This window comes from Boleophthalmus pectinirostris, unplaced genomic scaffold (genome assembly GCF_026225935.1).
Source record: "Boleophthalmus pectinirostris isolate CB_2022bp ecotype Guang Dong unplaced genomic scaffold, ASM2622593v1 HiC_scaffold_22, whole genome shotgun sequence".
In the NCBI taxonomy this organism is placed as follows: Eukaryota; Metazoa; Chordata; class Actinopteri; order Gobiiformes; family Gobiidae; genus Boleophthalmus; species Boleophthalmus pectinirostris.
The window spans coordinates 30,502,351-30,616,802 of NW_026571190.1; the positions used below are offsets into that span (position 1 = coordinate 30,502,351).

Below are 114,452 nucleotides of genomic sequence, written 5' to 3' on the forward strand. Positions count from 1 at the left end.
TAACATAGCATCCAGAAAGCACACAAAAACAAACAATGATGCAAACAATTCAATTAATTATAATAAATCAATTAATAAGATAGAATAAAATCGAGTTAAAACCAGCTAAAGCAAGGCCATCAGATAAAAAAATAAAAAAAAAGTTGTAAAAAGTGATTTAAAATGTGATATTTGATGGCGAGTGTCTTATCTCCTCCAAAGCCTGAACTGAACAGCCACAGGAATCAGTCTGAGGATCTAAGGCTGCCCGAGGGCAAGTACGGGCTTCTGAAATGTAACTTGGTGCAAGACTTAAACAAGCTTTAAAAGTGATCAGTAAAAACTTAAAATCAATTCTAAAACAGAGGCAGCCAGCATAGGGAAGATAAAACGGTTTGGCCAAATGTGTGACTGTCCCTTGATCATTGAAATCCGGCAGAAATCAGTCCAAAGTTGAATTAACCACACAAATCATCCATTCAGTCCAAAAGGTCTTTAACTAATGAACTAGGTAAATTATTTTTTTACTTTTGATGTTTTTGACTTATGAGTATTTTCCAGGTTAAAAGGTTTAGCTGAGAGATATACTTATATTTGTATTATTATAATAACATAGCATTTTTATTTTTATTTGTGCATATACATTTCTATAGTTTTGCTTTACAGTGTTTCTCAAACTATACTACGTGCTGCTGTCAATTGAATCCATATTTTTTTCCACTGTTTTTTTTTTTTCCATTTTAGTATATATAATAATGTGTTTCTCACCTTCCACGGTGGTAGGTCTCTCTCACCCTCATTGAGCTCGGGTCCTCTACCAGAGGCCTGGGAGCTTGAGAGTTCTGCGCAGTATCTTTGCTGTTCCAGTACTGCACTTTTCTGGACTGAGATGTCCGTTGTTTTTCCCGGTATCTGTTGTAGCCACTCTTCCAGTTTGGGGGTTACAGCCCCGAGTGCTCCGATCACCACAGGCACCACTGATGCCTTTACTTTCCAGGCTCTCTCCAGCTCTTCCTTGAGCCCCTGGTATTTCTCTAGCTTCTCGTGTTCCTTTTTCCTGATATTACCATCGCTTGGTATTGCGATGTCAACCACCACCACCACCATATATATATATATATATATATATATATATATATTATATATATATATATATATATATATATATATATATATATATATATATAGTTGTAGTCCTATATTATCCTATAAGCCTTGATTAGGCCTTAAATTAGTTCTATAGTCTGACTAGTCTAATGCCTCCATATGAAAGGTCAGTGGTGTCATTGTCAGAAGAAGAGAGAATTTTTATAGCGAAGATATTGTTTTGATGAGTTTACCAAGGAAGCAGGTAAGTGTTAGAGAAGAACAAATATATTCTAATAATAATAATAATAATGGTGATAATAATAATACTACATAACACTTGTATAACACTTTTCATGACACTCAAAGACACTTCAACTCAGATCCAGACAGACACAAACACAAATGAAAGAAAACAGGAGATGAAGTTATTTAAAAGCAGTTTTGAACAGGTAAGTTTTCCAAGCTTTTTTGAAGATATAGTGAGTGTAGACGAGTCTCTGATTCTGAGTCAAGCAAGTCACGCAAGGTCTATCAAGTTAAAACTATAATGCACTGTGCAACTTTCTGGTACAGGGTCCACCACCAAGCATTTTTCCCCCCAAACTGATACAAGATAGTAGGCATATCGAGTCAAAATAATACAACTTTTAAAGGTGCACTGCGTAACAGTTACAGTGGAGGGTTTGCCACCTGCTTGTCTCCATGGAAGTGTTATTGCTTTGCCTAGAATGTTCCACAGTACAGTATGTATAGAAGCAGGTTACAACACTACGCTACAATTCAGATCTGTGGAGAGGCGCCCCTGTTCAGAGAAATAATTACTATATTTTTGATGAATAGAAACACCTGTAATGAATACATTTTTGATGGATATATTTAAGGTCATACTATGGAACATTCCAGGCAAAGCAGTAACACCTCCATGGACCCAAGGAGATGAACCCTCCACTATAAATGTTACGCAATGCACCTTTAAACATGGTATTGTTTTGACTCAATATGGCTACTATCTTTTATCAGCAAAAAGCTTGGGGGAAAAATGTTTGATGGTGGACTCTCTACCAGAAAGTTGCACTGTCCACCTTTAAAATGTCATAATTACAGATTCACAGTTTAACCAGTTAATTTTCATTTTAATTTCATTTTAATGAGTTAGTTTGTATGAGTCTCAATTTCATGTTTAATGAGTTATTTTTGCATGTTTTAGCAAGTTAGTTTCATGTCTTAACAAATAATTTCACACGTTTTAACATTTTACATGCTGAACAGGGCTGTGTGGCATCTAATTGTGCAGGGAAGGGAGTGGACCCATGTCACCACACCTCTATGCTCCACAGCCCTGTTTTCTCACTTTTTAAGGACATTTTTGAAAGTAAATCAGTCTTATCTTTTTGTTTTTTAATTTTATTTTAAGTTCAGCATGTGTTATGTGTAAGAGTGGGCAGCTGGGTTTAAGAGGGCTATAGGGTTGGGTCGACTAATGTGGCATTTGTACCTTGTGGCATTATTATGTGACTGTAAAGCCACAACAATGAAAAAATCAAAATATAATACTTACAGAAGACAAAATAGACAAAATAGAATACATACAGAAAACAATATAGACAAAATAGTATACATACAGAATGAAAATGAAAAAAACCCACCCTCATCCTGGCCATAGCTTTAACCTGAATCTTAAAATCAGAGTCAGAACTTCACCCTACAGCCCAACAAACATGAACACAGAGCTGTGGGAAGAAAGAGATGGTCCTCAGGGGGAAAGACCTGGATTTTTTAAAGAACCAAATCTTTTTTCCCTTTTTTTTTTTTTTTTTTAATTTTCTAATTTGTATGCATTTTTACACTGATTTATGCTGTACCAATGCAAAGGTCAGCACAGATGCAGAGGAGGCAACCAAAGTGAGATCTTTTTTTGCAAAAAAATTGATTTGGCATCATAATAACAGTTTGTTTTTAATAATTATTATTGTACAAACACACTCCCACTGTCTTGTAATTAGTTTGTAGTTAAAATGAGTTCTCACATTGGCTTCTGTCTTGTAAATAAACAGTAAAAGAGACAAGTCTTTTGAATGGCACTTTGAAATGAACCAATCCAAAACATTTGGATCCCATAAAAGAGCTGAAAGTCCCATGACGCATCCAGCGCTTTTTATTTTGCTTGTACAGTATATGTTTGTTTAACTATGCACTGCAAAAACTATAATCTAACCAGGTTAAGTTGACTTGAATTAAGAAAGTTTTATCATGAGTAAAATTATCTCCCAATGGAACAAGGGTATTTGTACTTTAAATATGAAAATACATCTTGCTACACTTATGAAAAGAAAAATAAGAAGCATCTAATGTTTCTTCAATTAAGAAAAACACGCTTATTCCACTGGTTGATCATTTTACTTCTCAAGGTGAATCTACTCAAATAAAGTCAAATGTTCTTAATCTAAATCATTGTAATTTACTTAGATATTGTTTTTTGCTGTGTGTTTGGTGACACAATAGGCTGCATGATACTCACATTTGTTTTAACATCATGAATAAACCCAACCTCATCTGCACGCTCAGCAGCTGTGGGGCCACATGAATTCCAAATGATTCAAATTAAAAGTAATGGGACGAGCTCCAACGTCCTGTGTTTCTTATTGACATGAGCTTGCGCGCCGCACTGAAAGCAAATTCCACTAAACTGTTGGTGTGGCCATTAACAAAGCCTCTGACTCTGTGTTATAACTTGTAATAATGGCCTAATGATTACGATTTAAGATAATAATTTATTGTCTCCCATGGGAGAAATTTGTCTTGGAATAGTGGGTTACACGCTTCTTCTTGTAAACTTTAAAGGGACAGGCCAGAATTTTGGACATAGGACCTCATTTCCATCCAGTCCTTGTATTTGCAGAGGTCGCTGGTGCTAGGCTAGTGCATGTCAATGGCCATAGTTATCCTGGCACTAAAAACAGTCTTACCCACTCCACAAAACACCCGAAGCAAATCTATTATTACACCAAACTGTTAATCTAAATGTCTGTGTTGATAGAATCATTTCTGAAGTAAAATCAACCTTGCATTTGAAGGATTTATGTCTGAGCAGCATCGAGTTGTTTTTCCTTATAGAAAGTTTGGCAGAAATGGACTGATATCACTTAGCACCTGTCTTACTAGCAAAGTAAAATTCTGCTGCTGCTGAGAAATAGTCCCTCAACATGCAAAAAATCAAGCGATTCAAGGTTAGTTTTACTTCTAAAATGATTCTATCAACACAGACATTCACACTGACAGTCTGGTGTAATAATAGTTTTGCTTCAGGTGTTTTGTGGAGTGGGTAAAACTATTTTTCACGTCTCCAAACGTCTGTCTGTCTCTGGCTCACTAGGAAATTAGGTCCTATGTCCAAAATTCCAGACTGCCCTTTAAGCCATGTTAGAATGTTGTTACCTCTTCAAGAAACACACCTGGAGTTGTGTTTTGTTTCATTTACACATTTCAGGAATCCTGGTTTACTAATCTGTCTACATCCCCAAAGCTCAAAATGCTCCTACCACCTTGTAATCCATACAGTGGTAGTTTTCAAGCTACCACTTACCTTTCGTTCAGAGGACAATGGCAGTTCCAGGGTTGAATGATTCTGGTTAAAGTGTATGATTAGTCACTGCATTTATATAGCGCCTTTCAAGACACCTACAGCACTTTACAGTTCATTGTTCTTTCACTCCACACTCAGTGGTGGCATGTATGCCTGGTCCTGCCCCTCCGACCACCGCTGACACTCACACACTCTCCACTTTCTTACTCACTTTCTGTGGAGTTTAAGCCTCAGCCTAAATATGCAGCGTTTGTGAGTTAAACGTGTGAATGAAACAAAACACAACTCCAGGTAGCTTCGTGATAAGAAAACAACACTAATAACACAAAGATCAGAAAATAGTGGAATGTGGGCCCTTTACCCAGTGGCGGAGTTAGCAATTTGGGGGCCCCAAGCAAACTTGATTTTGGGGCCCCCACTGTAACGCACCATGTTTTTGTTTTGTTTTGTTTTAATATATTTATTGTCTGTTTTTCCCCATTGTTCTTGAGTTATGCACATCTCTATTTATGTGAATTATGTTGGATTATTAGTTTGGTAGCCTTCTAGAAAACCAGAACTGAAAGTAGTTTTATATTTTTGCTAGTACAATTACATTTTTGTTCACATCCATTACATATGATGATGATTATTATTATTATTGATTAAAGGTAAACTACTCTCATTTAATGTCATTTTAAGAGAAAATCGAATTACTCCGAGTAGCACTGAGGGTAATGGGTTGGGGCCCCCTCCAGGTTTGGGGGGCCCTCGGCAGCCGCTTACTTTTGCCTAATGGTAACGCCGCCTCTGCCTTTACCCTAGAGAAAAGACATCGCAACACCATAAGCGTATACAACAACATCCACTGAATATAAATAAATGAGAGACTAAGAATAATCAGAAGAGATACATCAACTGGGGACACTCAACTCACTCAGGCATTCCACAGCCTTATGTTCTATTATTACTAGAGCATTCCTTATTTTTGATTCAATTAAAGTTTATTTATATAACACATTTAAAACCACTTCAGGTGATCAGTGCTTCACATAAAAGTCAGAAAAAACTGAAAAATAAACAGATGTAGAGACAACATAATACATATACTGTCTCACTGGTATTAAATGCCAGGGAAAAGAGGTGAGTCTTCAGTCTAGCCTTAAAGGTGCACTGTGTAACTTTTCTGGTGGAGGGTCTGTCATATTCTTTTCTCCATGCAGATGCTATTGCTTTGTCCAGAATGCACCACAGTATTGCGTTAAATCTATCTATCTCCATGGAGACAGAAAAGTGACACCACCAAACCAAAAAGTTATACATCAAGTCTGTGGAGAGGCAACCCTGCTCATGTTTTTTAAGCAATAAAAACACATTTAATTGGAAAAAAAACAATTGCAATATAGATCAGCTTTGTGTGACTGTGTAAGATATCAGGCAAAGCAAAACAATCAGATGACAGACCGTGCACTAGAAAAGTAAAGAAAAATGCACCTTTAAACTGAGTTACAGACTGAAAGGAACAGCAAAAAATAAAATAAAATAAAAATCTCTCAAAAAACCTGAAAACAATGAGTAAGACATACACCAGCTGTTTTAGTTTTTCATTTTAATCACTTCCCCTTTGTCCTTTCTGCCACTCTGATTCTGCACCACAAACACAGAAACATCTGTCTGGAAGTCTCATACTGGGTTTCCACATGGTTCCCCTGTCTGGGCTTTTGCCTCTTGATTATGCTCCGTGTCAGTGACTCAGGTCTAGTCTGGGACAGAGTCAGGCACTGAGTTTAACAGACAATACTCCTATGATGAAAATGAGCAGCACAGACTGTAGCTTCTCTGTGGAGCTCAACAAAAACGCTCACTGCTAGGTTCCGGAAATTTCCTATTCATTTTTCCCGTAGTCAAGTATATTGAAAAGACTGAAAGCGAGATAATTTTATTTGAATTTTGTTACAACTTTTGACTACTATTCCCAAGTTTTAAATGTGTTTTTGGACTGAGAACAATTGTATTATGGAGATTAGTTGCCACAAACTGCAAAAAGCTATAGCTAGGTAAGTTAAAATTATTTTTGTTTGAGCAGATTCAATGTGAAAATTAAAATTATCTATATGGAATTAGCCTGTTCTTCTTAATTCAAGCAACATTATATTTTGTTTCTAATTTTAAGTGCATAAAGTTGTTTTTCTTATCTTAAAGGTTTAACGTTTCTGGTGGAGGGTGGGGCAGATGCCATGGAAAAGATATCATTGCTTTGCCTGGAATGTTCCACAATATGACAGTAAGCAGCTCTACCTTACATTTTTAAATTACAGGTGGTTTTATAGCTCAAAAATACCCAGAAAAAACAGGCATTCTGACTGTGAGCGGGGTTGCCTCTCTACACATTTGACCTGTAATTTGGTCTGGTTTGGTCTCCATCAAGACACTTTAGAAAGTTTTAGTACCATACACAAAGCAATTCAGTCTTAACTTGGCTGGATTTTAGTTTTTGCAGTGCATTTTTAGCCTTTGTTGTGTCTTGTTGTTTGTTGTGTTAAACTCCTAAAACTTCTACTTTTTATACCCATCAAAATGTTTTGGCTAACTGATAGATTTTGCTGCTTTTACATGATGATGCCTGGTGTAAAGAGCATTTCTCTTGAGTCAAATACAGGTCTTTAAGGTGAAGTCATCTTGCACAGTATCGCATTAACCACAGAGAATTATTAACACTGACAGAATTGGACAAAACTGAAGTTGTCCTTGTTCTGAAATCCTCAACAAAGGGCTAAAATATTTTTTCTTATGACAGGGTTTATGGTTTTGTTATCTGTTATTCCTCTCATTTTATGCATTGTTGATAAAGCTAAAAAATGAAAGGTCCTATATTATGCCAAATTGACTTTTGTAAGATTTAAGACATGTTAGAATGTACCCAGAGTTGTGTTTTTATTACCCTTTACATCTCTAAACCTCAAAATCATCTGTTCCACCTTATAATGTCATGTAGTGACAGTTTTCAAGTTATCAAAATGATTCCTGTGAATGTGTATGTAGTTTAAAAACACAGTGGAGCACTTCCTAAAATAGAAATAACTCAACAGGTTTGAGCTCGAACATATCATCAACACTCAATTAAATATGCATAAATGCCATGTTTTAAAAGCTTGTGATTCATCTGGTTTTAAACAAAGTGCGTCATGTACGTGACAAATATTCAGTATCTGATAATAAAGTGTTGCGTTTCATCACTTCAGGCTTGGCTGCAGCGTCATTGAAGAGCCTATTAGCCTTGTCGAATAGAACATTATAAAATTTTGTAATAAAAAATTACGAATTTTAATTCTGTGCTTACAGTGGCCTGGAACAATTTTGTTTATAGATTTTATTTATACTTTACTTATTTATACTTATGCTTGTTTTCCTCATTTGTTAAAGGTGCATTGTAACTTTTCTGTAGCGGGGTCGGTCCATCATCATTGAGATGCTTTGTGTGGAAAGTTTCACAGTATGACATTAAACTTTTTTTATTATCATGGAGATCAAACCAGGTCACGTTAAAGGTCAGATCTGTGAAGAGGCAGCCCCGCTCACAGTCAGAATGCCTGTTCTTCTAAATGTTTTTGAGCTATAAAACCACCTGTAATGCAAGATAGAGCAGTTTAATGTCATACTGTGGAACATTCCAAACAGAACAATGACATTTTCATTGAAACGAGCAGGTGATGGATCCTCTACTGAAAAGTTACTTTGTGCATCTTTAAATAATTATTATAGAAGCCACTAAAATCAGTCTTTATGTTCACAAAAAAAAAGAAGAAGAAATGTGGTGTAGTGGGTAATGCTGTTTTTAGAATGGCATACTGTGTTAAGTAGCAGAATTAACAACTGCATGTGCAGAGGCAGACAAGTGTAAAACAAGATGGGAACAGTCTAAAGCCTGAAATGAGCAGAAAAGAACACATAGTGACAGTGAGATTAGCATAGTAGTATAATAGTATAGTGTGGTAAAATTATGATATGCTGGATTAAACATTAAACATTAAACATTTGTAGGTAAAATCCTGTGTTTATGAGAATATGGTCGAGTTATAGACTATAAAACATGCTATTTTAAACTGTAGCTGCCAGATGTAAAGACAAGAGACAGAATTTTGAAAATGAGAATTTAAGATTTTTAATATAATACCTATAATACCTAATATAAAAACTTAGCTATATAAAGGAATACAGTTTTCATGTAAGCATAGTTTTATGTACATTCCCAAAAGAGACAGGGGTTGCATTAAGTTGAACAGTGTATGAAAGGAATTACAGGGTAATTTAAGATCTTATTTTTATTAAATTTTTTAAGAGAAACAGATTTTTTGTTGTTGTTGTTGTTGTTTTGTTTTGTTTTTTTTTTTTGTTTTGTTTTTTAGCGTTTAACTCCACTTAGATTTAAAACAGTAGATACGCTGACCCACACTCCAGTACAGTAGGTGGCGATAATGCTCCCGCTCGTTGGTTACCACCGGCCGTCAACCGAACGAAGAAGAAGAAAAACAACAACATATCCCACAATGCACCTTTCCTACATGCTCGTAAAGGAAAGTGCGCAAATTTAGCCCTTAGACATGCTATAAGTGCGATTATTTAACATTATCTTTAGTTCGCACGCGAGGCATTACCCGTTGAACTAAGGTAGGCTTTTATTTGTAAACGTAAACGTAAAACAAATGCGATAAACACGAGATTTTACTGTTTGTCTTCTGCAAATTAGATTTACGCACGTAGTTCATTCATTATAGCTGTATCTCTTCTTACGCTGTTGTTCATCTAAATGTAGGGTGACCAAACGTCCCTATTTACCCTGGACAGTCCCAGTTTTGAGCCCTGTGTCCCCTGTCCCAGCAGATTTATCCAAAACCATTTATTTGTTGCAGTTTTATGCAATAAATGTCCCAGTTGTTCCTATTTTGACCACTTTGATCCCCACCAACAGTAAAGAGGCTAATATATTGTCATTTGTTTAGCTAAAATACAGAAAATTTTGCTTGAAAATGACCATAAGAAAAAAATGCATTGTCAGAAATCCCTCAGTTTATGATTATGACACACCAAGTAAGTTAAAACTGTACAATGTTGCTCTTACTTTTCACAATTTTATTAATATTAACCATCCGAACTCGGGTGTGTCCCAGTTTTGAATTCTGAAAATCTGGTCACCCTATCCAAATGCAAAAACAGACACTAAAATCAGCTTGTTTGCCTTGTGTACAGTAGGAAAGCATGCAGTTTCCAGAGGATTTTAACCAACTGGAGCTCCTAGACACACATGGGCACCTGATCCCCCGGGGTACGAGCAGCCTGTGGACAGGCAGTGAAGAGGAGGAGGAGACGGATGATGAGAGAGGAGAGCGCCCCGAGGAGTGGTACCTGCAAAAGGAGTCATTGCTCAAAGACAAACCCCAGGAACTTATATTATGGGCTGCAGAAAACAATCGAGTAAGTGATCATATTGTACTAAAGCTAGTCCTGTTATGATAAATATTAAAGGTGTACTATGTATAAGGTGAACAGATGTCCCTATTTTCCTGGGACAGTCCCAGTTTTAAGCCCTGTGTCCCCTGTCCCTGCAGATTTATCCAGAACCATTGATTTGTCACAGTTATATACAAGAAATGTCCCAGGTGTCCCTATTTTTGACCAATTTGATCCCTCCCAATTTTAAAGAGAGGCATAAACTCATTTGTTTCAGTAAAATACAGAAAATTTGCTTAAAAATGACCAAAACACAAAGTAAATGTGACTCTACTGACACATATGTTAGTCATGAATGGTCCGAGTGCAGAATGTTCCTTAATTACGCACTCGTTTCACAGTTTTATTATTACCAACCACCCCAAACCGGGGATGTCCCAAGTTTTTGATCTTGAAAATCTGGTCACCCTATCTATGTAACTTGAATGTATGACAGAAACAGTATGACATTAAAAGGTTCTACTTATTGTAACTTGGTCTGGTTTGGTCTCCATGAAGATAGAAAGGTTTAATGCTATACTCTAAAACATTCCAGACAAAGCAGTATTTGATGCCACCAGAAAAGTTATACAATACACAATTGATTTATTGTTCAGTATGTAGACAGAACAACTATTTTAGGGGGTCAATATTTATCGTGGAACTTTTTCTGTGTACTAGTGGAGATCTTTTTGTTATTTTGTTTGTACTATTTTGAGATCTGATCTTTTGAGAGTTGAATAAATTATTTCCATGACTCATTCTAGGCACAAACTAACTACTTAAGGTGTGCTGTGTAACTTTTCTGGCGGAGGGTCCGTCATATGCTTTTCTTCGTGAAAACTGTATTGCTTTATCTGGAATGCTTCACAGTATGATATTAAACCTTTCTCTCTTCATGGATACCAACCCAGACCAAGTTACAGGTCAGATTTGTGAAGAGGTGACCCCACTTATTTCCATAATGTTGTTTTTTGTTATTTTTGAGCTATAAAACCACCTGTAATTGAATAAATGTAAGGTAGAGCTGTTTAATGTCATACTGTGGAAAATTCCAGGCAGAACAATGACAATATATCCATAGAAACAAGCATGTGTAATTGTTTATTAGGGATAATTCTACTTATTGTGTCAGTGGCTTAAACTAGTTTCAATATTATCATTTATTGTATATATTTACTGCAACAGTATATCACACTTTAAAATGTGTTATCGTGACAGGCCTAACTACAGCAGTGTTTCCCATTAATACAGGAGGCAACGGTGGTTTTCATAATTGAAAATTCCCCCCCATAGTCGAAAAACACCCTGGACTAAATTGGCATAACAAAATTTGACTTTGTTGATCCAAAAAATTTATTTATGCATAACAAAATGTGGAAATTGAAATTGTGTCTTGTCTCGCCATTACTCCTCATTGTTCAGTCCTTATGTAGCCACACATATCTTTGGATAAATGAGTAAATAATAATATAATGGGGTCCTTTGTCTAATTACCATGGCAGCATCTATGTAACTATCTGTTGCTATAGTGAAGCCTATAGACGTTTGCTTGAAAGAAGATGGTGTTTATAGAGCCTTTCACAGTTGTCTCAAAAGTACGGATCTTCACTTATCGTTTCATTCAGTCATTTAGGGGAAAATTAGAGCCTAGTGAAAAGAGCACCTCGGGGCCACATAACTACATCTCTGAATTCTGGCAATTACGTCTAATGGGTGCACCTGTTGTGGATAATAATCTTGAATATTTAATGTTGAACTGCTGTATGATGTACGGTATGTTACATCTCCTTTTAAAACATTTGTAAGGCCGAGTGAATTTTAAACTATTTTAAATTTAATGCCTTGTCCTAACTGGGATACTGAGGTACATGTCTGTCCCAATATCAACTAAGCGGATTGTGGCTTATTTCAGCCTGTTGTTCCAAGGAGCTGTAAGGTCAGACGGGCCTCGTGGGATAAGATCCCGTCCTACAAGATCTTACAAATCAAAATGACACATCCAGGCTGATATGAATCCGCATTTTTTACACAGATCAATATCAGTCTGCTCTCTTCTCCCCTCTGCTGCGTCTCAAGCCAAACGTGATCTTTTTTTGTTTTTGTTTTTTTTCAGTGACACGTGAAATGAAGGAGCTCATTGGTCTCCTATGATTTGCAAATAAAGTCAAAGTTATCTCACCTCAGATTAACAGAGTTTAGTGGTTTGCTCATTAATTCTGCATTTTGCTAATTCTGATGTATTAAAGCCCCATGTGAGTTTTTTCCTTTATTTTTCTAATGCGGAAGGACCATCCACCTGTCAATCATGCCCATTTGAAAACCTGAAATTCATCAGTGACTAGACTCACATCTTCATAGGTATTGAAGAAATGTGTATTCTGTATCCCAGGCAAACAAGATTATGCGCACAGGAGAAAAAATATCTTGTCAGATTTTTATATTCCGTCTGTTTACATTTGGATTGGACAAAAAGGGGGGAAAATGTTGGTGATTTTGAGAAACTGTAAAAAGGCACTGTTAGAATGATAGAAAAAATGGTGGGGCCAAAATTGTGAGCTGAATTCTGAAAAAAAAATCTTGTTTTGTTCTTGTGGACCCAACCTCGTGTCTCATCTTTTGTAAATTGTGTCTCATTCCACCCCAAAGAACAACAACAAAACAAATATATTTCTTATACAAAACAAAAAAACACAAGTTCATGTCATTTTACAATCCATTCACTGGGCTTTGTTCTGTGCTGTGATACAGATTTTTTTCTCTTTTTAAGTGCTCAAAAGCTGTTGGTAAATGCTTTTGTAATCAGTGGTTTGACTGCAGGTTAAATGCAATTTTGGTTTGCTATTAATTGAAAATTTTCTGCGCACCATTAAAAGGCAGAGCAATTTTGCAATTTGCTATTTGTTTTAAAACACTAAAATGTTGCTGCTATAATTTTTTACCCTTTTACAGTGCTAGTATTGAGTCCATTTTGTGGTATTATTATTAAAGTCGCTAAAGGCATTTGGTGAAATTACTGTTAATTACACAGTTGAATAATTTCAACTGTCAGACCTCTCATATATTTACTGCAACAACTATTCCACTCCTTTAAGTTAAGTCCTGTCAAAATTTTAAAAATAAATAAATAAACTGCACCAAATAAATGAAAAACACTTTAGTTTGTATCAGTAATGGGTCATAGAAGTCACTTATTCAATTCTCTATAGCTCAGATCTTATCTTAGGACAGAAAAATAACCAAAAGTTCCCCACTAGTAAAAAGAAAAAGTACTAAGGATAAATAAATATATACCTTGAAAAAGTATTGTTCCATCTGTCACGTATTGAACAATAAGTCAATATATTATTTATCGTGACAGGCGTGACAAGACATGAACACACATTTTTAAAGAAGCAACATTTCCCCAGATATTTAGTATCAACTTGGAAAAAAGTCAGATACTCTTCATAGTGTGAAGAAGCAGAGAAAAAGTGTTAAAGGGGCATTGTGTAACTTTTCAGTTGGGGGTCCGTCACCTAGTCTGATTCATAAGCTGGTTTCACTTCATAGAAATCGCCTGACTTCGCAGCATTAGGATTCATTCACTCAACTTTAGGTAGGTACTTTTTTATTTAACAGTCGCTGCTGTTTGGTTGTGACATATGTAATGCACCAAATCCCGTAGGAAGAAGGTCAATAACGTCTTTCTTCTTGATAAAATTCACCAAACATTGTCTTTGTTCCGGCTTTAAATCCTTTATCTCGGGAATCGTTGCCAACACAGAATGTATGGCTTCGTCTACATCCATCTCGATCACTTTGTTTACTGTTGTGCTGTACCACAAAAGGGACCCAGTCATGGCTTCACAGCTCTTCGCTGATTGGTCGGTGCACACTCTACAACTTCCGGGGTTCTTGCAAACCGTCTAGTGTATTCCAATTCCTGATCTAGTTGCTGGAGAGAAATTAAATTGAGCAGAGGCACTAGGTGTTGCCAGCCTGGCTATCTGTCACCTGCTTGTTTCTGTGAATATGTCATTGCTGTGCCTGGAATGTTCCACAATGACCTTTACATTACTGTACATCAATTCAGTTACAAGTGGTTGCCTCTCTTACAGCGGGGTTGCCTTTCTACAGACATGATGTGTAACTTAGTCTGGTTTGTCTCCATGAACATAGAAAGGTTTAATACCATACTGCGAAACATTCCAGATAAAGGTTTGTCTCCATGGAGACAAACCTGTGATGGACTGTCCGCCAGAAAACTTACACAATGCACCTTTTAAAGTAGTTTTTGGCCCATTCTTCCTATTAAAAAAAATAAGATTTGATTCAAATCAAGTAATTTCTTGAGACCTTCTAGTGGCCGAAGTGCTGTATTCTGAAATCGATTTGTCTGTGTGAGTGGTGCAGTAATTTTGATGTGTGATGCTTTTTCACCTGCAACGGCAACCTCAATTTTGGTGTAATTTAACTGGACTATAATCTCTTTGTATTTTAGTTTTGCCAAAATTTTGCTCTGAAAACTTAAGTATCCTACAGTATATTATGCAAAATTTATTCTTGTGAGGTTTAAGCCATGTTAGAATTTGTTTCATTCACACACGTTTGCGTATTGAGTGTTAGTCTGTCTACATCTCAAAAGCTCAAAATACTTGTGGATTTGAGAGAAGAACATGTGTGTTAAACTTGAGTGAATGAAACAAAACACAACTCCAGGTATGTTTGCGATGGGGAAATAACATTATAACAGATCATGATCATTTTTATATTGAAATGATGCTCTTTCCACTTCTGTCTTATACCCTTGAAGTTTCTAACCCCTGCAATTTTAAGCAATTCACACAGATGCATGCCACATAGTGATGAGTAATAATAACCAGGAGCAATCCTGCTGAAGGTTTATGGACTTCAGAGATGTCCTGGGGAGGAAAGGGGCGATATGGGTATGAGTTATTATATTATATTATATTGCTTTACATGATTCTTCACTTGATTTGCTTATTTCTAGCTCTCCACTGTCAACAGCCTCTTGGCCACTGACGCTGCACTCGTCCACTGTAGTGATGAGGATGGATACTCGCCACTCCATCGCGCGGCATATGGTGGCCATGTTGACGTGGCCTCAGCCCTTCTTCACTCCTACGCCAGAGTGAACGCTCGCACTGCTGACGGCTGGACGCCTCTGCACAGCGCCTGTCGATGGAACAGAGTGACCATGGCCAGTCTCCTGCTGCGCCACGGGGCAAAACTGAATGCACAGACAAACGGAGGACTGACCCCTCTCCATTTGGCCGCTTCAAACCCAGACTCTGCCCTCACACTAGAGCTCCTTTTATCCCAGCGGCACTTGAACGCATCACTCCGCAGCAGCAGTGGGGAGACGGCCAGTCAAGTGGCACAGCGCAGTGGACCTCATTACTACCTGTTTGAAATGGTCGAAGAGTGTGTCAGTGTTTTACCATCACATACATAAATACCATGGTCAGTGAGAATCCCAATGGCTAACACACAAGTAGTCCAGCTACTAACTGTGGATAGAATCTAGTAACATTATTTAAAACATTGACAAAACTGATATTTTGGACATTTACAGAAAGGGATTAGGTTTTAACATTCACAAATGAGACATTTCAGTTAATAGCTGTGATAGAAGCGTATTATACAACCAGGAGCTGTGCGTTGTGCAGTTTTAATGCACTTTGCTTCGCGTTGTGGTGTTAAAACTGTATAACACACAGATCCTCATTGTTTAATGTGCTTATACCACAGCTACAAACTGAAATCTCACCTGTGAATTTGAAAGCCTGTTCACTGTCTGTAAATGTGTCAGTGTTATCTTGTTAATGTTATTTCAGTGTTGAAATGAATGAAATGAAATGCTTTTGTGATTAATTTTATCTGATTGAAAATAAATTTGTCACTCACTGTTTTTGTGAGCTTTTCATCAAGTAGTCCTTCTAAAATACAATATGTACCCATTTAAACTCTTTCAAAGCATTCAGACTCCACTTACACTCCATTTTCTTTTACTTTGAATTCATGTTAACATGTTGAAATCAATCCATAAGTTAACATTTGTAATTATTTGTTGTGAGCAACTTGTTTGCCTTGACATATTGTTATGACATCTTCAACCTGCAGCTAGAAGAACTATGCAAAGAAGTTCTTTTCTGGACATGTTTTCAATCCAGAGATACCTGAGGGCATTTAAGGTTTGATAGAAATTCTTCCTTCTTAGTCAGTCAGTGCTGGAGTGCTGACAATGTCTAATGAAGATCACTACTTATAGGGACAGATTACACTATTTTCTGGCCTATGTTAATATGTTTCCTCATCACAGACATATGAATAGTTTATGTTTCATTCACACGTTAAACATAAAAACCCTGTATATTTATGCTGAATTCTTCGCTTGAACAGAAAACACTCTATTCTACCTTGTGATGTCATGTCGTAATCTAGGCAGGTACTCCACTGTGTTTTTAAACTCCATACATCTTCACTAGAATCACCCGGATTATTTTGTCCTTATAATTGCCAATCTCTACTGAACAAAAGGTAAAAGGAGCTGTTAACTTGAAAACCAGCGCTTCGTGACAGCACAAGGTGGAACAGAGCATTCAGAGCTTTGGAGATGTAGACAGACTCAATATTTTTGATGAGGTAACATGACCTGAAGCTCTTAAAAGTAAATTTTATATAATATTGGACCTTTGATAGTGTTAAAGGTCGAAGCATTTGTTCGATGTAACAGTTTTCTTACTTGAGTTTTATCACTGACTACTCCATATGCACAGGAGCAGTTATATCACATGTCTGTTCTGAAAACTGAACGGGTACAGCTAGATGTTTCAAATATTTCTCATTATAAAGTTTGATATTAGCTTTACCAATTTTAGATGCAGTCGTGTGAAATACTGTAAATATTGATGTTTGAAAATGTTATAGGTTTTGTTCAAGAATAAAAAGGTCAACTGTGCCTTCCCTCTTCCAGTGAACTTAGTTGGGGCGAAGTGTTGTTAAAGCTGACTTTCTTTTTGATTCAAGTAATACTTTCTGTGGTACATTTGATTTATTTTTGCATTCTAAACCCAAACAGTCTGGCTGCTTTGTGAGAGACAAATCTTTTGTATCCATTCATGTCAAAGAGCCAAAAGACTGGCTTCTGTCAAATAAATAAACCACAAAAGAGTTAATTTGAGGACATCAAATTCTCAATGAATTACAAACTATTCACAAAGGAAAATGACGAAGGCTAAGGGTTCAAACTGAGGGTGGGAGTGTGTTTATCCTTTGAAATGGTGCAGGATCTAAATAAAATGGTTTAAAAAAGAAACTGTTGAAGTTTTTTTTTTATGTACAAAGCTCTGACTTGTGTTGCCTATTCTGCTTTTCTCCTGATTCTTCTGTAGATTCAGGGTTAATTAGTGTTCTTTAAAAAATTATTTGATCTGGATGCAACGTTCACACATTACTACTGGTAACATTTAAAGCTACATTGTGTAACTTTTCTGGTGGAGGGTCCGTCCGTCAAATGCTTTTCTCCATGGAGATGTTATTGCTTTGTCTGGAATGTTTCACAGTATGGCATTAAACCTTTCTATCTTCATGGAGACCAAACCAAACTGAGGGAAAGGTCACATCTGTGGAGAGGCGACCCTGCTCACTGTCAGAATGCCTGTATTTCCAGTAATTTAATGAATGTAAAATAGAGCTGTGGAACATTCCTAGCCAGGCTGGCGCCACCTAATGCCTCCACTCAATTTAATTTCTCTGCAGTGACTAGATCAGGAATTAGAAGACTAGGTGGTTCGCAAAAACCCCGGAAGTGCAAGTCTGGGCACCAGCCAATCAGCGAAGAGCCATACATTCTGAGCTATTCATCCAATCCTGAGATCAAGGATTTAAAGCTGGAATAAAGACAATGTTTTGTGAAATTTATCAAGGGGAAAGACATTATTGCCCTTTTTCATATAGGATCTGGGAAAAGCTTAATATACCAGTTAGCCCCATTAGCGGCACATTACATAGTCACAACCAAATAGCAGCGATTGGTTAAATAAAAAAAGAATACCCGTCTACAGTCGAGCGAATGAATTCTAATCAGGCTAGAACAATCCGGGCAGAGCAATGTCATCTCCACAGAAACAAGAAAGTGACAGACCACCAACCAAAAAGTTACATAGTGCACCTTTTAAACACAATGTATGCAAATCATCTTTATATAACTTCATTTGTTTTTCCTATTCACAAGTGAATGTATGCTATGTGAATGTTATATTTGTTTTAATTGTGACTTTATACTCATTTTCACCACTGCCATTTACCAGACCTACGAATTTGTTCTTGTCCTTTTCAAAAGAACCACTATCTCATAATCCCTACCCATATTCGTGCCAGTTCGTGCGTCATCGAGCTACAGTCCCCATCCATCTACACCCTCTAATAAAAATCAATTGATCTGGACTTTGCTGTTGCTTTATTTATTACCTTGAAGATATCTCATATTATCTGGAACATTTTAACACAGTCTTACAAAATTGTTAACACTGTGCATAATGTACACTTAAATTATGCTGTGGCACTGTGCACTGCAATTTTACCATTTTCTTCAAAGGACTTCAGAGGAAAATTCAACAGCAGTCCATGTAGCGTGGACTAAGTGTGGACGGCCTTATTTAACCTGGTGCTTCTGAAATTACTCAAATTACAGAGAAAAGAGGTGTGTGTGTGTGTGTGTGTGTGTGTGTGTGTGTGTGCGTGTGCGTGTGTTTTGTGTGTATGTGTACAGTCAGTCAAAAGTTTGGACATACCTTTTTCAGTTTGTTGAAAAAGTGTTTCTTTTCTGGTATGTGTTTTTACCACTTTCTACATTTTATCAAATTTATAGAACCTTTTTTGTTTTTTTAATATATTTTTTTATTTAGATCCTCAGAGCTGCAGCCTTTGGACTTCTCTCAATGAGCTTCTTAACTTATCCACAAGTAATGGTTTTCACTTCACAGCGGTGGGTCTAGAAAGCCCAGAAGTGCACAGCAGTGAATAAAGCAAAGGGTGGCTATTTTTTTAAATCTTAAAAGTTTAGACTTATTTTGTGTTTGTTTATTTATTCGCTACATTCCACGTTTTGATGCCTTGAAGTGAAAATCTATAACATAAAATAATCATAGAAATAAAGAAGAATCATACTTGAAAAATGTGTCCAAACTTTTGAATGGCAGTGTATATACATTTATATAAAGTAAACAAATATATATAAATGCATTTCAAATTTCAGTCCACTTTTTGTAGTCGCTCTTGTCAGTAAGAGGTCTAAAGGTATATATTCACTTGTACATATTACTTCTGTGGTGGACATTTTAGTATTGGGTGTTGTTCTTTCCATTGTCCAAGTAAGAAGTGTTAAAAGCCACACTTTACTTTGTCTTATTTTTCACGGGAAGGCTCTTTTGGGTTTCCCATTTACATGTCTGATGGTTATGTCACATATTAAGTGTTTGATCATCTTGACTTGTACTCAGGTGCTAATGTAAAGATGTTACATTTCAATACTAAGAAAGCCAAATGACCAGTCAGACTGACCTAAACGCTAACTGTTCTTGGGAAGGGCTTGGACCTCAGAAAGTATTTAAGTTTTGTTACTCCACTGCTCTGGGCTCACTGCTGGCAGAAACTCTGTCCGTCAGTAGTGACACCGTTTGTTACCGGTGCAAACGTAATAAACCAACCTAGACAGTTTTATTGTATGTCTTGGTATTATTTTACAGATAATTTCCATGACACTTCAACAAGAACATTGAACAAACTTCACCTATACTGACATCTCTCGTCTGTAAAATATAATCCTCTTCTTTTAATATAAACAAGTAAAACATCTGCTACACAGCTTTGATTGGGGACATTTAGGCAACAGTTTGCTCACAATTAACATTTAATCAGAATAAAACTACTGGAGCTACTGGAATATTTTCACACAAAATTTGTAAATGAAACAATTAACTTGCCACTTAAAAGTCACCATGGCATTCACCTGCTAAATTATGCCCACCCGATTCGTGGTTGGTGTAATAATCACAGAGGACCTGACGCACCAGTGATCTGTGATTATAGGCTACAGGATATGTGTCAGTGAAAGCACTGGAAAAGGTTTTCATTAGACCCTGTAATGGTTCTGTTTTGTGTTGAAATAAGATTGTTGACAGAGAAAATCAATTTGCAGCTTCACATTGCAAAATTCGTTAAGAATTACCAGATTATTTTGTTTCTTCTCATGGATTTTGTTTAATTGTGATTATAACAGGCCCGTCTACAGAAATTTGGGGAGCGGGAGCAAGAAGCCTCACATGGGCCCCCGTAATATAAATTAATAGAAAGAGGTTACAATTCTGGGCCCCTAAAACCCAGGGACAGTTAGTGATGTGATGTTTGTGACTGAGTCGGCTCTTTTGACCATTTCCTAATGTGAACAGATGGAACTGGATCTCATTTTTAAATAAATATATATATATATATATATATATATATATATATTATATATATATATATATATATATAATATATATATATATATATATATATATTTTTTTTTTTTTTTTTTTCATTTGTTTTTATGCACTTTTATACTGAATAACCCTGACTCAACAGAGCATAGAGCCAGAGCAGGGAACACAAGTGAGAGTTTTGTGCACAAAAAATCCAAGAGAAAACATATTTTGTATCATAACAGTTACTTTTTGACATTTTATTGAAATTATGCAATGTTTCAATGGGTGAACACACTCCCACTCCCAGTTTTAACCGTTTTAAACAGATCTGAGCCCTGGTCATTTTTTGCTGTGGTTAGTTTGTAGAAAAAAGAGGTCTCACTTTAGCTTCTGTCACCCAATTAAATATAAAAAGAGCTGGTTTGAACACCTCTTTAATATTAACAGTCCCATCACTACTTACAATCAATCATTTGTTGTGGGTTTTCAACTTCTTAAGGGAACAGTAGGTTAGACTGACTTAATTTTGACAATACCCCATTTTCACACCATAAATAATTTTACCTTCAAGGCTATAGATTAAGAAAGGTGTTCAACAGACCAATTAAGTCTGATGCTTCATTCTGCTTGTGTGTCTGACCTTTCACTGAGATACGAGATTACTTTCTTGCCATCATCAGGAAAGGCTGCTGCACGATTCAAAAGGAGTCACTCAGATGAATCACATGGAAGACCTCCACGTGTTTGCAGCAGGTGCAGCAGAATTAATGTTTTACTGCTGCATGATGTTGGCTTGGGTTTAACATCAGTCCAGTATTAAAGTACATATGATAGAGTTTTATGATTCTCAATTTATTTTTTTTTGCTTAAATGGCTAATATTTCAGTATTTGTTTGTCTGATGGTATAATATTGTTTCCTTATCACAAACATACCTAGAGTTCTTCTCTCAAGTGTTAAACACTTCTGTTCCACCTTGTGACGTCATGTGGTGATACAAGAAGTGCTCCACTGTGTTTTTTAACTCCATACACCTTCGCCAGAATTATTTGAATGATCTGAAATCGCCGATTTAACGGTAGCTGTTAAATTGTAAACTACCAGAAAAATGACATCACAAAGTGGAACAGAGCATTTTGAGCTTTGAAGATGTAGACAAACTAATAATACAAGATTACTCAAACATGTGTGAATGAAACAAAACACAACTCCAGGTCTGTTTTTGATGAGGTACACAACCTTTAATTTGGTGGAAAAATATGTCCAACATTATAGGATACTTTAAACATGGCTATAAAAACAAAAATAAAGGTGTTTTCTTTTATTATTTGTATTAATATCTGTGTACATTAGAGGAGTTTTTCTCGATAACAATTATGGAATTCCCTAGTGTGATGTTAGGATTTCCAACCAGAAAGTAAAATTTGAAACCTAAAAAATGGGGGGGGGGAAAGAAAAAACAGGAAATCTTTAATATAATGATTTTAACTGTGTTTTAGTAAAATAAGTAGTCTAACCTGTCCGAGATTTTAAAGGTGCATTGTGTAACTTTTCTCGTGGAGCGTTCATCACCTTCTTGTGGATGTGTCCTTGCTCTGCCTGGATTGTTCCACACTGTGTCATTAAACAGCTCTATACCTTTATCCAATTACAGATGGTTTTACTGCTCAAAAACACCTCGAAAAACAGGTATTCTGACTGTGAGTGGGATTCCTCTCCACAGATCTTACCTGTAACTTGGTCTGGTTTGTCCCGACAGAGCAATAACATTTCCATGGAGAAAAACATTTGCCTCCACCAGAAAAGTTACACAGTTCACTTTAAGATAAGTTATCTTCTTCTGTTATGAAACAAATTGCCTGCTTGTTCAATTATGCCAAGATTATAGTTAGATGTGTTAAAATTGGGCTGTACGCTTGATTACTGGTTTGCCTAAGTGAATTCATGTTAATATTCATCAAAGCAACGTGTGCAAGCTGTCTGGTCCCTAAAGAATCGCATAATTTGAGTAGCCCTTGGTAAAATGAAATGCTCCGGTGATTCGGGGAAAAACAAAGAGCTCCTGGATGTTTTAAACAAGCTTTGAGAAAACCCACAGGGGACTTGGACAGAGCCAATTAAGATAATGCAGCAATTAAGCCCAGGGTGCGACAGTTACATTTGCAAAGTCAATGAAGAAAAAATAATAATAGAGTCATAATATTTGTGAGGAGGACTACTTGTTTGTTACAGCTGTTCTGTCTAATTGTCTCCTCTCTGGGACCAGATGGAGACTTGACTACTTGATAACAATTACTCCAGCACCTCTGTTGTTTATTCTTCCAAGGTGTGTTGTGTAACTTTTGGCTGGGGGTCCGTCACCTGCTTTTTTCTATAGATATGTCTTTGCTCTGTCCGGAATGTTCCACAGTATGACATGAAACAGCTCTACTTTACATTTATGAGATTACAGATGACACCTAAAAAAACAGGCACTGACTGTGAGTGGGGTAGCCTCTCCACAGATCTGACCTGTAACTTGGTCTAATTTGGTCTCCATGGTGATAGAAAGGTTTAATACCACACTGTGAATCATTCCAGATGAAGCAATAACATTTCCATGGAGAAAAGCAGGTGACAGACTCTCCATCAGAAAAGTTACACAATGCACCTTTAATATTCACATACAAGTGTATTTTGTGTCAATTCTGAGCAGATTCAAAATGACATGACTACCTCAACTGCTTCTTGATGTTGAGTATGGATGTATGATTAAAAAAAAAAAAAAAGTTATTAAATTAAAAGAAACAAACAAAAAACAAACAAACAAACAAACAAACACTAAACAGACACCTCCCCATACTGGAAAAGCTATTATGGAAGTTGTCACACTATTGTTTCATGTAGATCATTCCTGTGCAGTGGTGGAAGAAGTACTCAATCCTGTTACTTAAGTAAAAGTACAGACACTGGAGCAAAAAAAATATACTCATCTAAAAGTATCACATGAAAAATTCTATTTAAGTAAAAGTATTAAAAGTAAACTGTAAAGGTAAAAGTAAGCTTCAAAGGTATTGATTTTGATAAAGAATCATTTTGAATTTTGTTCAGTTGTGGGGTTTTTTGTCACTGTTTTGATTTGTAGCTGTTTTTATTTGCATATTTTGTTTGCTCACTACAAACATGTTAAAAAATAACCCCCTCAAACTATAATAAAAAATATTTTTACTTTGCGGTCCAATTAAAAAATGTGGAGTAGAAAGTACAAATACCTGCTCTCAAATTTAGTGAAGTAAAAGTAAAATGTATCCGCTGTAAAATGTATTGAAGTAAAGTCTTCCTGTGTGACCATCATTTATGGGTAGCCCTAGATCAGACATGTCGGACTTGGTCTGCCATATAATTCTATTTGGCCAACAAGATCATATCAAATATGTATTAGAGCTGCCCGCCGGCTACAGATGGGCTATAGAGATATTATTTATTTAAAACTGTTATTATTTTATATTATGCTTGTTCTGGATTCAATATTTAAGTAAACCTATCATTAAACATTTATTTTAATAAGAAAAGGTTTAACATTACATATCTCAAAAGAAGAGAAAACATGCAGATGTTGTTGAAATTTTTCAATAAATATTTAGTTTGGCCCATGGCTTTCAGGTTTTAATTTTGGTCCTCTGTGAATTTGAGTTTGACACCCCTGTTCTAGATGAAGCTACCTCTGAAAGGTAGTGTGACATCACCCATAGTCTTCAGCTCCAGTCAAATGAAGCTCACCGAGGCTTGCAGTTATGGGGCAAATTTGGAGCTGAGGTCCATATTAGGAATAAGAGTTGATTTACAGACAAAACAGAGAAATAAAAACACCAGGATTATGTAGAGGAGCCTGACAGTGCCAGTTACAGAGAAAGAGTAGATGATTTTCCATTACAAAGTGAATTGGAGACAGATTCGAGCAGGGAGCGTGCCCATACAGCTATTTCCATTTATATAGTCTGTGGGTGTCACACAGGGTACTATACTTGGGCTATTTTCTTTTAACTTTTTAATGAATAATTTCCCTTTAAGTATGAGCCAGGCACTATCTTAGTTGCTGTCTTCTTTATAGACATATTCTTGATCTCTATCTCTTGCAGGTGACATACATTGTTCAGTAACACAGCAGAGAAAGTTTTATGTGTTATGTGAAGTACTTTCAGAGGCAGATGTAAATGAGGCAAGTACGTAGGCGTGCAAATTAGAAGCAATTTGCTGTGGAAGACAAGTTAATACAGTGTCACAGGCAAGCAATACTGAGTCTCATCGTCGGATTCTGAAGCACTGGCACCCTGAGGCAAGACCATTACCTAGATGCAGTATATGGCCATCTGGAATCCTCAACCGGTAAAGGACAAGAGTAAACTTGAAATAGTTCAAAGAAGACTAGCAGGCTTTGTAACTTCTGGGCCTATCACGATTGACATTATTAATCTTTATTAAGGACACAGAAGGACACAGGACGCACAGAAATACACAATATACATATATACTGCAAACCGTTAAAAGGAATCTATATTACGTAAAAAGAGACACATAGAAGCAGTATTATAACATCTATTCCCTTACAGAATACATGCATGAATGCCAATGACCATAGATTTTGGAGGTAAACTTGACAGAGCTGACCTCAGGACAGACCAAAGCATGAACAATAACTTTAGAAGAGTTCACAAGTCTGCACATGAAACTGTACTGCAGACGTTGAAATTATGATATTGAATTATTATAGGCCACTGTGAGCCTCTGCATACTGGATTTTTTGTAGCTCCACCTCAGATGTGCAGTGTAATACTACTAGAGGTGGATAAATAATTTTAGGGCGTAAATATTTATCGTGGGAACTTTTTCTTTGCACTAGTGGGAAATGTTTGGTTCATTTTCTGTACTACAATGAGATATGAGCCGTTGAAGGTTGAATTATGAACTTCTATGGCTCATTATAGGTGCACACTAACTAATTAAGTGTTGCGCTGTTATTTCTTTATTGCAGTTCATTTTTTCCCCAGTATTGTTCATAGTAGAATGCTCTTTTATTGTAGATCTGCTTTTGATTTGGTTTCAGTATGATTGTTTATCATCTATATTTACTTAAGCAATATGTTGCACTTCAAAATTTGGTATTGTGACAGACCTTATTCAGAAATGAATAAGGTCCAAAGAGCAGTTTAACAGCTATGCTCCAAAACCAAGAAAATACTAACCACAGTACTAACCATTTCATAGCAGGGCCACTATAGACTGTATATTATTCTCTACAGCCTATAATTGCCACCCACCTCACTCCAGCTATGACCTATATTACACTAAATTGACTCTTGTGAGCTTTAAGCCATGTCATACACCAGGAGTTTGAATAACCCGTAGTCTGTTTACATCCTCAAAAGCTCAAAATGCTTTGTTCCACCTTGTGATGTCATGTTTTAAGTGTATAGCTACCTTTTACCTTTAGTTCACTAGAGATGGGAAATTCCAGGACTGATTCTAGTGAAGGTGTATAAACTTTAAAAAGCAGTGGAGCACTTCACAAGGTGGAACAGAGTGTTTTCAGTTTGAGAGACAAACTTAAAATATTCAAGGTTTGTGTGTTAAACATGTGTGAATGAAACAAACCACAACTCCAGGTACAGTGTGTTTTTAATAAACACCATTATAACATCTACCAGAAAATAGAATAATATGAGCCCTTTATTACCCAAAGTGACTTAATATAAAACCTTTTTTTCCATGCACTGTCCCAAACTGGAACCAACTACCAGCAAAGTAAACAAACAGTGAAGATGACCATGCTTGCATTAAAGAAGCTTACTGTGATAGAGTAAAATATCTGTCAAGAAATGCCCAAGGCACTTGAGGAAATATGATAAAACTCCTTAATTGGTCACATGGGATGAGCCAACATGTGTCAACACAGGTAGTGGTCAGGATGAATATTTTAAAAGAATATGACCACACTTGTAGAATAAAAACAAGCTTGGTCATCTTCACTGTTTGTTTGCTTTTGAGCCTTGTCCTTGTGGAGTACCTGTTGGACTTTTAACTAAGAAAATATCCCCTGAAGCTCTCACTTTCTTTGTTTATATAGCAACAGAAGTAGTTCTAAGCTTGATTTTGGACAGTCAGTAGAATATCCATTTGGAGTTTACATATTAATCAATTGATTGATTGACACAAACATCTATTTAAATTCAAACCAGGTCTAAACCAAGAGGACCAAAGACCAGGACAATTCATTGCAACCTAAATGTGTCCTTTTGATGCAGTTTTTGATATGAATAAAATGAGTTTTTTTGTTAATGTGAGAGAGAAGCTTAGATTTTCTTTTCCTACTCCTTTTAAAGCTCAAATAAGAAAAATATACATGTGAAATGTACATTAAGTGTATCCGTGTATACTTATTATGTTCATTAATCTGCTCTAAATAAATAAATGAAGAAAATGTATTAATTAACATATGCTTGACTCTCCAGATTCCATTCCATTTTCTTTATTTATCTGGGGGCAGGTCATGGGGACAGTAGTCTGAGCAGGGAGGCCCAGACTACCCTTTTCACACACACTTCCTCCAGCTCTTCCAGGGGGATCCCAAAGCATTCCCAGGCCAGTCTCTCCAACCTGTGGGACGTGCCCGGAACCTCACCAGGGAGGCATTCAGGAGGCATCCGTAACAGATGCTCAAGCCACCTCAGCTGGTTCCCCTCATCGTGGAAGAGCAGTGGCCCTACTCCGAGCTCCTCCTGTGTGACTGAGCTCCTCACACTATCTCTAAGGGAGCACCCAGCCACCCTGCCAAGGAAACTAATTTCGGCTGCTTGTTCTTTCAGTCATTACCAAAAGCTCATGACCGAGAGTAGATCATCATCTGCACAGAGCAGAGATCAGATCCTGTGGTCCTCAAACCAGACCCTCTCTGGCTGCGCCTAGAAATTCTGTCCATAAATACAATGAACAGAACCGGTGACAAAGGGCAGCCCTGGCAGAGTCCAAGATGGTCCGGGAACAGGTCTGACTTAGTGCCAGCAATTCAAACACAGCTCCTGCTCCGGCCATACAGGGACCGGACAGCCCTTAGCAAACTACCCCATACTCTCAGAGCCCCCCCCCATAATGCTGGCTCAGAGCTATGATGACTCAACAAGAACCAATCAAGCTAATTTAGAAAAAAACATCTTAACCACCTGAATTATGTTAGCCTCTTCAGTGCAGTTGCAGCTCAGAGATGTTTTTAAAGAAATCTTATTACTTCTGGTGCTCAACTGATTAAAGGTGCATTGTGTAACTTTTCTGGAGGAGGGTCCGTCAGATGCTTTTCTCCATAGAGATGTTATTGCTTCGTTTGGAATATTTCACAGTATGGTATTAAACCTTTCAATCATCAGGGAGAGCAAATAAAACTAAATTATAGGTCAGATCTCTGGAGAGGCAACCCCACTCACAGTCAGAATGTCTGTTTTTCTAGGTATTTTGCTCTATAAAACCACCTGCAATTGAATAAATGCAAGGTAATAGAAGCATGTAGAGCTCAATCAATACAGAAACTCTAAGTGGTGAAAATTGCAAATAAAACAAAGAAGTTAATGTAACTTTAGTTAAAAACAGTGTAAAACCAAAGGAAAATATATGCAGATTGGGGGGGAAAAAAACTTACATGTACACTGTGTCATTTTGTGGTTGAGTGTGACATTAAACAACTGGCACAAAAACTGGTATTCAGACAGTGAGTGGGGTCACCTCTCCAGAGATCTGACCTGTAACTAGATCTGATTTGGTCTCCACAAAGGTAGAAAGGTTTAATACGATACTGTGAAGTGTTCCAGACAAAGCAATAAAGTGGAGAAAAGCATTTGGAAAGTTACACAATGCATCTTTAAGTTATTCACACTGTTTTCACTACCACTGTGCTTTGGACTTTTACAAGTCTGAACTGAACTGATTTCTTGTGGTCAAACAAATTTTGGTATTGAATGAAAATCTGTTGTTTGCTTTTGCATCCTTGACTTCGCATGTAGCTCTCATAAATCATACCAAATGTTGATATTGTTTGACAAATTATAATGAGGCTGAGCAAACTTGGCAGCTGCTTTTCCAGTGGAGAGTATAACTGGTTGTGTTAGAAAGAAATACTGAAATAATAATCCTCCTCTCTAAGAATACACTACTGACATATATTATTACTATTATATACACCACAATGAAAACAAATACAATAACACATCAAACTGGTTTGTGAACTGATGAACTTTTTTCAATATTCAATCCAGGAAGAATCCAGGACTCTGTCGTACTACCTAATATTAGGTGTTATAAATCACTACATTTAAACTTGTTTGAAACAACAAAGCAAACGTGGTAGAGGGTGGGGGTGCGTTCACATCCATAAAAGGCCAATGACACCAAGGTATTTCAAATGGTATTATTTCTGAACCCTGCCTATGTTTGAACATACTGTATATGTAACCTGCATGTGCAGATACATGACCTGTATATGTGCACTATGTTCCAACACAAAAACACATTGTATGTGTGAGTGTAATCTTCAGACTGTATAACTGGACTAATGGAGGTGATGTAGCCTCGCTAATGTAAATTTATTTTATAATAGACTACAAAGAAACTTCCATCTATTAATGACATCTAAAAGTTCTAAAACCTACATGAGTACATCTTTTGGTACAAGCATTTTATTTTAATGCCAATAACTGACAGTTCTCAAGCATCAGGATCAAGATGAGTACATGAAGTCATATGGTTTTACTCTGTTCACTCCTGTGCATGACTCATAGTCTCATAGATTCACACAGTGAAATAATCCCATGAAAATATCATCCAGAAACATCATCCTTCAACACATTTTCACATAATTATATGATGTGTTTGTAAAATAACACTTTAAGGGATAAGTATCCTATCTTTTTATTTGGATAAAATGGATTCTCAGAAGAACTGACATAACTGAATAATTCAGTATTCTATATAGTAATGGGACAAAAGTAAATCAAGTAAACCAGTAAATCACAAGTAACCATTATTTAAATCCTCACATGAATTTATATCTGCTCCCTGGAGTATTTTTGTTTCATTTGAAGTGATTCACTCTATGGTTTTGTGTTTTTGTGAGTCACACAAAATCCAGTCCTGCGGTTCTACATCAGATTTTCTCTGTGGTTGATCCATTACTTTACCTTTGGGCCACAATGACGTGACTGGTGAAGTGATATAAGGACATATCCACAACAACTGTGGAGGAAAATAACAAACTATAAACTCTGGTTAAAGATAAAGCACCTTTCATTCTATTAAAGTAAATTAACTTCTGATTCGAACAATAGGCCACCCGCCTATAACGTAATTAAAAGTGTTTAGAGCCTCAGGCACTACTTAATGCTGCTTTGCCTTCACATCCAGCACAGACCTCTACAGCGCAAAAGTTCAGCCACAAATGACCCAACTCAAATCATCTCATCATGTCATCTCTCTCTCAGAGAGCGCAGTTGTTTATGCCCTGATCGTTGCAACCTTTACTGTACCATTTCCATCATCTGAGATCATTATACACGCTCTGATTGGCGGTTGCCGGTCTAAGATGAATTTCATGTGACTCTACTGCCACCTTCTGTACAAACGGGAACTTAACAGTCAATGTTACATTTTTATGAAGTGAATTAAATTCTGTATTTCCGTTTTGCAAGCTATGCTTTTACATAATGACTGCCACAGCACAGAAAGAGAAATCATGTCACCTTTTTTGTGGTATATATAAAGTATTGTGGAAACAGTATAACTTAATATTAACTCTAGTGTGTAATAATGTGAATTCAGGCAATATAATAATGTTAATGTTAAAATAAAACATATCACACAAATATGCTTAAGTTTTTTATAATAATATTTACAAAAAGAATACATAACAACAAAGTCATCTCAGTCTTTTCTCTGAAGCACTATTTACATCTGTATAGAAATGGAAACAAATACAGTCTATTGTCTATCAGAACAGTAATGTAGGCTGCACATGTGTAACAGACACTAGTGTACGTGAGTTTAAATAAAACACAGTTATACTTTCATTAAACATGACAAACATACACAAGCACCTTCACTCCAAATAATGAGCAAATACTCTTTTTATTATGAAAAAGATTAGATGTGACTTCACCCACATAAGACAATAGACCAAAACATTTTATACTGAGCATTTTGAGTACAAAACATGCTTTTGTCTTTTCCCGGTGTGATGCTAACTGTAGGCACTGCTCTGTTTGAAGCGCAGTTACTCAAGATAGACTGTAGTCTGAGGTTTGTTTTAACACCATCTGACCAAAAAGAGTGGACTTAGCTGGAACTACAACAGATGAGCTGATTTGTGCAAGTCTCTCAGATAACATTACAGTCCCAAGTTAACTAACATTAAATATCAGGGTTTTTTTCTTAGTTAGTCTCGAAACCTAAACAGGACCATGAACGCTCATATTGATCATAGTCTCCTGAAAATGTGCAGTTTAAATCCAGTTTTCAGACTATCTTAAAACTTTTTGACCGTTTTTGCTAATGTGTGCATTTTGTCACCATGGTAACTCCCACATAGGACACCCCAAGCATGACGTTACTGCAAAGTATCTTCTGCCAGTGTGGCCTCTCTTCGGCACACAGACAGGGACAGGGGCTGGCTCGCTCGTCTCTGGATCTTCTTTAACAGCTGGATGCGGTTGTGGCAGTAGAACTTCACGGCTCTCCAATCTCGGTGGTTGTTGACCAGCAGTGGACTGTTCTGTAGGCAGCGCTCACAGTCGGCTTTGGCAGGAACTCGTAGCTCACTGATACTTTGATTCAGATACTCTTCCACCGCTGCTCTCTCCGCCTCAGACCAGGGACGCTTTAGGACCCCGCGCTTTCCTGTGACAGCAAAAAAACAAAACAAAAACCAACAGTGAAGACTACTACAACTACACACGCTATACAAATGAGAAACTTTATTGAGCTTTATTGAACTTTATGAGCTTCTATAACTACAGTCACTACGGGCTCCATTACGAAACAATAGATTGTATAAAGAAGTGAACTAAGGGAGTGTGACATCAAACATAGAGTTCGGCTTCAGTCAAATGAAGCTCACAAGGTTAGCGGTTATATGAGCGAATTTTGAGCGAACTTGTGATGTCATGAAGCAGTAATTTTCATGTTAACAGGTATACCTTTTACCCTTTGTCCAGTAGAGATAGGAAGGCTTTATGTTGCATTTTTATATGAAAGGCATTCTATAAATAAAGTTTGATTTGATTTGAAATTTCAGTGCTGAAATGATGAAAATGATTCTAGTGAAGGTGTGTGGAGTTTAAAAACACAATGGAGCACTTTCTACATTGACATCACAAGGTGGACCTGAGTGTTTGAGAGAAGAACTTAGCCTAAATATGCAGGATTTGTGTGTTAAACATGTGCCGATGAAACAAAATACAACTCCAGGTATGTTTTTGGTGAGGAAACAACATTATAACAGAACAGAAAATAGTGTAATATGCAGGGGTGTAGTGGGTGTGGTACATGGAAGTACGCAGTCCACCCACTTCTCCCAGTGTGAGATATAAAAAAATAACAAATATAACTACAACCTACAACTTAAATGTCAAACTGGAGCTATTGGCAATGGTGAAAACAAACTGCATAGGCTCATGATATCTGCAGTACTGTCCTATAGTGACCTGAGACACAAGGGGACCAGGACTGAACCAGGACTGAACCAAGAGGACTAAACCAGGACTGAACCAGGACTAAACCGGAACTGAACCAGGACTGAGTGTCTGGACGGGCCTGGAGGTGCGCCCGCGTAGACCATCAGGTGACCGCAGACGAAAGGACCGGCACAGAGCTCCGCGTCCCATGGGGCTAAGCGCAGCCGTCACCAGATCGTGATTTGCACACACCCTGCTCTGCAGGCTCGGGGTTCTCCCTCTCGCTCTAAAGTCCAGTCAAGTTTAGGTTTAGTCTTTGTTTAGTCCTGGTTTAGACCTGGTTTAGACCTAGTTTAGACCTGGTGCATTTCTGGTTTAGTCCTGGTGTAGTCCTGGTTTAGTCCTGGTTTAGACCTGGTTTAGTCCTGGTTCAGTTCGGGTTTAGTCCTGGTGTAGTCCTAGTTTAGACCTGGTTTAGTTCTGGTTTAGTCCTGATTCAGTTCTGGTTCAGTTCTGGTTTAGTCGTGGTTTAGACCTGGTTTAGGATTCATCACATCTTTAACGTCACGAATACCCCGACTTAAAAAATCCCCACTACACCACTGGTAATATGGGTCCTTTAAGGAACAGTAAAGAAAAAGAAAAACTGGGGATTAGTACCTGTACCCTTGCGACTGGTAGGTGAAAGAGGGTAAAGCGAAGCAGATGGTGAAAGTGCGTTCTTTTGTTTTTTGGTGTGTCCGTGCTTCTTGAACTTCTTCACATTATGCAGAGCAGAGGCCTGGGTCTGTAATGGACCTGCACCTGAAGTCTCACTTTTCTCCTTCACTGTCTCTCCGTCTGACTCTCCATCTGAATACGAGTCGGCAGAGTTCTCGGACATTACTGCAAAATGTAGACACATTTGTTTATTTAGTTTTCTTTTAACAACATAATGAACAGAGCAAAACTCTAAGGTCACATAAACCTGTTAAAATAAAATGTTAAAAGTGCGATATATTGCTACAGTAAATATTGCAATAACCGATAATACTGAAGACCATTTTAGCTACTCTGCAATATTGTACAGAATGAAAAGAAGATGTGGAATAAGTAGCCATAGATATAGTCTAAATAAAATGTACAGTGAATAAATACTGAGACTATAAGTATAATGCTGTGACCTCAGTAGAAACATATCTGGAGTTGTGTTTTGTTTCATTCATACAAATTTGAGAAATCCTTTATTATTAGTCTGTCTACATCTCCAAAATGCTCTGTTCCACCTTGTGATGTCATGAAGCAATAGTTTTCCTGTCAAAAGCTACCTTTAGCTTTTTGTTCAGTAATTCCAGATCTGAAATTATCCAAATGATTCTAGTGAAAGTGCAAGGAGTTTAAAAACACAGTGGAACACTTCCTGGATTATCACTTGACGTCACAAGATGGAACAGAGTGCTTTCTGTTTGACAGAAGAACCTAAATATGCAGGGTTTGTATGTTAAACGTGTGAATGAAACAAAACACAACTCCAGGTCTGTTTGATATGAGGAAACAGTAAAACAGAGCTCAGAAAATAGTGGAATATGGGCCCTTTAAATATGGTGTACATGTACACTCCACATATTGTATCAGAGAAAATTATAACCGTATTTTTCGGACTATAAGGTGCACTTAAAAACCTTTAATTTTCTTATGTATTAATTCTGGTTGTGTTTACTGACCTCGAACTGATTGTATGTGGTACATAGCGCTCAAAAATCTGTCAAAATGTTTTAGTACAACTTTGGTAAGCTACAGTACGAAGGTGCACTGCTTGATGAACTCAAGTGTCAATCTCAAGTGTTGTCCATTTGTTTTGCTTAATGCGCCTCATAATTTGGTGTGCCTTACAGTCCGAAAAACGTTTGTACCACAATAGTTTGAACAAAAGTTAAGTTTAGAGTAGTAATTATCATGGTAGGCTTAAAGGTGCATTGCATAACATTTCTAGCGGAGGGTTCGCCACCTGCTTGTCTCCTAGGAAATGTTATTGCTCTGTTTACAATGTTCCACAGTATTGATTAAACCTGTCTATCATGAGAGAGACAAAGAGGTTACATTACAATTCAGATCTATGGAGAGTCGTCCCTATTCATGGAGAAAATTGTTGTATTTTTGAGCACCAGAAACACCTGTTATGAATAAATGCTGTATGGATAATTGGAATGGAACATTACAGGCAAAACAATAACATCTCCATGGAGACAAGCAGGTAGCAGACCCTCCACCAAAAACGTTGCACACTGAACCTTTAAAGTCACTGCCAACTCACCATCTAGCTCCAGACAGATGTGGTTCAGACTCATCCCTCTGAACAGAACTCCGTCTCTTTCTCCACAAAGCACCACACGCCCCACTCTGCCCATCAGCACCGCGTCTTGACCAATGTCGGCGCAGCTCTGCATCACGTGGTACTCTCTCTCCAGGAAATGCTCCAACCTCTCCACAGCTCCGCCCCCCTCCTGCCCTGGCTCCTCCCCCTCTCCCAGGAGTAGGAGCTGGGTGAGGATGCCTACCTGCCTCCGCACCCGAGTCTGGGTCAGTACCCGCGGGTTATGGATGCCACAGGAGCGGGCCAAGCTACGGAGCAGATCTGTGCCTCGGAGGGGGGTGGCCGGCGAGTGGTACGGCCGGGCAAACATATACGGGTTAGCTGGGTCCACGCCTACCCCTTGTCTAGTCTGTAAGAGCAGCTCCAGACAGTGCTCACTATGAGGGGGCAGAATAAGAGGCTGGATTCTTCCGCGCTTTCCTTGCACCCCTACTCTGGGCAGATGGGTCAGCACCAGGCGCTCAAAGGGGGACAAAGTAGCCTCCAGGGGGGTGAGAGCAGGAGGAGCGCCAGGTGGGACTGGGACGGGACACTGAGGGGTGACACGAGCGTGGTACTCCGAGATTAAGAGTTTGGAAACCTCACATTCGCGTCGTCGGTTGTATAGTATGAGCAGGGACAAGCTGGAGTGGCACAGCAGTCTCCAGGCTTCAGGGGACTGAAGCTGCCGTGACAGAGACAGGAAGGCCGAGTGCTGAAGGCGGCGCAGGTAAAGGACCAGAGACGACAAGGAGGAGAGGAGGAAAAGCATGCGGGGATGTCCGGAAGAGCTGCAAACAGAAGTCAAAGTGTAAAATTAAACAGGGTTCCCACTTTTTTCACTGACAAAATTTCAAAACTTTCCATGGATTTTTCATGACCTAAAGTATATTTCCCATGGCTCTACAGCACCCTACATGTGTAGAATTGAGCATACTTTTAGGGCTTAATATGAAATGTTAACCCTTTCCACTCACCTTATGGCAGTGTTTCCCAATTTTTTTTTTCTTTTTCTGGGGACCCAGGAGGATATTTTATTGTTGACTGAGTGATCATGTCTCTCTGAACAATTAGTTTTACTCAAGTTTTAAACATTGAAAAATAGTAATTGAACCAGCAATAAAAGGGATCCCTCAGTCGCCTCTTTGGACATTAAATATAGCCCTGTACATTGCAGACCAACATGAAGATCGTGACATGGAGACCCAAAAAAATCTCTTGCGACCCACCTGAGTTTTGATATTTATTGTCGTCTCTTTTAAACAAAAGGTGCATACGTTCGGAAATAATCATAATAGCCTAATGATAACTTAACACAGCGCTGTAGCTGTGTGAAAGAGATAATAAAATTCCATGACTTTTCCCAATCTTCATTGAATTTACAAAATTCCATGACTTTTCCAGGCCTGGAAAATGACATTTTCAATTTCCATGACTTTTCCAGGATTTCCATGACCATAAAGAATCCACAAAATGGATTCTTGTGTGGTTTCAGCCATGTTCTAATGTAGTGTCCTTAGCAAAAATATATCTGGAATTGTCCTTTGTTTGTTTGAGCAATTCTTTATTATTAGTCTATCTACATCTGAAGGTCAAAATGCACAAAAAAGGCTATTCTAGGACTATAATCATCCAAATTATTCTTGTGAAGTATTTCTTACTGTAGCATTGAGTGTTGATTGTATTGAATGTTTTCAGTCTGAGAGAATAACACAGCCTAAATATGCAGGGTTTGTGTGTTAAACATGTGGGAATGAAACAAAACACAACTCCAGGTATGTTTTTGATTAGGAAACATCATTATAACATAGATCAGAAAATAACTAAATGTATTTTAAAGTACCTTAACATCTTATCTTCGGTGCCACCGTCGAATTCCCCTTCTCTCACATTATTCTCCTCATCGACGTCAGAAACATCGTCCTGCTTTAATCTTAACGGCTCCATCACTTCACCCAATGGACTCTGAGCACGCACATTCTCATCTTTGACCGCCTTCAGAGCTGATTCTACCTGGACCGCCTTTGACCTCTTCTTCCCCCCCTTTCTAATCGGGTCCACAGCTGCAGGCGGCGGGCTGTGTGTGTAAACAGAAAGAACCACTCTGCTCTGCGATGGAGAAGGGGACAGTGGAGGTGAATGATGGACTGCTGTGAGACTGGGTGGACTCAGAGACAGATCCTGGACTTGAGAATCCTCTGGTGAGTTCGCTTGGAGGGGTAAATGAGAGTGGGGTGAATTGGGGTGGGGGCTTTGGGCTTGTAAGCGGGGCATCTGCGTGTATCTCTCCACCAGGGCGGAGCACACGTCAGGCTGGTGTGCATGATGCTTGTCCAAGTGGCGACCCAAGGAGCGAAAATGGCGCCCGCAGAACTCACAGGTTTGGGTGATGCAGTCTGCGGCGGGTTTGAACACTGGTTTAGCTGAAGAAGAGGAGGAGGGAGATGAAGGCAGCTGCAGTGGAGGTGGATCAGATGAAGGAATGGACTGGTCATGATGGTCAAAGCTGGGTGTGATTTGCTGAGCGCGCCCCGGTGATGTCCGATGGGGGGTCTTTTTCTTTGAGGTTGTCCGAGGCTTTTTACGGAGGGGGGGTGTGGATCCTTGTGGGCTGGGGTTGTCTTCCTCTCGCTCAGAGGGTGAGGCCGACGGGGACAGGGACCAGGAGGGGGTGACGTAGACCTGCTGCTGGTCCTGGTGTGGTACAGTCAGAGGGAGAGGTTCATCCTCCTGTAAAGAGAGGGTCATTTACAGCTCAAGAAATAAGATTCAGTAACTGCTAGTTTTAAAAAAGAATGAGAACTTCGCACATCAATTACTTGAAACGGGTGTGTTGGAGGAGAGGGAGCACCCCAAGAACATAGAGAAAAATCCCGCACACCATCTTACTTGCAAATGTGAGATTTATTAGGACAAACAGTGCAACGTTTCGTAAATCTTATAATGTAAATCTCACATTTTGCAAGTAAGACGGTGTGCAGCATTTTTCTCGTTTAAAAAAACAGTACAGCCTTGTAACTGGATCATTTTAAAGTGTAATTTCAAGTAAGTATTGAAATGTACTGGATTTAAAGGCGCACTGTGTAACTTTTTCACTCACTCACTACTTGTCTCTATGGAGATGTTATTGCTTTGCCTGGAATGTGCCACAATATGGTATGGACTTGCCCCTTTCCATAAAAACAAGCAGGTGATGCCACCAAGCTAAGACACAGGCCGGATCTATGGGGAGGTGACCAGGCTCAAAATGTTTCTCAAAGTATTTCTGAGCAATAAACAAACTTTAACTGAGTTGAATGAATGCAATATGGATATATTTAATTATATACTGTGGAATATTTCAGACCAATAACATCACCACAGAGACAAGCAGGTGGTGGACCTTCCCCATCAAAGTTACACAGTGCACCTATAAAGAGGGGGTATTTTACTTTTATGGGGTATTAACTGCTAGCCAGGCTGGCGCCACCTAGTGCCTCCGTTCAATGTCGTTTCTCTTCAGCTACTAGGTTAGGAATCAGAATACACTAGATGGTTTGCAAGAACCCTGGAAGTTGTAGACCGCGCACCAGCCAATCAGCGAAGAGCTCTGAAGCCATGACATCAAACTCAAGCACCTGCCTGAGTCCCTTTTTTGGTACAGCACAACAGTAAACAAAGTGGTCAAGATTAATGTAGACGAAGCAATACATTCTATGTTGGCAATGATTCCCGAGATCGAGGATTTTCACTCCCTGCTTTGTTTGCTCTTGTGCCGGCAATTACTTGGACACCACTGACCGGTGCATTACATATGTGACAAGACTCACGACCAAATAGCAGTGATTGGTTAAATAAAAAAAGTACCCGCCTACCGTCGAGCGAACGAACCCTACTGCTGCACAGTCAAACGGTTTCAACAAAGTGTAACCGTCTGATGAATCAGGCTAATTAACTGCTAAGACATAACATATTTAGATCACCATGTTACCTTTTATTGTTCTGAAAATACTATACTTGATATAAACAATGTATTGTGCTTGTTTTAGAAGTTTTGTTCCCCTCCCTTTGCTTGCCGTGCTTAATCACTTCTGTTTCAGAGCATTATCACAACACAATCAGCGTGCGTTCGGCTAATTAAACTACTGTGAAGTTATTGTGTACAGTTTTGTATCATACTTTTATATATTTATGGAGAATTGTTAGCATTGCACAGAATCTTACCGCTAACCATAAGGAGGGTTTGAAAAGGACCTGAGTGAGACCTCAAAATTAGTGAAACATCCATGGATGACATCTGACCCTCATTAAAAATGAGGGTTAGATGTAGAACAACATCATTATAAAAAGGTAGAAAGGTAGAAAGCCAAAAAAAACAACTGCATAATACCCCCTCTTTAAGCATTTTTATTTAAATTACCTTTTTGATTTTGTTGTTGTTCTCTGTCTCCGCAGTGTACTCAAGTTGTGCTGGGGACAAACCTCCTCTGAATCCCTGTACAATAAAGGAAGAACAAAACATACATTTCTATAGTGAGCTTGGCTGTAGAAGTAAAATAATTACTCCCTTTAAACATTTCATTTTCAGTTCACAGTATTTTCTATTGTGGCTTGATAATAATTTTATTGTGGCAATAGGTTTGATTCATTTTAATACGAGCAGCTCAGATGGAGAACAGGAGTCATGTTTTTTTATCATACGTTTGTGACCCACAGAAATAATAAATGTAATCCTATAACCATGGTCACTGTCGCTGAACTCCCATAGGTGCAAAATGAACTTGAGCTATATCGTCGCCATGGCAACCCTCTGTGACAGGTGATAAGAGGTGAGTTTTATATATAATCCGTATATAAAATCTAGATCTAGAGATGGACTTTGCTGATATTTGCTCTTTTTAGAGTATCGGATATCTTTGTTTTGACTGATCTGATGCTTAACCGTCCTGTATTACAAAAACCTGACTCTTGTGAGATTTGAGCCATGTTAGAATGTTGTTAAAAACAAATACAGAGTTGTGTTTCATTCACACAGGTTTAAGTAATCATGATTATTAGGCTGTCTGCATCCCTATAGCTCATAATGCTCTATTCCACCTTGTGATGTCATGTAGTGGTAGTTTTCAAGTTAGCACCTTATCTTACCTTTTAGCTTTAGTTCAGTAGAGATTGCCAATTCCAGATCTTAAATAATAAAAATTATTCTAGTGACGATGTATGGAGTTTAAAAACACAGTGAAGCACTTCCTGAAGTACCACATGACCTCACAAGGTGAAACAGATAGTTTTCCATTTGAGAGAAGAACTCAGCCTAAATATGCAGGGTTTGTGTGTTAAACATACACATACCTATACTATAAACAAGAAAAAGACTTTTTGCCAAAACATAATAATAATTAAAAAAAAAGAAGCTTTTGGACATTGGCAATCTGGGTGTGTTATGCATTTTTAAGCATTTTTTTTACACTTTTAAACACACACATCCAACTCCAAGTAAGTTTTTGATGAAGAAACAAGATTTTAACAGATCACAAAATAGCGTAATATGTGACATTTAAAGAATAAGCATAAAATTCTATTTGAACACATCATTGTTTCTATTTCTTAATCACTAGTCCTTCAGGAACTAATTTGGTTCTATCATGTTTGAATGACAAAGAACTTTGAACAAAACATGACTACACAGATCTATTATATGGTTATGGTAAAAAAGGGCTGTGTGTGAGTTTGTAAGGTGCAGTGTGTTAACATTTCTAGTGGAGAGTTTGCCACCAGCTTGTTACTATAGAAATGTTATTACTTTGTCTAGAATATTCCACAGTATAGATTAAACTTACCTATCACGAGGGAGAAGATTACAGCACTACGCTACATTACAATTCAGATTTGTGGAGAGTCGTCCCTACAGAAGAAATTATTGTATTTTTGAGCAACAGAAACTCCCATAATGAATAAATGCTATATGGATATATTTAAAGTCGTACCATGGAGACAAGCATCTCATACCAGAGAAGTTACACAATGCATTTTCAGATCAAAATCTGCCCTATGTATCAGCCCAAAAAGATAAGTGTGTTTTTCTGGATTTCCAACAATGGTCGATCTTATAAATTATCAAATCTTTCCAAAAGCAGAGTAATGAGTGTAATAAACCTGATTTTCACAAAGACTGACCAGGTTTTCTCCCCACTCGATGAGGCTGTAGTCCACTGTGATCTCCTCACCCATGGCGATGTCCCGAATGGCGATAACTACAAGACGGACCTGATTGGCGCAGTGGACCTCCCGGATCCGACAGTTGGGGGCAGGGGGAGGGCTGTGTCTGGGGGAAGAGGGGTGTGGAGGGGTCTGAGCAGGTCCTGCATCTGTGGTGGGGAGTGGAGCCGGTGTGAAGCCAGAACTGGACTTGGACCCACGGGAGACTTTATTACTGTAAGAAAAGGCCAGATTAAAGTGACTACATGTGGTGGATGCAGTTACAAGTACAGATACAGAGGCAAAAATTACTCAAGTAAAACTATCACATGAAAAAATTATCTTAATTAAAAGTATTACACCAATGAGCTTTTATAGTAGAAAGTAAAAGTATTTCACATAGATTTTGATAAAGTATTGTTAATTTGTTGTTAAATGTGTGTTGTGGAAAAAATAAATAAAATTATATACCTCTCAATTATAAATAATGAATCCATTTGTGAAGCCCGATGGGTTTTTGGAATATAGACCAAGGTTTATTCCTGTTACAGCAGATATGGACAGAGCCTAGGCCTGCCCTGACCAGAGCCCAACAGCCTCTCTTAACCAGCAGTATGTCCCTACCACATCTTGCCCCATTTCCCAAGTATCTCCCCCCAGAGCATTTGAGCTCTGAGTATTTATACAGAAATACAAGTTACATACATATCAAAGCAGAGTGACTTTTGTTTCAGAGGCTAGTGCTAAACTAACATACAGTTGAGGACAGATAAGACAACAAAGGAATTCCTGAAGGAGAAGACGATGAGCCTTCACACATGTTGATCATGTAATCACATTCATTTACACAAAGACAGTTTGAGAGAAATCTTTCCATAATGTAAATTTCCATCACATTTGGTGATACTGATAAACTTTTTTTTATTGATTTTGTGTATTTATTTTTGTTTGCTTGAACTTGAAGTCAAAACCTTTAGTCAGGATGTTACCACAAACATGCTAAAAATATCTCCTAAAATCATATGAGAACTGAGATGCACCGTACTTACTTTTCAGTCCAGTTAAAAAGTGTCGTGGAGTAGAAAGTACAGATACCTGCTCTCAAATGTAGTGAAGTAAGCATAAAAAGTACCCTCTTTAAAATGCACTTAAATAAATTATAGTACTTTACTACTTTTACTTTGTTACGTTCCACCACTGGCGATAACTACCGGACTTGTTTTGTTTAGAAAATTGGCTTATCCCAAAGACAAGAATTCCAGTTATAAAATATGTTTACAATTAAAACTGGGATTCACTTCCAATTTTTAATTTGTGACGTTGTTCCACTTACAGTTTTTGAGGGAGGTTCTTTTTGTCCACTATTGCCACTCTGTCTGCAGCTCCTTTACCTAAAGGACAGTGGAGAAAAAATGATTATGAGCTCTTACCCAGAAGTACATTTAGGTGCACACAGGACAATGTAGTATGCATCTCCATGTACACTAAAACTAGGCTTGCCACGATAAATACTGCTGCTGCTGCTGCTGCTGCTACTACTGCTACTACTACTACTACTACTACTACTACTACTACTACTACTACTACTACTACTACTACTACTACTACTACTACTACTACTACTACTACTACTACTGCTACTACTACTACTACTATTAATGCTATACTGTCGTTGAGTAGATCTTAGATGGTTTAGATAATTTTTAGGGTCAATATTTTTCTTTCTATCTTTCTCTCTTTCTTTTGTGAGAAAAGTTTGGTTATTTTTTGGTATTACAGTAACATCTGAGCTGTAGACAGTTGAATTATGAACTTCTATGACTCATTATAGTTACAAACTAAACACTAAAGTCTTTCATTCATTTAATTTTTTAACAGTATTGTACATTTAGAATTATTTTTGGAGGATAATTCTGCTTCATGATTTGGTTTCTGTATTATTGTTTATAGTCTACATTTACTTAAAGGTGCACTATGCAACTTTTATTAAATGTTCCATGGTATGACATTAAACATTTCCACGTAGCATTTATTCATTACGAGTGTTTCTATTGCCCAAAAATATAGTAATTCCTTCTGTGAATAGGAGCAACTCTCTAAATTGTAACATAGCTTTTTGCTGTAAACTGCTTGTCTCTAGATATGCTTACTCTATACTGGAGAACATTTTAGATATAAGCAATAACTAAATAAACTAAATAGAATATCTAAACTTCCATGGACTCAAGTTGGTGGCAGAGCTTCCACTATAAATGTTACACTTTTAAGCAATATGTCACACTTTAACTAACTAAACTAAGTAACTAAAACATGATAAGACAAAGCATAATCTCACTGACCTTGCCCTGCTCCTTCCCCGGAGTCAGGCACGAACACTTTGACAGGGGTCCCCTTCCGTTTTCTCCCATATCCTCGACTGTGGAGACACATGCAACAAAAAACACTCATCATTCTTTCAGCTCATGTGATCAATACGTTTATTGTCCAGTAATGGATGCATCTAAAGCATTAATTCTTGCATTTAATCACGGTGAAAACTGGAACAGAATATCATTAAAACACCAGTATCCATGCTAGTGACAACCACATAAGCGTCACGAAAATTATTATATCGACTTTGCATTCAATATAGATAAGATAAGATAATCCTTAATTGTCTCCCATGGGGGACAAAGACCGATGGACCAATCATATTGGGGAGTCAGTATTTATCGTGGTACTTTTTCTCTGTACTAGTAGGAACATTTTGGTTGTTTTTCTGTACTCTGACGAAATTTGGGCAGTATACGTGTTGAATTAAGAACTTCTATGACTCATACTAGACACAAACTAACTGCAGTCTGTTATTTATTCATTGCAGCTCATATTTTTTTTTACAATATTGTACATTTAGAATAGTTTTTCAGGAATAATTGTGCTGTATGGTTTGGTTTTCAATATTTCATTATCATTTATTGTTTATATTTCCTTCTACGAGATATTGCACTTCAAAATTTGTTACCGTAACAGGCCTACAACAGCAGTAATTTCTTGAGTACAGTATTGCTTACTTTTGCCATAAATGTTATTACTTATGTGTATTTAATTTGACATGAATTTAGAGAATTAAAGGACCCATATTACACTGTTATAACATTGTGTCCTCATCAAAAATTTACCTGCAGTTGTGTTTTGTTTCATTCACACACGTTTAAACACACAAACCCTGCATGTTTAGGCTGATTTCTTCTCTCAAACAGAAAACACTTTGTGATGTCATATGGTAATACATGAAATGCTCCAATTTGTTTTTAAACTCCAAACATCTTCACAAGAATCATGTGGATAATTTCAGCTATGGAGTTGCTAATCTCTACTGAACTATAGGTCAAATGTAGCTGTCAACCTGAAAACTACAGCTTCATGATATCACAAGGTGGAATAGAGCATTTTGAGCTTTGGATATGTCGACAATAGATAATAAAGGATTACTCAAACATGTGTAAATTAAACAAAACAAAACTCCAAGTATGTTTTGAGGAGGTAACAACATTATAACATGACTAAATGCTCATAAGAGTCCATTTTGCATTATCCTGTATAGGATTTTTAAAACACAAAAAACATGGTATGGGGAAACTCACAAAGTCTCACATACCAAACCCCACACTCTCCCATGTCTTTGTATCGATCCACTCTGCTCCCATCTGGACTTGAATTTTTGAGTGTATGTAAGTAAACCTCGCTTCTTAAGGGAGTTATCGAAGCATATGTTTTCTCTACAACAACGTGAAGTCTGTTCCAGTACAGTGTGGGCCTGTTACAATAAATACTACATCTACTTATCGTTCAATAGGGGTGTGCTAAAACATCAAAATATCGATATATAGTATCATCTAATGTGATGATACAGCATGAATATCGTGGGTTGCTGTATTGATATATCATCAGAGTATTTTTTTGGTATATTTTACTAAATTATTTGTTATAGCGCTACAGTTTTGTTGCTTGTTTAGTGAAAGGAAACTCGTTTATGCAACACATTGGACATATTCACTGTTTTTGATGATTTAAATGGGTATGTTTAATATTAACTTTGCACAAGAAGTGGTTTAAGACTTTCACAGTATCACAGCCAAGATTTAGCCTTTATTTTTTATTGAACCATATCAAATCAATCTGAAATATATCGTATTGAATCTAAAGTGCACTGTATTGAGATATGTACCATGACCTATGTATCAAGATATGTATCGTATCGGCAACTTCTAATGACACCCAGCCCTATTGTTCAATACATGTTGAATGGAATGATCATTTTGGAGGTTAATATTTATCATGGGTACATTTTCTTTGTACTAGTGGAGGTCTTTTTGTTATTTTTTCTGTTGTATGAGTAGATCGGAGCAGTAGAAGGTTGAATTATGAACTTCTATGACTCATTACAGATACAAACAAACTATTAAAGTGTTCCATTCTGCTATTTATTTCTTGCAGTTTGTGTTTTTAACCATACTATAGATTTGGAATAGTGTTTGGGGAGAATTCTGCTTTAGGGCTATCGTGTCAGTGGCATAAATTAGTTTCAGTATTATGTTTTATCATCTATATTTTCTTAAGCAATATATCGTGCTTCAAAATCCTGATCGTGACAGAAGTAGTACAGTGTTTAGTGTTCGCAAACTGCCTGACTCCAGGTCACTGAAAAATTACCATTTGCAGGTTCATTTTGTTGAAGTATTTTGAGGTCACAGTGTTTTTGTGCAGATTGGAACTTTGACACTAACCAGTCACCCTCATCTTCAGCCCTGCCTACATCTCTGTCTGTGTCCCTGCGCTCATTCTCTTTTCTCCTCTTGCTGTACCTTCTAATGCAGCCATAGAGTGCACAAACACACACACACACAAACACACACACACGAACCCACACAAACACAAACACACACAAACCCACACCGCAGTCTCTGCACGGTCCACATGTTACACACACACACACAAACACCCACACACACACAAACCCACGCATGCACAAACACAAATCCACACAAACACAAACACACACAAACCCACACCACAGTCTGTGCACGGTCCACATGTTACACACAGACTGACACCCTCCCCCTCTGTGGCCCACATGCACACACACAACCCGGCACGCAAACAGCCTCTCGGCACACACACCCCGCCCTGACAGGAGGCACACAGACACGTAACACACACACGCGCACACACACACACACACACACACACACACCACACACTCCCTCCCCTCCGCCTCCTCTCCCTCTCTCACCTCACACACTCTCAAGCGCTACACACACAAATACACTCTGTGCTCCTCTCCCTCTCCTCCCCCTCTCTCTCTCAGCTCACACACAAACACACACACACACACGCGCGCTCACACACACTTCTCCTCCTCTCCCTCTCCTCCCCCTCTCGCTCTCTCTCTCTCACATACACACACACACACCTCCTCCTCTCCCTCTCCTCCCCCTCACTCTCTCAGCTCACACACTCATGCGCTACACACACATACACATACACACATACACACACACACAAACACACTCTTCCTCCTCTCCCTTTCCTCCCCCTCTCCTAGCTCACACACACACACACACACAATCCTCCTCCTTGCCCTCTCTCCCCTCTCCTCCCCCTCTCCTAGCTTTCACACACACACACAAACACACACACTCCTCTCCTTCTCCTCTCCCACTCCTCCACCTCTCCTCTCTCAGTTCAAACACACACACACACACACTCTTCTCCTCCTCCTCTCCATCCCCCCCCCTCTCAGATCACACACACTCACACACACACACACGCACACACGCTCTCTCTCTCTCCCCGCTAACACTTGCAGTCCTCACACACACGTTTCTCAAATAACCAAAGCCACAGTCTCACGTTCCATCTAGAAAACACACTTTTTCTGCATCTCCACAAAACAAAACATTCTCACAGTGCAAGCTCCAGGTCATTGTGGAAATCCATTGAAAACATACAGGAAAACAAGTGTATGTGCACGTTACACACCAGACGTCTTTTGTCACGCAACATTGTCACTCCCCATACATGTTTAGATTACATTTAGATGCAGATTACTGATGTGATATTGGACAGGGAAAACTACAATGGGTCTGTGAAGAAAGTATGTTTGCAAAATGTCAGGTCTTCAGAGAGACAGAGGAAGGTTCAGTGGTAGAGATATTAACATTTTAAAAGGGCCAATATTATGCTATTTTCTGATCTATATTATAATACTGTTTCCTTTTTTTTTATATAACTTTGTTTTTATTCGTTTTACGTAACATTTCAAAACACAAAAAAACAGTATAAAATCAAAAACAAAAAAACAATAAACAAACAATGTAACAACAATCTGGAGTTACAGGTTCTTATTTAAACATGTATTTGGTATTGACATTTGTATGCACTATATTGTTTTTTTTATGTCATTGGTGAAAACATTCCATTTTTCCCATTGCTCATTGTATTTGTACCCTTTAAGTTTCAGATTATATGTTATTCTTTCCATCAATGAAATATTCTCCACGATCCTGATCCAGTCTTGTTGTGCAGGTGGATCTGGTTGTAACCAATTCTTTGTAATTGCCTTTTTAGATGCAGCTAAAATAATTTTTGCCAAATACATGTCCTCGTTCCTTACTGCATCAGATATATTTCCCAGATACATCACCAGACATGTGTTCGGAATTCCATATCCCAGAATAGTCGTTAAGGTTAAGTTCAATTGGTCCCAATATACCCGAATTTTCAGGCAATTCCAAAACACATGTGCGTGATCAGCGTCCCTTTCTCCACATAACCTCCAGCACTATAATACTGTTTCCTGATCACAAACTCACCTGGAGTTTTGTTTTGTTTCATTCACACGTTTAGACTGAGTTCTTCTCTCAAACTAAAAACACTCTGTTCCACCTTGTGATGTCATGTGGTAATAAAGGATGTGTTCCACTAGGGGTGTGCAAAAATATCAAAATATCAATAGATCGTATCGTTAATGTGATGATACAGTATCAATATCATGGGCTGCTGTATCGATATATTGGCAAGAGTATTTTTTGGTATATTTTACTTAGTTACTTTGTAGTGCTACAGTTTTGTTGTTCAACAAAGACTTTTAGTATCACAGACATGATTTAGCCATTATTTTTTAATTGAACCGTATCAAATCGATTTGAAATATATTGTATCGCAAACTCAGTGTATCGAGATATGTATCGTATCGTGGCCTTCATATCAAGGTATCTATCAAGGTATGTATTGTACCGGCAAACTCTACACAACTTTACTAGAATAAGTTGGATCATTTCAGTTCTGGAATTGCCAATCTCTACTGAACTGAAGGCAAAAAGTTTCTGTTAACTTGAAAACTATTGCTCATCACAAGGTGTAACCATAGACCATATATATGAATGGACATAGTTAACTCTCTAGTGTTCCTAGACTTACATTGGGATCTTGTTGCCCCTCAGTAATTGCTGCACTGAGCCTCCTCATTTTGGTCTTAAAAAGTTCGTACTAATCAGCTCTACCTGATCCTGATTTTTTCATTTCACAATTTTGTCCCTAAATCAAGATATGAACATAAATAAGGGACCAATCAGATGCCTTCATTCCCTGAGGTCGCTCCCGCTAGTGTTGGCAACAGGTTTGATTGACAGCTAGTGCGTTTCGTTGCTCAGTAAACCCCCTTCCCGCTTTCTGGTGAGAAGGGCGGGCACATTTAACGACCTCAATCATGATTGGCTCCAAATGTTCAGCCTAGCTCCAAATTCACTCCTGTAACCGTTACCATCAGGAGCTTAATTTGCATGGAGCTGAACGCTGTGGGTGACGTCACACTCACTTTTTTATACAGTCTATGGTGTAACAGAGCATTTTGAGCTTTGTTTATGTAGACTGACTATGAAACCAGGAGTACTCAAACCTGTGTGAATGAAACATAACTCTACCGCAAGTATGTTTTTGAGCAGGTAACAGTATTATAACATGGCTAAAAGCTCACAAGAATCACATGAAATTCACATTAAGCTCAGATGATTGGAAAGTAATTACTAAGCAACAAGTACAATGGAGGTGGAAGAGAAGAATAATTTTTTGTTGTTTTTTTTAGGATAATGTTGTCTTGTCAATTTTTTCAGTCAGTATAGCAGGTATTCAAAATGCATGCTGCTCATTACAGTATTATTACTGAATTAATGAATGAACAATTGTCTTATCTATTGTTATCTGTTTTTCGCTCTACACTTGTTGTCCTGCTTTCTGCATTCATACTGTATGGATAAGGAAGATGAACTAACTCAGCACTCACAATTGCACTTGCACTTCCATGCTTTTTGGGGACATTTTGCATTTCCTTGAGACTGATCCTAACCTTAATCATAGACTTGCCTAACCTAAATCTAACTTAGATATTTTTAACCCATATTTGAACTTTAAAAGGCCCATATTGCTTTGTTTTCTGATCTATGTTATAATGTTGTTTCATCATCACAATACCCAGACTTCTGTTTTGTTTCATTCACACATGTTTAACTCACAAACACTGCATATTTAGATTGAGTCTGTCTCTCAAACAGAAAAAAAAATCACATGTCACGTGATAATACAGGAAGTGCTCCACTGTGTTTTTAAGATACAGACACCTTCTAGGGGTGTAACGATATCCAAGTCTCATGATACGATATCATCACGGTATGAACCTCACGGTACAATATTTCCCATATCCCATATTGTGGGAATGCTCACGATATGGTGGGAAGGCTCACGATTAGGGATGTAACAATATCCAAATCTCTCTGTATGATATTTTCACGATATGCATTTCACAGTACGATATTTTTTGTGATATTTTGTGGAGGCTAACAAAACTGTTAATATGCTACTTTTCCATCTTAAAATGTCTTGACAAGACTTAATCCAAAGAACTAAGACTTAAAGTAAAGAATTCAAGAAGTCAAGAATTTCTTCTTATAGTCTACACTGAAATGAAGCAAAGGATCATGGTCTATATAGTTCTCTCTGTCTTTGAGTTAATGCTGTACCATAACTCTTAATTTAAGCAAAGAGATTTGTAATGTGATGGTCCGCGATATTATTGTGAGAACTACGATATGATATCACGATATTTCGGTTATTGTTACATCCCTAACACCTTCACTAGAAACATTTGGATGATTTCAGCCTTGGAATTGCTAATCTCTATCACTTTATGACATCACGAGGTGGATGTAGACAGACTAATAATAAAGGATTACTCAAACATACGTAAATGAACTTCAGGTATGTTTTTGATAAGGTAACAACATTCTTAAGTGACTCAAAGTGTAAAATGTGAATACTACAGGACCTTTACACCATGTTGCTGATGTAATATTAAGGGATGTGTGTCATGGGGACCTTATTTATATATAAGGTAGACAAAGCCCCATGAATTGAGTGTGATTTTAGTCCCCAAATGTAAAAAAAAAAAAAAATCACAGAATAACTCAGATACACAGATACACACTTCACCCGCCTTCCCTACACTTACATGTACCTACCACCCATTCACCAACATACAGTACTTTTTAGCACGCACTAAAATGTCCTTTCCTCTTTTGTAAACAAAGTAGATGCATAAACACACACTGGCCTTCTAGAAGCTACACACACACACACACACACACACACCCCTCCCCTTTAGACTGCAGTCAACACACAAATGCAAACACACAAACTTGCACTACACACACAGCATATGCACCAGCTACCAAGCCTTCTTTTTCTGTTTCCAAGCCACTCTCTCTCTCTCTCACACACACACACACACACACACACGCACACACACACACACACACACACACACACACGCACACACACACACACACACACACTCCCCCTCCTTCTCTGTCTGCTGCTCCTGCCTCTGAGCTGACACACACTTGTGCACAGACCCACACAAACACACGCACACACACACACACAGACAGGCACACAAACAAAAACACACGTACGTACGTACGCACACACCCACACACTTGTGCATAGACATATACACACACAGACGCACACATACACACACAAGTTGTTATTCCATGCTTTACGGGGACATTGCATTGACTCACATTCATTTCCTGCAAACCGATCTTTATCTTAACCCTAGTTACTACACAACTAACCTATTTTAACGCATATATGAACTTTTAACTGATGCGTTTACTCTGATTCTCTTTATTACAAATCTAGGTCCCCATGAATTGAGTGTGTGTACAGATTTTCGTCCCCATGTTGTGTAAATATCCGCCCACACATGCACGTGATAGCAATCCATGCTTTTTGGGGAAACATCGACGTAGATTCATTTTGCCACGGTCGCTTCTTGCCTAACCTTAAACTAAACCCTACCCCTAACCTTTGTAAACATTTGTAACCCATATCTGAACTTTAAACCAACTTGTAGCTCTAATAATAAAGGATTCACGTCATGGCGACCTTATTTTAGTCCCCATAAAGGCTTCAGGTCCCCATGATGTGAGTGTGTATGCGGATTTGAGTCCCTCCGTTGATAGAAATACACACCGACACACACACACATACACACACAAACACACTGCTGCTGTCACATCCCCTCCCCTCTCTCACAACACACACGTCCTCCTGCACGCAACAGCTCTTTGCTCTGCTCAGCTCTCTCTTTCTCTCACACACACGCACACAAACATGTCTGCTTTCAAACACAGGTTCACTCATTCACTTTGCATTGGTCGCTCAGTATCGGGGCACTCACTTTGTACTTTCATGTGCACTTTTAGGCCTGAAATACTCATAAAAACAGCGAAATTCAGTAAGGACTTTAATCTTTTTTGCTGTTATCAGAAGAGTCGTGGGGAGGGAAGGGTCACCTATATTTGTCCACCTGGTGTAATTTAAGCATCTTACGTTTGCTCACAATTCAAGCTTTTTAAAATACTGATTTATAGATGCGTATGAACTTTTATGACTTGAAAAAACAGACTTTGCTATCCTCGAATCCAGTCCTGCAAGTGACCTGTGTCCCATAGAGCTACACAAATACACAACTCCCATCTCTGTCCTTTGAGGCATACACACACCAACACACACACACGCGAAAACACCCCCACACACACAAACACACGCACACAAACACTGCGCAGCTCCCTCCCCACTCACTGCTACACACACAGCCCTCCCCTCCCCACCCTTCACTAAGCGCTAACACACTTCCCTGTAACTACACACACACGCACACACACACACATGTCCTTCACAGCCTCTCCATCTTCTCTCTCTTTGCGCACAGACTTCACACACGAGCCAATGAAGACAGACAGGATGTGAATATATATGTTTAGTTATAGTTTCAGATCATTTCGCTTGACAGGACTTGTGTGTGTATGTGTATGTGTGTGTGTGTTGTCGGTTCTCTGGGGATCACCTGCCATGTAAAACAACAGCACATAGTAATAATAAAGGCCCCGTGGATTTCACCTAAGAGTCACCGCAGTAGCTCACACCTCCATCTAGAGGTTCAAAGTGAAATACCATCTTACCAAAAGCAACACTTCGGGGGTCTTCTCTTGACCTGTTCAACATTTAAAGCTGGAGACAGATTATTTGAGAAACATATAAACCCAATGTGCTTCAGAACAGTTCCTCTTGCTCCGTGACTACCCATCTTTTCAACGTGCTGTGCACTACTACACACTTCTCTTTGTCACACACACAGCTCCCCCTCCCATCACTCACACACACACGGATGCACACACACACACAGACGCACACACACACACACACACGCAACATTACTCCCTCCATTGCTGTAAAAGTACACACACAGACACACACTTCCCCCTCCCATCACACACACACCCACACCACACACACACTCACACATATTCACACACCCACACCACACACCCACACACACGCTCACACACACTCACACACACCTATTCAGTGACACACACACACACTACTCCCTCCACTGCTATAAAACTACACACACGCTCATACACACACACACACAAACATTCACACACACACACACACACAGTCACACACACACACACACACAGTCACACACACCCTCACACACACACAGACACACACTACTCTCTTCACTCCTGTAAAAGCGCACACACACACGCGCGCGCTCATGCACGAGCACACGAACCCCGCCTTCTCCTCTTCTACACACACTTGCACAGTGTGTCTGTCTCTGTCACGCACACACACCGCCCCCTCCCCTCGCTCACACACACACACACACCGCCTCCTCTTCTCACACACACACAAACACACACACACACCTACACACACACACATACACACACACCACCCCTCCCCTCTCTCTCTCTCTCTCTCTCTCACACACACACACACACACACACACACACACACACACACACACACACACACACACACACACACACACACACACACACACACACACACACACACACACACACACACACACACACTGTTCCTTTCTCTCCCACGCCCCCCTCCCATGTTCTCTCACAACTGCACACACTGCATAAGCGAGACTCACACAGTGTATCCTGGTAAATGTGTCCGGGCTTTAACTGTGTTTTTGTCAGAACAGGTCCTTCCGAACCTTCAGCATCACATGAACGGAAAATAAACATAACATAAACATGTGTTGACGCACTTGTTTCATTTTCCCTGCTTTACCCATTCAAAGTGTAGGTTATAATCACAGACTGTATGGATATAACACATTCATCAACGTCAGTGTGTCAGGGTGCGCACGCGGACAGGAGGCTGTGGCACGCGCGTATACTCCGCTGCTGTGAGAAGGATCAGCCCATAGATACTGGATCAGCCCGGAGATACGGGATCAGCCAAAGTGTGAACTCGGTAAAGAGTAAAGAGACTCTGTTTGAACAGGGCCATCTATTGTTTCTGTCAGTGTTTGCTAAAAGTTATCTCAGGCCAATGTTTACAACTTTAACGGACTAACGTGGAAAGGGCACACACCCACCAAGACTTGGCGTCACTGACAGTGTTCGTCCTCGAGACATACTGATGCAAAACTTTAAAAGAAACTCTTACCCTTGTAACGACAGAGCAGTTTTCCCACCGTCTGCTTCACTCTGCGCCCGGCGCTCACCGAGAGGACGCACAGTCTCCGCCATCTTCACCGATCTACCGCACCGTTCTGCTCCGCGCAGCGCACACACTCCTCCCGCTGCACTGCTCCTCTACACTCCTCCTTTAGCCGCTCATCTGGCTCAAACCTCGGCCATCCCAGACCGCACCACTGCGCAACAGAGAGGGGGGAGCGCAACTGAGGGCACAACCTGCAGTGAGCCCAGACGCTTTTCCGTCAGGTCTAACCCGTGAACCACAGCCCTCTGAACTTTAGGATGTGTCGAGTGTAAAAGCAGCGCAGAAGCTCTTTTTACATTTAACACACAATGAAGCCCGCTTTCTTCAAATCACCCATTATCACGGAAATGGACGCGCTCACCCATAGCAGTGGGAAAAAATAAACTGTCTCGTGCGAAGTAGCCTAATTGAGTGTAATAGTTGGCTAGATTATGTTGTTTTGTTAAAGGTTTACACCTGTTTCCCTCTATAGAATAGCCGATCATTGTCTAACACAATATCTTGGGACAAGGTCAGCAAATGAGCTCTACTAGATGCCCTTTTGGGCATGGCACTTTAAACTGCAATGTTTTTCTGTTCCCTATTTTGGCCTTTATATTGTATGATAAATGTAGGCTATAATCTTCTAATCTTCTATGGCTCTCATTCTGAATGAACCATAACCTGTTTCTCAAGTTATTTGGTTTTTGGCATTCAGTCAATTTGTGTGTGTTTAATCACCATTTTGGTTCTTTTAAATCAGTGGATCAATGACTGACAGCAGAGCACATGTAATGCCAATTTCAAGTGCTGACCTCATAGTTTATTTTTGTAATAACGTAATAGTTACACACAACAGACAGAGAGTGTTTAGTGGAAAAGGTAAAGCCTTTGTGGCTATAGCAACAACCAGGGTATAGGATAGGAAATAATGATAAGTTAATCATAGGTCCATATTCTTCTGCAGTCCTAAATGGTCGGCTCTAATGTACAGAAATCTCTGGTAGTTTAGAAGTTTAGAACTGAATAAAATTCCTCTCTCTTTCCAAAAGAGCTGTGTTTGGGAGCATCTCTTTGAGCAGACTTTACAATAGAAACTCTTCTGTTTTTTGAGTGCATAGGCTTCAGTTCCAGCTTCTATTCCAGCTCCAGTATTGAGCCTGGAATCTGTGTATGATTTTATTCTCAAACAGAACACGAACTCATGAGCTCGTATTGAGACACACACCTACAAAACACAGCCCTCACAGACGCACACTCTCCCTCTGCACACACACGGAAACACACACGGATACACACACGGACACACACACACGAACACACACACAGACACACACATGCACATACATACACACACACACCCACACACACACACAGTGCGTTCATTTCCCCTTCATTCAGAAGCGCACATATTGTACTGCAGTAACACACTCCCTTCCCCCTAGATCCCCGACAGACTCACACACGTGCACGCACAGGCACACACACACATGCACACGAGGACAAACACACACATGCACGCACACACATGCACACACAAACACACACATGCACACGAGGACAAACACACACATGCACAGGAGGACAAACACACACATGCACGCACACACAGACACACACAAACACACACAGGCATACACAGACACACACAAACACACACAAACACACACACACATTCCCTCCTACACAGCACACACACTCTCACACACACTTCACCACCCCTCCCCACTCTCTCCGTGTCTTTCTATCTTTGCAAGGACACTACATCGACATTATTGCTCAGTTGACTAAAACCAGTTCAAATGTTGTTTACCTCAACTGTGAACACATGTTAATAGTGAAGTTGTAAAAGGTAGCGTCAGAGAGTGGATAACCCGTTAGACACCATTTGTGAGGAAAAATGCTGTAATTATTTTATGGTATTTAATAGCAGTGACAGTAACACACACACACACACAAACTCCACTCCCTCCTGTCTCTCTCTCTCTTTCTCCTGTCTCACTGTTGTTCTGAATCTCACACATTCATACACTCAAGCCCATTTCCCCTCCTCTTTTTAGTGTCTCTTTCTCTCTCTCTCATTCTCTCTCTCTCTTTCTCTCTCCTCTCTATTCCTCTCCTCTGTCTATAGTAGTTCTCTTTTTTCTGTCATACTCACACACATTGTGCACATTCAGACTACACATTCATTTGCCTCTGCCTCTCTCTCACAGTCACACACACACACGCACACACACACACACGCACACACACACACTCAAGCCCATTTTCCCCTCCTTTTTCTAGTCTGTCTGTCTGTCTCTCTCCCACACACACACACACACACACACACACACAGACGCACGCACACACAGACACACACACACACACACACACACACACACACACACACACACACACACACACACACACACACACACACACACACACACACACACACACATGCATCCTGCCACTCCTCCCTAACAACCGGGCACAGATAGGCTGCACAGAGTGTCTCTGTATAAATACGCACTAAATAAGAGTTTGGCTGTGTAGTGGCGTTTGGCTACAGTCTAATTGCATATTTATTAAACCAATACAAATCTTGAACTAGAAAAAAGAGAATTTCGAATATGAAGAAAAAAAATCTAAGTTTACTTACTTTTAAAATATATATCATAATAGCTTATTTTCTATAATATTTTCCCATATTGCTGTTGCATATGAAACGTTTTGTGTCGCTCCAACAGCCTGTAATGTAGCTGAGTGAGGTTTATGTAGTTCACTATATTTACCAGCAGAGGTCAGTAAAGAGGCGTGGACTACACCGTCTGTGTTTGGAAATGTGGCGTTTTGTTGCCAGACGGGGGCAGTAGCGAGAGTGAGTCTATCGGAAAGCGTAGAAGGAGACGCTGCAGCAGGAATCAGGAACATAATAGTTTCTTAGATCGGCCGGTCATTTACGTTTCTTACTGATAACATATCTTCCAAGATGTCTAAACGACATCGTCTTGATTTGGGAGATGATTATTTTTCCAGCAAGAAGCGATCTGATGGGTAAGTCTCTTCTCTTTAGTGAAATTGTCTGCGTTGACACGCGCAGCTAATGTTAGCAGGCTGTTAGCTTGGTGCTGGTTTCTTTGGCTAATGGCCACCTCAGACAAACTACAGCTGTAAAATGGTTTTTTGACACACACACGAGTAACATGTTCAAATACGAGTCATAGGCATTGTCCTCTGTGGTTTATGTAACATTATGAGTCAAACCGCGTCCATTAAACAGAGAGGTTAAAGAGTGTGTCCAGAGGCGGCATTAGCAGCTTGTAGCTTGAGCGCGGTGAGGCACGTGTAGCCGCCGCTAGCTGCACGGAGCAGTGATAAACACAGGCGCATCATGAGACCCGCGCAGATACACGCAAAAAGGACCGCCTGACTTTTATTTTATTTTTTATTTTGATTACGTTATTCATTGCAGCACCTTCTTAACGTAAAGGTTAACTGTGGATCCTTTATTGCCTAGAATGAATACGGTGTGAGTGTTGGTGGTGGTCGTAGGGGCCGATGGCGCATATTGACAGGCAGCTCTGGCTACTGTGGCCACAACCGAGTGTGGAATGAATAATGCACGAAATTGTGAACGAATCTCAGGTTCTGGGGGAAAAAACAAAACAAAACGCTATATAAATAGGGTGACCAGACGTCCCTGTTTACACGGGACAGTCCCAGTTTTGAGCTGTGTCCCTTGTCCCAGCAGATTTATCCAAAACCAGCGATTTGTCCCAGTTTTATACAAGAAATGTCCCAGGTGTCCCTATTTTTGACTAATCTAATCTCTCCCAACAGGAAAGAGAGGCATAAATTGTATTGTATTATTATTTGTCAAGGTAAAATACAGAAAAGCTACCTAAAAATGACCAAAACACAAAGAAAATGTGACTGTACTGACTCAAATTAGTGCCGAGTGCAGAACAATTTTCCTTAATTATGCGCTCGTTTCACAGTTTTATTATTACCAACCACCATAAACCAGGGATGTCTCAGTTTTTTCTTCTGAAAATCTGGTCACCCTATATATAAAAAAACAAATAGTACTATTACTTTAAAAGGCCGGTTGAGTGTTTTTAAGTTTAAAATGACTGAAATACAGAAATGTCACGTTGCAACCTTATTTGTAATTTACGGTAACATATTATTAATTAGCTCTTTTTTTAATAATCAAACGGCTCTATTGTTTCTATGTTAAGTTTTAAGATATTCTCAATATATCGCTAATCTTCTCACCTCTAAGTGCTATAATTCTGTGTTTTCTCATGTTTACAGGAGAGACCGGGACCGCGATCGAGACCGTGAAGATCGCTCCAGAGACCGGGACCGCGACAGAGACCGAGACCGGGAGCGTGATCGAGAGCGAGACTCGAAGCCCCCCAGTGCCCCCTCCATCAGCACCAGCCCCAGTCTGCCTGGCCTCAAGCAGATGGCCGTGCAGCAGCAGATAAACCCTTTCACAAACCTGCCTCACACGCCCCGCTACTACGAGATCCTGAAGAAGAGGCTACAGCTGCCCGTATGGGAATATAAGGAAAACTTCAATGACATCATCACGCGTCAGCAGAGTTTTGTTCTTGTGGGAGAAACAGGATCTGGAAAAACAACACAGGTTACCATTTTAATAAATTTTTATGTACTGGGGGGTGTAAATAACAATATTTATTTTGGCTGCCGTCCAACTGTATTAAAGGTGCATTGTTTAATTTTTCAGTTTGGGGGTCTACTTCCATGGACATACTAATGTGCCGCAATATGGGGTTAAACTTTTAACAGATACATTTATTCAATTACGGGTGTTTTTTATTGCTAAAAGGTGGCTCTGGTGGCGTCTCCTACTTGTTTCTATGAATATTGAAAAGTTTAGTACCATACTTTGGAATGTTGGAGATTAAGTAATAACAGCAGCAGAAAAGTTACACAGTGCACCTTTAAATAATTGACCTATAGAATGCTGTGAAGTCATCTGAAACCCACCAATAAAAGTCTTTTGCTTGTTCTGTGTGTATGTGCAGATTCCTCAGTGGTGTGTGGACATGGTGAGGGGCCAGCCGGGTCCTAAGAGAGCTGTGGCCTGTACCCAGCCCAGGAGAGTGGCCGCTATGAGTGTGGCACAGAGAGTTGCAGATGAAATGGACGTGATGCTTGGTCAGGAAGTGGGCTACTCCATTCGATTTGAAGACTGCAGTTCTGCTAAGACTATTTTGAAGTAAGATCTCACTCGTTTTGCATTGCACTGGAATATTTTACTGACTGTTGTGAATTTGACATCCAACATTGTCTTCACTCAGGTACATGACTGATGGTATGTTACTCAGAGAAGCTATGAATGATCCACTACTGGAACGTTATGGAGTCATAATTTTGGACGAGGCTCACGAGAGAACTCTGGCTACAGACATCTTGATGGGCGTCCTTAAAGAGGTGGTGCGCCAGAGGGCGGATCTGAAGGTATATTTCAGTTGACAAAGTCTTTACTAGGCTTGTCATGATAACAAATTTTGAACTGCTTTGAACTTTGAATTATATAAGTAAATATAGGTTATAAACAATAATATTGCAGTTAATAAACACAATGCAGTTTAAATCACAAAACAATTCTAAATGTACAATATTATTTAAAACATGAGCTGCCATAAATAAACAGCAGAATGAAACGCTTTAGTACTTAATTTGAATCTGCAGTTAGTCATAGAAACTAATGCTTTAACCTTTAAATGGCTCAAATCTTATCATATAGCCCAAAATTTCCCAGTGTTATAATAAATATTATTCAATCTTTCATATATTGAATGGTAAGTCAATATAGTAATTATCGTGACAGGCTTAGTCGATAATTCTCAAACTTGATTCTTAAAGATGATTTATTGTTGTGCATTTTCTTTAGGTTATTGTTATGAGTGCAACACTAGATGCTGGCAAGTTCCAGGTCTACTTTGACAACTGCCCTCTGCTGACTATTCCTGGTCGTACACATCCTGTCGAGATATTCTACACACCTGAGCCAGAGCGGGACTACCTTGAGGCAGCTATACGCACAGTCATCCAGATTCATATGTGTGAGGAAGACGAAGGAGATTGTCTTCTGTTTCTCACTGGTCAAGAGGTAAACATCAGGTCACATTAGGGCAGTTATGTTTATCTCTTTGTCCAGGGACTGATCAATAAATGTTGTTTTTTAACAGGAAATTGATGAGGCCTGTAAACGGATTAAGCGTGAGGTCGATGATCTTGGTCCTGAAGTTGGAGACATTAAAATCATTCCACTGTATTCCACATTGCCACCACAGCAGCAGCAACGGATCTTTGAACCACCACCACCAAGGAAACCTAATGGAGCAATAGGAAGAAAGGTGGGTGGATTAGACGTCACATACAGTATTAATTGTGTACATTTATTTTACATTTTGCTTTTCCTTTTCAGGTTGTGGTGTCAACAAACATTGCAGAAACATCTCTGACAATTGATGGAGTTATTTGTGATAGACCCAGGTTTTGCCAAACAAAAGGTAAATCAATGCCCTCAGTTTCTGTATATTTAATACATTTGTAGTTGTAGTTTCATCTTTTTAATTTTAAATTTCTGCTTTGTTTTGTAATGGCAATATAGGTGTACAATCCTAGAATCAGAGTTGAGTCCCTGTTGGTCACAGCCATCAGTAAAGCTTCTGCCCAGCAGAGGGCAGGACGAGCCGGCAGAACCCGCCCAGGCAAATGTTTCCGGCTCTACACTGAAAAAGCCTATAAAACAGAGATGCAGGTGAGTCGTGTTTTGGTTACAAACTGTGTCTAAACAACAAATACGTATGTATTAATGTGGTGTCTCCCTGATCACAGGACAACACGTATCCTGAGATTCTTCGCTCTAATCTGGGTTCAGTTGTGCTGCAGCTGAAAAAACTGGGTATTGATGATCTTGTTCACTTTGACTTCATGGATCCTCCAGGTGAGTCTGGTTTTACATTTTGTATTTATGTTTAAAATTAATCGTATCTCTGATGCATTTGGAAACTTTTTTGTTTTTTTTTGTTTGTTTGTTTTTTTTGTTTCAGCTCCTGAGACTCTGATGAGGGCGCTCGAGCTGCTGAATTATTTGGCTGCTCTTAACGATGATGGAGACCTTACAGAACTGGGGTCCATGATGGCGGAGTTTCCTTTAGACCCTCAACTGGCGAAGATGGTCATCGCCAGCTGCGAGTTTAACTGCTCTAATGAGATTCTGTCCATCACTGCTATGCTGTCAGGTAATGCCCATGACTGGGCTGACATCTTCCTGTAGGCCAGGAGTCTAGACTCATTTGTTAGAACTCTTTTTTTTTCTTGTTTGTTTTTAAACAATTAAGAGAAGCCTTCTTTACACTGTAATATTTATTCAAGTAGACTTCTCAAATTAGATTTTTCTATAGATGCCAATGGTAATATATGTTATATTATAATGTTCATATGATACTGAAATTTTAGCAAATGCATTAAGTTTAGTATTCAAGACTATGAGAAAGTGATTTCCCATGAGAAGACATTGCCTTTGCTAGAGCTCTGACCCATCTGTGTGCCCAGTGCCTAGCATTATAGGCTTTTCTGTGATTATTATGAATGTTTGACTCATCACTATGGGCGGCTTTGTTGGGGCCCATACCAACCTTGTTTAGTCCCACAGTGTTTTGTGCGCCCCACGGAGGCTAAGAAGGCTGCCGACGAGTCCAAGATGAGGTTCGCCCACATCGATGGAGACCACCTGACACTGCTCAACGTCTATCACGCTTTCAAACAAAGTAAGCAGGGTTTGATTTTAAAATGTAATGTTATATAATAGTTAATAAATGAATGAATAATTTCTATGATGCATTACAACACATTATATTTTTTACACTTTTGTAGATTAATACTACTTTACAACTTTATAGTGAATTAGTGAATTCATTGAAAATGACTTTAAAGAAAAATCCTCATAATTAAACCTTGTTTTAACTGTTCCTGGTGCTTCTGTGAACGGAGGAGGTTTAACTTTGGGTTAGAGGAAGAAAATATCATCTGGACGAGGTTAAGTTCAGAGTTACCATGCTAACTCTCTGTGAAACTGAAAAATCTGTATTGAACTCATTTCAGGGTTAGCAAAGTCTAGATTTGGCCTAAACCTGCTTGTTGAAATGGGGCCTTTGCTAAATAAACATTTTTGCTTTTTCCAGACCACGAGGCTAACCAGTGGTGCTATGACAACTTTGTAAATTACCGTTCTCTGATGTCTGCCGACAACGTTCGGCAGCAGCTCTCTCGTATTATGGATCGCTTCAACCTGCCTCGCCGTAGCACAGAGTTCACTAGCAGAGACTACTACATCAACATCCGCAGAGCTCTCTGCACTGGCTTTTTCATGCAGGTCAGTGCATACTGTATTCAGAGGGGGGTGGAGGGTTTCTTTTCACATACCATTTTAATGAGTCAGTGCTGAACAACATCACATCTGTTTTCACAGGTAGCTCATTTGGAGCGTACGGGACATTACCTCACTGTTAAAGATAACCAGGTGGTCCAGCTGCACCCGTCCACAGTTCTGGACCATAAGCCGGAGTGGGTGCTCTACAATGAGTTTGTCCTCACTACAAAGAACTACATCCGCACTTGCACAGATATCAAACCTGAATGGTACGTTGGCCTTGTATTACTCTTCTGAAATAAACCCTTTTTATTTAAGGGCCCATATTAGGCTATTTTCTGATCTACCCTATAATGTCCTCATACACAGTGTTGCGTTGTGTTTTGTTTCATTCACATGTGTTTAAACACAAACCATGCATACTTTTCAAATTTTTTCTCAAAATGAAAACACTGTTTTCTAAACTCGATACACCTTCACTAAAATCATTTGGATAATGCCAAACTCCATTGAACAAAAGGTGGAAAATCACAAGGTGACAAAGCATTTTGAACTTTGGAGATGTAGACAGATTAATAAAGAGTTATCCAAACATGTCAATGAAACAAAACCCAATTCCAGGTATGTTTAAGGAGGTAACAACTTACCTGGCTTAAACCTCACAACAGTCAATTAAAATTTTGTGTAATATAATTTTAATAGTCATTGTGACTGATTTGTGTGTGTGTGTGTGTGTGTGTCTCTGCAGGTTGGTTAAGATTGCCCCTCAGTACTATGAAATGAGTAACTTCCCTCAGTGTGAAGCCAAAAGACAGCTGGAGAGAATCATTGCCAAACTAGAGTGCAAAGAGTATTCTCAGTACTGAACACAATTAGCCATGAAGTGTCTGGGGGGAAATGACTTACCATAGTTTTAGATCTTCTGAATTATTGTCACTGTATTTTGTTTTCTTTTTATATTTTATTTTTTCTGTATCCCATAAACCATATTTCTGTAATTGTATATAAAGCTGTAATAAACCTAACTGCCTTGGTAAGCCTGGCTGTTAAACATAGGAATATCCAAAACATAAAATGTGATCGACTTTCCTTTAAAATATTGCGCCCAGTCATGAGTTGTTTTGTGCAGGTTTCTTTTATGAAAGAGCTCTGACTGAAAGCTCTGAAACCCTTTTGAATAAAAAAAAAACTGTACAATAAATTGCCTGTTCAAACCCTTAATTGTGGTAGACTAAAAGTTCTAATTTCTGTTTAGAAATTTTGGAGGTGTAAAATATCATGGAAAAAGGTGACTGAATTTAATTAATAAAGTACGTTAAATGACTGTTGTGTTTGTCCTTATATAATCCTGTAACTGTTGTCAAACGTGTTGCACAAAATGCCTTCTGTAAAATAAAATGCCTCCAGGTGTAAACCAAATTCAAAACAACTTCATCAGCATTAAACAAAAGTACCAGTTAAAATGTGGTTAAATCCAGAAGTGTTAGTGCGACCAAAAGTTGTGCTCAAGTAAACCTACATTTACTTCAAAGTACTACTCATGTAATACAATGTAGTGTTCTGAGAAATTATTTGTTTAAGAAAAGGAGAAAGTTTTGGGGAGCTACTCCTAAATTAACAGTATAACTGGACATAACATCCAATTTACAATCCAAAATGAATGTTCAGAATAAAACAAAGCACAAAACTTGTTATCAAAAATGAGAAATGAAATAATATCTGAAGGAGTAATTTAATAAGCACAAATGTCCAAAAAATTATGATCAACATAAAGCTCATTGGGAAAAGTAACCAAAACCTTTATTCAGGTTTAAGTACTGTTGCACTGAAAATATTATAGTGTCACACTCAAAAATTACTACATTATTATTGTTGTGATGGATATGCTCCAAAAGTTTAGTCAAAACAAGAACTTTAGAAAAGGGATCTTGATGGATAGAGAACTGCACAGAAATGATAATGTATGTGTAACGCCCCGTAGAGGCTGGGCTGACAGCAGGTTTCTGGGATCATCAGAGAGCTATAAAAGAGCACACTTGATGGAGTTTCAATTATTTTATTTCACAGTATTGTATGTTCTTTGTTTAGGAAACCGATTGTTGATTGGAGGAAGACAGTTTTTGAGCTGTGAGCGAGGTGCCAGTGGTCTCATCAGTTCACACAGTATTCAGGCTCTTTCTCAGAACCATAGACTGCTCAGAGCACAGTTCTCATTCAGAAACACATCACTGAATTCACCTTGTGTTTTTTTGTTTGTTTGTCTTTTTTACAATACATTTTCACATATTACATAATACAATAGAGACAGGTTTTAGACAAAAAGGCAAAGCTTTTCCACTCCAAAATCCACATGTGTAACGTATGAACCCCAAAGTCAGACTGCACCAAACCAGTGACTCTGAGTTGCTCTGTCAAATTAATAAAAGAGCACAGAAAACTCAGAGTCTGAGAGTTTTGTGTTGAGAGTTTTTAGAACCTCTTTTTGGGAGATGATCGATCAGTGTTTTATTCATTTTGTTTAGTTCAGGAAAACTAAAATTGTGTTTAGGATTTTCCGTGAGCTGTTGCAAATAAATAAATACATTTTCAATAGATACATGTTTCAAAGCAACTGAAAAAAACTGGAGGACCTTTCAAAGTTATTAAGAAAACATGGCCCATGACCCACAGCAAATCACAAAAAAAAATCACACACACAAATAAGAAATCACACCCATTTACCTTATTACATACACTTTTTTTTTTTTTAAACTACCATTGTGTTTTGATATCCTCTATAGTCTCTGGGAGGCACCTGTTGCGTGTCTCTGGAAGTGTCATTGCCACCAGGCCTCCTACTGCAGCCACACAGCACAGGACGACCTGAGGCAACTGCAGCCACACATCTTCCAGTAACAAGACAAACGGTGCCAGCGCTACACCTAACCGCGCCATGAAGGAGTTGTAACCCATGCCATTCTGCCTGGTAACAAAGGAGACATTTTGTTCATTTGTTGCATGTATACTAATGTGCTGTATAACGTTTTATGTGGAGGATCTCACGTTGCCGGAAATGTCCATAGACTGTATAAAGAAGTGGACTAAGAAATTGTGATGTCACCTTATAGCGTTCAGTGAAAATGAAGCTGACATAGACTAGCAGTTATGAGGCAAATTTGGAGCCGAGTTCCATATAGGACTTGAATTACAGACAAAATAGCAAACTAAAAACACAAGGATCACATATAGCGGGTTAAGCCAAACATTTTAAGACCAAAATGACGAGCCAGAAAGCAGGAGTTATGGAGAGAAGGATGGTTTTTTCATACAAATTGGAGACAGAGAAGTTGGAGCCGGAAGTGCGCCCATGTTCATTTCCTGTGTGGAACGCAGAGGCTAGGAGGTTAGCTATTTCCATTTATGTCTATGGGAATGACCCACAGTAAACATATCTATTTTCCTTTTATTCAATTCCAGGTGTTTTTATGGCTCAAAAATTCTTAGAATAACATTCATTCTTACTGTGAGTGGGCTCGCTTCTTCACAGCTCTGATCTGTAATTTAGCCTGGGACTGGGAGCGTATGTCCCTTATACTGTATATAATGGACATAAATAACCCACTTGCCACCACATTCCAAAAAAGAAATGTTCATGGAGGCCTTTCTGACTCCTTCTGACCCGGGCTCCCATGGACTTATACTGAACTATTGTCACTCCTCATGTAAATGCTGCAATGGGCCTCTTCATTTTGGTCTTAAAATGTTCATATTAATCTGCTCTACATGATTCTGACATTTTTATTTTTCCATTTTATCCATTAATAAATTCCTATTCTTGTCACGCTCACTTAGTTCGCTTCTTTATACAACCCGTGGTAAGTCTTAGCTTTATAGAGACAGTATTTTATTATTTTTTATTATAAGCCATTTTCTATGAACCAAAGCAATAACTTGGAGAAAACAAGGTGGTGGACCCTCCAGCAGAAAAGTTACACAGTGCATCTTTAAATGTAAACTTGAAACTCTTCTTACCTTAGCACAGTGGGATAAAGCTCAGAGCTGTACAACACAACTGTGGCAAAAGCAGCAGAAGAACATCCCTTTCCTATGATTGCCACCACTGTTCTAGTTATCGCCATTTCTGAAATTAAATTGAATCATTTAACATAGTAAAAATTATATATACTGTAAATACACATACACCCATGATGTACTGGTGGGTCTCAGATTTTACACTGTGATGATGCTATACTGCCAGATGGGGGCAAGAGCCAGTTTTCATGTTGGTACAGTGCACTTTGTCATTAAATATTCAAAAGGTAAATGCACAAATCGGTAGTGACCAGATTTGTTTATTTACCCTGGACAGATCCAGTTTTGAGTGCGTTCCCTGTCCCAGTGTATCCAAAACCATTGATTTGTCCCAGTTTTAAACAAGGAATGTCCAGTTTTTGACCAATTTACTACCCACCAACAGTAAAGAGGCAAATATATTATCATTTCTTAACCTAAAGTACAGAAAACTATATTTGAAAATTATTATAAGGCAAACAAAATGTGAGGGAGAATACACATTGAAAGCATTACAAACTGCTTTCAACTAACCATGAAAATCTGGTCACCCTATGCAAGAATGATCCTGATCTTTTTTATTAGTGACTAGACCCAAGAATTCGCTGAATTACGACAAAATAAGTTTAACATTTTAGCTGGCCTCTATCTTTATTAAAGGTTCTATATTTCATAAAGTTGACTCTTGTGAGCTTTAAGCCATGTTAGAATATTGTTAACTCCTCAAAAATATACCCAGAGTTCTGTTTTGTTTCATTCACACATTTAGATTTAGCAGTTGTTTTAGTCAGTCAGGTCAGTTTGTTTACCTGCTTTACAGGTTTTGGCTACTTCCTGTAGTCTTCCTCAGAAGCGTCACATGATGATGTAGTGACATGTCTTGTAGGCTGTTTTACTTGGTTTTGGTTTTTAGGGGAAGCTTGCGCCCCCTACTGCTTGACTCCTTCTCCAGGACTGCTTCCCATGTGTTTGATAAGATGTACACTCCCTCATCTTGAGTCATGCTTCTTGGAACCTGTTTGCAAATCTCTAGCCTCTCCAGCGGTGGTATTTGTTGCTTTCAGCACAGATGACCCTGGCATTGTTCCAGCCCATAATGTGGTTTTGTCTTTTGCAGTGGTCGGACATGGTCACAGCAAGAGACATCCTCTACTGTTTGGCAAAACCAAGTAAAGCAGCCTACAAGACACATCACTAGACCATCACATGACACTTCTGAGGAAGGCTACAGGAAGCAGACGAAACATGTAAAGCAGGTAAACAAACTCTCCAGTCTGACTTTTAACTGAAGACAGAATGAACCTTTACTAAAGGTTCAGAATGAACCTTTAGTAAAGGTTAATTCACATGTTTGATGTCACATGTTGGTTTATTAGTCTGTCTACATCTCTAAAGCTCAAAATGGCCTGTTCCACCTTGTGACCTTGTGATGTCATGAAGGAGTAGTTTTCAAGTTAACTCCCTATTACTTTTTGTGGAGATTGCCAATTCCAGGGTTAAAATCATCCAAATGTTCCTAGTGAAGGTGTACAGAGTACAGAAAGCATAGTAGAGCACTTCCTGCAATGCCACATGACATCACAAGGTGGAACAGGGTGTTTGTTGAGAGAAGATCTCTAAATATGCATAATTTGTTTGTTAACCATGTGCGAATGAAACGAAACACTCCTGTACACCATTAGGCTCTTTAAATATTATTGGCCTATAGAATGTTGTGTTGTCATCTGAAAACCAGCAGTAGTTTAGGTTAGATAGTTAGTAGAATAGTTACCTTTTGGGATAAAATGTTAGCGGCAAGAAAAAGCACAACCAAGAACTGTGTACCCGCTTGAACAGGGCGTCTCCCAATCTTATCCCATAAGAAGTACGCCAAGCCTTTGCCTGGGATTTCAATGACTGCGTAGGTAAACTGAGTCAGATATATGTTGAGGCCAAACCCAGTGATGTTAAAGCTGATGCCGTAAAATGCATTTGCCACACAAAACCTAGAAAATGAATTGATTTTTTTTTTTTAATAAATTAAAATAATAAAATAATTACATATCTGTAACAGACACAAAAACACACTGTATTGAGAGAATTGATACTTTGCAGCAGGTCATCAATATTTCCTGAGGATGTAATGTTAACTGTAGGCTCTGCTCTGTCTGAGGCTTTATTAACATTAACATAATCTGAACATAAAATCACTGATTTAGCTGCATGGACTACAACAGGTGAGATGATTTGTGCTGTTAAACAAGTTTCTCACATTAAATTACAGTCACTGTTTTTTTGGGGGGGGGGTTTCAGTTAACCAGTCTCACCTTTTTGTTGAAAATCAAACACCTAAACAGGACACTGAAAGTTCGTATTGATCAGAGTCTCCTGAAAATGTGTTAGTTAAATCCATGTGGCTATGTGCATTCTGTCACCGTGGTAACTCCTAAACATTCCACCATTAGAGATGCATGTAGAAGACCTCTCACTGCTAAGTATAACTACTCAATACTGACCATAGTAACCCAGTGCGACAGGCCAAGTTCCTCAGTTTGGGGATTCGTATGAAATCCAGGTAGGAGTATGTGCGGTCCCTTTTTTCAGTCACGACTATACATGATAGCGCCTAAAACAAAACATTATTGCCATGTTAACACATATTTACGTACACAAACTGTATACAAAATATAAATATTAATTGACTGTTGTGAGCTTTTTTGTTTCATTCACACATGTTTGAGCAACCCTTTATTATTGGTCTCTCTACATCAAAGCTCAAAGGGCTCCTCTGTTCCACCTTGTGATGTCATGTAGTGGTAGTTTACAGCTAAAGGGCAGCTGTTGACTTCAAAGCGTCAACATGCTTTTGTTTAGCAGAAATTGGCAATTCCAGGGCAGAATTTATCCAAATGATTCTAGTGATGGTGTATGGAGTTTAAAAACACAGGGTAGCACTTCCTGTATTACCACATGACATCACAAGGTGGAGTGTTTTCAGCTTGAGAGAAGAACATAGCTGAAATATGCAGGGTAAAACAAAACACAACAACTCCATATATGTTTCTGATGAGGAAACATTATAAAATAGACCAGAAAATTGTGTAACATACTGTAAGTGCTTTAACTTACCTCTGGTTTAACCATGTGGATCGATATTTTTCGGTTGTTCATTTTGGCACATTTTTTCAAATATTTATGTGCACTGGTGAGTTTCCCATTAGCTATAAGCCATCTGGCGGATTCAGGCGTCCATCTGAATCACAAAATATTTCTTAAGTGTAGCTTAGTTAGACTACATTTCATTGATGTCTAAAATCAGAAACAGATAATCCATATTAGTCCGGTCACTGCAGCAGTTACAGAGAGAGAGGTGACAATTTTCAATGTAAAAGTTAAGGAAAAAGGGAACCAGAGTCGATGGAGCAGGAAGCACCTCCATGATCACTTCCTATATGGGACATGGCAGCCAGCGGGTGAGCTATGTTCATTTATATATACAGATTGTGATATGAACAGAAGGGACTGGCAACTAAAACAGTATCAGTTTTAAAACAGGAGGAAAACATGATGGAGAAAAATAAAACTCATACCTCCAGGTGATAATAGATAACAGCACTGGAGATGTCACAATTATTATCAGCCATCTCCAGTGAGTTACAAAGTATGCGACCGTTGGAAGGATTGTGTTCCCAACAGTCCAAGAAAAGCTGTCAATTATCCCTACTAATTTCCTGTGCTCAATATCGACCCACTCTACACCTGGAACGGAAATCACACAATAAACAACAGAAACTATGTGTACGAACTATGCTAGGAATCTTATGTACTATAGGTGGGACGAGACAGAATTTTCACGAGACTAGGCACATGAGAATGAGACAAGATTTTGAGATCAGATAAATTCCCAATTTCAGTCAAATGATTTTTATTTACTTTAAAATATATTCAAATATATTGTGATTGTATTTTCATGTGTTTATTTATTTATTTATTTTTTGTAGTATATTTTATTATCCCTGTAGGGAAACTCTTCTAGCCAGTTTTACTTGGTGGAAACCGTGTGACCTCGCAGCATTAGGATTTGTTCGCTCGACAGTAGGCAGATACTTTTTTTTTTAACCAATCTCTGCTATTTGTTTGAAATGTATGTAATGTGCCGGAACGCTCAGTGGTGTTTAAGTAACTGCCGGCTTCACAGCTTTTTGCTGATTGGCTGATGTTGGTTGACAACTTCTGGGATTGTTGAAAACCATCTAGAGTATTCCAATTCCTGACCTAGTTGCTGGAGAGAAATGAAACTGAGGTACTAGGTGGCGCCAGCCTGGCTTAAATTCTCCTCTGCATTTCCTTTCAGGAGCAATGCGCAGCACATGGGCCCATGCTCTCCATGATCTTGTTACTAGGCTTGGTCAGGACTACCTTAGCTGGAGGATTTGGTGATGTTTTGGTGCATATTTTGCATTGATGGGGGAAATGGGGAAAACATGCAAATTCCACACGGAAAGGCTTGATTGAACCCGGGACCTTCTTACTGTGAGGCCTGAGTGCTAGCCACCCAGCCATAGTGCCACCGATATAATAATATTAAAAATCACCAAATTAATTCATTTTGGGCAATGCCTTGTACACTTTAAACACATATTTAAACAGCTGTGTGAAACTTACTTTTACAATATACTCATTATCCAATATGTCTATTACACTTCGTTTTTATCATTCAAGTGATGAGACAAAACCTGGGTCTGGTCTTTTGCTCTTTCTCTCTGCTACCACTGATTATTTTGCATCAATATTGGTCCAATATTAAAAATTAAAGCAACGTGTTCTGTCAGAATATGTGAGCTACAAGTCTCCGTGTGGAATCTATTAGCTAGGATAAAATCACGCAAGACTGATATTCCCATGTGCACATTTTCTCATCTATTATGTACTTGTTTATAATTACTGAGGACAGTTGAGACGATGACAATCCCAGTGATGCAAAACCCAGTAAAGAATCTCAGCACTCCAAACATGACGTAGGATATGGAAAAGGCACTGGCCACCGCAAACACCATCCCGGACACATACGATAAGAGGAGAGTGATCCTTCGGCCAATTCTCAAATATAAAGAGATATTTGGATGAGTACTGCGTGTTTTTAGTTCAATGATGAGAAACCATAAGTTAAATAAAGTTTGTCTAAGTCATGTTACCTGTCACTTAAAAGGCCAAAGGTCATTGCTCCAAACATAACTCCAACAAAGAAGATAGTAGCTGTTGCCTTGTTCTTCCCTCTTTGATCACACACCAGGTCCCACTGGAGGAAAAGTGAATGGTTAAAACAACAACAATTATGTTTTTATTATATAAATATTTCCGAACCCTAAAATGACGCTCAATTCAAACTGAATCTCTTTCTGATCCTTTTGGAGCACACACAAATGGCTGGACTGTTTGCGAAACTGAGGCTCTGTAGTTTTGGCCTCTGTCCAATCTATTCTCATTTTAAATGGGAACAAACTCTACACGGAGGAAAGTCGAATTTCAAATTGCGTCTGAATTATTTGTTGTAAATATGAGAATAGAAATTACAAGTCTGATTTTACCTGTGAAGTTAGAGTAGACTTGAAGGTGGTGTTGTCATAAATCCATCCTTTAGGACATGGCACAGTAGAGACTTCAGAGTAACTAATATTTGTGGAATTTAACAGCAGATGATACTGAGGCTCTACAAACATCCTACAAGAACTTGGATTCCCATCATTTCCCATTGGAATACTAACTGCTAATTTCTGTGTGGGGGTTAAACTCCTAAATCTTTCACTTTCGTCCCAATAGCTGAAGTCACAGTGATGAGCTGGAACAGCTGCGATGAAGTTAGTGAGCATGAAGTGGCAGGGCATAGTGATGCGACCAATTAAATTTATTAAAATGATCATAACCTGGAATCTCCCAAAGCCATTAATATCACAAAGAAGGTCCTCAAACTTCACCATGATGCCTGCCTAATGCTCAGTCTCCTACACTGAAAAATAGAGCCACAGTCCAGAGAGTCAAGCTGTTAAATAATCTTCAATATGTCACCCATTGACCCAGACATGTGACATTGCACTTTTTTGGTTTGTCCCACAGAAGTCAAAGTACTACTAATGCCTTACTGACAGTTTTGAGTCTATTGTGCTAAATATAATAATTAATAAACAATTAAAACAACTGTATGTGGCTATTTCTGCTTGTCAATGTCCAATCCTATCAGATCTCAAGGCCAGGCCTGGTTAGTAGGAATTTTCCATGCAGCTCTTCCAGCTCCATCTGAAGAAATTGAGTTGATAAAAGAAAGACGACAAGCCTTAGATAGGATAGCATTAGTTGCCTATAAAGCGAACACCATTATCCATTTATTAGAGCACAAAGTTAGGCATCAAAATGTCATGTAATTAATCAATTTTGAGTTAATCAGTGTAATATAATTCATACATTCCTGTGGGAGCCACTTGGAAGGGGGTGGAGAGCTACTGGTAGCTCCTGAGCTACAGGTTGGAGACACTTCACCAACATTGCCTAGTATGAATGTAGTGTGAGTGGTGGTGGTCGGAGGGGCCGATGGCACACAATGGCAGCCTCGCTTCTGTCAGTCTACCCCAGTGCAGCTGTGGCTACAATTGTAGCTTACCACCGCTGAATGTGGAATGAATGAATAATTCTCTGTAAGTGCTATGAGTGTCTTAAAAGACGTGTATAAATATAATGTATGTTTTTTTTATGAAAGAAAGAATGCATAAGAAAGGCAAGTCGTTTAACCAAAGAATTTTATTGAAATATTGCAGGTTTCAGATTCTTGAATGTGATGATATCATACTCCCACATGTGGGAAAGAGACAATTCTCCCTGTTGATAACATTGTACTTTCCTATAAAATACCTACAAAGTAAATAATTTTGAACCTGGTCATTTCCATTAGTGACTAAGCCTTATAACTCCTGTTTTTTGCCAAAAATGTATATTGAATTACAAAGTAAACCAACACCATACACTGGATTTTATGATGGTTTATATCAATTTGTAATCAGATTTTACCCCATGACTTGACTTCTTTGCCTGTGTGGTTATTCTTTACCTACTTTTTTTTTCTTTGAAGTGGACATGGAAAATACCACTGACCTCAGAACAGTGGGGTAAAGTTCTGTTGAACAAATACACACATGTGAAAGCTCCTTCTGAGATTTTATAAGAAAAAACTTTGGATTTTACCTTGGACATTAAACATGTTGATGGAAATACACAGTCCTGTCATAGTGAGCGTTCCTGATTGACAGAACCTTCGACCTATTCTGTTCACAGTGAAAGACCACCAGTTAAAATGGAACTTCTATGGCACTATAGAGTATCTGGTTTTCAAATAATTTAGACACATAAACAATACCTAATACAGGGTTATAATGTGATTTCATGTTCATGTGATCACACTTGACACAATTTAGTCTCAACATCAGCTACACAAACTGCTCTGTAGGCCTAAAATATTTGTGCCTTTTATTTTAGAGCCTGCTTCAAATAGTTCACATACTGGAGACAGTGTCTTTGCACCAATAAGCACCACACAATTACTATGTGCCAAACACAGGCTGACTAAGGCTGACCCGCGTGCATAATAGAAAGACGCACAACTGGACAGAGTAGTTCAAGTCTAAAGAAGCCAAATGTTTCCTACAGTCACTCACAGCTCAGAGTAAATGCTAAAATACTCACTCAAAATGAGCATGCATTAAAGATTCCAGTTCAGGTGGTAACCAAACTCAGTTAATTAACAACTTTATTAATCCCAAAGGGCAATTCAATTGTCTCTGGCTGTACATAAACCATAAATAAAATCATGTAAGGCAAGGCAAGGCAAGTTTATTTGTATGGATGCAGTGGCATCCTGGGAGTCCACTGGTCCATAGTCCCCTGCTGCCAGTGAGACATAGATCTGAGTGTCGTCTGCATAGTTGTGGTAGAACACATTATTGCTGCATGTAGAGACAGATCGACCCCTGGGCCACCCCACAGGTCAGGGCCATGTGATCTGAGACACAGTTTTCAACTTGAGCCAGTTTAGTGCAGTACCAGTGATGCCCACCTAGTCCTCTCGTCTCTGTAAGAGGATCCCATGATTGACAGTGTCAAAAGCAGCACTCAGATCTAACAGGATCCAGACTGAGACTTTGCCTGCAATAGTGTTCAGGCGGATGTCATTTGTCACCTTGATAAGAACACTCTCAGTGCTGTGGTGGGCTCGAAAATCTGACTGGAAAACATTTGTTGTTCATTTAGAGAAAGTTAGTAAGCTGTTGGTAAACAGCTTTTTTAAAGAAAACAGCAAATTTGAGATGGGTCGGAAATTGTTCAGTACTGTGGCATCAAGACTGTTCTTTACGAGAGACTAAATGGCTGCAATTTTCAAAGCTCTTGGGAATGTTCCAGATTGAAGTGACATGTTAACTATGTGAGCGAGTGCTGAAAGCAAACTGTTGAGGAAGCACTTTAGAAATCTAGTGGATAAGATGTTAAAGCAGCATGTGGATGAACTCAGACTGGTGACGATCTCTAAAACAGTTTTGTCAGTTACAGGTACGAAGTGTCTCTGCAGCTGCATGCTTGTTATTTGCGTTGTGGCATTTTGGATGCCCTGAACCTTGTCAATACAGAATACTGCAAGCTCATTGCACTTAGATGTGGAAATTAGTTCTATATATATTATATTCTATAATCTGTTCACTGTTGCAAACAGGACATGAGAGTTGTTATTGAAATTTCCAATAATGTCCAAAAAGTACCTCTCGCTTGTTCTACCCAAACTGTAGTTGTACATATGCATCTTTTCTCTGTAAATCTCATAATGAACCTGGAGGTTTGACTTGCGCCATTTCCGCTCAGCCTTCCGGCACTCCCTTTTCTGTGCCCTGACATCATTCCTCCACTGAGCTTTTTGCCTATCTTTAACCATTTTAACCTTCACTGGGGCAATGGCAAACAGAACATTCAAAACACTCAAAGTTACAGAGTTCAACAAATGATCAACATTAGAACATGAGGCAATTTCAAAGTATATCATTTCCATGAACAGTGCTTATGTTTTATCATTTATGTGCCTCCTTCGAACAACTGTAGGACCAGCCCGTGGTTTGAGAATAAAAAACAGGTCAAAGAAGACATCGAAATGATCAGACAGAGCAATATCAACCACACTGACATTTGAAATATTTAAACCCTTTGTAATGAGCAGGTCCAGAGTGTGCGCTCTGTTGTGTGTGGGCTCACTGACCTACTGAGTCAGACCTAAACAGCACTGAGCTCTTTAGCATTTTTGTCACACACATTATCCACGTGCACATTAAAATCACCTATAATGACTAAACCATCAAAGTCTGTGCATACGACTGAAAGCATCTCAGTAAAATCATCAATAAAACTTTGACAGTGCTGAGGAGGTTTGTATATTACTATGCTGAGTACGAAGGGTGATTGTTTTAGCTCCATTTTGATGGAAACATATTGAAATGAAGAAAACTGTCACGCCCCTGCCTGTCCTGAGTCTTCTGGGTGTGGACGTGGGCGGAGTCTGCTGGGAGCACCTGCTTTCCATCTCCAATCAAGCCTGCTACTAAGGCCCAGCTCTCCTGCCAGACTCTGCCAGATTGTTTCGACTACCTGATGGTGATCTACCAGTCGGCTCAGTTTGTGTTTCTACGTCGCTTCCTGTTACTTACTTGCATTTTTGTATTTCCTAGTTCCCGCTGTGGAAGACTCCGGCATTCCAGCTCCTGGCTCCTCGCTCCTCCACTGCTTATCCTGCCTCAATAAACCTTTGTTTCCTTTTTGCATTTTTGCCCTCGTTCTGAGTCTGTTTTTGGGGTCCACTCCAGTGGTACACAACAAAAACACCCCAAATGGCAACCTGTGTAACCTAATAGTCTCTATAAAGTCCACACACACCTCCACCTTTTTTGTTTGCTCGTGTTTCAAATACAAATTTGAAGTTGGGAGGGGTCAATTCCACTAGCACTGCATTACCTGTGTTTTGGTCAAGCCATGATTCAGTTAAAAACATAAAGTCAAGATTAGAAGACGAAATAAAATGATTAATAATTAAAAAAAGTTTTTGTTACATAAAGATCTGACAGTGAGCACAGCAAGTTTCAAATTAGTTTCAGTAGGATGAATGTTATCTTCTTACAGGGAATGCTCTGAACTACTCTTTGAATTTCTGTGTGTCTGATTCCAGTTAAACTACAACAGAAATGTCTTCTTGTGTTAACTTGGTCTACAGTATGTATGAGTATAGAGATCTAGCTCCATCGAATGGCCCCAGCCTGATATTACCTAAAGAAAGAATGCATAAGAAAGACAAGTAATTTAACCAAAGAGTTTATTGAAATATTGCTGGTTTTCAGATTGTAGAATGTGATGATTGACTTCCAGATGGCGGAAAGAGACACTTTTATATTGATAACATTGTACTTTCTTATAAAATATCAAATTTTGAACTTTGTCATTTCAATTAGTGACTAAACCCTATTACTCACCATATTTAAACAAATTTTGCATTTATGAATATTCATTTTAACTGCCCCACCACCTGTATTAAATATTTATCTGAGAGTTCACGATAATACAGTAAGTAATATTTGTAATGTCATTGCTGGCTGGTGTTGATGGTAATACTGAATTCTTCAAGAAGATAAATTCCCATCCAAAGTGCAGATTGACCGTTTCCTGAAAATAACCAAAAGTACAGTACTGTACAGTACAGAATGTTTCTTGTAAAAACTTTCAACTCACACTCAAACTACTCAAACTAATACATGCATACATAGTACACATGTATATATACATAAACATACTTGGTCCAGGAATCAGCATGTTGTGGGCGAGGAGAGCTAGACACTATGCCACAGTTCAGCCACTTTCTAATCAATCAAAGTGAGACTATTACCTGGTTTGTTCCACATCTTCAATAGTTTCTGGTAAACGCACATTTCTTGTCTCTGGGAGAAGAGCAGCTACGATCCCTCCAGCAACAGCCAAGACACAGAACACGGTGCTGGGCAAATGTACCCAGAACTCCTCCAGGAGCAGGATCATGGGTGACACAGACACACCAATACGGGCCATGAATGAACAGTAACCCAGTCCATTCTGCCTGTTAACACACATGTTAACACCTGTTAACACATATGTGCTTATATTTAAATATATTACAGTTTAGGTTAAAGTGCATATGAGACGTTTTCATATTTTTGCTAATTATAACCTGGTTTGGTGGTATAGTACCCGTGGTTAATAATTAGCAGTTTTACATAAATTACATTTGTGGAAGAAATGTTGAGAACATATAACACCAATGGGAGAAAAGTGATCCCTCTGCCGACGTCATGAACACTGAAAACTCCATCCTATGACGGTCCCTGGTGTCCAGTTCTCTCTCCCTCATAAACTCAAGGCTGCGGGAAGCGGGGGTGGTGGGTGTGCAGCAGCACCCCCTAGTGGCGAAAGGGAGATATTTTCATTTTTGTTCTTAAATTGTCAGACTATATTAAAGTGTATATGTCAGTAAAATGTTGAATTTCAATCTATTTATATTTAAAATGTATTTTGAATATGCTATAGGCTAAGAGGGATTAAAAAAACAAAAACAAAAAATCAGATCGGTTTGTTTCTAATGTTCATGAGCTGAGCGCAGGGACGCAGTACGTACAGTGCAGCTCTCCTTTGCGTGGCAAATCTATTATCACGCAGGTAAATTGGACTCAAATGCAACACAAGTATACAGGCAACAAACTCTTAGTGAATAACGGAACGTGTCCTCTAACAGGTAATGTATAACGATAACTCAGACTGAAAATATAACAGAGGAATGTATGATATAAAATGTGAACAGAAATATCCTCCAAGACTGGGAAATACACTAGTAAGAAATGAACTGGGAGAAAACTCAGGAACAGGGATAACAAACAGGGAAAAACACAGAATTGCAGAAGCTGCAAACAGATCAGATTCAGGGGTAATACAGGGGTTTCAGAAACTGAGGTTCTGGTTTTCAGGAGCTTGAGAGTACGTCTTTACAGGTCTACAATCAGGCAAAGACTGAGGGAGCAGAGGGAGTATATATAGACTGGGCCTGGGCTGATTACAGAATGAGGGGCAGCTGTAGGGAAAGGAGGGAGGTGGCAAAAGGAGGACCGGAACAGACTCAGAAATGGAACTGGACTGGGGAAAACAGTAAACAAAAAGACAGAACTGTGACATCTATGGAGTAAGAAAGCTTTCAAAAATATTAGTTTAGTCAGTTTGGTCGTGTTTGGTGTAAACTGGGACATTTCTGCATCCCGAGGAACTTTTAGTCGCATTTCATGCGAGAAATGCAGCTGAAATGAAGGTTAAGACTGACTGATGCTCACTGTGGCTGTAGCCGTGAATGTTTTAATCTAAACATACAGAGAACGCCGATATTTGCTAAATAGCCCTGGAATAACGTTACATCTGATGTTCGCCCACTGGCTACCACCAAGTTATCTAACATATAGGTGCAATTTCCCATTCAAAGGAGGTATTTCTACACAATATTACACAGCAGCGTTCGGTTCCCGAATTCAAGACATTTTTACAATAAATTTTAATTAACCCACTTGTTGGTCGCTGTTGTAGCTTCTTGTGCTATTACTCTGTTTTTACCCTCTGCTACAAACTTAAGCATGCGCAGTCTTGATCTTGATCAATGTTTCTTCTGCTCGATAAATAATGTCTGTGAAGTGATGACGTATTTTTGACAGTAAAATTCCGTCTGTGAATTCCGTATTTGTACTGATGAAAGCGAATTCATAAATTTTCATTTTGTAATTGTAATTCTTGACGTCGTAATTTTTCATTTCGTATTCTGATGGATAAAATACACACAATATATTTTATGTACGACTGGACTCATTTGAGAGTTTACAAATATTTGTTTTATGCGCAACTACAGCCAAATATGCACGGATTTCCCAAATATGCACAGATTTCTATTCTATACGAATGTTTTTGAAAGCTTTCTTACTCCATACAAATCAAACCAAAAACACCGTGCTAAAATGAATGCTAAAATACGTAAAATGGGCAAAATATTTCACCAAAGTATTATATAACACTGGAAGACGCCAGGCCAACTGTAACTGCTTAAATGTGTCACACTAGAACCAGTTACACCCGCAAGCGGCAATGAAGGGCCTTAGCCTGTGGTTAGGTCTTATACATTTACCTGGAACATGTGTTCAGTATGAAATGCAATTTCTAGATTTAAATTATAACCTGTTGGTCTTTAAAATTATAAAATATAATATATATAATTAATACAATAAGATGAGTTTTTGTTAAACTTAGTAACTTAATAATGCTTCAACATTTAAATAACAATGTGATTAATCACGATTAATCATATTTCAAAAGTGTGATTCATTGTTTGACTGCACTAGTTTATTTATATCTCCTTTTAGTTGTCACAAGATTCTATGTTTGTAGGGCTGTGTAACTCATGCTTCATACTATTTAGAGATTTGTTACATTCTTGTTATTTGCTTTACTTACATTGTGCAGACTTAACTTTTTAACTTTTTAGTAGAAATAGACATGGAAAATGCCACTGACCTGAGAACAGTGGGGTAAAGTTCTGCTGTCAACAAAAACAAACATGTGAAAGCTCCTTCTGAGAACATCTTTCCCAGTGCCCCCAGAGCAGTTCGAATCACCCCCTTTTCTGCAATGAAACCACACTTGTTACATTTAGTGTTTAAATATTTTGTAAGAATTGTTTTTTATTTTACCTTTGGGTATAAACATGTTGATGAAAATACACAGTCCTGTCATAATGAGCGTTCCTGATTGACAGAACCTTCGACCGAATCTGTTCACAGTGAAAAAGACCATCAGTTTAGCTGGAATTTCTATGGCACTGTAGATGAACTGTGTCATATGAAGGTTCACACCGAAACCTTCTATGTTTAGACTGATCCCATAGTAACTACAAGCAACTCCAAACCTAGGAACAAAAACTGAATTTTAGAATACTGCATAGCTAGATTTCACTCATGTCTTAGTTGCATGTACAAACCACACAATTCCAGTGAACAGAGCTAGTCTTCTCAATGTGGGTGTCCTAACAAGGTCCACATAGGAGTATTTTCTGTTTTCATCTTCAACAATAATTACTTTGCTCAGAACCTTGAAATGAAAAATAATGTATGTGGATGATCTTTGTCCACAGATCACAGATAATGACGAGTGTTACCTCTGGCTTTAGGTCGGACATAAACTTCTCTCTGTGGTTCACTTTGGCGCACATGCTCAGATAGTAATGAGCCCTTTTCACCTTCCCAGTGCTGATCAGCCATCGTGCAGATTCTGGGACCCACCTGGAATATTTTTCACTTTTAATGTCATTGCAATAACACACATTTTCATAGAGTTGTATCTTGACTTTTCTAGTCAGCACATTGCTCCAAAACTCAGCTCATAATTAATTCCTGTGACAGTATTTTGGTCACATCATCATATTGAGATTCACTATTTCTCTGTTCAATGCAACTGCTCTAAAACAAAGGCTTTTTCCAACTGGTTAGTGTCAGATTGAGTTGCAATTGGATTTAATCAATCACAGTGTAGTGTAAACTTTGAGAAGTAACAGATTACTGTGTTTATCTTTGTTTTACAATAGAAAATACAGTGTATATGAATCATTATCAAATCTAAAATGTGATCTAGCTCTAAGATCTAATTGTATGTTGACTTTTTGAGCCTTACCACAAACAGATTATTGCCATAAGCAGTGGGCTTGTAGTCGCTGCAACAAGATTCCTCCAGTCATTCACAAAGTATGCAATAATAGGTAATAAAAATCATTCCCAGACTCCAGTCCAAGCTCAAAAGCACGGCCACAAGCGGTCGGTGTTTGATGTCCACCCATTCAAGACCTGAAAATATGATATAACACTCTTATCATTTTGAACTCCAGAAAAAAATTTTACAAAAAAAAGAAAAAAGTTGACACTCACAAATCACCACAGTGATAATGCTGATTCCTGCTAGCCCACATCCGGTCAAGAATCTCATTATGGAAAACATAACAAAATTGCTGGAGTACGCACTTGCAAATCCAAATATGGTGGCAACAATGTATGATGACAGAAGTGTTTTCTTCCTGCCAAATCTAAAATATTATATAAAATTATTTTCATTGCATGAACAACATGTTAATAAACATGGAAAAGATGTGAATCCTGATACCTGTCACTGAAATAACCAAACACTGCTGACCCAAGCATCACTCCAGTGAAGAAGATTGTAACAATGGCTTTGTTTAGTCTGACGTTATCACAAACAAAGATCCCACTATAGCATACAATGAAATCAATATAAGTGTATATATTTAAAGTTATGTCTCAGAGAATTAATACGGTTACCTCAGTGGCCAGTGTAGACTGGAAGGTGGTCCTGTCATACACCCATCCATGTTGGCATGGCACAGTGACTGAACTACTTACATTTGTAGAGTTAAACAAAAAACGATACTGCAGCTCTGCAAACATTTCACATGAGTTTGGTTCTCCATCTTCACGCACAGGGATAGCAATCTTGATTTTCTGAGCCAAAGATAAATTTGTGAATTCATCACTGTCGTCCAAACCGCTGATATCACAGTGGTGTCCTGGGAGAGCCGCAATGAAATTATTTAAAATAAAGTGAAAAGGCAAAGTAATTCGACCAATCACAAGCAAAATGAGGGTTCTGATCTGAAATCTTCCAAAGCCGTTCACCTCAGCGATGATGTTGTCAAACTTCATGTTTAAATGACACAGTGAGCAGAGTAAAGCACGGTATTGTCAAGTGTTGACAAATGTGTGTGGTGAAAAAGTAATAGGAAGGTAACACATTTCAAACACTTAATAAATCATCAGCTAAACTTGTCAAAACTGGACAGAGGTGAAATACAGGCTCACTGCGGACTGTACGGGCGTATGCCACTGCAAGGACTGTACAAAGTATGGCGCTGCAGACTGTACGGGCTCACTGTGGACTTTACAGCCATATGGCACCACAGGCATGTTGTCAGCTGTTCATTATTAAACACCCATTTATATTATAACTTTAAGCAGCATTTTATGTCTTTGTCTTGAACCATGAGCTGTCTTACATAACAGTAACACAATCAGCTATGTTCCTATGAGACAAAATATACTTTTTATCAGTCTAATTAATTAAACAATCAAATGAAAAAAAATAGTTGATAAGTTAGCTGATTAATCAATATGAAAATATCCTGTTAGTTAAATAGTTAAATATGAAAATATTATGTTAGCCCTAATGACAAACTGATTTTTGATAGTTTTATGCTTTTCTTAATGGTTTCAGTTGGGAACCACATGCACATAAAAAACATACATGCCAGATACTCCGTTCTTTGAGTGTTACTTAACACTATTTAATCTGTATTCCATCGCAACTATTTTCGTGTATATTTTCTATAATATATCCATTGGATGGCTCTGACTTTTCTCTGGTTTCATGATTCCTCAGGGCTTTGTCCCTCTTCTTCAGCCCTTAGTGAATTTCTTCATTAGATTCCCTCCTGAAAAAGTTGACTTATTATCATTGTGTTTGAAGAAAGAGTGGTTAATGGTTGACTGTGGAAATTTCAGGTCTTTTACTTTGGTTTCTCAATGTCTTCAATAAACTCAGGGAGTCTCCGGTTTAATGTTTCAGGCAGCAGGAGGGTCACAAGACCTGAGGTGACTGCCACAGTGCAGTATATAACTGATGGGAGGAGATGCCACACGTCTTCCAGTAGGGCGATGAGAGGTGAGATGGACACACCCAGTCGAGCCACAAAGGACGTGTAGCCTAGACCATTCTGCCTGAAAGTGCATGTCATTCATTGTGAATTATAAAGAGTACAGTGTAAACATGTTAAGATCCTTTAACTGATCCAAGATCTCACCTGACCACTGTGGGATAGAGCTCAGCCGTATAAAGAAATGCAATTGTAAATGAAGCTTCAGACATGGCTTTCCCAAGAACTGCTACAATAGTGCGAACAAGCCATTTATCTGAAAAAAGAGTTCAAATTTGAATATCTAACCGGTGTAGTATTGTTACAGATACAAAATCTACCTTGTGTGACAAATATATTAATAAAGAGACAAAGCCCAGTCATGATCAGCGTTAATATCTCTCCAGGTCTTCGACCAATTTTCTCCAAGAAGAAATAGACACCAATCTTCATGGGCATCTCAATTGATGCAAAGATAAACTGTGTGAGGTAGGGATTCAATCCAAACCCGGTAATATTCAAGCTTATTCCATAGTATGTAAAAGCAACTCCAAACCTGGGAAATACAGGAAACACTCAAAGGACAATTCTAAAACTTAATTGTGATATCTACATCTAAAAATACAATGATGGCTCTGATATTTTGGTTAACCTATATATCGGACCGATATTTACACTTTACACACAGCACATTGGCTATCAGCCTTGACTCTTCAGAACAGGTCAGAACAATACAATACAATACAATATATATATATATATATATATATATATATATATATATATATATATATATATATATATATATATATATATATATATATGTTTTGGCCAACTTGCTGCCTAAAGTGTACACATAAAGCTTTATTTGAAAACTTTAATGCGAAAAGATAATTGTATAAAATATGACTAAGCAACTCTCTTAGAGGTTAGTGGTGAAAAAGAGCTGTGGGCTAACTACTGTAAGTTTCAGTTACATAATTTGGGAAAATAATTTAAACTGGCTCTACATGTCAGAAATATACCAGTGAAAAACACATGAGAAGTTTTGTCATATTGAAGACGTTCAGTGTGTTGATATCTCTCTCAATCAATACTCACCACATTATTCCAGAACAAATAGCTAGCTTTCTAATGCGTGGGGTTTTAAAAAGGTTTATGATAGTATACTTCTTGTCTCTTGTTTCAGTTTCTGCAACTTCTAACAATGTCTGCAAAATATTTTAAAAAGTCAGTCATTTATAAATGTTCAACTGGAAATGAACAGATGCTACCTTTGGTGTAATTGTTGACAAACATTTAGCTCTGTTGTTCATCTCAGCACATTTTTTTATATAATAATGTGCCTCATCAGCCCTGCCCCTGGCCATCAGCCATCTAGCAGACTCAGGAAGCCACCTGAAATTAAAAAGAAGTCTTTAAATCACACATATTATACATACAGGAACTGAAAACTGACAACAGGCCTTCATCGCCAACTCTGAATTTCCGTCAGGAGCAATTAATTTTGCATAATATAGGACCTTTAACCCTTGTGTCTTAGGGAAATACAGTATGTGTACTTGAAGGTAAATTTATCATAATCACTTTGCCTGTGGTTGTTCGTCTGCCATGAAAATTCACACAGACGTGTGTTTTTACAGGTTTTTAGACATATGTGAGCTTCATCCCAATTTGTATGTGAGTTTCATCTCAATTGTTGTGAGAAGTTTTGCAGACACTGACCGTGTTTCCAATGACTTCTATTATAAATGCATTAAGGTGAAAATAATTTAGACTTTTTTTCTCTCTCTCTCTGTCTGCAGTAAACCAAATTAATTTTATAAAAAAAATATGTTTTGCCTACTTTTAGTCCCTCCCCCATGACCCCCACTGTCACCCTACACAAAACATAGTCATATTTAAAAATATTTGCCTGGAAAACCAAATAAAAAGAGAAAGTCACAAAAAATGGATTGGATGTGTCGGTAGTGAATATTTCTTTGAGTGTGAAAAAATTGTTTCTGTGGCTTTTCAAATCTGAAGTGCTATGTCCTTAAGTAAAAACAGCATATATGTAAACAAAGCAATTGAAAAAAACTAAGAAATAAAAAAAATAAAAAAATAAAAAATAAATAAATCATGAAGATAAGCATTTATTTTAAAGCGAAGGCTTCAAATTTTATGTTTTAACCCACATTATATTGATTTGCATAGTCTGATGTGATGTAATAGATGGAAGCAAACATACCTTGTGAAAAAGATGAGGAAAAAATCTGAACTTTGGAAATTTACAAAAAAAAAAATTGATTTTAGACCACAGTGACAAGAAATTTAAGAAACTAGGTGAAATTTGTGATCAAATGCATAGATTAGACTGTGGGCTGCATGTTCAGTCTTAAATGACCTGGTTTGGGGGGTGTGGGAGAGGTGTATGGGGCACAGGAAATATGTTAAAATGGCTGCTCATCAAAAACATCAATTTAGGGGCTGGCTGAAAAAAAAAATAAAATAAAAATAAAATAATAATCCATAAATTATAGCCAAAATAAAACAACACATTTACAATAGTCGTCTATGGGAGAAATCAGCATGGCCAAAACCTTTTTGTTCAAACTGACAGTAAACCACTTCCCATTGATTGTTCGTGTGTCAGTCAGTCACGAGGATATTAGGAAAAGTCAAATTTCTTTTCATTTTTTGGAGGTCCACGTATATCCCAATATATGTCAATACAGCAATAATAGAGATATGGATTTAAAGGCTCATGGAAAATGTGGTAAAAAACATTCTTACATTTTACACAATTGTATGTAGTTTTAAACAGGAAAACATAAAATAAAAGGCAAAAACATGTTTAGGCTTTTAAGGGGATTGAAAAAAGTTGGCATTTTATAATAGGAGTGTATGGAGCGCAACACAACAAACTGGCTTTATGCAAAAACAAAAAAATGCACCAGTCAATCTTCTCACTAATTATCCACTGCCAGTCACACTGATAACAGCCAGAGTAAAAAAAAATATAGGCTATATGTTTTTTATTATAGAATTATTACTTATAATTCAAATTTGCCTCTATGTGGTATTGGGCACAAAATGTCCCCAAAAAAGTTAATTATATAATGGTAATGTATAGAGTCAATATGTCCCTTTCAGGAAAAAAAATAATCTTTGAGAAATATTAATCTTGGTGATTTTATGGCAGTTTAAAAACAGAAGTAGACCATTTGTACAAAACACTCCCACACATGTACATACCGTTTCAACAAGGCACAAGGGTTAAAGTGCGTGTGACAGGTTTTTATGATTCTCTTATTTTGACTTAATTTGGTGGGATAATACCTGTTGTGAAATTATAGTTTTACACCAATGAAGAAGCAATTTGTGAAGAAATGTTGAAAAATAAGTTGAAAATTACAGGATGTAAAAAATTACAGGAGAGTTTGTCAGATAAAAATGTTTGTGTACATTAGAGGAGTTTTGGCCCAGTGTACCCCATGGTTTCTAGGTAAATCACAAATAAACTATATTACCCGGGACTGTAGTTAATGTATCTAAATACCTCCATGCAAATATAGCCAGCAGAAGAGGTGAAGTCACCACCAAAATGAGCATTCTCCAGTCGGTGACCAGGTAGGCCAGTAACACCAGAAGCCAGTTTCCAATGGTCCAGTCCAAGCTTATGATGATACCAGAGAATGTCCTGTGTTCAATACTGAACCACTCCACATCTGAAATATAGAAGGACACACCATGACGAAATCTGAGTTTACACACCATAATATTTGCATATTAATGCCATAGACTGTATATATAAATGGACATAGCTAACCCACTATCCGCCATGTTACAAATAGGAAGTGAGCATGTGGGCGCTTCAAGTTCAATGTCACTGCTGCTGTGAGCCTTGTCATTTTGGTTTGAAAATGTTCATATTAATCTGCTCTACATGATCCTGGTGGGGTTTTTGTTTGTTTGTTTGTTTGTTTGTTTGTTTTTTTGCTATTTTGTCTGTTAAAAATGTCTTTTCATAATACAGAGCCTGGTTCCAAATTCGCTCCTGAAACCACTAGCAGTGTGCACTTCATTTCAATGGAGCTGGGTGCTTTGGGTGACATCACACTCGCTTAGTCCACTTCTTGAAACCGTCTACGAGCATGTTCACACGAGAACACTTGCGGGTAAAAACGGCAAAATCTTTTATTGGAAGTGCCTTTCATTTAGACAGTGATGGCGTTTTTGGGGCTTAAAAACGCAAAAATCTGAAACCACCCTATAGAGTGGAAAAGTTGAATATGCTCCACCATAGCGTTTCCACACTGCCCAAGACGCAAAACTCTGGTCAGATCTGTTCACGTCATGTACGCGTTTATGTCACACCGCCACCTAGCGTCACCATCTAACGTCACCACCTAGCCGCCTGGCATGCATACCCAATCGAATTCCACACACTTTTGCGTCACCTTATGCACGCAGATTTCTTCCCAAAGATGTGACACCACTTTTGCATCTTCTGTTCAGACCGTCATCATATAAACATAGCCTATGATTGATGTTTTGCAGGTGATGTTTTCAACTTTCCCGCGGGGTGTAAAGCTAACTGAAAGCACTAAGTTACTCTGTTAGAAGCTCTTTTACTCAAGTTAGACTTAATCTGAGCTTTATTTTAACACAATCTGCTGCTTTAGTTGGAACTACAACAGATGAGCTGATTTGTATTATCTAACAAGTCTCGCGCACATAAAATTATAGTCACAAGCTAGCTAGCATTAACCAATAGTTTTTCAGTTAGTCACTCTCTTTATGTTCAAAATCAAACACGTGTTTAGGTGTTTGATTGTTTGATAGGTGTAAACCATGAACACTTAGATAGATAGATTTTTTTTTTTTTTTTTACAATGGCCTGAATGCTGTATGAGTTGCGGAACTTCTGATTAATGGTTTTCTATGGCAAAATGTCTGTGGAAATGTATCGCGTATTCTCCACCAGCTTCATATGTCTGCCTTTCCCATCACTAAATCTTCAACTAACAAGATCGACAAAGGACATATTCTGTCCATGAAGAATTTATCCACAACTATCAAGGTAAGAAAGACAAAAGCTTAAAGGCGGACAACGACTAGCATTAGTGAACTACTCCTGAGCAAAACTTATGGTCAAGAATAACATAAGTAATAAGTAATTCATTAATAGGTAACTTGGTAACTTGTTAACTTAGATTGATTCTAAAATTCAAATTAAAAAGATTTCATGGTGTAGATATTAGCATAGATAGATTTGTGCCGTTCAAATGCTACAGATATTCAGAAATTCCATGTCTAGCATTCAAACGGCACAAATCTCCTCATCTATGCTAAAATCGAAAACATGAAATTGATTTTTTATTTTAATTCTAGAATCAATCTGAGTTAACAAGTTACTGATGTTTTATTCATAACCGTAACGTTAGTTTTGCTCAGGAGTAGTTCACCAATGCTAGTCGTTGTTTGCCTTTAAGCTTTCATCTTTCTCACCTTGATAGTTGTGGATAAATTCATAATGGAAGAACCTTGTGGACCTTGTTGGTTGAAGATTTGGTGATGGGGCAGATTTATGAAGCTGGTGGAGAATACATAAGACATTTCCACAGATATTTTGCCATAGAAAAGCAATAACCGGAAGTTCCACAACTTTATCGGGCGGGACTTCCAGTCATTGTGAAAAGGTCTATTGATCACAGGCTCCTGAAAATGTGTTGTTTAAATCTATTTTGTATTTTTTCTTGAGTTTTCACGTGATCTTAAAACTTTTTTTTTGTCTGTGTTTGCTAATGTTTGTATTGTGTCACCATGGTAACTACTGCTAAATGTTTAGTACACTCCCAGCATGATGTCACGGTAAAATATCAATATATACTACAAAATAAGTCCAACTTACTTAAAACAATAGAAATTATACTTATTCCAGCCAGGGAGATCCCGGTGAAGAACCTCATGATTGAAAACATGACATAAGATGTGGAAAAGGCACTTAAAATAGCAAACGTCAGTGAGCAGATATAGGATACAAGCAGAAGGCGACGGCGACCAAATCTGTTCATGAAAGAAAAGATACGATAAATAGTTGGTATGCGACTTGTGTTTTGACAATGTTATTTTTTACATAAAGTAAAAGTGTAGCAACAAGAACTTACCTGTCACTCAGAAATCCAAATAGAGGGGCTCCACACATCACCCCAATGAAAAAGATTGTGGCTGTTGCTTTGTTCATCCCCTTTCGGCTGCACACCAGGTCCCACTGCAAGTAAACCAGTGTCTCTTGAATTCTATACAAACTAGAGTGGTGTGCGGTTATGCTCCTTTGATGTACGGGATACCACAGGGATCTGTTATAGGCCCTATTCTTTTTTCTTTATATCTATTACCCCTGGGTTCAATATCCCACTTAAGAAAAGAGATGGTTTTGTTTCAAACTCACTTCAAATGTGGTTGACTGATTTAGAAGCAAGGATGAGACAAAATTTTCTGCACTTTAATGAGTCTAAAATGGAGGTCATGGGGTTTGGGCCTAGTTTTGCTTGAGTAGTCTCTATTAATTTTGGAAACCCCAGTTTTTTTTTTGTAAACTGTAAATGAATGTAAACATGATAGCCAAAGGACCAGATTTTTTTCCACCTTAGGCAGCTGGCTAAAGTTAAGCACCTTCTGGCATGTCAGCACTTTGAACCAGTGATCCACGCCTTTGTAACCACCCGGCTGGATTACTGTAACGCACTTTATTTTGGGGTGAGTCAGTCCTCCATTTCTCGACTGCAACTAGTCCAAAATGCGGCTGCACGTCTTTTAATTGACACTCGAAAATATGAGAACATCACCCCCATTTTATCCTCCCTTCACTGGCTGCTTGTGTACTTAAGGATCCATGCTTTTATTTGTTTGTAAGTGTTTGATTGATGCTGCCCCGCTGTTGCTCTCTGAACTCCTCCTTCACTCCTGCACAGTCGCTCAGGTTGGCTCCTCCTGAGTGTGCCAAAGACCAGCTGGAAGCTCAGAGGGGATAGAGCTTTTGTGGTGGCTGCACCTAAACTGTGGAATGAGCTGCCACATTAGACAGGCCTCTTCAGTACCTGTTTTTCAATGTCTTCTTAAAACGCACTCTCTTCTTAAAATGTTCTTGTTCACTTTGACTTTTGACACAGTTTGAAATGTTGACATTTTATTTGTTTTTATTAGATTCTCTTTTTATTCATGTTGTTTTTATTGTTTTTCTTTTTAATTATGTTCTGTAGCACTTTGGTCAACCTGTGTTGTTTTTAAAGTGCATTATAAATAAAGTTGCAGTTGCAGTAGAGATAGACTGATATTATTCCAGATACCAAGAAAACACCCGTGACATGTTTGAATGATCATCAAGCTGTGCGACTCACATCTGTTTTAATAAAAACTTTTGAATGTCTGGTGCTGGATTTTATTAAAGTCACACCCTGGTGTGTGGAACTGCTTTAGTTTGTGTACAGACAGAATAGGAACATTGAAGACGCTACCTCTTTTGCTTTGAACTCTTTCTATGTTCATTGATAGCTGTCTTTAATTCTCTTGTACCAGTCAGACTTGTTCACAAACTGGTGTCTCTTGGTTTGGTGACGCTATAACATTACATCCAAATAGAGGAAAGTTTTAAATAGGGTGGTCCGCTCAAAAAGAAATGCTGATTTTTAAACTGAGCCCTTCAGCTCACACGTGACCCCTCTGGCCATCTTGACAGAGACATGTTTGAGCTTCTTGTTTCAGATATTGCTTGATTGTAAAAATGTAAGACATTTTGTTGCTAACAGCTTCTTCCCACACACTGTTTTAAGCTTGAACAATGCACTTTGGACTTTGATGTAGCATTTTAATATTTTGGCTCATTAATCTTTGTACCTTGTTTATTTCACAGTGGTTGTATGGTTGTTTTTTAATCTCATGGTGCACTTTGAGCTTTACGCTTTTCCATTTTGTTTTTAACTATGAATGTCAAATAAACTAACCCAAAAAATGGGCTTAAGTTATAGTGGCACTTTTTAGTGAATTGGCCTTAAATCTCAAGAAGAGGCCGGTATTTGCTTTGAGCCACCCAGCTGCTCATAAAGAATATGCATAATGCTTTATTTGAACACTTGAGTACAAAGAGGGTACTGCACAGAATGTGACTACACTGCTCTTATCCATTTTGTGCTAAAATAGGGTTGTGAATGAGTTTACAGTAAATTCAAATTACATAATGCATGGAAAATAATCGAAACTGGCCCTACATGTTGGCCCAAAAATATGTGCAGACTTTTTAGCCACTTGTTACTCTGGATTCTCAACAGTCCGAATCAACATTGGCCATGAAAAAAACATTATCAGTTGATCTCTATTACAAATGCGTATATTGAGCGTATACTTCTTACCTCTGTGGCTATTGTAGATTTAAAAGTGCTGTTGTCATAGACCCAGCCGTTCTGACACTCCACAGCCAGCGTAATATTGCTGCTGTTGAATCCAGACAAATACTGATACTGAGGTTTTGAATACATCTGGCAGGAGCTTGGAGAACTCCCATGGGCATCAAAGGGGACCCCCACACTGAGCTGTTGTTCCAAAGTTAGATTCTGGAAGAGCTCTCCGTCATCTAGAGCGCTGATGTTGCAGTGATGAGAAGGAACTGCAGCCATAAAGTTATTCAGCAGAAAATGGCATGGTACAGTGATGCGAGAAAGAATCTGGATCAAAACTAAATGTATTTGAAATTTTCCAAATCCATTTATGTCAGAAAGTATACTGTCAAATTTCATTGTGCTGCTTTTCCAGGAGACACAGAAGACAACGAGTTCTATTGTCTGAAGGCAAACTGGAGTTCTGACCAACAGTAAAATGTAAATGATTTAACAACAAAAAAATAAATAACTCAAGATTACTCTATTGTATAGACAGAGAATGACCTCTACCCCTTACAGTAAACCTTTTGGACTTTTAGAAGTTTTTAACCATGTAGTTGTTTCCACTCATCATGCACTCACTCAAAGCTGTATTTAGAGTGCTTGGTGCATGTTTTTAATTTGAATTGCTTATTTTCAAGAGATAATTTTGCAGATTATCTCCCATTTTAAACACCACCAATATACGCCCATTGCTTCTACAATTGTATTTTCTCAATCACTGCTCTGTGATTCAGTGGTGGAAGAAGTACATTTAACAATTTTTTGTTAAAAGTAAAAGTACAGATACCAGAAAAAAAAAAAAAAAAACTCAAGTAAAAGTAATGGTATCACATAAAAAAAAATCTACCAAAAGTACCTGTTCAAAAATGTAGTGACATATAAAGTACAGATGTTCTCAGATACAGTGAAGCATAGTGTCCATTTTAAAATCTAAAAGTACAGATACCTAAAAATCTTACTACTTTTACTTCATTACCTTCCTTACCTTACCTATATTTTGTTACTTTTTTAAAAATTGTTTTTGCTATTTAGGTTTTTTGTTTTAGTGATATAATGTGTTTCAGTATTATTGTTTATTGTTTAGATTTTCTTCAGCAATATTAAACACTTAAAAATGTGTTATCGTGATAGGCCTACCGCCACACATTATCAGAACTGCTACTGAGAATATGGTGGATGAATTGTGTCATTTGTCTTTAGGGCGTGCTGTGACAGTGGGGGCTGGATCACGAACACCTCTTCACTCTCATCTTAAATATCAGACAAAATGAGCTCCATCATGACAGAGACGAGCCAACCACTGTCCATATACAAATACAGTACTACAACTTCAGAGATGAAAAACTGACAAATAACTCCAGTCAGGTAAGCAACATTTATGGCTATTACAAATAGATATTTTAACCTATGATGCAACAACAAGTACAGGTTTTATGTGCTATATAGATCAGTCAGTATGAAGAAGAAAAAGGCTGCATGCCAAATATCATTAAATATCCATCATTATATTCACTCTCTCTAGTGCAGAAAGGTCTAAGTGTATCTAGTCACAATGAATACACTATATTTGAACCACAGGGAGAACACACATTTAACCATAATAATGCAAAATGTCCATAAATATTTGTCCATACTTAGAACAAACTAAATAATATAAAATGTATAGTACTTGATTATTATGAAAAGCCCTACTTACACAAGTTTTATATTATATAATAGAAATATGTGTAATTTGAATTATATAATTATTGTTATAAACGCCCATAGCAACATAGTAACATGTATATTTATTAACTTATATTTATGCAGTAAAATTGCAGTTGTGTTAGATTTTGATGATGTCATGGCAAGATCTGTGGACCTCATCTTCAGGGGGGACCAAAGGAGCTCGAGGTCACTCATCTGTCAAAGAGGCAGCAGCTCCGTTTCCATAGAAACACAGCCAATGATTAAGGTTTTAGCCTTAAATGGAAACAGAACTAAAGTTAGGCCTGACAGGGACCACTGTGCACAATGAAGGGGAACCAAGAGCCACAAGACATGTGGGCAAAGCAAGGCCTAAGCTGTGGATGTCCAGCCATGCTGAAATGTGTATTACACATATTACCTAACTTCATCTAGAGTGGTATTTTTATTCTATAAACATAACTGTTATCTAATATGCCAAACTTATAGTGGTTTAGTGGTTTTGTTAAAAGAACAGAAATACATATTTTGCTTGGCTGTAGCATACCTTTAAAATTCCCATTTTGGCAAAGTACTTACTTGAAAAGAATACTATGAATAATATCTCATTCTCATTGTTTTTACACAAGGAATATATAGGATATTGTTATTTTTTGAACAAAATTTAAAGGTACATATTGTGAACTCTTGCAGGTATAAAAAAAGAACTGCAGTCATAACTGAACCTGGGTTGCCATTGCCTTAACCTTAAAGCTGAGGACACAGGGGTTTTCTCATTCCCAAAATGCACATGTGACACAGTCACACAGTGAGCTGCAGAGGCTCTGCCATCTTTTCCTGTAGAACTATTTAACAGGGAACTGAAAGAACAGCAATAACTAACAGCTCTGATTATTGACTGGCAGCAGATGCTGGGGTTTTGGTACTTAGTATTGCTGTTTTTTAGATTCTAGAGTGTGATATTATTATAACTCACATCTACAGATTCACAAATGTTGAACCTGATCATTTAAGTGATTGGAGCACAAAATCAGCATTTACATTGTAAATAATAATCATAATAATCATAATAATCATAATAATAATATGTATACAAAGATTAAGGTTTCTGTTTGTCATGGGAACTGGCAACCCAAATGTTAGACTCATGTGATGGTCATGAGTTTTTGATCGGGTAACAAGCTTGAGAACTATAACACCAAATGAAAATATAACCATCTTGTTTATTTCATCATTATTAAAATAAAATACAATACTAAAAAAAAACACATATATCTAACATATCTATTTAATATCTGAGCGGATACAGATATTTACAGGTTAGAGTTAATTTAAAGTTTAGCATGTGAATTGTGATCTTAACTACTCAGGGGCGACATCTACTGGATACATTGCATAATGGCAGCATTAGGCTAACATGGGCAACATTCAGCAATATATCTTTCACAACAACCTTGGTTTTCATACTGGATTACCAGCTGTAGTTTGAAAATAACTCCTAAATGTTTCAAATGGTACACATTTTGTTCTCTGTTTGCACAAACCAGGAAAAAAAAAAAATCATCTATTTTATTGAGTCATGTGGTAGGCTGATGTTTTAGTGGGAGATGTGCTGAGGTCTCTACAGCTTTCACAAACAGTGCAGGAGGTATATGCAGTTTTATTTCCCCTGAAAAAATGAATTTGCCTCATTCTTTAATATGCATAGCACTTGGGCAAACCACATTAGGAAAGTGCATTCCGGTGCCTGGGGACCCATCTACAGATCTTTTTCGCATTTATTAATTAAGGAGTTAAGGACTACTACAGTAATGAAGAAAGATTTTTAAAAAGTGAAATATGCTAAAGGTAGATAATCTGTATTTGTAATAAATTTAATAAAGGTATTTCAAAAAGTATGTTAATGAGTTAAGAATGGGCATACAGATAACCCCTATTCACACAACTAATTCTTGTGAAGCCATGTTAGATGTTGTTACTGCATCAAAACATACCTGGAGTTGTGTTTTGTTTCATTCACAAGTTTGAGTAATTCTGGATTATTGGGCTGTTTACATCTCCAAAGCTATAAAAATGCTCTGTTCCACCTTGTGATGTCGTGAAGCAGTAGTTTTCAAGTTAACAGCTCCTTTGACCTTTAGTTTAGTAGAGATTGACAATTCCAGGGCTGAAAATATCCATATGATTCTACAGGAGGTATATGGAGTTCACAGTTCACACTTCCTGTATTACCATATGACATGAGAAAAATTCAAAATATGCAGGGTTGTGTGTTAATGAAACAAAACAAAACCCAACTCCAGGTATGTTTGCGATGAGGAAACAACATTATAACATAGTCCAGAAAATAGTGCAATATGGGCCCTTTAATCGGTTGTGACATGAAGAGTGGGAACAAGAGTCTGCTGAATAAATATGACCTCAGAAAACAGCCACCGATTGTTTTGCTTATGCTCTTGGATGAGAACGTTGTTTCCCCATCACATACCATTCCATTTACAGCGTTGGCAGCTTGAGTGAAATGCCAAAGCCGATCTGTTCTTCCTATTGAGGAAAAAGTCCCTTCAATAAACATATTGACTGTGAATATGAAGTTCAAATTATAGGTGTACTTTGCAGCCTTCTGGTGGAGGATCCGCCTTCTTCTTGTCTCTATGGAGCTGTTATTGTTGTCAGGAATGTTTCACAGTCCAGCTTTTTCTCATTTTATAAAAAATAATAATACATCAGACTTATATTGTGCTTTTTTGGACACTGCTTTATAAACAATAGGAAACAATATGAAATGATTGGGGGGTGTTCTACATATAGGCCTATTTCTATGGTGGAATTTGTCTGTGGTTACCATGGTGACACGATGCATGATTAGCAAACACAGCCAAAAAAAAAAACTTTGAAGATAGTGTGGAAACTCAAGAAATAATAATAATAATAATAATAATAATAATAATAATAATAATAATAATAGTAATAATTTAAACAGCATGTTTGCTGGAACCTGTTGTTGTGTCTTTACTACATCATATAAATGTAAATCATGATTGATCTCGAAGCAAGATCAATTTGTGAATCCTAATTTTTTACTTGCATGCATCACTGCAACATAAAATATCAGTATGCAGGCAGATAGCCTACAGGTAAAACCAATAACTCGGGAAGTGATTCAGCTTAAATAAATAGATCCACTTAGATACTACACCTGTGATCAGTTCATTCATGGTCCTGTTTAGGTGTTTGATTTTTAACAAAACGGTGAGAGTGACTAGCGGAAAAACTGTTGGCTAATAAGTAATTTTATGAGTGAGACTTGTAGTTGTAAGTGCACAAATGAGTTCACCTGTTGTAGCTCCAACTAAACCAGCTCTTTCTAGTCAGATTATATTCAAATTTAACAAGCCTCAGACAGAGCAGTGCTTACAGTTAGCATCACAACCCCAGGGAAAGTATCAATAAAAAACAAAAGAAAAGAATGGTGGAAATCATGGGGGAAATACCAGATTTGACAGGTGAGTTTTTATTAGTGATTTATTGAATTCCAGGTGGTTATATTTCTCTAAAATACCTTAAAAAACATATATTTGTACAGTGAGCAGGGTCACCGGTCCACAGATCTGACCTGTAACGTGGCCTGGTGGTATCAGCTTGTCTCCAGAGATCGATAGTTTCATACTATAGAGTGAAACATTTCAGTCAAAACAACATCTCCACTGACGGGCAGATGGTATACTCTCAGAAAAGTTACATGGTGCAGCTTTAAATGTATAAATGTATGTTAATAGTTTATATTGTCAAACTCTTCAGGTCTCAGAGAGCAACTTTTTGTAAAACTCCAAATGGATCCAGACTCTGAAGACCAAAGTGACACTGAGAAAACAGAGGCATGGTCTGGGTCAGAAAGCTCCCAGGAGGACAGCTGCCGCGTCTCAGATATGAAGCCAGAATCTTGTAATAGTGAAGAAGATACTGAAAACCTCCCAATGAACTCATCATCCTCTCACGTCCCCAAGCCTGACAGTGAACCCAAAGAATGCTGGGAAATGGAGTCTGAGGAACACTTAAGTGAAAGAGAAGAGAATGTTTTCTATAGGGAGCGTGAAGTTGACAAGAGTGAATCAAGTGAGTTACATATGCAAAAATCATACAGTTTTGTAATTTACCACAATGACTTGGTCTGTCACAATAACAAATTTTGAAATATGATACATTGCTGAAGTAAATATAGATGATAAACAATAATATTGAAATGCATTTGTCACTGACACAAAAACCCAAGACCAGATTTAAACCACAAAAACAAATGTACGTAAATGTACAATATTATTTAAAAGTAGCAGAATGAAACACTGGTACTTAATTTGCATCTTTAATAAGTCATAGAAGTTATTAATTCAGCCTTCTGTGGCTTAGTTCTTATCATATAGCCAAAAAATAACTACAAATGTTCCAGTAGGGCAAAGAAAGTGTACACACACTAAATACTGACCCCACAAAAAATATTGTTCCAGCTTTGATATATTGAAGTCGATAGTAATTATCTTGACAGGCCTAACAATGACAGTCTGACAGTCTCTTTCCCCCTGCACGTCTCAAGGTCCTACCCGTGACATGGTCCTGGCCTTGACCCTTCACCCAGGGGAAGAGGAACCACGGGGACCAGCTGGTAATAGCCAAAGCGCCGGGACGGAGAGCCCAAGGGTGCATTCATCAGAAGGAGGAGGGAGCAGTGACGCACCTACTGCCTGCGTCTCCTTTGGAATCTCAGAAGAGGGTGCTGAGCAGGCACAGAGGTGGGATTCGGGGTCTGACACAAATCTGTGCAGACCGACCCGGCACAGGACAAGGCACACACGTGAGTACCTGTCTTAATCTATGTTATATGATATTGCATATATGAAGTCAGGAGTGGGGAAAAGTGTGCACTAAATGTTTACTGTTATGTTTTATTGATATTGAAGTGATTAATAACATTGGATTGCATTATATTTTAACCCAGTGTTGCATGCATTGTAATTTGAATATGTAAAAATGTAAAAAACAAAACAAAAACAAACAAGCTCTATGGTTGCAGGTTATTTTTATGCTGTAATACATGTTCTATTTAAGGTGGACTTGCAGGGAGAATTCCCATTGCTGTAATAGTCAGAGCAGGATAAGAATAAAATATGACCATATGATGAGGGTGGCAGAAACTCTTTGACAGACACCAGCATGTGTCCCCTGGCCTGTCACTTGATCCCTTTTCCAATCGTAACAGTCCCATGGTGAGCTCCTCACTTTCCTGGCCTCTTGGGCTCACCGAAGTTAGCTGTAAGCAAATATGATGCTTTTATTAGTGCACTTACAAGGCCAGGAACAATGTTTTTCTAGTTCGTAGTCCGGAGATTATAAAAAAAATCTCAGGTCAAATGACCCTCTGATGCGTGCACAATCATAAATCATTTAAAAATACTACAGCTCTAATTCATCACTCCTTACTTCCGTTCTGCTTCTTGTCTTTTATTGTCTCTTCTCAGGGCTCAGCCAATCAGAGAGACATGTCAAGGAGACCAAGTCCAAATGCAAAAGCATTCGCTCTTCTTCTAACTCATGCACCCAACCCTCGCAATAAAGGAGTCTTGTTGTTCAAGAAACGTCAGCAAAGGGTTGAGAACTTTACCTTCATAAGCTACGGAACCGGTGAGAACATTGACAGTGAAGACCAAACAGAAGAAACTGAAGATTTAACTGAGTACCACTTTGTATCAACAAGTGATTCTGAGTTAGAGGAAGAGAATTCTGTTTACCACCAGCAGTGTCAATATAGTTGGAATTGGAGAAGTCAGCACAAGATGGAAGGTCTGCCAGAAACACAGGGAAAGGGTGCTTTGATGTTTGCTCAACGCCGAAAACGCATGGATGAAATTGTGTCAGAGCATGAAGAACTGAGGAGTAAAGGATTACCAGTCGAAGGTCCAGCACCAGAACCAGAACCCACAGCACCTCCAAAAATGTATGAGCCTAATGAAACATATGTGTACAGCGCCCAGGATAACTACACAGAGCAGCCTGTCAGCTACCAGGAGGACTCCAACGCCTCCAAACCGTTGGTGCCCAACAGAACTGCGAAGCCATTCCTTGGATTTCAAGCGAATGCACCTCCACCTGCCAGACATAGTGTGGTTGTGCCAGTTACTCCTGCGAAGAAGAAGCCTGAGCCTAAATTTAAAGTTCCTGTACCCGTACCAAGCAACACAAGCCCCAAGGTCTGGTCCCCAACTAGTGACGTCATAGCCTCAAGAGATGAAAGAATATCAGTGCCAGCGATCAAGACTGGCATCCTACCTGAAACAAAAAGAAAAGGCTCAAGTAAACAGTCTCCACCAGAACAGAAAGCAAATCTTCAAAACAAGGGTGACCGAAGATCTTTTATCGAATGTGAGGAAGACTGCTTTAGTTTGGGAGCTGAAGCGTGTAACTTTATGCAACCTAAACCCATCAAACTTAAGAATCCACCTCCAGTTGCACCCAAACCAACTATCAACCCAGCCTGCCCACCTTGGATGGTTAAAGAAGATCCCTATATTCCACCAAGAAATCCCCAGCCATCCCCTGCTGCCATTGGACCCCATAGTCAGAATTACTTACAGCCGCATGACCGGGCCAAACCTCAACAGATGTCTAACCAGTGGGCACAGGATCAAACACCGGCAAGACTTCAAACATCCACCAACATGTCTTCTCAGCTTCAGCCCCAGCCAACTGCAAATAGCTGGAGTCTTGAACAATCCCGATCTCCCGTGAGTATGCAGGCCAGGGGTCCCACCTACAGCCCACAGGCCCCTCCTCCCCAATCGAGTGCCCCAAATTCTGTTGCATCTTGTCCATCGCAGCCAGAGAAGACTCACAGAGGCCAAAGTAGTTCCCTATCCGGTAAAGGTGTGGAGTTGTTTGCCAAAAGACAGTCTCGAATGGAGAAGTTTGTGGTTGATGCCGAACCGAAACAGGTTAGCAAACCCAGGGCCCCATCCCCGACCTCATCTCTGCCAAATTCATGGAGGTACTCATCTAATATCCGAGCTCCACCTCCTGTAGGTTACAATCCTCTTCTTACACCTTTTTATCCCCCGGCAGCAGCGAAACAACCCCCCTCAACGAGTCCTAAAATTAAACCCAAACAGACCAAACCAAAACCTAAACAAGCCACGAAGCACCTTAACGCTCTAGATATCATGAAACACCAGCCTTATCAATTGGACTCAGCTCTTTTTACATACGAAAAAGTCCCTGAGATCAAAGCCCCCAGCCCCAAACCATCTCCCACCCCCACGAAATCTGAGCCAAGAAAAGTTATAAAGCACAAGATAGGGCCTGCACGTTCTCCACGAAGTATCTCTAAGAGTGAAACCACAAAGCCTGATGTTCTCACAGTTGACAAGCAAATGGATGTGAATCTGTCTGTATCACCTGTTTTGAATCACGTTAGCACCAAGCAAGAAACCAGTAACCGCCCAGCCAGCACAACCTCTCAGCACTCCTCTCTCTCCTCTATCAGTGACAGTTTAGCAGCGGCTTTCTCCCCTGCGTCTCTCATTGCTAGAGGCGTGCGTCAAATGGCTCCTCGGCCAAAGTTTTCGGCTAAGAAGCAGGTAGCAGAAGGCAAACAGTGGAAGCCTGTTGCTATGCTGCACTAAGCCGGGGTCTGTATATGGTCATGTTTGGATTCAGTCAGGAATAGGATGAGGGGTTAGAGTTGCAACCATTCACTTTTAATTATAACATATAGCACTGGTTAGTATCTAGCTTGCAGTGGTGGAAAAACTACTACGTTTTGTTACTTAAATAAAAGTACAGGTACTGAAACAAAAGAAGTATTCAAGTAAAAGTAAAAGTATCACATGAAAAAATCGACTTAAACTAAAAGCATCAAAGAACCACTTTAAAAATGTATATAAAAAGTAAAAAGTAAGTATTTCATGCAGATTTTGAGATCTAAAAAAGCTTCAGATGATTTTGATAAAGATTTGTTCAACAGAAACAACTGAATCAATCAATTTTTCTAGGTTAGCTGTTTTATTTGTATTTTTTTTTTTTTTTTTTGTTTGCTCAAATTATGAACTTGATCAAAATAACCCCCTAATTTCAGCAGGTCTTAAACAATCATAAAAAATATGTTTACTTTTTAGTTCTGTTAAAAAATGTAGTGGAGTAAAAAGGACAGATACCTGCGTTCAAATGTAGTGAAGTAAAAGTAAAAAGTACCCACCTTAAATTCTACTTAAATAAAGTACAGGTGCCTTTTTACTTTACTACTTTTACTTTGTTATATTCCACCACTGCCAACTTCACACAGTAATTTATTGTATTCTGTAAATATAGTGAGACATTTTTTGAAACACACAGGATAGTGTTTTAACTGGACGAATCCAGAATGGTGATTTAGTGCTGTAAAAGTTTAAAAGATTTAGGATTTATTTTAGTTTATGACGCTCAGGAAACAAATGTGCAATAATGCCTGCTCCCTTTACGCCGTTGTTTATTGTTTTGTTGTTGGAATACAGCTGCATACAACATTCATATTAGCATAGAACCCGCTTCTCTTTCCCCCTGATCAAAAAGTGTTTGTAATGTTTTGTTGTTCTCACATATAACACTGTATTAATTTAGCAACTGTAAATGCACTTCTTTTCAAATGCATACAAGTAGCATTTGCTTCCGTCTCATTCCAATCTTAAAGTATCACAACAGCGCAAAGGAAATCAAAGCCAGTTGTGATTAAAAATGTGATGAACTGATAACTAGTGTCAGTTCAGGTCATTTCAGCCACTTTCTGCCTGTATTGTTGAAAAAGATTTAGTGGGGAGTTACTCAAAAGCAAGTTAAAAAAGAATCATCTCAATCAAGGAATGTGTATTTTTCTTTTTCAAGCGTCTCTGTTGCACTTGGTCTTGTTCCCAGCACTATTAAAGCACCATTAAATTTCTCTTTCTGTCTTTTTCTTTTTCTTATTTGATGTCACTCCTTTTGCTTTTCACTCTTTTGAATGAAGCGCTGCATGCACACAAGCACTATGGTATATTTTTATGTAGTCGGCTATGCACCTAAAGCTACAACTGAGTAGTATAAAGAGCTTCACTAATTGATTACTTTATACAGCTAAATCTAAAAGTGCTATGAGTTGACCACTAGAGGGAGATCTGAACTTCTGTTTCTGCAGTTTGATGGTGCCTGCCAAAAGGAAAAACCAACAAACTCTGAAACATTTCTATGTTTAGCTGAAGTATGTTGGCTGAACTTACATGAGAGTAACTTGAAGCATTAGGTAAAATTACAACATACCTGGGTGGTTATTTTCATGGCATTTCTTGGCGCAGAGGTGCTACCTGAGGAAAAGTCATATCCTATTTAAACAGGAAATCCCAATAACAACATGCTTAGCTCGCCCAGGACAATTGGGGAGAATGCAAAATACAAATATAGGCTAGTTATATAACTAGTTTTATAAAGTTAATTGATTTTTTTTTTCTTTTTGGATGCTCTAGGGTCCATAGGCTGTTAGCACAAATAATAGGCTTACATTTTATATTGAATGTTGCAATATTGTAATTGTAATATCCTGAAAGTCGAAACATAATACACGTTGAATTAATGTTGGTCAAAGGTTTAATCTGGTGACTCAATTTAACCCAGGATAAATTGGATAAATTGAAAACAAACAAACAAACAAAAAACCTAGACCTATAGCCCATTGACATTTGCTTCAAACAGAATCATATGAATCACTGCCTTCCCTTTTTGATTCATACTCTGGTGTAGGCTTACAGGTGAGTTACACTTCACTGTCACCTACTGTTAAGATCCAGCAGCGCACCAGAGCTTTAAAAACACAACGCGCCCCATGAAAGGTCACTAACGCCGTCTGATTTTAGGTGTTTGGTCGAAGTCGCTCCGTGAGTTTGCCCAGGCTGGGTGGTGTGTCTTCTCCTGGTCTGTCTCCCGCCCTGGGAACACCCGCTTCTGCCGCACCCCGGAGACAGGCGTCCCTTCAGGAAAAGCCGTTCAAGCTTCCAACTCCATGGGAGGCTGCGGCCAGGAGCCCCATTGGCTCGGTGGATGAGGCGTTCATGTTTCCGAGCGCCCCGTCATCTATTGTATCGAGTGTGAATGCAGCCGGGCACCGCAGGTCTCTGCCAGAGCCCCCGGAAGAATGGAAGCGCAGGGTCGCTCTTGATCCTGCACCTGTCACCAGAGGTCATTATCAAGTCGCTCCAGCTTTCCAGGCACCATGCACCAGCAGGACATTTACACCTGAGAGAAGGGCTTTTTTTGGACACCCCAGACCAGCGCAGCCTCCTAGGGCTTCTGCTAATGTCATAAGACCAAACATCTATCCATATTCTGCCTCCTATGGCCCAATAAGAAATCCATACTATTATTAAGAGTCAGACTGACAAAAGCCTATAGCCAACTATTAATAGCCTATATTTTAATGCTGGGCCCATAATTCAACAACACAGAGCCTCATCTTAAGCCCCCTGCCCGATGGTTCAATTCCCACTCACATGTAGTCTTTCTGTGTGGTGTGTGCATGTTCTCCAAGTGTCTGCACAAGTCATAGGCTTTTGTCATGATTATCATGATAATAATAATAATTTAAAAAAAAACAACTTACATTTGTATTGCACATGAAAAACTAAACACGTTTCTGTGGACTCAAGACTTTAGACAAACATGTTCACTCGAGTCTTAAGGGCGTCACTGTTGTCATCAGACAGTCACTCTGCACCCTTAGTGCTGGTTAAGCCATTTGCTCTCCAGCTTATTTATTCTCAGTCCATAATCACAGGTGGGTGAAGTGTCTTGCCCAAGGACACAACAACAGTATGCACTTTCAATTATGTTTTTAATGGGCTGTGATGTTATTGTGCTGAAATACAAATATAGTCATATTTTTACATAAATCATTTTGATTTTGTGGAGAATTATGTTTGTATTTGAATGAGGCTGTTCTACTCTAAGCTGAGAATGTTTACTTATCACAGTTATGTGAAAGTTTTTCTTATTTCACCATTTCACTGTGGTGGTGTCAGACACTCATGTGTTACCTGGTTGTTTAGTTTAGAAATACACTGTTTGGACCATTGAAACGGCATTACAAAATAAAAAGTACGAAAAACTATAAAATCATGTTTCATTGTAAGATAACACCACAGATCAGAAATCGTATTAATATCTTTTTCTGTGCCTTCAGCTTATGGTTGAAATGAATACAGTTTGAGATTAAGCTGTCAGGCCAGTGGCATTAGGAAGGCTTCATAAAAATGTTTGGTGACGTTTGATTTCTGGGTTGGAGCCACACATTTCTTATGAGAGCTTGTCCCTGGAGTGTGTATGTTTTATCACAATAGGTCCACACTTCACACTCTGCAGCTGTGTCTCTGAGGTCACACAAACCCAAGATATTTTGTGAATATTCTGTTTATGCGCCGCATCTCTGAAGGGGTGATCCTTATCCCGAAGACATCCACGACCATTTCCAACACGTCGCCATCCTCGCCTCCCCTCTCAGCCTCTGTGGTCGTCTCCTCTGTCGTGGCGTTTGAGAGTGCTTTTGAGTGTTTGGCAGGTTAAATTTAGCCTATTGATGTAAGCTGCATTCCATTCACAACAGACAGAGAGAAAGACTGTCACAGAGTTTGGCTTTAGTCTGCAGGAGTGTGAAGATCAGTGAAGATCAGAGGAGCGTTTGACCCCTGAACCTGCATACACTACCCCACCTGGAGATAGGTAGCGTCTGGGCATCTGCACAGGTAAGGACACACCTTCTCATATGAGTGACTTTGGAAGGTACAGAGCTACGGGGTAAAGTGACGCCAGCATCATCATACCACGTTTGGGTATCACTTACTTACATTAATTTATCTTAAAATATCCATGAAATCACTCTCAGTCACTCTCACTTTTACTGATTCTATTATAGCAAGTTAAAAATAAAAATATCCCATAACATTTTGATAATACTTTCTGTAGTCTTCTTCACTGTATAACAATTAATGATCCTTTACAGTGGTATTTTGTGCAAATTATTATTTCCATGTTAAACAACTGCTAAGAGTTTACATGGTTTGAATGAAATGGCAATGTATTATGTAATAGGCTCTGTACACTATCTTACACAGGTTAGATATGACAGCATCTCAGACTAGTTTACAGTTTTAAACCATAAATACATTTTCTATTTTCAACCTTGTTTTATAATTTGTCATTAATTAAACAGAACATGTCTTTTACTATGTGCATTCTTACATAGACGTTTTATATCTTGTCAGACTTAATCAGAAACTCATAAACTCAACCCATTGTATTGTTTTGTTTTTGTTTTTTTCTCAGATAAAATGTCACAATTCTGCACCATGTCGGACAGCGAGAGGAAGAAGCGAGCAGCAGCCATTTGCAGAGAGGTCCATGGTACCAACGGTAGGACCCACACAACATCCATTCTCGTGGGTTCAAAATGTCATGGCTTCACTCCAGCTCCGTAAATAAGCTAATGGGATGATTTACTACCTCTGCTGGTTAATCCTTTGTGCCTGCTCTGTTCCAAAGTCTATTTCAGGGTGGGTCGGAGGGTGAGAGAGGGGTGGGAGGTGCCACAAAGCCAACTGTTTGGATAAGGTGAAGGCCTGGGACAGCTGGGGTACATTTTGTTTGTAGTTAGTATACAGTAGATGAGGAAGCGTTGTGTCCAGCCAAAAATCTGACCGAATTAACACGTTTCAATTTTGGAGGTCACCTGAAGTTTGACATTTATCACAAAGAAACAAATTTTGATGTAATTATGGCTATTTGGTTTGCTTGATGCTTGATGGCGATGAGTCATGGGAGAATATTGACATTTTGGCCAAAATAATTTAAAATATTACTATAATTAATGAAAATGTTATGGATATAGACTTAAATTATTATACTTACTTAAAAGTGCACTGTGCAACTTTTTGGCTGGGGGTCTGTCACCTTCTGGTTTCTATGGAGATGTCATTGCTCTTCTTAGAATGTTCCACAATATGACATTAAACAGATCTATCTTACAATTATTTAACTGTAGGTAGTCTTACTGCTCATAAATACCTAGAAAAACACTGATCTGACCTGTTACTTGGTCTGGTGTGGTCTCCATGGAGATAGAAAGGTTTAATGCCATACTGTGAAACATTCCAGACAAAGCAATAACAATAGCATTTGATGGACTCTCCACCAGAAAAGTTACATAATGCACCTTTAAGCGAAAATACATGAATCATTTCTTAATAAACTCTATAATTATAAAACAACAGTTCTAGAATTGAACTTTATTGTAAGTGTTTTGGGTTTTTTGTACAATCTGGCGATCTATAATGGCGATTAGACCCAGAATGTCAACCGCATTCCCCAAAGAAAATACATATATTTTTAACCTATAGATGATCCCAAAGAATATTCAATTGAAGCATGAAATGGCATACAGTGTTATATTCATCACATCTATTTATACTAAGAGCCAAACCCTACAAAGGCATCGGTGAAAAATAACTGTGACGACAACTAGAGCTAAAAGAATATGTAATGTTATTAAAAACCTGCTCCATGTGATTTTTTTATGTAACATTATTTTTATTACATTTGATTATTGTGATTATTAACAGACAAACCAGCATTTTCACATGTGATTATTTTACATTACATTATTTTTTATCACATTTTATTATTGTGATTACTATTATTATAACACACAAACAGACGAACAAGCATCTTCACATGTTGTTCTTGTTTGTTTGTTCTTGTTTATTTTTATAGGTGACACAATAGATCTCGGGAAGAAACTTAGCACCCCAAAGGACATCATGCTGGAGGAATTATCTTTGCTCTCCAACAGAGGGTCAAGGCTGTTTAAAATGCGTCAGAGAAGATCAGATAAATACACGTTTGAAAGTATCCAAAATGAGGCAAACGCACTGCTCAATGTGAGTCTTATTTCAGCGTGTTATTATGGACAGCTTGTGTTGTGTGTGTGACGAAGAGTCGTGTCCACTTGTAGTCTCCGAGCATATGTACCAGAAAATATGCTCTTGGATAAAGTGTACCAACACGTAGTGATAAGAGAGACATGTGCCCCGTGCTGTGTGCATCCTCCAGCCAAATCTTGTGAAGGCTTGCTGCCACTTCACTGAGGAGCGGCTCCAGTTTATCAGTGTGTGCTGATGTGTGTGTGCGTCTGTGTGCGTGCGTCTGTGTGCGTGCGTGTGTGTGTGAGCCTGGACATGTGTATGTGTGTGTGTGCTGATGTGTATGTGTGTGTGTGTGTGTGTACTGTTACAAGAATAGTAGTAGTAGAAGTATATCCATTTCAGCAACAATAAGTAAATGTTATTATTTGTTTTTCAGAATGACATTATAGATATGAATACTCACACAGTGGAAATCAACGTGGGTGCACCAGAGCAACAACATACTACAAATATTGAAGTCACTGTCTCAGGTAAATAGACTAAAGCAAAAAAAGAGTGTCCAAACTTCTCTCATCAACCGGTAGTGGTTAATACAGTGAATAATTAAAACAGTGCATTTATAACAGGTTAGAATGAGCCACCAGACCTTTATCCATGTTTACATCCTCAAAAGGACATGCTAAATATTTCATTTGCATTCTCAAAAAATTGCAGTAAAAACTATTACTACTACTACTACTAAAATATCAAGAAAAATTGGTCTGAAGGCTATAGTTGGACCTCGGGCCACAGTTTGGACATGCCTGGACTCAAGATTGATTAAGATTAGGCTTATATGAGGGCTGCACTTTGGCAACTCACCAAAATATGTCATAAAAATAACAAAATAGACTGCATCCAATCACTTAAATGTTGGCAGCTATAGTTTAGGGGAAAAAAGGTAATAAATAAAAATAGCGTTTTGGTGTAAAATAAATATACATGTTAAAGTTATATTATAATCCAAGACAACCAAATGAGCATGTTACAATATATGTTTATATTATTTTATTTTTAATTATACAGTTTGTATTAATATATTTCTATATTTTATTTGTACACATTTGTATAACTATGCCATATTTGACACCAGTCTCCTGCTCTTTTGCTACTTATTTTTTTGAATGTATTATTGCCATTTATATTTTTGCTTTATTATTAGATGTACTGCGATGAGTGAGCAACTGTGTCGAAATAATTTCCCTTGTGGATCAATAAAGTTTGTCTAAGTCTGTTACAATATACTAATAGACAGAACTGAAAAAATGCTCACCATGGCACCTATAGGACATGGTCTTTCAGTGTTTAGTTGCTTCTTCTTGAAATAAGCTGCCTGCTCAGTGTGAAGCTCCTGTTGGTGTCATCTCCTGTCGACATATTATATGATGAGTGCCCTCTTCAAGTATGTGCTATTTATGGCCTCTGAATGTAATGACGGACAAGTCAGTTAAGTGTTCCCTAAGTCCCTATTCACTGAACCATCTGCAACTTTAGCTACATAAAAAGCTAAAAATGTCTTAATCCCACAGACCGTATATAGAAATGGACATAGCTAACCTGCTAGACACTGCATTCCAATTAGAAAGTGAGCATGGGGGCGCTTCCAGCTCCATCAACTCTGGCTCCAATTGACTTTGTGCTGAAAAATTGTCACCTGTCTTTGTAACTCCAGCAATGAACCTCGTCATTTTGGTTTTAAAATATTTGTATTAACCTGCTCTGCATAATCTTGGTGTTTTTTTCCGTAAATAAATTTCTATTCCTAAAATGGAACTATGCTCCAAATTTGCTCCTTAACTGCCAGCCTCGGTGAGCTTCATTTGACTGGAGCTGAACACTGTGGGTGGCGTCACACTCACTTAGTCCACTTCTTCATACAGTCTATGCTTCATACTCAAATGTGAGATGGCCGCTGCAGAAATGTAACTATCTAGATGAGGAATAGGTAGTCAAATTCAATCAGTGTTTTTGTTTTGTATTTTTTTGTTTGTGTGTGTATGTACATGTGTGTTTTTGCTTATGTGTTTGTGTGTGTGCCTGTGTTTGTTTATGTGTCTGACAGACTCGGCAGCAGAAAAATTGAATGCCACTGCTTCTCACAAGTCGTACCACTCTCCCTGGGAGGAGGCCATCCTGAGTGACCCCGACCTGGCTGAGACGCTCAAAGTGGGAATGCCTGCCCTTGACCCCAGAAAAGAGCTGCCCGAGTACAAGTGCTTTAACCGGTCAGTATTAACAAGTGAAAACAACAACCTGGTCATGGACTGTTATGATACTTAAGTGGTGTTAGCTGGGGAACACTCAGCAATGGTTGTGGGAGTTACTGTAGCTGAAAGTTCCACACAGTTACTACTACATTACTTGTTAATCAAAAAATAGAAAGTGGTATACTAGACTGGAAAAGTACATTTTTTTAAGATCTGGAAGTCCATTTCAAATTGTGTATATATTAACAGAGAAAAATCCCACACAGTGCCCACTGCCTTATTTGGAAGCATCAACAACATTTCGGCACTAAGCTTTCATCAGGAAAATAGGGGAGGAGCTCTAGGTGGCTATCTTAACTAGGGTATGACAAGCACCCAAGGGTGACAGGCTGTTTTTTAATATATGTTGATTTTTTTCTGAACAAAAACAATGTTTAAAGGTGCACTGTGTGAGTTTTCTGGTGTAGGGGCTGCCATCTGCTTGTCTTTGAGATTTTCTACAGTATTAGTGGCATTAAGCTTATCTCCATAAAGTACGTGATACCACCAGGCCAGTCCAGTTCCGATCTGTAGAGAAGCAAGCCCACTCTCAAAGTTCAAATGCATGCTTTTCAAGGTATTTCTGTGCAATAAAACACTAATAATTTTATATAGTAGAGCTTTCAGGGGACAAGCTAGTGATGGATTCTCCACCAGAAGTTACACATTGCACCTTTAAAACAAAAAAATCCCCACTTTTAACATTTATTTCTCACTCCAGAGTGGCTACACCTTTCGGGGGTTTTGACAAGGCTCCCAGAGGAATCACATTCAAACTCCCAGAGCTGGACCTGAACCCGCCCAAGTACCCCGAGCTCCAGGACGCCGGGCTCAGGAGACCCACCTTCAACAGGACTGCCCAGGGGTGGATCTCAGAGGGCACCCACCTCATCGTGCCCACCATCACCCTCCAGCCGCCCACAGTCCCAGAGTCTGATGATCTGTAATATGAACACGGGGTTTCAATCTACATCAGTAAACATAGTTGCAGTTTTGTTAGTTGTCTTACAATAAACATACATTTCTAGTTGAAAGAGTGTTTACTGCTTATTTATGTACATACCAAAATATAGTTATGTATAATACAATTGTAAATTATATAATGTGTGAATGGGATGTAAATAAAAGTACAAAATAAAAGTATTGATACCTGCCTGGAGATCTCTTTTGTAACGTGGGAGGTAGATTTAAAGGAACACTGTTTAACCTCGAGCTAATCATCATGCCATTGAAATAGTTTAATGTGCTGAAGACTATTTTACTAAAACACAGTTAACATCATTATATTTAAGATTTTTGCAAAACATTTACACTTGTCTTCTCATTTTGGCCATTTTAAGGTTTAAAACCATTAGCTCCATGTAGTATACAATGGAAAAAACTAAATCTAGGTAAGTTAAAATGACTTACATTAATAATATTTAACTTTATTTGAGTAGATTCAACTTGACAAGTAAAATGATCTACCAATGGAATAAGTGAGTTTTTCTTAATTCAAGCAACATTCGATTTTGTTTCTTCTTTTAAATGCAAAAAGTTGTTGTTTTTCTTATTTTAAGTGTAGCAAGATGTATTTTCATATTTTAAGTACAAAAAGTCTTGTTCCACTGGCAGATAATTTTACTTGTCAAGTGAAATTTACCCAAATCATGATAAAGCTTTCTTAATTCAAATCATTTTAACTTGACTAGATTTAGTTTGTCGTAGTGCACTGGGCCCAAACTCCTAATGTACACAAAGATTATCATCTGACAAAAATAAAAACACAAGAAAACTCCTTTATTTTGTCTAATTAATGTTTAAAGTATCTGAAATATGTGCTTCCTGTGTGTAAATTATGTCTAACTTTTGGGTCGAATTGTTCCTAGTGTGATTTAGCACTCTCTACATGTCATCATTTTCAACATATTTTCAACTTTTCTTCACACATTGCTTCTTGATTGGTGTAAAACTGCAATTTAGAACAGATACAACATCCCACCAAAATCCCATCCCATTAAAATGAGAGAATAATAAAATCCCGTGATACGCACTTTAATGTGAGGATGCATCTCCAAAGTTATTACAGGAAACATTCGCTAAATATTGTTTTTGTGCTTGAGACATTGAAGTCGTTTTTAGAAACATTGAACCAGGAATGATATGAAAGAAGAATCTAAAATAAAAATCCCAAAATAACTCAAAAGTGCCTCTGAAGAGTGGAAAAATAGGACTTAGATCTTTTTATAAACATAAGAAAGATGTCTGCGTGTGAGTCTCAGGGGGATGTGTCTAACTGGAAGAAGGTGCATTGTGCTGTATCAGGAATTGGCTGGTTTTTCATTCATTCATCATTTTAAACACAGAATAAAACAAAGTCAATACAGTGCTATAATATTTAAGGTCCTGTAGACTCTTGTGAGCTTTAAACCATGTTGTAATGTTGTAACTTTATTAAAAACTTTACCTGAAGTTGTGTTTTGTTTCATTCACAGATGTTTGAGTAACCCTTTATTATTAGTCTGTCTACATCTCCAAAGCTCAAAATGCTTCTTACCTTTTGTTCAGTAGAGATCAATCAGTGATCCTAGTGAAGATGTATGGAGTTTAAAAACACAGTGTACTTCCTGTATTACTACATGACATCACAAGGCGTAAAAGAGTGTTTTCAGTTTCAGAAAACACAGCCCAAATATGCAGGATTTGTGCATTAAACATGTGTGAATGAAACAAAACACAACTCAAGGTAGGTTTGTGATGAGGAAACAATATTATGACATCAGAAAAAAGTGTAATATATAGTATTCAAAAGTATATATATATATATAATACTCCCTTTAAAGAATCACTTTTTTGAGGTGGTGAACTGCAAATGCCATACTGTTTGATTTTATATTTCTCTACATTAATCAGTGCAATAAAAAATAAAATTAAAAACATGCTTTTTATTTTGCAAAGAAGTAGATATGGTAATTAGAGCACTCGCAGGATCACCACTGAAGTGAAATAATAATAATCAAGTGCTCTTCGGAGATCCCAATTGGGTAAATAACAAAAAAAAAAAAGGAGACATCGGGGTGCCTCGGATCTCTTTTTTTTTTTCAGTAAGTTGCATTTTTTATTTTATATTTTTCACAGCGTTGCTTTAACAAGAAGACATTTATTATTTTAACACAATTGTTTCTCATTGAATCTTTGAGCTGAAATGAGTTGAGTTTGAGTTTCTTCTTCTGTAATGTATAGATTAAAGTGCTCCACGGTAATTCTTGCAGTAATGTCCATTTATGCATGAAGGCCAGTGTAAATGTTAGAGAGTCATCAGCAGCAGCCACCACACCATTAAACTGCAAGAAGTGTCTGTTAAATTATGAACAGGTTTTCTTCCGTAGCTCTGAATCACGGCAAAGGCAGGACATGAGACGTTTACATATCATCAGTTGAAATGAACACACATATTTTACACATAAAAACTCTCAAGTACAACATGATTTTCATCCTCATTTTGTGATAAACACATGCCTGAATATGTTGCATTTTCATATTTTTGGGGGATATCACATGGACTTACATTCATTTTCTGCAGATTGATTTCTACTGCATACTTGCCTACACTGCACTAAGGACATTTTACTTTATTTGAGTAGATTCAACTTGACAAGTAAAATGATCTCCTAATGGAAAAAGAGTGTTTTTCTTAATTCAAGCAACATTACATTTTGTTTCTTATTTTAAGTGCAAAGAGTTGTTGTTTTAATTATTTTAAATGTAGCAAAATTAATTTTCATCATTTAAGTACAAAAAGTCTTGTTCCACTGGTAGATAATTTTATTCAAATTTACTCAAATCATGATAAAACTTTCTTAATTCAACTAATTTTAAGTTGGCTAGAGTTTAGTTTTTGCAGTGAATCTTTTTCACCCATATCTAAACTTTTAACCATCTGTTTTAGAGTCCTCAAAATGCCACATATGGTAGAAAGTTGAAATCCATGATGAATACAGATTTAAAGGTCCTATATTACGCAAAACTGTGATTTTTAATCCATGTTGTAAGGCTATTACCTCATCAAAACCATACCTGGAGTTATGGTTTGTTTCAGTCACACATCTCTGAGTAACTCTTTATTGTTAGTCTGTGCATCTCTACATCTCCAAAGCTCTAAAAATGCTCTCTTCCACCTTGTGATGTCTTGAAGCGGTAGTTTTTAGCTACCTTTTACCTTTTGTTCAGTAGAGATTGGCTTTTCCAGGGTTTCAATTATCTAAATGATTCTATTGAAGGTGTATTGAGTTTAAAAACACAGTGGAGAACTTCCTGTATTACCACATGACATCACAAGGTGGAACAGAATTTTTTATGTATGAGAAAAGAACTCTGTGTAGCAGGGTTTTTGTGTTACACGTGTGAATGAAACAAACAAAACTCCAGGTCTGTTTGTGCTGAGGAAACAACATTATAACAGAAAATTGCATAATATAGTCTCTTTAAATCCCACAATCTAATAAATACCAGCTCAAATATTCACTTTTTTGTTACTTGTGTATCAGCTACTCACAGAGAGAAACAATCTGGATGACACACAAGAGTTGGAGAGTGTGAATTTTGCTGACTGTGGCTCTCTTATGTGTGTGCACTTAAAGCTGCTGGGCTCTGCAGGCTTTCCCCTGCCAGGCCCTCCATCTGCCCCCATTTGGTCACTCCATGTCCTGTTTACTGCGGCTCTATAGCTACAGAAACAACACAATATGCCCTTTACAACACAATGCAGCTAAGAAGGAAGGTTTAGTTGACTGTTTGAAATATGACATGTGATTTCTAGTTTAAAGGGCCAGTATTATGTATTTTCTGATCTGATCTTGTAATGGTGTTTCCTCATCAAAAACATACCTGGATTTTTTTTTTTTTGTTTCATTCACGCATGTTTAACACACAAATCCTGCATATTTAGGCTAGTTTTTTCTCT

General features: G+C 38.3%; 6 protein-coding genes and 2 pseudogenes across 8 annotated transcripts; 4 read left to right on the forward strand and 4 right to left on the reverse strand.

Annotated features, from left to right (window-relative positions):
- The first annotated feature begins 9,160 nt into the window (after positions 1-9,160).
- ankrd49 (ankyrin repeat domain 49) lies at positions 9,161-17,408 on the forward strand. Of its 3 annotated transcripts, none has more exons than XM_055158666.1 (3): positions 9,161-9,298; positions 9,878-10,102; positions 15,111-17,408. In XM_055158666.1, exons 2-3 carry the CDS (start codon positions 9,887-9,889, stop codon positions 15,573-15,575), a joined length of 681 nt encoding a protein of 226 aa, XP_055014641.1. In that variant the 5' UTR covers positions 9,161-9,298; positions 9,878-9,886; the 3' UTR covers positions 15,576-17,408. The 3 variants fall into 3 exon arrangements, with proteins under 3 accessions (XP_055014641.1, XP_055014642.1, XP_020786101.1); XM_055158667.1 differs by having other exon boundaries at positions 9,182-9,298; positions 9,881-10,102; XM_020930442.2 differs by lacking the exon at positions 9,161-9,298 and having other exon boundaries at positions 9,860-10,102.
- A 13,058-nt stretch (positions 17,409-30,466) lies between these two features.
- Positions 30,467-54,010, reverse strand: si:dkey-117m1.4 (uncharacterized). Its single transcript, XM_020930540.2, has 9 exons — positions 53,868-54,010; positions 43,118-43,194; positions 42,112-42,169; positions 40,758-41,013; positions 39,004-39,078; positions 36,448-37,334; positions 34,566-35,395; positions 32,933-33,157; positions 30,467-31,496 (listed from the first exon to the last, which is right to left on the reverse strand). Exons 1-9 carry the CDS (start codon positions 53,948-53,950, stop codon positions 31,207-31,209), a joined length of 2,781 nt encoding a protein of 926 aa, XP_020786199.2. The 5' UTR covers positions 53,951-54,010; the 3' UTR covers positions 30,467-31,206.
- A 2,766-nt stretch (positions 54,011-56,776) lies between these two features.
- Positions 56,777-63,628, forward strand: LOC110165435 (DEAH (Asp-Glu-Ala-His) box helicase 15). Its single transcript, XM_020930630.2, is given in 15 exon segments — positions 56,777-56,942; positions 58,206-58,542; positions 58,946-59,139; positions 59,222-59,381; positions 59,818-60,036; positions 60,116-60,283; positions 60,355-60,404; positions 60,406-60,439; positions 60,541-60,690; positions 60,768-60,876; positions 60,983-61,174; positions 61,580-61,702; positions 62,117-62,307; positions 62,404-62,573; positions 63,053-63,628. Coding segments are annotated over 15 exon segments (2,280 nt in total). The 5' UTR covers positions 56,777-56,877; the 3' UTR covers positions 63,171-63,628.
- A 760-nt stretch (positions 63,629-64,388) lies between these two features.
- On the reverse strand, positions 64,389-72,323 carry LOC110165274 (solute carrier family 22 member 7-like; annotated as a pseudogene).
- A 4,420-nt stretch (positions 72,324-76,743) lies between these two features.
- Positions 76,744-82,169, reverse strand: LOC110165273 (solute carrier family 22 member 7-like; annotated as a pseudogene).
- An 860-nt stretch (positions 82,170-83,029) lies between these two features.
- LOC110165272 (solute carrier family 22 member 7-like) lies at positions 83,030-91,932 on the reverse strand. The gene is made up of 9 exons (XM_020930439.2): positions 91,549-91,932; positions 89,308-89,411; positions 89,052-89,206; positions 86,697-86,865; positions 84,430-84,553; positions 84,257-84,366; positions 83,497-83,711; positions 83,324-83,432; positions 83,030-83,240 (listed from the first exon to the last, which is right to left on the reverse strand). The coding sequence occupies exons 1-9, from the start codon at positions 91,930-91,932 to the stop codon at positions 83,030-83,032; spliced, it is 1,581 nt and encodes a 526-aa protein (XP_020786098.2).
- A 5,165-nt stretch (positions 91,933-97,097) lies between these two features.
- synpo2b (synaptopodin 2b) lies at positions 97,098-102,225 on the forward strand. Its single transcript, XM_055158492.1, is given in 4 exon segments — positions 97,098-97,380; positions 97,856-98,113; positions 98,778-98,833; positions 98,835-102,225. Coding segments are annotated over 4 exon segments (2,697 nt in total). The 3' UTR covers positions 100,935-102,225.
- A 2,705-nt stretch (positions 102,226-104,930) lies between these two features.
- Positions 104,931-110,663, forward strand: myoz2b (myozenin 2b). The gene is made up of 6 exons (XM_020930597.2): positions 104,931-105,050; positions 105,631-105,717; positions 107,074-107,240; positions 107,662-107,755; positions 109,327-109,489; positions 110,232-110,663. Exons 2-6 carry the CDS (start codon positions 105,636-105,638, stop codon positions 110,455-110,457), a joined length of 732 nt encoding a protein of 243 aa, XP_020786256.1. The 5' UTR covers positions 104,931-105,050; positions 105,631-105,635; the 3' UTR covers positions 110,458-110,663.
- The last annotated feature ends 3,789 nt before the right edge of the window (positions 110,664-114,452 follow it).

Bases quoted from the DNA above. Each gene is read 5' to 3' on its own strand.
- ankrd49 (XM_055158666.1), top strand. From the start codon at position 9,887: ATGCAGTTTCCAGAGGATTTTAACCAACTGGAGCTCCTAGACACACAT. The intron at 10,103-15,110 runs GTAAGTGATCAT...GCTTATTTCTAG, and splicing joins GGGCTGCAGAAAACAATCGA to CTCTCCACTGTCAACAGCCT.
- si:dkey-117m1.4 (XM_020930540.2), bottom strand. From the start codon at position 53,950: ATGGCGGAGACTGTGCGTCCTCTCGGTGAGCGCCGGGCGCAGAGTGAA. The intron at 43,195-53,867 runs GTAAGAGTTTCT...GTGTCTCCACAG, and splicing joins ACTGCTCTGTCGTTACAAGG to TCGAGGATATGGGAGAAAAC. The intron at 37,335-39,003 runs GTAATTTAAATA...CTCTCTTTACAG, and splicing joins ACAACAACAAAATCAAAAAG to GAGGATGAACCTCTCCCTCT.
- LOC110165272 (XM_020930439.2), bottom strand. From the start codon at position 91,932: ATGAAATTTGACAGTATACTTTCTGACATAAATGGATTTGGAAAATTT. The intron at 89,412-91,548 runs GTAAGAAGTATA...GTTTACTTGCAG, and splicing joins AATCTACAATAGCCACAGAG to TGGGACCTGGTGTGCAGCCG. The intron at 84,367-84,429 runs GTAGCATCTGTT...AATATTTTGCAG, and splicing joins TGTCAACAATTACACCAAAG to ACATTGTTAGAAGTTGCAGA.
- myoz2b (XM_020930597.2), top strand. From the start codon at position 105,636: ATGTCACAATTCTGCACCATGTCGGACAGCGAGAGGAAGAAGCGAGCA. The intron at 105,718-107,073 runs GTAGGACCCACA...TTATTTTTATAG, and splicing joins AGAGGTCCATGGTACCAACG to GTGACACAATAGATCTCGGG. The intron at 107,756-109,326 runs GTAAATAGACTA...TGTGTCTGACAG, and splicing joins TATTGAAGTCACTGTCTCAG to ACTCGGCAGCAGAAAAATTG.